The sequence below is a fragment of the Mercurialis annua genome, linkage group LG5 (genome assembly GCF_937616625.2).
Source record: "Mercurialis annua linkage group LG5, ddMerAnnu1.2, whole genome shotgun sequence".
In the NCBI taxonomy this organism is placed as follows: Eukaryota; Viridiplantae; Streptophyta; class Magnoliopsida; order Malpighiales; family Euphorbiaceae; genus Mercurialis; species Mercurialis annua.
Window position 1 is genome coordinate 48,844,621 of NC_065574.1, and position 116,045 is coordinate 48,960,665.

The 116,045-nt window shown below is 32.5% G+C and overlaps 8 protein-coding genes and 2 non-coding genes across 21 annotated transcripts; 8 read left to right on the forward strand and 2 right to left on the reverse strand.

Annotated features, from left to right (window-relative positions):
* The first annotated feature begins 14,021 nt into the window (after positions 1-14,021).
* LOC126680643 (kinesin-like protein KIN-12D) lies at positions 14,022-27,466 on the forward strand. 4 transcript variants are annotated; one of them, XM_050375791.2, is made up of 38 exons: positions 14,025-14,359; positions 14,438-15,089; positions 15,294-15,449; positions 15,533-15,616; positions 15,701-15,820; positions 15,912-16,025; positions 16,097-16,189; positions 16,293-16,453; positions 16,550-16,624; positions 16,757-16,844; positions 16,928-16,986; positions 17,089-17,152; positions 17,236-17,301; positions 17,405-17,575; positions 17,899-18,003; positions 18,108-18,343; positions 18,420-18,489; positions 18,575-18,640; positions 18,839-18,883; positions 18,982-19,061; positions 19,205-19,286; positions 19,394-21,109; positions 21,224-21,616; positions 21,749-23,716; positions 23,822-23,929; positions 24,097-24,218; positions 24,315-24,402; positions 24,520-24,594; positions 24,661-24,903; positions 24,985-25,083; positions 25,444-25,515; positions 25,610-25,662; positions 25,757-25,868; positions 25,974-26,084; positions 26,235-26,405; positions 26,487-26,552; positions 26,624-26,743; positions 27,107-27,466. In XM_050375791.2, the coding sequence occupies exons 2-38, from the start codon at positions 14,439-14,441 to the stop codon at positions 27,251-27,253; spliced, it is 8,250 nt and encodes a 2,749-aa protein (XP_050231748.1). In that variant the 5' UTR covers positions 14,025-14,359; position 14,438; the 3' UTR covers positions 27,254-27,466. The 4 variants fall into 4 exon arrangements, with proteins under 4 accessions (XP_050231751.1, XP_050231748.1, XP_050231749.1 ...); XM_050375792.2 differs by having other exon boundaries at positions 19,412-21,109; XM_050375793.2 differs by lacking the exon at positions 18,575-18,640.
* A 187-nt stretch (positions 27,467-27,653) lies between these two features.
* LOC126683442 (probable N-acetyl-gamma-glutamyl-phosphate reductase, chloroplastic) lies at positions 27,654-31,963 on the forward strand. 2 transcript variants are annotated; one of them, XM_050379340.2, is made up of 13 exons: positions 27,657-27,961; positions 28,078-28,239; positions 28,329-28,439; positions 28,652-28,738; positions 28,851-28,901; positions 29,031-29,102; positions 29,586-29,705; positions 30,351-30,411; positions 30,524-30,604; positions 30,778-30,857; positions 30,940-31,029; positions 31,465-31,593; positions 31,689-31,963. In XM_050379340.2, exons 1-13 carry the CDS (start codon positions 27,908-27,910, stop codon positions 31,794-31,796), a joined length of 1,206 nt encoding a protein of 401 aa, XP_050235297.1. In that variant the 5' UTR covers positions 27,657-27,907; the 3' UTR covers positions 31,797-31,963. The 2 variants fall into 2 exon arrangements, with proteins under 2 accessions (XP_050235298.1, XP_050235297.1); XM_050379341.2 differs by lacking the exon at positions 29,586-29,705 and having other exon boundaries at positions 27,654-27,961.
* A 1,271-nt stretch (positions 31,964-33,234) lies between these two features.
* Positions 33,235-36,547, forward strand: LOC126683400 (uncharacterized). Its single transcript, XM_050379277.2, has 4 exons — positions 33,235-33,448; positions 34,370-34,798; positions 35,187-35,432; positions 36,329-36,547. Exons 1-3 carry the CDS (start codon positions 33,359-33,361, stop codon positions 35,421-35,423), a joined length of 756 nt encoding a protein of 251 aa, XP_050235234.1. The 5' UTR covers positions 33,235-33,358; the 3' UTR covers positions 35,424-35,432; positions 36,329-36,547.
* Positions 36,548-43,243: 6,696 nt separating this feature from the next.
* Positions 43,244-47,208, forward strand: LOC126679989 (uncharacterized). Its single transcript, XM_050375016.1, has 7 exons — positions 43,244-43,633; positions 44,047-44,123; positions 44,232-44,417; positions 44,524-44,619; positions 44,704-44,775; positions 45,705-45,821; positions 46,188-47,208. The coding sequence occupies exons 1-7, from the start codon at positions 43,363-43,365 to the stop codon at positions 46,959-46,961; spliced, it is 1,593 nt and encodes a 530-aa protein (XP_050230973.1). The 5' UTR covers positions 43,244-43,362; the 3' UTR covers positions 46,962-47,208.
* Positions 47,209-47,468: 260 nt separating this feature from the next.
* On the forward strand, positions 47,469-47,538 carry TRNAW-CCA (transfer RNA tryptophan (anticodon CCA)). Its single transcript has one exon. It is a non-coding gene; the product is annotated as a tRNA-Trp (tRNA).
* Positions 47,539-47,604: 66 nt separating this feature from the next.
* On the reverse strand, positions 47,605-47,678 carry TRNAV-CAC (transfer RNA valine (anticodon CAC)). Its single transcript has one exon. It is a non-coding gene; the product is annotated as a tRNA-Val (tRNA).
* A 693-nt stretch (positions 47,679-48,371) lies between these two features.
* LOC126679990 (serine/threonine-protein kinase SRK2E) lies at positions 48,372-52,552 on the reverse strand. 2 transcript variants are annotated; one of them, XM_050375018.2, is made up of 9 exons: positions 51,963-52,552; positions 51,077-51,151; positions 50,892-50,993; positions 50,764-50,817; positions 50,570-50,662; positions 50,322-50,414; positions 49,249-49,353; positions 49,066-49,164; positions 48,372-48,811 (listed from the first exon to the last, which is right to left on the reverse strand). In XM_050375018.2, exons 1-9 carry the CDS (start codon positions 52,137-52,139, stop codon positions 48,518-48,520), a joined length of 1,092 nt encoding a protein of 363 aa, XP_050230975.1. In that variant the 5' UTR covers positions 52,140-52,552; the 3' UTR covers positions 48,372-48,517. The 2 variants fall into 2 exon arrangements, with proteins under 2 accessions (XP_050230975.1, XP_050230976.1); XM_050375019.2 differs by having other exon boundaries at positions 51,971-52,142.
* A 16,220-nt stretch (positions 52,553-68,772) lies between these two features.
* On the forward strand, positions 68,773-72,147 carry LOC126682219 (pentatricopeptide repeat-containing protein At2g15820, chloroplastic). Its single transcript, XM_050377818.2, has 2 exons — positions 68,773-69,489; positions 70,015-72,147. The coding sequence occupies exons 1-2, from the start codon at positions 68,884-68,886 to the stop codon at positions 71,878-71,880; spliced, it is 2,472 nt and encodes an 823-aa protein (XP_050233775.1). The 5' UTR covers positions 68,773-68,883; the 3' UTR covers positions 71,881-72,147.
* Positions 72,148-75,156: 3,009 nt separating this feature from the next.
* Positions 75,157-87,848, forward strand: LOC126681121 (uncharacterized). 7 transcript variants are annotated; one of them, XM_050376512.2, is made up of 14 exons: positions 75,157-75,577; positions 75,839-75,956; positions 76,064-76,238; positions 77,257-77,449; positions 77,847-77,964; positions 78,050-78,224; positions 80,969-81,212; positions 81,825-81,942; positions 82,053-82,227; positions 84,473-84,659; positions 85,136-85,379; positions 85,989-86,235; positions 86,353-86,563; positions 87,621-87,848. In XM_050376512.2, the coding sequence occupies exons 1-12, from the start codon at positions 75,267-75,269 to the stop codon at positions 86,112-86,114; spliced, it is 2,184 nt and encodes a 727-aa protein (XP_050232469.1). In that variant the 5' UTR covers positions 75,157-75,266; the 3' UTR covers positions 86,115-86,235; positions 86,353-86,563; positions 87,621-87,848. The 7 variants fall into 7 exon arrangements, with proteins under 7 accessions (XP_050232469.1, XP_050232468.1, XP_050232471.1 ...); XM_050376511.2 differs by having other exon boundaries at positions 86,361-86,563; XM_050376514.2 differs by having other exon boundaries at positions 85,989-86,169; positions 86,361-86,563.
* A 20,420-nt stretch (positions 87,849-108,268) lies between these two features.
* LOC126679780 (transcription factor HHO6-like) lies at positions 108,269-110,703 on the forward strand. Its single transcript, XM_050374760.2, has 5 exons — positions 108,269-108,699; positions 108,853-109,103; positions 109,202-109,589; positions 109,915-109,991; positions 110,210-110,703. The coding sequence occupies exons 1-5, from the start codon at positions 108,483-108,485 to the stop codon at positions 110,483-110,485; spliced, it is 1,209 nt and encodes a 402-aa protein (XP_050230717.1). The 5' UTR covers positions 108,269-108,482; the 3' UTR covers positions 110,486-110,703.
* Positions 110,704-116,045: the final 5,342 nt, after the last annotated feature.

Below are 116,045 nucleotides of genomic sequence, written 5' to 3' on the forward strand. Positions count from 1 at the left end.
TCAAAAGAATCGGAGTGGACCAACTTTCAAATCATAAACCTGAAAAATTTGGGAAAACAACGGGATCAGATATACTGAGATGAGTTCGCAATACTATTTACATTTATTAAGTTTAAAACCCTTAAATCAAAACATTTTATACTAATATAATATGATTATGGAAAACAGTATTTAAATGATCCCAGCGTAAGTATGACATAGCATACTGATAAACCCAGAATGAATGGGAACAAATCCTCGTCATATATATATATATATATATATATATATATATATATATATATATATATATATATATATATATATATATATATATATATATATATATATATATATATATATATATACCAGCGTGAGCAAGACTTTAGTCTGCCGATTCCCAGATTACTTACCGGTGCACACAGTCTCGATACAAGCCTATCGAGCAGCTCGTTTCAATCCAGATCCATAATCCGTAAAAACAGTTTAAAAGCATTTATAATATTAAAATACGATACGGTACTTAATAATGCGGTAAATAACACTACAAACTCACTGCTTGCTTATCCACGTGAAATTTCGGCAAACAGCTAACCCTGGTTCGACTCTGAAGCGCGAGTAGTCTAAGAGTCTAAAAATAAATCATACGTTAAAATCAATCCAACCCCTAACTCTAAGAATACTAGACACCACGTAGCACTAGCACAATTAATTAAGCCAGATAAAATCACAGGGAAATACAATTCTAAATTAATTTATAATGCGTAAATAAATCAAGCATATTGAGTTCATAATTAAAATTCATTCGAAAATATTAATTAAATAATATTTAATTAATAAATAAAATCTTTTCCTCAAACAGTGGGGTAGCCGAATTTCTTAAAACTATCAAGCTAGTCCCACATGTCGGGCGACCCAAGTCTAACCCGACCCAACCATAAAACCAGAATTATAAACCACAGTTTATAATTTAATGTTTAATAAAAATATTAATCAATATCAAAATAGAACTCAATAGGTTGTAACCCAAGAAATCAATAATTACCGGCAAAAATTTAAATAATAATTTAATAAATGAATAAAAGGCTAAATTATAAATTTAACCAAATTGGCATGCTAAGCCAAATTTCTCAAATTATTAATTAAATAATTATTATCAATAATTATTAATCTAATTTTTTTAGATAACCCAAATATTATTTTTAAGTTTTTAAAATATATTTTTACAAATTTTCAAATTAAATGATATTCTCAATTTACCATTCAAAATTTATAAATCAATTAATAAATTTAATTATATTTAGTTAATAATTAACCTATAGGACTTATTGAATTTGCACAAAATCATTCAATGATTAAAACACACTTTTAGCCAAAACAGAATTGAATTGAGCCAACCAACCCATGACACATCATCATCTTCTCAATTAAACATTCCAAAGATACAACTTCAATTTCTTATTCACAAAAGCTAACATTCTTAACCAAAATCGATCCCATTTAAACACCATTCATGATTTCAAGCTTTCTAAATCAATCTAAAAACAATTAACTGTCTACACTCTAATACCAACACAATTAACACAACCTAGACAATCAAAACTAAATAACAATTTAGAACTATAACTGAAACTAATCGTTCCGAGAACGACAATAAGAATCGAAGCTTGAAACAACCCATGAATAGTAGTTTAAACAGTTATTTACTCAAATAAACTAACCCATAATCATAATATAATCAACAACACAGCCTAAGAGGGAAGATTGACATCGGCAGTAACAATATTTCAAGTACACAGTTTTAAAACAAAATAATACGGTGAGACGGCAGCGATTAAAACGGAAAAATCTACGTACCGTTTGGCGAATGAAAAGCGTATAAACGTAGAGGAACGAGTCTACTATCATGGGTAATAAACGGAATTGATTTCGATCTTCAAACGGCTGTGGAACGGATTAAAATTCAGGGAGGTCGATTTAGAATCAAAACAGAAAATATCCAGAAAACGGTAAAGCGGCGGCAACTAATACGAGAAATATAACGTACCGTTTTACGAAACGAAAATTGGGATTTGTAGATACGTGAGTCTTCTTCGACCAGGACGAAACGAAACTGAATTTGGATTTGAAATGATTACGTACGGATCAAAATACGGAGAGGTCGATTTTAAACCAAAACTGAAATATATGTTCAAATCTTACTGATGAACACCCAAGTTTGATTGATGATTGCGGGAAGGATTCTTAGCGAAATTGAGTAGGGAAAGAGGCTAGGGTTTGTATGAAGTATGGTAATGAATTAGGGTTAAAAATCGTATTTAAATATCGAAGGATAACGAGAATTCAGGGGGCAAAACTCCCCCCTCACCTTGGCGATAGCAGGTCTCGAACGAGACCTGCTGAAAGTGAACAACGAGACCTGCTGAAAGTGAACAGGTCTCGTATGAGACCTGTGGGTCTCGAACGAGACCGGACGAGAACGGGTCTCGTTTGAACCTTGGTTCAAACGAGACCTGGTTTAATCGATTCATGGTTGAACCGAAATCCAACCCAGACTTAAATTTAAATATTTCGAAACCCGGACTTCAATTAACCCCTTTCGAAACCCGGACTAAAATTAAACCATTTTCGAATCAAATCAATCAAACGAACTTCTAAACCGAAGACGACCCCAAGTTAATACCGTGAAATTTATAATAAACTTCAAAAAATTTACGGGATATTACAAGTTGACTAGTTTAATAATATAAAAAGAACTCCGAGGAATCAAAGATTCGGAGATGACCAACGCTCTCAAAATCATAAGCCTGGAAAAATTGGGGGAACAATTGGGTCATATATATTAAGATGAGTTCATAATGCTATTTACATTTATTAAGATTAAAACCCTTAAAACAAATCCTTTTATACTAATATACTTATATACTTGATTAAGGAATACAGTAATGAAATACATCCCTAAATATAGCCCAAAGTAGATGGGAACAAATCCTCATCAATCTCAAAGTAAGTCAGACATATAGTCAGTCAATCCCAAAAGTACTTACCAGTGTACAAAATCTCGATACTCTCCTATCGAGTAGCTCGTTCCAATCCAGATCCATAATCATTAAAAACAGTTTCAAACAGTTGATATACTAAAATAATTTTGCGGTACTTAATAAAACGGTAAATAACATTATAAACTCACTGCTTGCTTATCCATGTGAATCTTTGCAAACAGCTAACCCTGCGTAGACTCTGAAGCACGAGAAGTCAAGGGGTCTAAAACAATGTATAAGTTAAAATCCGATCAACCCCTAACTCTAAGATCACTAGACACCACATAGGACTAGCATATCAAATCACTACCAAAGTACTATCAAAGAATCCATGCAAAACAAAATTAGGCAAGTTAAACTTAAGTGAGTTCTTGTTCTTAAAACAAAACCAAAGTCCCTTTCATAACTTAAATACTTAATTTAAAATCAAAAGATTTTTCAAAGTAGTGTGTTATCTTTAATTGTAGTATAGTTGAACACAACATGTCAGGCGACACAAGTCTAACCCGACCCAACCATAAACCAAAGTGAAAAACCAAAATAAATCTGATCCTTAAATAAAACCAAGTTTGAAATAAGAACTCATTCCTTAACTTAATAATGCCAAAAACATAATAAGCAATTAAGCGAAATAGCTTGCCAACACTTGACAAGTAACAACCAAAGTACATACACTTAAATACATCACTTAAATAGAATCAAATAGATTCAATCATCTTTCAAGGTTTGACTTGAAACTAAAATAATCTAGCCAAAACATTACACAACAATTAAACACCTTACATGCCTTTCATCCTATTTAACCAATTATTTACCCACAGCCTAAGATAAAACTAACATCTTTATATATGTTCCAAAACCGTTTTATAAACAAAGTTTCCAGCCTTAATAATATGATCAAAATCACCCTGAGTAGGCATTTAACAAAGCCAAAATATTGATTATTTCATTGTCACGACCCAAAATATTGAGCCGCAACCGGCGCTAGGGAACGGGAGTGGTAGCTCCGGAACCCGTAGCAAGCCTTTAACCACTATAAATTTTTCGCAATTAATAAACAAATAACATCAAGCAACAGAAGCAAATATACATATATAACATATAAACAAATATTTACATTAACTGTTTAAACCTTGCGGGCTCTAGTTACCGTACCCTGTACGAACTGGCCTCGCGGTACTCTATACTTCAGTTAATGTCTCAAAATATCTCACCGGCATCTGGGGCCGTGGATCACATATAAAACACATAGCCTCCAAAAACATACAAACAGGACAGCAAGTAATATGTACATTCAAAATGTACTACTGTCTAGGCTACGACTCTGTCAACGTGGGACCACTACTGCAGCACTCACAGAAGTCAGAAACTATACATACACAGCTGACTTCTGGACTTCAAAATTGGCCTCTAGCTAGGTCCACATACTAAGTACCTGAAATGCATCAAAAGTGAGGGGTCAGTATTTGGGAAAATACTGAGTGAGTTTGCATTTACTAACGGTATTATTATAAAAACATAGCATCGCATCTCAATAAAACAATAATATAAAACATATAAACAGGTATTTGATCCGTACGAAACTAATATCCTAGCATGCGACACATCTCTCGAATAATCATATATCATTCAACCCAATCATAAATATCAATTGCGAGTCCAACTCGCTGGTGGCCCAGCCACTAGATACGGGGACTCCAGACTACACCGTAGTCGAGTGCTCACTCGTATCAAAATCATATACCCAATCGTAAATTTCATAATCATCATCAGCTCCCAGCTGTGTTACATCATTTCTCAAATGCAAACACACCAGACTGACTCAATACTGGTGATCACACAGCCTATTGACACCCAATAGGTAGCTAGTTTCTTCGGATCGCATACTAGTTCTCGTATATAGAAATTAAGTAAACATATAACGTTGCAATCAATTATATATAATGCGATGCGTGTAAACACTATATATATTTATATAAAATAACTTTAATATATAATACACGAAAGTAAAGTGCAACTCACAGTGACCGCAATCCAATCAATGACGTGGTCTATGAAATGATATGCCCTCGCTAGTCCACGTCTACTGACCTCTCTGCTCGCTGACACGTCTGATAAATAATTAACATTTACTGATTAGACGTGAATCTCGTATTCCTATACGTATAATACTTTTAAGTTTTAGGGTTTAGTTTCATTAGATTCCATTTCTGGTTCGCTCGTATACTCAATGATCCTTAGTAATCGAGTACTATTCCTGGTACTCGAGAATTATATAACTTTCTTAACTGAATTCTTACTTATCATATTAACATTCATTTCTATAATGTTTTATATTCATTTTAAAACATTTGACTGAGTTTCATGCCCAAATCAAGCTATCGGAGGCTCATTTTCGCTCCCGGAAGTCCCACGGAGGTTCTGGTCGAGGTAGGGCACGTCGTGCTAGCTTGGCACGTCGTGCCCTTCAATTTTTGTGAAGGGCATGTCGTGCCCTTCATGGTGCACGTCGTGCACCCTGTGGTGCACGTTGCGCACCAGCACGACGTGCTGAAGTGCAGCACGTCGTGCACCGACGTGTGCAGCGTTTTTCCGGCACTTCCGGACCATTTTCGGGGCTCCAAAACTTCCTAAACTTACACCAATACATACCCAATTCATTTTAATCCATAATTCATCATTTTACACTTCAAAACATCAAAACCGACAAATTTAAGCTTAACCTCAAATCTTAAAAAGAAACAGCCCCAAACCTACTGTTTTCGCACCATATATCGATCTCTTACCTTGATTTGATGCCCGTGAAAGATGGAGCTTTCAATTCCGAAGAGATCGCCGCAAAAATCGTCCGAAACGGACGCCGAACGGAGAAACGGCGGCGAAACGATCGAGAACGATGAAATGAAGCTTCTGGAGTCCCTTTCCTTATCGCTGATTCTTTCATTCATAAGAAAGTTATGTATATATATATATATATATATATATATATATATATATATATATATATATATATATATATATATATATATATATATATATATATATATATATATATATATATATATATATGGTTAAATCATCCCTACAAGCCTTATTTTCTTTATTTGTTACAATTTAACCTTTGAACTTTTCTTTTGTTCAATTTAGTCCATAACTAAATTGATTAATCCTTTAACCAATTTTCATACGTATTATTTATATCCAATAAACAATACGAATTCCAATATTAATATTTTCCCGTCAAAACTTATAAATTTCTATTTTTGAGATACAGTGGCTAAATTACCACTTTAGTCCCTGAACTTCATTTTGGGACTTTTCTTGACATTTTCCCTCTTCATTCAAATTCCAACTTTCTAGCTAGGAGATAATATTAAATACATCATTATTATCCTCCCAAAACCGACCTACTTGAAACTTATTTACCTTAATTTCTCGGAAAACTTTCCGATATTGCCTCTCCGGCGACTCAAGGCTGGACACGTGGTCCAATTAGGTAATTAAATCTTTTGGGGTATTACATTCTTCCCCCCTTATAAAAAAATTCGTCCTCGAATTTTCATAAAACTTTTTGGGACCTTATAATTGTCCTTATGCCTTTCTTTACGTCCATTACTAAGCATTAGTCGTAGTTTCTTCGACATTGCAATCCTTGCGTCGTCACCACCTGGTCGGGATTTCCCTTGCTGGTCGTCACTAAACGTTGTTTAATATCCTCTCATTCCATTATTCCATTCTTAACAGCTATTGGGTAGTTACGTACCTCTCTTATGAATAAATAGTCAATGACGTGTTACCCACATCCTTAATGACGTACTAATTTTATCCGTACTTGTAACGACAAATCTGCGGTTTTAATCTTTGCTGGCATCCCTTGTCGCCACGCTTCTTTCCTAGGCGATTATCTTTAATTCCTACTTCTTTCTTTGACTAATCGCCATTTAGTTTCTTTGTCGATTAGTTCCCCTCGAACTGCACTTCATTTATCATTATCGCTATTTCTTAGCGAAGTTGTGTCCAATCCACCTCTTTCTATCATTAGCTTCTCTTTTCTTTTCTCCTTTAAGTTATCGTGTCCTTTACATTGTTTCTGTTAATCATATGTATTTTGTACAGCCGCTTTCCTTGACCGGTACTAATTGCATTCTTATTTCTCTTACCTTTCTTTATTACTTCTTTAAAGTTCGTCTAGAGTCTCTTATTAATTCATTAGTCAAAATTGTCTTTTCTTTACTTCACGATTCCTTATCTATGATGACCTCATAAGAGTCTCATATGTTTCTTTGACCATTAACTGTCTCTAGAATCCTTCTCACTAACTAGCCTTTGTTCAACTTCATTCTTACTGTATAAACAACTTTCTATTTCATCTTACACTTCTGCTTCTTATTTTCGAATAGTCTTACGACCTTATTTTCGCTCTTCAAGATATCATCTTCGTACTGGTCATGATCGTTTCATAGCTTATCCTTATTCTGTTTCTCATTTTCTTCTTGAAGTGTTTTTCTGACTGCCCTTAACATTTAGATTGTACTTAACCTTATAACTTCCAAAACAATTGGGAGTAATTTCAATTTCTGTTGTCCTATATATTTTATGCCTCATTAATACTTATAACATGGTTCTATTTGTCTTTTAAACAACTTGATTCCTTTGTACTAGAACTGACTTCGTCTTTATAATACCATGGCTTTTTGGATGTAATTCATTCCTATCTGTTCAATAGCAATGAAGTACCATTTTATCCTTTACTTACTGTATTCTTTACGTCTTTCCTTTGTTTATAATAGCTCCATTATTGCTATTCTATTCTGATAATCCCTTTGACGTATTCTTAAATCTTTCCATTTCCCTAACCACCTTACCAAATTCAAGGGTGTATGAATTCCTTCATTATACTTTCTTTCATATTATCCATCATTCTTACATTTACTGACACTTATGCTTATACATGTGCCTTTTTCCTTATACTAGAATTTTACAACTTAACTTGTTTCCTTTCTGTTATCGCAATTTATAACTCTTAATACTGATACTAGTGACTTCACTTAATATCAGTCAATTAGCATCATTATCTCTCTTGATCTGTCCAACTTCGAACCTTCACATCTTACTGGATTATCTTCTTCATCGTCCGTATCCTTCCTCTTTCTATTTCTGTATCTTCAAACACTTATATTGATAAAGTTATATATTCTTTAAATATCACTTGATATTCATCATTCAATATCATCGTCCGTTGTACTCTTACTCTTTTTTCCTCCGAGATGATTCTTGATCGCTACCTTACTTATCTTGGCATAAAGATAATCATTTTATTCTTTGTCATTTTGTATCCTTTACTTTTTCTTTCTTCTAACATAACTCTTTGTCATCACGTCCTTTGTCCTAATATGAGGATAAATATTGTGTCCTCTAGTCATTGCCAACGCATCATATCTTGATTGCGTATGTCCTCCAGCGATAACTTCTTATTCGTATTTTACCTTAGCTTCGTTAGCTTTATTGCAATTATACGTTAAGATGGCTTATCTCTTTTATTGGGATTTATTTTACGAGTATTATTCTTACTTATTAAGAATCTTTTGTTATTCGTCGCAGAGTTTCACATCTGAGTTCACATACTCAACAAATGATTTTAAAACATTCTTTGGCTAGCTAGCACTTTAAATCATTTTTTTTAAATCATTTGAAATCGATAATACAATTGTAGCTCAGAGTGATGACACCTCTCATCACCAAAGAGTTGCTCGAAACCGCATTTTCTTCATCATTGCAAAAATATGATGCATGATCTATGCTTTGAAAATCATTCTTTTATGCATTCCTATCGTGATTATGTGATGTCATATGCGATGACTGAGCACAATTGTACTTTGAAAAATCTTAAAAATCTTTCATACTTTTCGTAGAACGTAAGTTTACTCCAGACTGTACACTCTGCGACTATTAACGGCTTTCTTTATTGTTATTGGGTATATTACAAATTTTTGTATTGCTGTCACTTTCTGTCGTTTTACTGACTATTCTTCTGTTAACACTACTCCTTCTTTCTCCATATTTCCGATAACCCAGTTCATTCTGAAACTTCTTATAGCCGTAATTACTATTGTCACCTCTTTACTATACTTGTATCATACCATGTACAAGTATAGGTATTGGTACACATCACTTATGAGTGTATGTATCAGTTCTTTCATATCAAATCTCCTTTCCAGTATTCCATCTTTTCTTTCACGACTTCTAGAACGTAACACAGGAATTACGTTCGCGATAAATGTATTATGTTATTGTTTTTGTACATTATGTTTATATATTCACTTCTTAAGCGTGTGTTTATCGATATCGCTTCCTATAGGCCCTACCTATTTGAGGTATTATCCTATAGGTATGCTCTACTCATTATGCTGTATCATGCCATGCAGTGAAAATATACACAACAATGCAACATATAAACACAAATACTCAAAGCATATTAATCATTTATACCTAAGGGTGCCTGATGTGGAACGCTAGGTTTCCTAATAACTACGCCTGTTTGTCGACCCCTAACTCTTCTACTGGAGCTGCCTCCGCCTCTATGCACGGAGTGGGGGTTAGTCCTAATACCAGAGGATCGACTAGTATAACCTCGATAAAACGCACGTTTGAAAAAGTAGGGTCGAACAGGATTGCCATCCCACTCGCGGTCAGCCTCGATCCTACGAGCCATCATAGTGAGCGTCCCAAAGTGCTCGTGAACATGCTCATATAGCTCATTATACTCTGGTCCTAATCCTCTTACATACCTACAGTTGATTGTCTCATTATCTACATCAAGGTTTGGAATTCCTTCGACTATACATAAAAAGTCAATGGAATACAGTCCCGCTGGTAGTATTCCCCTAGAGAAGGAGCGCATCTGCCTCCTAACCTGATTCAGAACCACTTGTGCCTGACCATTTGCTAACCCTCCATCTTCTCTCAAATTGCGGTACCTCCGCACATTGGACCAGAAATGTTCACTTCGGTAATCCTTAACGTCTGACTCGTCTAACAATTCTTCTTCTTCTAAGTCCTCCTCTGGATCCTCCTCAGGATTCTCCTCAGGATTCTCCTCACTTTCTTTACTGTACTCTATCTCTGATGGGTGGGTTCTACCTCTAACTCTAGAAGAACTTCCAATCCCAGACACTGACATGTAACCATTCTGACAGATAGGAGGCGCTTCCTCCCATTCCTCTGCAGCATGTGACTAAGCTCCGTTCTACCCAGACATACTAAAAAGAAACAGTTCCAAACGCCAACGACCATCTAAGCCCTCTTTTTCCTTGCTTAACTTCAGTATCATCTCATAAGGAATCACAAACATTAAACTTTCAATTAGTCTATACCTAATTCACAAATATAGAATCACCTAATATTCCTTATACGAGCAATACACACTTAATTGCCTCAATCGTCTGTGTATACATATACTAATCATTTATTAGCTTAATAGCCTTGATTCGCGCGCGTTCTATAACATATCACTGATGCACACATCAAACAAATGCATACAACTAAGGTCCGACTCTCTTGCTGCAGTAGTTCCTAGGTATACTTACTGACAGAATATCTCATGTCAAACAGACAATCAGACAAATCTAGCAGTGGTAACTGGACCATCTGCTCTCAAACAAGCATCAAAACAAACTTGCAGTGGTAACTGGACCAACTGCTCTGATACCAACATTGTCACGACCCAAAATATTGAGCCGCAACCGGCGCTAGGGAACGGGAGTGGTAGCTCTGGAACCCGTAGCAAGCCTTTAACCACTATAAATTTTTCGCAATTGATAAACAAATAACATCAAGCAACAGAAGCAAATATACATATATAACATATAAACAAATATTTACATTAACTGTTTAAACCTCGCGGGCTCTAGTTACCGTACCCTGTACGAACTGGCCTCGCGGTACTCTATACTTCAGTTAATGTCTCAAAATATCTCATCGGCATCTGGGGCCGTGGATCACATATAAAACACATAGCCTGTGGTGCACGTCGTGCACCCTGTGGTGCACGTCGCGCACCAGCACGACGTGCTGAAGTGCAGCATGTCGTGCACCGACGTGTGCAGCGTTTTTCCGGCACTTCCGGACCATTTCCGGGGCTCCAAAACTTCCTAAACTTACACGAATACATACCCAATTCATTTTAATCCATAATTCATCGTTTTACACTTCAAAAACATCAAAACCGACAAATTTAAGCTTAACCTCAAATCTTAAAAAGAAACAGCCCCAAAACCTACTGTTTTCGCACCATATATCGATCTCTTACCTTGATTTGATGCCCGGGAAAGATGGAGCTTTCAATTCCGAAGAGATCGCCGCAAAAATCGTCCGAAACGGACGCCGAACGGAGAAACGGCGGCGAAACGATCGAAAACGATGAAATGAAGCTTCTGGAGTCCCTTTCCTTATCGCTGATTCTTTCATTCATAATGAAAGTTATATATATATATATATATATATATATATATATATATATATATATATATATATATATATATGGTTAAATCATCCCTTCAAGCCTTATTTTCTTTATTTGTTACAATTTAACCTTTGAACTTTTCTTTTGTTGAATTTAGTCCATAACTAAATTGATTAATCCTTTAACCAATTTTCATACGTATTATTTATATCCAATAAACACTATGAATTCCAATATTAATATTTTCCCGTCAAAACTTATAAATTTCTATTTTTGAGATGCAGTGGCTAAATTACCACTTTAGTCCCTGAACTTCATTTTGGGACTTTTCTTGACATTTTCCCTCTTCATTCCAATTCCAACTTTCTAGCTAGGAGATAATATTAAATACATCATTATTATCCTCCCAAAACCGACCTACTTGAAACTTATTTACCTTAATTTCTCGGAAAACTTTCCGATATTGCCTCCCCGGTGACTCAAGGCTGGACACGTGGTCCAATTAGGTAATTAAATCTTTTGGGGTATTACATTCATTAATCAACAAACACCCAAAGTAACCTCTTAAATACTTAAATCGACCTTTGTAAATAATTTACAGCATGGTTAATAATTTTTAAAACACAATTTAATATCATCAAAATCCTCTTAGCACTTTAATTATGTCTTAACCAAAGACCTATCACTACCCAAGGTATGATTTAACATTTAACAACCTATGATTGATTCACCAAAAAAATTCAGATTTTAATGACCAAAACAGAATTTATCAATCCAAAAGCATCAACATTATGATATACCTAATCATATAATCAATTTTACTTGAGTCGCCCAAGGTAAAATTTACAAGAACAAACCAAAAACAACAACTAATCAACATTTACAGCTTTCTAAACTCAAGGCAAATAAAAAATATAGGTCAAGCCACCCAAGGTAATATAATCAATCTAATATTTAACAATCTCAATAATTAAAGCAAGGGTTTAGAGCCACTAACCCCTTGCCGAGTCAACACAAACAAAACCCATAAAAATTAAGATAAAAAACAGCATACAATTGAATCAAAACACCAAGCTAATGATTACGTAAACCCTAGGAATGATAAAACCAAGATTAAATCTTAAGGAGAGATTAGAAAACTTACCAATGATTAGAATATGAAGGAATTATGATAGGAATGAGTGCCTAACTGAAAATAGGGGTTTGTAATCGAGTGGGGTTGAGGGAAAGAAGAAAAACAATTTTAAGGTTTTTATCTCGCACAAGGAACAACTCAGCTTTTAAAAGAAATTTTTTCCCGTTATCGTCTGTAATCATAGATGATCGTCTGTCTGGTAGACGATTGTCTGGCAGCTCGTCTAGCTCACGCAGAAATTCAGCAAAAGACAGACGATCGTCTGCCCTTCATAGACAATTGTTTATACCTTCAAACGACGATCCAACTGATCGGTGTTTAGTACAATCTCTCGGGAACAAAATATCTAAACGGTGGCCGATCCGACGCTGCAATTGGGAGATATGGACGGTTTACTACAACATGGCTGATTAGAAAACATGCGAACATTGTTTCGATAGAACCTGAAAATGAATCAAATAAAGATAAGGTACTCAAAGGCTCAATAGTTACACACATACCACTCATCGCGACACAACCAAGGTATCACATATGCTAGTCCCAACACATAACAATTCAAATTCAAGTCGAAAACACAACGAGAACATTGCCGGAAAAGTGCAGGGTGTTAGATGAATGATATTCCAAGTGTGAATAGCAATTTTGCAATGGAGAATGATATGAGTACTTGTTTCTACCTCTAAACAAGTCAAGCAAGAAGAAAGATCAGAGCTGAGAATACCCTTTCTGATCAACATAATGTTAGGAGAGATTTTGTCCCTACTAAGCAGCCACATGAAGAAGAGAATATGAGGAGGGACCTTAAATCTCCAGAAGTAACCTGACTTGGCATGCTGAACGGACAGAGGCGATGTCGAAGGCAAAGATATAAGCTTCACCATTCCAGTCGGTCGAAAATCTTGATTACCCAACCAAAAGGACTGATCGTTGCCGTTAATTGAAGGCAAAATCCGTAAAAATAGTTGCTGTAATCCCTTTAACTGCTGACTTCCTCCAATTCGAAGACGTCTTTTTCAGGAGAAAACAAAAGAACGCCCGCTGCTGTCAGTAAAATTAAAGACAAGACTGTATTAATTAAACATAAATACAATTTTCATAATTCATAATAAATATAATTATAATAATTTCACGAGCCATATTACGAGACACGTGTGAAACACGTAAAGCGACACTATATATGTTCAAGTGAGATATTTATTTATTTTAATTTATATACGTGTGGTAAGTCCAACACGTTTCATGGCTTTCCAAAGCAGGCCGATTATTAATGAAAGGTCCAGACTTGTTACCTTAACTTGGGCCGGGCCGGATCGGAATCTGGACCCACAAATCGTCTTCGAGATATAGCCGTTAAAATTTGAAATTGAGACATTGATGATAATTCGTAATAGTAACCCCTAAAATTTATTATTATCTTTTGACCAAAAAGACCCTCTCAATTTCAAATCCCCAAACCGCGACGCACACACTGATCGCTCCGTCATTTTCAAATTCACCTTCAATCTCAGCCGTCCAATTCAAACTTTTACCCATTTTTATTTTTTCATACAATGTCACAGTGATGATGCTTTAAGCTCAAAGCTAAATCAAGATTCAGAGATGAAGATTTATATTTCATGAAATTGAAATCAATTAATTTTTTACTATTTATTTTTTGAAAGAAGTTCAGCTGAAATCAGTCAATTAAGAAACAATTTCAGTCTCAAGAAATCTCCAGATTTTGTTCTTCAATTCCACTTTCAGGTAATTCTTTGATTCTATTTTTTTAAATTATGTAATTTAGGTTTGTTTAAATGGAGTTGTAATTTTATTTTTGTTCAGGATGTTGAGAGATTTCAAATTCCTGCGACGGAATTTCGGGAAACAAAACGAAGAAGATATAGAAAATGTACCGTTAAACACTCGAGATTCACTCACGAGTCAAGTGAGTGTTGACTCGTCGTCGTCGTCTTCTTCTTCCAGGCCTCCGTTAAACGCGATTCAAGAGCCTAAGATTGAGCAGGAAGCTTCTAGAACTAGTAGGATCGACAAAACCCCTACGAAACCTAAACCTAAAAATTGTGGATCGTCCGCATTGCCTCTCCGTACACCGGATAAGCATGCGAAACAGCATCGATTTGGTTGGGCTCAGAAGAACAATAGTGAGCTTGGTGAATTGCGTGATGAAGGCCGAGGAGGGTTGACTAATTTAGCTCCTAGGTCGGCGAAGAGTAATTATGGGAGGGCGAATTCGGGATATTCGGAGTGTAATTCGACTCAGAGTACGCCTACTAAGAGTGTTTCTAAGCCTCCGATGAGTTCGGGGTTTAGGAGTAAGGTTGATGGGAGTGGTACTGGAGGAAACTTAGCTGCTTTGTATAGAGGAATTCCGGTTTCTGGTGGTGGTTTGAGTACTACTTTTGTTAATTCTGTTGAAGTTCCTCATTTTGACCTTAAAGAAAATCCATCGTTTTGGATGGATCATAATGTACAGGTAGTTTCTCTTATATATATATAGCTTATGAAAGACTCGTAGTGGAGAACCAAGTACTAATTTGAACAATGAGATTATTCTTCAGGAATGTCTGAAAGAAAATAATGTTGCTTGCCACATTTAAAATGTTGAATTCTGTTTGAATGGTGAAATTTGTGCTTTGAAAAGTTATGCTGACGGTTGTTTGTTGATGACTTAAACTAGGCTGTCATACGAGTGCGCCCACCCAATAGTATGGAGAAGAGTATGCATGGGTATAACAGGTGTTTGAAACAAGAAAGTGCACAGAGTATTACTTGGATTGGGCAACCAGAGACTCGCTTCACATTTGATCATATAGCATGTGAAACAGTAGATCAGGTCTGGTTTGAAAGATGAAACCAGTTAAGTTTATCAATTAAGCAATTGGAAAAGCTAACTAGTGCCATATTGTTTTTTTGTAGGAAATGCTTTTTAGGATGGCATGTCTCCCCATGGTGGAGAATTGCTTGTCTGGTTACAACAGCTGTATGTTTGCCTATGGTCAGGTAATCTTCCAGGAGTTTTGTACACAAGAGTTTTTTACAGGAAAATCCATTTCATTATAATTTAACAAGGGTGAGCCCGTGCAGACTGGAAGCGGGAAGACATACACAATGCTTGGTGAACTTGATGATTTAGAAGTCAGGCCGAGCGCACATCGCGGAATGACACCAAGAATATTTGAATTTTTGTTTGCAAGGATTCAAGCTGTACAAACTCTTCCCTGATATTGCCATTTTTCTTTTAAATTGCATACATGGTCGTATGAATTTTTAGCTGTAACTTGATTCTGTTTTGCAGGAAGAAGAAAGTCGCAGGGATGAAAGACTTAAATATTACTGCAAATGCTCTTTCTTAGAGATTTACAATGAACAAATTACTGATCTTCTTGATCCCTCATCTACCAATTTGCTTGTAAGCTTCAATTTTTGTGAGTAATTGCTTTAAATTGTTCAAGCTGCTTATGCTATTTTACTGGTCTGTAGCTGAGAGAGGACGTCAAGAAAGGCGTCTATGTAGAAAATCTATCTGAATTTGAAGTTCATACTGTAAGCGACATTCTGAAGCTATTGACTCAGGTAGTACATAGACTTTACCCTCTCTCACCTTGGAATCTTCAATATGTACTTGCATACTTTCACTTTCGAGGATGTGATTCAATAAACAAAAATCTGCATGCAGGGGTCTTTAAATAGGAAAGTTGCTGCAACAAATATGAATAGAGAAAGCAGTCGGTCCCACAGTGTCTTTACCTGTGTAATTGAAAGTAGATGGGAAAAGGATTCCACAACTAACCTAAGATTTGCTAGATTGAATTTGGTTGATCTTGCTGGTTCAGAAAGGTAATTGCATGGCTTTCAAATTATGTGAGCAACACATGTTCTGTATATTTGTGTGATGCTTTCCATGAATCATGACAATATTAACATCAACTACAGGCAGAAAACTTCAGGTGCAGAAGGTGAGCGTCTAAAAGAAGCTGCAAACATAAACAAATCGTTGTCCACATTAGGGTACTGCAACTATTACCAATTTCTTTTGGCAACAATTGCTTTTTTTTGTTCGTTCACTTTTGCTTTTCATGCGTTATTTTTGGTGCAATTCCTTTTCCGTGATTAAAGAGGATGTGACTTTCCTTATTGCAGTCATGTAATCATGATTCTCGTTGACGTGTCCAATGGAAGGCCAAGACACGTGCCTTACAGGGACTCAAGGTTGACCTTCCTTCTTCAGGTCAATTTTAATCTTGCTGTCTTATCTTCTTCTGTATTATACTTCTCAGTCATTATGTAATGCATGGTACTTAAATGATTCAGGATTCACTTGGTGGAAATTCAAAAACAATGATCATAGCCAACGTCAGTCCTTCTATCTGGTTGGTTTACTTGTTTGGTACTGCTTTACTAGTTTCTAAACTTTGGAAATTGTTAATGGTAGCACAGTGAGTAATCTTTCCTTCAACTTCTACGATTTGCAGCTGTGCAGCTGAAACACTTAACACACTGAAGTTTGCTCAACGAGCAAAACTTATCCAAAACAATGTAAGCTTGGCTCTCGGTCAATGCACTAATTTTCAGTGGAATTGGTCAATTTTACTCTGTTCATGATTTTAATTGTGATATAGGCTGTGGTGAATGAAGATTCCACTGGGGATGTCATTGCCTTACAGCATCAAATACGGCTTCTAAAAGTATGACATAACTTCTGACAACTTTTTTGTTATTAAATTTGCTTTTTTATGTTATTGTTTGTTAATAACTTTATCTGAGGTCACTTGATTCTTTGTGGAACAGGAGGAGCTTTCTCTTCTAAAACGTCAAAATGTCTCCAGGTCTTTGTCATTTAATTCAACTCAGGTGCAAGATACTCCTCGCGGCGAGAACACGTGTAGAATAGATCAACAACAGGTTGATGGTTCACCTGGGATTGAATCAGAAGGAATTGTTAGAATGTCTACCAAGCAGGTCTGATTCTGCATTATGATGATTGGTCAATATACTATGGCGATTATATCTTACTTGGACTAGTTTTTACTCTATCTAAACATATTAACTGATATGATGCGGCGTTCCTCATCCTAGATGTCAAAACAGAACATTCTTCAGTGCACGGAAAAAATGATACATTGTTGTCTATTATATCATTAACTTGCTCTCAGGATATTTCCATCTCTACCATGCTAAAGTGATATTAAAAAATCATCCTGGATAGCATACCTGATTTTCCTCAACTTCGTTACATACTTTAAGCACATGTTGCATTTCACTAAAGATTGATTCCAAAACAGTTGAAATCTTTGGAGGCAACGCTTGCCGGTGCATTGAGAAGAGAGCAGATGGCTGAGACTTGCATTAAGAAACTTGAAGCCGAGATTGAGCAGCTGAACCGTTTGGTAGTCCCCCTAACTTTATTACAGATTAATCTTCCAATCGTATCCTTTTCTTACGCTATGCCCATTAAAATTTAAGCCGAGTTATCTGACATTGACTGTCTCAGGTTCGTCATAGAGAGGAAGAAACCAGGAGCACAAAAATGATGGTCAGATTTCGGGAAGACAAAATTCAAAAAATGGAGTCACTTCTTAGCGGTTCATTTCCTCAAGATACTTATTTGCTTCAAGAGAACAGAGCACTCTCTGAAGAAATTCAGCTGCTTCAAGCTAAACTAGATAAAAATCCTGAAGTAACTCGCTTTGCCCTGGAAAATATAAGGCTGCTGGACCAACTCAGAAGGTATTTTTTCTTTGTTTTTTCACAAAAGTGGACTTAAGATGGTCCATTTTTTACTAATTTTGGACTATTTATTTAGATTTCAAGAATTCTATGAAGAAGGCGAGAGAGATATTCTTATGGATGAAGTATTTACGCTTCGGGAACAGGTATAGTTGGGGTTGGAAATCAGTATTTCATCTCATTGTCTTTGTTATAACGAAACCTTAGATCTTAAGAAGTTGGGTTTTGCAGCTTATTCATTATCTCAATGGAAAAGCATTACCCTATAACCATCCAAGTGAGGCCGGCCAATCTCAGGTTTATACCCATTACCTTTAATCTTCTCCCCTCTCTACAGAACCTAGTTGGTTTTTACTGAACAAAAAAAATCTGTATATCTTGTAGGTGCATTCATTGCATTCTCATTCAGCTACAGTGGCAAATTTTGATGTTATAGCATGTATCTTTTCGTTTTCTTATTGGTTGGTTGTGTTGTTATTCCATTTATCGATGCAGGATGCTATGTGCAATGGCAATGGGGTTAAGTCTCTTCATTTAGAGGTGGCTAAATATTTTCTTAAAGAAGAATTATATAACTGTTTTCTCCTGGAATTTTACTAATAATTTTTCTTTTTTTTTATTCATATAAAAAAATTCAGCTAAAAAATGCCCTCAAAGAATTAGAGGACTGCAGGGGTAACCTAAATTCTTGCTTAGAAGAGAATCAGAAATTAAGTAGGTAAGGAACTTCAATTACTTTTATTGTGCAGTTGATATCTGATGTAAGATCTATTTGATATTTTTTTTCTAGTCATAATTTATTTACTATTGCAAGGAGTTTACTGCTCTACTGATACATTTGTTATTCCTCATCTTTTGTAGAGAAATAAATGGTCTACAATTAATGTTAGACAATCTGAATTCTACTGCCCAAAGTGAAGACGTTAACATAAAAACCATTAAGGTATTTTCAAGTTTTGAACTCCTGCAGCCTCAATCGTAGCAGGAACTAAATTATATGCATGAATATTGATCTCTCCTTTGTTGTCCTTGGTCATGCATATGCTGAAGCCTGTTTGTTACTTCCAGGATTCCTCAGAAGCTGTAAATTCTAAGATTGGGTCACCTATGAGAGCTCAGAATAAGGTGGACAGCTTGCATGAAGCTTCAGTGATGAAATGTGCAGAAGAGGTTTTAGATTTACAGCTGGAATTAGACATTTTGAGGATTATTCTCAAAGAAGAGAGATCATCTTGTGATGAAGCAGAAAACAGGACAGCATGCTTGAGTAAAGAACTTCAGTTGGCCAAAGAAAAACTTCTGTTTGTTAGTGAACAATGCGAGGATGCAACTAATGAACTGAATGAGGCGAAATCAGTTGTTGAAGCCCTCGAGTCTGAACAACTATTGGCAATTAATGAGATGGAACACCTAAGAAAAAGCAACAGTCATTATATGGAGCTTTTGAGGGAGAAAGAGCTTGAAATAATGGCTTTGACTGAACAACTTTCTAGAAGGGAGTTAAGAGATCACCCATCTGATCATATAAAGGGCGACGGCTCTACTTTACAGACAAAATTGAATAGGATGCAAGGTTCCCTTGAGAAGGCAAAGAGACTGAATAAATGGTACCAAAATGATCGTACCTTTCAGGCAACCAATGAAGAAGAGATGGATGCAGTTCGTAGGCAGGTAGAAGCTGAAACTGCTGAGGTTATTGTCTGTATGCAGGAAGAACTGTCCGTTCTTCAGAAGCAGGTCCATGATTGCCATTCCAAAGAGATGGAGACTAGAAAGTCTATGGTGCTTCTCGAAACTGAATTAAAAGAGCTTCATGAGAAGTTTCTTCTCTTAGCTGAAGACAATGAGCAGTTACATGAACAGCTAGAGGGTAAAGATGGGGAGTTGAAGAAAATATCTGATGAATGGGAATTGTTAACCTGTGAGATGACAGAAATTCTTGCAGATGGGCATGATGCAATTACGCATGTCTCAGATCAGGTTGATCTTATCTCAAGTTCATTTCCAGACAAAAGGATTTGGATTTCTGAACAGGTTGGCATGCTTATCAGAATCATCTCTGAAAAGGAGTTGTTGATTGAAGAACTTGGCAACTGTTTAGAGGAAGCAAACAGTAAAAGAAACAACGTAGAGTGCATGCTTAAGTCACTGAGAGGAGCAGCACTGGCAATTAATGAAGCTCATCAGCAAGAGTGCAAGGAAAAGGAGGAAGAAGTTGTTCTGCTGAAATCTTTGTTAAAAGAAAAAATATCTACTATTGCAGAGCTGGAGGACCAGGTGAAGGTGGCAGAAGATAATGCTAGTAAAGCATCAGTTTGTGCAACAGCTGCTTTTGTGATTATAAATAGGCTGTCTGAAATTAATGGTAATAATCTAATTGAATTGAAGTACAAGGATGTTCAACTTTGTGAATTAACAGATATCAATAAGAGGAAAGATGAGCTTGTCAATGGCCAGGCTGCTGCTATCAAAGAGGCGGAGGAAAAGAGTGGACCTTTGGTTGTGGAACTAGTTGATTTGAAAGAGACATATTCTAAACTTCAACAACGACTGTTGGAGGAGGAGAAGCGTGCCAATGGTATGGAACAGAAGCTTGACGCTCTTGAACAGAATGACATATTGAAGACGAGAGAGAAACTAACTATGCTGCAAACTGGTGTTTCATCACTCAGGTCATTCTCAAGCCTCTCTTTGAAGCATGACATAAGTCCTGAAATGAATGAACTAACAGGAACTTGTGAGCCTCTTGACAGCAGCAATGGAGGGGTAAGCTAATGCTATTCCTTTCATCTCAGTTAGAGGTCATTTACATTCACTTGTATGTCACGGTTGTCTCTGAAAGAAGTTAGGTTTACCTGCTATATCTTGATATTGTTGCAGACAAATGCCGGACAGGAGTTAAGATCTGAAACAAGAAACAGTTCATGCAGCAGTTCTGAAAAGTATGAGTTTAACAAGGCTTCCAAGGACGTGTGTGATCGAGAAGTTACTATTATTCTTCTCAAAAAAGAAATAGAGTCTGCCCTTGAAAGTTTGCGAGACGTACAAGTGGATGTGGCGAGACTACATAGAGAGAAAGAAGAAATACAGTTGGCTGAGAAACATAGTCAAGAGAGCTGGAAATGCATCACAACTCAACTGCTTGCACTTCAAACAATTATGAGTAAGTTTGAAAAGAAGTTTGAACAGAAGATAGTTGCTGCTAATCATAAGCTACAGGGGTTTGGACAAATTGTCCAAGAAATTGGAACTCGTTGGTGCCAAACAAAAGAGGTAGCTTGTTAGATCTTTTAAATATTTGCTTTGAATGATTGATAATCTGTATCCTAACCTGAAATGTTTGAGAATAAGCATTCAGTTAAGTGACCCACTAAGCTATCTTTTCTTTTCAACAATTTTATACAGTTTCTTGAACTGGAAGTTGGTGATGCCATGATAGTTGCTGCCCAAAAGGCAGCTGAAGCTTCTTGTATATTTGCCAAATTTGAAGAGACCCAAGATACCATGAAAGAGGCAGATATCATGATCAATGAACTGTTGATAGCCAATGAAACAATGAAACTTGATGTCAAAAGATTGAAAATGATGGAAATTACTGAAGCTAAAGAGAGGCTGCTGAACCAGGTTCAAACGGTTGAAACTGAATGTGAAATATTTATAAAGGATTTGAAGACCAAAGAAACAGCTCTAGAAAGTGCTTTAGAGAGTGCTTCCAGTCATATATGTATTCTTGATCAACAGAACCAGGAGATGCAGAAGGACATTTGCCTGTTGGAAACTTCAGCAAGCACACTTCGAATTGAGCTGGACAATAAATTTGAAGAACTGAGCCGGATGTGTTGCTTAGAAGAGGAAAACAAGGCACTTAAAGGTGAGATCTTGAAATGGGAAACAGAGAACATTCTAGTTCTCAAAGATTTGGAGACGAGGAATTCTGAAAACACTGGTCTCCAGGCTGAACTACTAAGTAAGGATGATATTATGAAAGGCCTATTGCTTGATTTGAGCCTGCTACAAGAGTCGGCATCTAATACCAAGGATCAAAAGGATAAGATTGAGGAAATGATGGCCTCCTTTAAGGCTTTGGAGGATGAGCTTGTCGTGAAGTCAGCCGAGCTTGATGAGGCTGTTGCCCATAGTCAGATGCTTGAAGCTCAATTGCAAGAGAAGATAGGAGTTATCTCTGCTCTTGAGTTGGATATTGAAAAGGAAGTCGATTCTCTTAAAATGTCTACTTGTACTCAGATTGAAGAAATCTTAGAGGAAAACGAGGCACTTAAAGGTGAGATATTGCAGTTGAAAACAGAGAACATTCTAGCTCTCAAAGATTTGGAGAAGAGGAATTCTGAAAACACCAGTCTCCGGGATGAACTACTAAGTAAGGATGATATTGTGAAAGGCCTATTGCTTGATTTGAGCCTGCTACGAGAGTCGGCATCTAATACCAAGGATCAAAAGGATAAGATTGAGGAGATAATGGCCTCCTTTGAGGCTTTGGAGGATGAGCTTGTCGTGAAGTCAGCCGAGATTGATGAGGCTGTTGCCCGTACTCAGATGCTTGAAGCTCAGTTGCAAGAGAAGATAGGAATTATCTCTGCTCATGAGTTGAATTTTGAAAATGAGGGCAAGTCTCTGAAATTGTCTACTTGTGAGAATCAGGAGTTGAGAACTCAAGTAGGGGAGACCTTAGAGGAAAATGAGGCACTTAAAGGTGAGATCTTGAAGTTGAAAACAGAGAACATTTTAGTTCTCAAAGATTTGGAGATGAGGAATTCTGAAAACACAAGTCTCCAAGATGAACTACTAAGGAAGGATGAAATTATGAAAGGCCTATTGTTTGATTTAAGCTTGCTACAAGAGTCGGCGTCTAATACCAAGGATCAAAAGGATAATATTGAGGAAATGATGGCCTCCTTTGAGGCTTTGGAGGATGAGCTTGTCGTGAAGTCAGCCGAGCTTGATGAGGCTGTTGCTCATAGTCAGATGCTTGAAGCTCAATTGCAGGAGAAGATAAGAATGATCTCTGCTCTTGAGTTGGATATTGAAACGCAGGCCAAGTCTGTGAAAATGTCTACTTCTGAGAATCAGGAGCTGAGAACTCAAATTGAAGAAACCTTAGCTGCAAAATGTTCTCTTGAGCAGGAGTTGACAGAGAGAAGAAATCTGACAGAGAGCTTGGAGATGGAACTCTTACAATTGAGCAATGCTTTTGGTCAAATGAATAGTACAATTGAATCTTTAAGGAATGACTTTGATGAACTTACTTCTGAGAGAGATCAGCTTCAAGTAGAGCTTCATATTTTGAAAGAAAAACTTGTAAATGTACAGGCTTGGGCTGAAGAGAATGAAGCTATTGCATTGGAGGCTCAGCAGGTAACTGCTAATGTTTAGCTCGCATTATAACACCATGAGTAACCTGAACAGAATTATCCTGCCTTTACATATTTCCTAATTCTGTTTGGTCAACTTCAATTCTAGATTGCTGAATCTAAGAAGATTTATGCTGATGAAAAGGAGGCAGAGGTGAAGCTGTTAGAGAGATCTGTTGAAGAGCTAGAATGCACTGTAAATGTCCTGGAAAGCAAGGTTAGATATATAAGTGATCTAGTAAGGACACGGGTTTTTATGCTGACTGTGTCCAGTGCATCCACGTTGGTTAGATTGATATTTTTTTTGTGAAAAATTCCGAACTCGTTCCAAGAATATGAATATCTTTTGCTGACCTATGTGTATTATATGTGTTCACTTGTTAGGTTGACATTCTTAATGGAGAAGCTGATCGGCAAAGATTGCAAAGAGAGGAAATAGAAGACGAGCTTCATGCATTAAATCATCAGATGCAGAATGTTAGAAGTGCCGACAGCGACATGAAAAGGTTTAGATCAATTGTATATCATATTTCTTGAAATGTAGTCTGGATCATTAGATGCGGACTTGTTGCTTAAATTCAGCGGTATGTGTTCTCCTGTAGTCTTTTAGATGAGAGGGAGAAAAGCCTGGAAGAATCCCTGAAGCAGTTACAAATTCTTGAGAGGGATATAGCTAACAAAGATGCAGAGGTAAAGCTCTTTCTTTGCACTTTTACAGTAATACTTTAATTCTGTCTTGTTCAGATGATAACTGAACCAAGTTGTATATGCTAGTGTGTTTGAATGAGGTCTCTGCCAAATATGCAGATTGCCGAATGCAAGGCACATATCTCCGAGTTAAATTTGCATGCAGAAGCCCAGGCTAGCGAGTATAAGCACAAGGTAAGCTGGGATTTGAATTTTACTATTTTCGCTTCAAAGTTTCTGGTCTAACAAATTTGAAAACAGTTCAAGTCCTTGGAAGCAATGGCTGAACAAGTAAAACCTGAAGCTCATATCTCCCACACTGCAAATTCTTCATCAAACAAGTTGGAGAAAAATGCTGCCAAGTCCAGGGGATCTGGTTCCCCCTTCAAATGCATTGGGTTGGGTTTGGCACAGCAAATAAAATCTGAAAGGGATGAGGAGCTTTCTGCCGCTAGATCGCATGTTGAAGAGCTAGAATCCCTTCTAGTATGTCGACAGAAGGAGGTAGCCATTTACAAATGCTAATGTACACCAACCTTATATCCACATCAATTATGTTATGATATGAGTTCATTCTTTCTCCAGGTGTTTGCATTAAATGCAAGATTAGCTACCGCTGAGAGCATGACCCATGATGTTATTCGAGATTTACTCGGTGTGAAGTTAGATATGACAAATTATGCGGTAAGTTACCTGATGAACTTTGTTAATTATTCATAGATAGGGTGTGCATAACCAAACCAAAATTCTATATTGTTTTCAAAAACAAACCGAATTTACAAGGATTTCAAACTGTTCAAATCAAACTGAACTTGTTGATTCATTTCATTTTTTAGTTTGGTTCGGATTGGGAAAAAACATTGAACTGAAATTTATTTATAAACCTAACCAAAAAACAAAAGCTTTTTACCATTATTCTGTGTCTGTTAGTGAAATTTTGGACTCAACTTATGACTTTGGGATGCTCCATTTCAATAAATAACACCAATATAAAGTTTTTAGTGAGCCTGTTTAGTTATGTTCCCTTTTTTGGTTAAATGGCAGTCCCTGTTGGATAACCAGCAACTGCAGAAAATAGCAGAGAAACATCAACTTAGCTCAGAATCTCAACCAAAGGTATCCTTTCTTTGCTTTGAGTTGACTAAATTGGGGATAAATACTGAATGCTCTACATTAATATCTCACCCTATTGTCTGTATATGAACCGCAGGAGGTTATGAAGCTCAAACAGCAGCTCAATGAATTTATTGAGGAGAGGCGAGGGTAAGATTGTCTTACTTCAGAAAATAATGCTGAAGGAACAATAAAAGATATATATTGCATCACACTTACGAAATTTTCACATTTTATTTCCTAGATGGCTAGAGGAAATAGATCGCAAACGGGCTGAGATGGTGGCAGCACAAATTGCATTGGAAAAGTTTCATCAGCGAGATCAGTTGCTCAAAGCTGAAAATGAAATGTTAAAGGTTTAAATTTTAAGACTTGGATTATTTTTTTTCAGTAGATTAAACATTATTTTTCTCTTTTTTAACGTTTTTGTTTTCTTCCTTCCTTGCTAATCCATTATACAGATGGAGAATGTAAATAATAAGAAGAGAGTGATGGAACTTGAAGGTGAAGTAAAGAAGCTATCTGGACAGCAAAACATCCAGCAGCGCATTCATCATCATACAAAAATCAAGGCAAGACAAAATTCATTAAGTATCTTAACCAAATGAAATTGATAATTTGTTGAACTTGGTGAATTCTAACGAAAACATAGCATCTCTAGTTTCTGTAATTCTCATTCTCATTGTCAACCAACCTGACGTGGATCTGTTCTGGTTCAATAGGAAGAGAACAATATGCTTAAAACTCAAAATGAAGACCTCACTGCTAAGCTGAAGCGCACTGAGAATATGTTCTCACGAGTGAAAGAAGAACTTGCACATTATCGCAATTCAATTGGAAAAAGTTCCTACATAGACTTCGATGAGGAACACCAACTAATGAACAAGTTAAAGGTTTGTGCTAAAGAGAGAACCTTCATTCTTTGTTCAGTAATCATAGTTAATAGTTATTATATAAGATGAATCTGCCTACAGGAAACCGAGGATGATAGGATGCAAATAGCACAAAAGTTGCTAGGCTTGTGCACCAGCATTTTGAAGGTATGCACGTAACGATTAGCCACATTGTTTTCATTTTCCACTCAAGAATCTCACTTTATTGAAACCTCCAGGCAGCAGGAGTAACAAAATCTGCATCCAATATAACCCCTGCGGTGGCCGAAGAGGCACTTGAGCAAATGAAAAACAGACTCACTTCAATGGAAAGAGAATGCCAGGATTTGACGTTTAAGGTATTAATTCATATCATTCTGCATTCCTTTTGGGTTTAAACTTCCTAGCTAATGCAGCTAATTTGCATTTGGCAGTCCCTCAACTTCTTTCTCTCTCACATGAGCCTTTTTTCTAATTTGCATTAATATAACGTCATGTCACGTATTAAAACATGTATCAGCTGCTCTTTGTGATTTCACAGGTAACATGATATGTGAATTAGAATAATAATAGTATTATTATTATTTATGTACAGGTCTTAACATAAGAGAAGAAAATTGAGGGATTTTCATTGCAAATTACCCGACAAACGCTGATTATTTATGTTCATGATAAGAGCACATGATTAACAAAATTTCCGAACTCTTGTTTTTGTTTCACAGAATAGGATTAGCAACGAAAGAATTAGATTATCTGAGCTAATGCCTCAAGTCTCACCACCACCACCACCACCAAACTCAAGGATGGATGAAAATTGTCAAACTCCAAGACGAACCCAAAACTCATTTCTATCAGCATTAGACAGGTAGTATTCACCTGTCTAAGCGAAAGGGAATGCAGAGTTTAACATTATAAGCCAAGCTTTGATGATGTATTTAATTGCTTTCATTTTTCCTGGTTGAGAGCTGTATAGCATATTGTTTTCTCAAGCTGTATATCAGTCATTTTTGTTGTTGTGCAGTTTTATCATGTACATAAACAAACACTCAATAGCTCAATGAAAATTGATTTTTGTGCAAGTATTCTAATTTGCATACTCCCATCAACAAATTTAAAATATGAAACAGTTACACCTACTACAAAAGAAAATATTAAAAAACAATTGTTTTCTAGGTAAAAAGATTAAAAAAAATACTTAAAGAAAGGAAGAAATATTGAAATTGTTGAAATTCTCATTCAAATTCAAAATTCAAATTCCAAAATTGTCAAAAAAAAATAAATCCAAATTGCACAAAAACAAATCTAGGGTTTTGGCATTTGGTGCTATTCTGATTACTTACTGATAATAAGGTAACTCAAAAAGAAACAGTCTTTGTTCTTTTTAGATTAATAAACAAAATAAAAACCCAAATTTCACATTTCCCTACAGCAAAAGTATCCAATTCCTAAACCCATATTAACTTAAATACTAATATTCTTCAATTCTTGCTCTAAATTTGTCGAAATTCACAGAGAGAAAAAAAATGAGCACTTCAGTTTTCAATTCAGTTTGCTCTAATAGAGGGTGCTTATGGAAGGTCAGCGTTCCAATTCTGCACAACTTTTATTTTTTCTAGTTTACATTTTTGAAAAAGATTGTTTCTTTTGGGATGAACTTACAGTGATGATTAAAAACTGTGCATTTAAATTTCAGGGTGAAGTTCAATTTTCAAACTTGAGAAAACAAAATGGGTGCAGACTTTATTTTGGAAGATCCAATTCATTGTCACAAAAAAGATTGCAGATTACAAATTCTAAGCAAGAAAAGCAAGTTAATGTTGCTCTTCTTGGTGCCAGTGGCTACACTGGTGCAGAGGTAAAACAAAAATTATAACGGCTTTATATGCTTGCGTCGTTATGTACATTGAATGGGAAATTAAATGAAGTTTATGTATTTGTTGGCAGATTATTCGGCTTCTGGCGAACCATCCATTTTTTGGAATTACTGTGATGACTGCTGATAGAAATGCTGGAAAAGCTATTGAGTCAGTGTTTCCTCATTTCATCTCGCAAAAGGTATGAATATGGTTAATTGAATCTTTTTCAGTGTGCTAATTTATGGGTTTATCGGATAAGCAGTTTTGTATTTTTGGTTAGAATGAGTTCTAACATAACATGTAGGATGGTGGGATTTTGTTTAGGTGTGTCCTGAGTAATTCGACTTTTATCTTTAGTGAATAATTGTTTTTATGTTGATTCGAAATAACTAAGACATGAACTTTTTGCAGGATCTACCAGTTATGATCTCTACTAGTGATGCAAATTTTTCTGATGTGGATGCTGTGTTCTGCTGTTTGCCTCATGGAACCACGCAGGTCAATACTTGTTTCTAGCACTTTTCAATCTTTTACAAACAATTTCTAAGACTTTTGATTGCTGAGCCTTTATGTTTCTATCATTTATATGTTCGTTTTAATATTTTTGCAGGAAATTATTAAAAGCCTCCCTGAAAGGTTAAAAGTTGTCGATCTTTCTGCAGTATGTTTAAATCCACACTCGCTAGCTTGCATTATTTTGTAATCCTGTCTTTTGGTGATAATGCACTAATTAGAAAAAATAAAGAATTCTGAAAATGCTCATATCAAGTAATATCTAACACTTTTTCAGGACTTTCGGCTAAGTAATTTATCCGAATATGAAGAATGGTATGGCCAGCCACACAAAGCACCTGAATTGCAGGTAAGGTACCATTGCCCCTCTAAGTACTTAAGAATGTCCCTTGAGCATAGCATTCTTTCTTGTAGTGGGCCTAGTGTAAGTTTCATTTGCGGTAAAGATACTTTTTTCACACTGAAGCATTTCTATATGCACCTAAATTTTGTATTATTTGAACTTGAAACTAACTCTCATGATTTGAGCTTTAATTTCTCAGATGATATCAAGATAATTATACTTCATTTATGTATTGCATCTATTTACTTGTTTCACCAAAATGCTAACTGCATTACAAATAATTACGTGTGTTTAAAATAATCTGTTGGATATAATCCTAGAAACAAGCTTTATAAAACCATGAGATATTATTACGACATTACATTTTGATAATATGGAAATTTTTCAGTCAAATTGAAATGGAAAGATGCTTTAGGATATGTCTATCTGTTTCCTGTAGTTATTGCCCCATCTTTTGATATTTTTTTAGTTCTTTTTCCTTGGATTCAGGAAGATGCTGTATATGGTTTGACAGAGATTTTCAGAGAGGAAATAAAAAATGCGCGTTTAGTTGCCAATCCTGGATGTTATCCAACATCAATTCAACTCCCTCTTGTTCCTTTAATAAAGGTTTGTCTGCTGTATATTTGTAATGCAGTCTGCTGTGAGATAATTATTTTGCAGCACCAACTATAATTTGGCAAGAGAAATTTTTTGTCAAGAAAGATGCTAGGTCTATGGCTAATTAAATTTTTCAGAAAAAATTGCTTTTACTTTGTTTAATTTCTTTTGATTAGAAAATAAAAGCAGTAAACAAACAAGAATTAGGAACTAACAGAACCAACAAAAAACTTGCCTATAGTCGAAAGAAAATACATGCAAACACTTGCATATCTTTATGTAGTTTAGAAATACATTATATCTTATCGCAGAAGCTCATCAGGTAATCAATGCTTTTAATCAACTAATGTTGTTTTAACTTTAATTGTAATTTGTGGCTACAAGACTTTTGGCTGCTCTCACAATGCTTTGATATCTAAGGAAATATCGTCTCTCAAGTCAGGTTGTCTGACCAATCTTTATAGAAAGTATGATATGTTTCATAGCTGAAAATTCTGAAACTTGATGGAGCCTTCTATTAGATTTCGTCATGTTTTTTAGTTTAAAACTTGATTATTATTTCCATCATTAATTCTATGAATTTGATCAGGTCTACTTTTTATTCATTGGTTACTTGTGAGTGCGGAGTGCCTAATAAATTTCTGTTAATTCCAGGCTAATCTAATTGGATATAAAAATATCATTATTGACGCAAAATCTGGTGTGAGCGGAGCAGGTTCGGGTTTCTCTGCTGCATCTTACTTTTGATACGCATGATTGCCACTGTGTTTGTTGTTTTACTTGCATCATTTTCTTCAGAAGCTTATGATGCCAGTTTTATTATGCAGGACGTGGTGCTAAGGTGGCAAATCTATATACTGAATTAACAGAAGGAATTATGTCTTATGGTGTTACAAGGCATCGACATGGTTAATCTCATCATACTAATTGCATATATCATTTTCTCTCTGTTTTTTTTTTCAATAGAAAATTTACAATTTTCAGAATTTTCCTAATGTATGATTGACATGTCTTGTTAAATGTATCATCATATTTAATTGTAATCTGAGGGCTGAATGTGGCTTTGGGTTTAAAATTTCAGTTCCAGAGATAGAACAGGGACTATCTGAGGCTGCAAATTCAAAAGTAACTGTTAGTTTCACCCCACACTTAATGCCCATGGTAAAGTCATGCTCTGATGTCTATTATTTGTCTTTGCTTATTAGAAGGATAGAGCATTTACATCTGTTTACTCATTTTTTAGAGCCGAGGGATGCAATCAACTATATATATTGAGATGGCTCCTGGAGTGACAGCTGACGATTTGTACCAGCAATTGAAAGTTTCCTATGAGGTATAAATTTTATACTAAAGTAATTGTCCTGCTTGCTGGATAACTAGTAATGCACGACTTGAGTCGAGCAGAATGAAAGTTACCGTTTGTCCTGTAGGAGCTAATCAGGAATTCGGCCAATTTATGCTTCCATTTTAAACGTTAAAAACTGTGTAATGATCATAAGGTTGAGATAGGTAATCTTATTCTAATTTCTATCTACGTAAAATTCCCTAAAACGTCAAAATGGAAAACAACGAAACGACATTTTTTTACAAGAATAGGCTATAGTTATAGAGTTAGCGAGTTTAAACGGAAACGAAACACCAAAATGTAGGAAATGAGATGTTTCCTTGCGAGCTTTTAGGAAATTGACATTTAAATGCCTGCTGTCCTGTGTTGTCTGTTCTGCTCTAGTTAAGCATGATCTCTACTAATTTTTGTCAATTATAACAGGGTGAAGAATTCGTGAAGTTATTGGAAAAAGGCGTCGTTCCACGCACTCATGACGTTCGAGGTTCTAATTATTGCTACATGAATGTCTTTCCTGATAGAATTCCTGGGAGAGCAATAATTGTATCAGTGGTAAGCTTATCCTATCTTCATGATAGTGTTTTATGTTCGAATTTCTGCTGTTTCGAGTATTATCATCGGCTAATCTCTGAAAAAACTTGGTTCAGATTGATAACCTTATGAAGGGAGCTTCTGGTCAAGCTCTACAAAACCTCAACATAATGATGGGATTTCCAGAAAACACAGGGCTTGGCTACCTACCCTTGTTTCCTTGATACTTTTAAGGTTCTGAAGAGAAATAAGACATGTAATGTAGATGATAGATGAGCTCAGCCATTGGAGATTTCAATGATCTTTGTGATGGCTCCAACTTCCCCATTTTTGTAATCTTAAAATATTTATTTTCCATTTTGAGAAACAAATAGAAAATATTATTTTTAGTTCTATTTTAGATAAACTTTTTATTTAGTATCTTGCTGAGATTTATAAATTTAGTCATATGTAATTTTTCAAACTGTCATTTTATTGCATGTTGATGACAGAATTTTGATTTGCGTTTTTTTGAAGATTAAGTTTTGATTTTATTTCTATAGAAGTTTTACGGTCAATATACATACGTGGTAGCCGAATATTACCGCATTGGCTCGATTTTTGCTTGAATTTTTAAATTTTTTTGCTACTTTTGCATAATTTTATTTCAACAATGAGTTTTTAAGTTAAGTTAGACATACATGGAAAATTTTCAAGTAAAAAACAAGTAATAATTTTTAGTAATTCTATGAGGTGTTCTGAACGGGTCTTAACTATGAGACGGCATCTTTTAACCTTCTGTATTCAGACTAATTCCCACTCGTGTCGAATAGGTCTTTTGCGGGAGGGAAAACTTTGTCCTTAAGTACGGTTCGAATTTGCGACCTCACTTAAAACAGGAGAACGCCTTACCAACTTACTTGCTCTTTGAGGTTAAAAAAAATAAAATTTGGCTAATGCATTTATATTTTTTGAAGTAATCAAATTGAAAAAAGAAATTAGTAGTCAAATAAAACGAATCTGAATTTGATCATCAAATACAAAAGGCCATAAACCTTAAAAAAACCTCGACCTTATAGCCCCTTTTCGATCCTATTCTGACGTTGAGAATTTGTCAATTTTACCCTATTCGTATTTTATCGTTTCAATTGTACCTTGAAATATTAAATTGAAGTCTTTTTTATTTGGAAAAAATTCAAAAACGTTCTCCATGTATAGCATATATTAATTGTACATGTTTAAAATTTATTTAGATTTAGTTAAATTAATTAAGAATTTTAATTAGTTTTTATTCGATTATGATTATGGTTTTTAGTTAGTTTTTTAAAAATAAAGAAATTATTTGTATTTTTTTGAATGAAAATGAATTTAATTTTATCTTTAAATATGATTAATTGAATGATATCATCATTTAAGTAAAAAAAATTAACAAAAATTAAAAAAATTGGATACAATTGAAACGATAAATTACTGGTAAAATTGACAAATTTTCAACGTCAGGATTAGATCGAAAAGAGGCTACAAAGTCGGGGGTTTTAAAGCATTAGGCCAATACAAAATAATACTGCTATAATATGAATATTTTAAAATTAAATTATCCAAAAAGACAACTGTCTAAATTTAATTTGTTAAAATAAATGAATAAGATTATGGCTTTCTAATCTCTTAAACCCTCAAGTGTTTATTTCTTTGAGTAAACAAAACTGCCACAGAATTTTAAAAAGATGGAAATTCAGTCCTCAACTATCAATTAACAAGATCTTATCACTCACATATATAAGCTAGCAAAAAAGTGACTCAAATAGTTATGGCATCCTCATCATCTTGCCTGTTTTCTCCTTCGTCTCCTCAATTGCTTCTCAGGGTTCACTCTAATGCCTCTCTTCAAACACTCAAGGTTAGCTTTACCACAATTTTTTATCTATTAAAAGTTTTATTGTTGATTTTAAGGAATGGGTTCTGCTTATTTTTAGCTAAAATTTGTTCTTTTATAAGTTAAGGTAGATTCGAGTAATGGGTTGTTGACACAATTGATGCTGCTGCATAATTACAATGTATGGTTTTGTTCTTGTATTATGCTATTTTTTACTCATTTGATGGTCTATGGTATCTCTGGTTTCTGGGGATTTTGTTTGGTCACTCAGAAAATTTCATTTTAGATTCTAGATTAGGTTGTGTATTATCGGTCCATCCGAACCCGTGTTTTTTCAAGAAATGGACATTATCCATTTACAGGGCATCTCTATAATTCTATTTGCAAAGTTGAAGGATTAGTTTTGTTTCTCATGAACACATAGTAGAGCCAGCGGCTTTTCGTTTCCATGAAGACTTGGAAACTTTTTGGCGCGATAGAAACATTAGCTTTCGAGCATTTTGCTGCTCCAGTACCGAGTTCCTACTAAAACGCACTGCTGGAGTCCATTTTGTTAGGTTTTGCCTTTTGGATTGCACATCAGTTCAACCACGTTGTTCTTTGTCCATCTATTTGTTATTTATCAGTTTCGAAGTGAGCGTAATCTATTCAATCAATTTTGTTTTGGTCTCATGGAGGAAACACAAAAAGGTAGGTGTTTCCCCCTTCCTATCGCTGTGATTTGAATCTTAGACCTCCAAAATCCAAATTGGACTCTCGAGTATCCAAAACATATTATTTTTGCAATGTATTACTGTGAGTTAATGAGCAAATTTTATATGTATCCAGAACTGTTAGTTCTGCTAGTCCACATTATGGAATAGGTTTGTATGCTTTGTTTTAGTGTTTGGCAAGGATTTACATGTGTCATCTTCCTGCATTAATAAACGTATTTCACTGAATCAGGGGTCATCACAGTATTTTAAAGCACGCAGTGGCTGTTTTGATGTTAAACTGAATGAGAGCTTTCGGAGTTCTAGGCTGAATATTGCTTATGCAATGAATATGGCTGCTGGACAGTCAGGTGAACCTGAGAACTTCAGTTTTGACTATATTAAAGACAAAGGAAAACAACTGTGGGACAGTTCTCCCCAGCCAGTCAAGAGCTTCCCGTGGAACAGAGTGTTCGAGAACTTCATTCAACTCATCCTTGATCTTGTTGTGGCAGTTATCAAATACTTATCTGTACCTTTACTGGCAGTTTCTTCTCTTAGCGAGATGTCATATTGTGCACACAACAAGAAGTTGTTTTTTGTCCCTTTCCCTCTTCTCATTGGCTTCACTGTGGCTGGAGTCCTAAAAGAGACTGCCTTGGAACTGTCTCCACTTCTCAAGGTTGATATTTCATATAATAATGAAGTGCTAAATTACTATACAGGAAATCCGTCTGAGTTTTTTGTGGTACTGACTACTGATAGATAAGTCACCACTTCCGGCGGAAAAATATAACCAATTAGTTGTTGCCATATTCTGAATTATACAATGGCCAACTTAGAAGACGATTTCTGTTAGTTAAAAGTTCAGGCCCGTGAAATCGGAACCTTTTGTTGTCCATGGAACTGATCAGTAACTGTTTGATAAAAGAGTAGAGCACCTGGAAGAGAACCTTATTTTTGTTTGAGCAATCTCTTTTTGTCATTTTATTTTTTACCGTTCCTGAATACATTAACAAAGAGAAAGTTCTGGGTCATGCCTTTTCTGTTTTTTTGTTGTTTGATTTCAGGATGCAGAAGTTCCGTGGCATCTGATTGCCATTGCAGTAATTTTCACGTTGATTAAGTTGCCTGGTCCATATTACCCAGGCTGGGGACGCATATTTATTCCACACTTTGCGAATGGGGTATTATGGAGAACTATATGGTCTGCATTTTTGTGGTATAGAAGACCAGAAAAGGCATCAGGAGCAATGGGAGCGGAAGATCTAGTAAATGGGGGTCATTCTGAAACTAACAAAAGCTAATTTCATGAGGTACCTCAGATTTCTATGCTTCTTCAAAACTTTTTGTGTTGAATACAGTCTTTCATTGACGTCAATGCCAGAGCTTTTGCGACATTGTCCTTGATGTTGTCTCCCTATTAGTATTTAATAAGGAGTAATTAGGTCTTCTAAATTGTTAGCATTGTGGTTGGGCATACTTATACATCTGAATATCCGATCTTCATGTGTGTCAATCTTCTTGATTTTATTTCATCCAATTCATGTTTTATGTGGGATCTTATTAACTAGTCCCAGTTCACAATTGAGTTTAACATGAGTTATATTGCATATAACAGATAATACAAAATTCATGTGCTTTATCTCCTACTTGATGATGGGCTTTGCGAATAGTTAGATTGCATTTATCTTCTACAGAAGAAGATTATATCTCTCCATCAATAGTTAATACCGTGCCCTCCAACTCGTAATGTAGCAATCTTACTGCTAAACCACTGATGAATGGTTGTCATCAATGCTGCACAAACTTCTCAATTCCTACATTTCTGTTTCCGGAAATATTTCTGAAACCTTTGTAAAATGTCGTTTTTCCGTTTTTATTTTGGTGCTTTCCATTTTAGTGTTTCCATTTGCATGCTACATGGATTTTCATTTGTCATTAATTAGACGTTTGCTTCAAGCAAGTGTTTGGTCATGGCTTAATGACATTGCACTGAATAAACAATCCGAACCGACTGATTCAGTTTGAAATATTTTAAACTCTTGTAAATTCGGTTTGGTTCGGTTTAAAATATTTTAAATCCATTTAAACTCGACTCAGTTCGATTTGGTTTTGAAAAAAATTAAAACTTTGGTTTGTTTTGAACTGAATGCACGTCCCTACTTGGTTGCGTATATTTTTCTTGATGTGATATCGTTTGATGTTCCAGTGAATCAAGATTGAGGTCAGACATCAAGCTAATTTAGAAGAAAGAACTACTCAGTTGATACCGAATCAGATCGATTTAGAAGAAAGAACTTCTCAAGGTCTGTAGTGGTTCAGATGAATGGTATGAAGGGATTCGCACCTTTGTTCACAAGTTTTGATCCCAAATTGTAAACAGAGTTTCTGTAATGTTTTTTAAGTAACCCCATCTCTTCTTTTTTAAGTTCTTTTTGCTGTTAGTATTCAAAGTTTAATTAATTAGTAATTTTAGCATGATTGTCAAACCCAACCAGGTGATTGAACCGGTAAGGATAGATGGTGAAGAGTTAGAGGTTTGGCTGGGGTTGAACCGATTAAAAATAATTAATATATTTAATAATTATATATGTAATTCTACGGGAAATAAATATTTTATATGATGAAGTATATTGAAAAATAGAATTATATGTTATTATAAATTATAAAATATTATTAAAATATAAAATCAAAAAAGAAATTTATATATTATTAAAAGAGTTCACTCCAACGCTTTAAGCAATCTCTATAAAACAATATATGCCTCAATTTAATTGAATAATTTGATCAGAAAAATATTTGTGTTTTATTTGCGTTGGTCACTTATGAAGAGTGGAATGAGTAAATAATTGAGTTTAGAGTTGAAAAGTTAGGTTAAATCAAAGAAAAAAATTAGGATTTCATTTTCTAAAATAACAGAGAAAATCATAAAATTATCAAAAAATTGGCTTACAATTAAACCAATTACCATTCAATTTAACTATTTTACATTATCACCCGAAAAAATAAAAAGTTTTAGATCACCACCATCCCAATAAGAAAAGAACACGTGCGCGCATGACATCATTAATAAGAGAAATTCTATGTTTACACTACTAGGTGAATAATGATGTCAGTTGCTTCCTCTTTATGTGGTCTCCTTTTTTTTCTCACATGATCCCCCTCTTAGAGGTGGCCATGGGCCGGGTCAACCCGTGAACCGGCCCGGTCAAACCCGGCCCGGAACCGGTCAAACCCGGAACCGGACTAAAACCGGCCCGGAACCGTACAAAGGGCGGTTCCGGGCCGGTTCCAAATTTGTTGAACCGTGAACCGGCGGTTCCGGGTCGGAACCGGCGGTTTAAGGGTCGAACCCGTTAATAAAAAATATAAATTATATATTTAAAATATATATTATATCTTTATTATATAATATATTTACTTTTATAATAAAATATATATTATATTTGTTTTAGTTAAATTTTTGGTTAATATTATAATTTAAAAAAAAATATTTATTTTCTTGTAATACTATCTCCGTGTGAGTTATTTTATTGTTAAAATACATTTTTAGTAATTAAATTTTAATTTTAATTTTAATTTTTTTTAAACCGTCCTAAACCGGAACCGTCCGGTTCCGAACCGTCATGGAACCGTCTCTTAGGCGGTTCCGGGCCGGTTCCACTTTTTCTCGAACCGTGACCCGGCGGTTCCGAACCGGAACCGTCGGGTTATGAACCGTGGCCACCTCTACCCCCTCTTCTCTCTCTGTCTCTCTTGTCACCCGATCCCTCCTCTCTCTCTCTCGCACAACATATATTTAAATAATTCATTTATATAACATAAATTTTAAAAATAATGTTACCTTTAATTGTAAGAATATAAATACATTAAATTTCAAAAATACATAAATGCACAAATAATACAATTTTTATATATTATTTATCGATACATTGTTAATACATATCGAACAAGGGTCTAACGCATAAATAATTTATGTGTCATGTATAATTATGTATCAGAGATATATCTATTATGTATCAGATAATATATCAAATATATCCATTAATTAATTACGAGATCTGAATTACATTGAAAAAATCGGAGATAAATATTAACTACAAATTATGTATCAAATGTGCATAAAATATGTATTAATATATGCAATATTACTAAACACGGGTTTAATGCATGAATAATATATTTTTCATGTATCGAAGATGTATAAAAAATATATATGTAATACATGCAATAAAATTTTGATAAGTTGCATAAATGTATCAAATATGCATAAAAAACATATCTAATTAAACTTAAAAAAAATGTACAAAAAACAAGAAAAAAGGTTTGAACATCGAATATGTATTAAATTTATGTCGGAAATGTAACATATATGTATCGAAAATATATCATATATGTATCGAAAAATGTATCAAAATATATATAATTTATGTATAATTTATCATCTATAAATTATGTATCAAATATGTATCGAAGATATGTCAAATATGAAGAGTCATTAAATGAAAACATGAAAGTATAAATCCTTCGCTACTCTTGAGTTGTTGGCGATGGCGAGATTGTGACGGAAGCGGTGGCTAGGCGAGGCGGCCGGAAATGAGAGTAAATAGAGAAGAGTAAATAGAGAAGAAGAGTTGAGCTGAGAGTAGAATTAGAATTTTCCCATATTATCATTAATGAGGTTAGAGGAAATAGATAAAGGTGGTGCTCGTGAAAATGATTAAAAAAACGGTAATTTAGTAATAAAAAGTTGTATAAATGTGAACTGTTTAAGAAAAATTGTACCGCATGAAAAAGACTTTCATTTTTAGGCTTTTCTTGTTATTTTCTCAAAATAATATGATGAACTAATCACAACTTAGGACATCTCGCTCAAACCGTAATACCGTTCTTGGTATAAACTTTAAACAAACAAAACTCAAACTCGGCTCGGCGTTAAACACCTTGTTTAACTTTCCGAATATCCTCATTCACGTTAAACGGTACGTTAAATTCAAACTTGAAAGTTTTGTTTAAAACGTTTTCGGACCGTAGTACGTCGAATTGGTTGGACAAAAGCCCCAAGAAGTTTCCCTTATTTTTCAACCGACCTGTCGTGCAACCCACGGCGAGTTGCTGCACGTTCGTGCAGCCTACCCTTTCTGCAAGTCCTTAGTCTCACCTCAGGCCTTTCCAACGTGCTTAAACGTCCTAAAAACGCTCCGAAATATTCAAAAACACCAATTCAATATCAATCCAATCCTAATCCGCGATCGAAACGTTGAACCGATACGAATTCGATCGATTCGATACGGTCGAAATTAAAATTCTAAATATAATCCAAATTACTCCTTCCGTCCCACAAAGATAGGCCATTTGGACAAACACGGGAATTAAGAAAAAATAGTTATTAGTTAAAATTAGTTTATTTATGCACTTCTCCATTTTTAGCCTTTAATATTTTTTTAAATAAATAAGTAATATATTGATGACTAATTTTTGTACTGGTGTATTTTGTATTGATATTTAAATTGACATTTACTCCACATTAAAACATGGAGAAATTAATTAAGTTGAAGATAACAATGTAACTAAAATTTTTAGTTTTAAAATTACTAACCAAAAATAGAAGGTGGCCTATAATTTGAGACGCCCAAAATAGAAAGGTGGCATATCTTGGTGGGACGGAGAGAGTATATATTAAATTCAAATTAACGATTATCACCTTGAATACGTGCAGATTATTAAAAAATATCAGAGTCGGAATCGAGAGACATAATTAAAATCGTCAAACCTTAAATATTGCGCCTGTGTACGCAACAACTCATAAATTTGAGCAAATGAAGTGAAATGAAGCTCTGGGCTTCATTTCAAATGAATTGATTATGTACAGACTTGATTAAAGTACGCTTTATTACTAGATTCATCATGCAATTTAACCTAATTAACCTAATTATTTAATTAGTTGTCAATAGGTAAAACGGAGGCTGATTTTAATTTTTCAAAATCTTACCCAAATATCTAATAAAATATAATTTTTATCCACAATAAACTTATATTTTCTTTTCTAAATTATATTACAATAACTGAGATTCCCGCTGAGTACCACTTGACTTAAAAATTTATATCCAAATTTCATAGAAAAATCGACAATACCTTCTTAAAAATATATCGCGAATATTGACAGTAAAAATATTTACTCGAAACTTATAAATTATTTTTTTCCAACTTTCCGAGCTTTATTAGTATTCCGTTTAATAAAAAATAAATTTTAACCTTTTATAATCTCAATATATTTTTAGGGACTTTTATAAATTAATTTATTCTTAATTTAATTTACGCACTCCTTGCTAATAAAAATATATTTGGACATGGACTATCCTGACCATTAAAAATTATGGGGTGTTACAAGTTCGGTCAAGGACGGTCAACAGTGCGGTCAAAGCTGTCAATAACATGGTCAATACGTGTTATGTGCATTGTTAATTGTCGACTTTGTTGACTTGTTAAGTGTTTTTAGATAAATTTTAAGTGTTTTTTTATTTTCTTTTGGTATAATTTTAGTTTTTTTTAATGTATTATTAGTTGTTTTTTTGTAGTTTTTAATATATCATGCAGTTCTTTTATTCATCAATCAGAACTGTATAATTAGCCAATACATATGGAAGAGTATCAAAAAAGTCATATCCCATCTAAGAGCAATTCCTAAAAAATAGGGGTATAAACGAATCCTGAATATCTTCAAAATTGAACCGCAAACCGGACCAAAAATATTCAGGACCGAAAAATATTTGTTGACCATTGATTTTTTCCGAACCGTATTGAAAATGTTACTGGTACGGTTCTGGATCTTTTATAAATAAATGTATCGAGAATTGAACCAAATCGTACCGAGCCGAAGTACCGAAGAAAAAACGAAATTATATATATATATATATATATATATATATATATATATATATATATATACTAGTGTCGGTTTACATGTTTCACACGTGACTCGTAGTGTAACTCGTCAAATTATCAAATAAAAGTTGAAATAATAGTTAATTTAGAATAGTTTATCTTATTAAATACTTTAGATGATTGATTTAATTGTTTAAAAAAAATTAATTAGTATTCAATTTTAATTGGTACTTAAATTTTATAATTATAGAAAATTTTAACAAAAAATATAAAGTAAAAATTAAAAATAGTAGTCCATTGAAATAGTTTATCTTATTTAGTATTTTATACAATTAAAAAATAATTAATAGTAACTATTAAATAGTTAAAGTAGTATATTTTAATTAGTACTTTAAACAATTATTTCAATATAGTATTTATTTTAATTAGTACTATAACTTACCTTAACATATTAGTTTATTTTAATTAGTACTCTAATTTTAATAATTATCTTAATAATTTTTAATTAACAATTAAATTTTATAAGTGAAAATGACAATAACGTAAAAGTGTCTACCCCCCCCTCCCCCCCAATCCGTGCTTTTATATATAGTATAGAAGTATAGATATAGATATAGATATAGATGTACACACACAGATAGATAGATAGATAGATAGATAGATAGATATACATAAAAACAAAATTACATATATTTCAATGAAAATTATATGACTTTGTCAAATATTTAATAATTATTAAAAATATTTTTTAAAATTTAATATGAAAAAATTATATATTTATTATTTTCTATCATTGACCAAATTATATAGTTTTAACAAAAATAATATAGTTTCAGACTTAAAAATAGATAAAAGTACTCTTATCAAGTTAAATTTAATATTAAATTGAAAGATAATATACATATTGTGCTTATTTTATTGATGATTATTTATTTGTGATAGTTGAAAATATAAAAAAATAAATGAGTAGCTAATTAATTTTAAAAGTTAAAATACTATATTATAATATAGTTGATATCTAGAACTGAATCTGTACCGAACCATCATAACTGAATCCCCGTCCCGAACCATACCGAAAAAGATAATCTCCAAACCAAACCGAACCGATTATTGGTACGGATCCGGAGATCCATTTTTCGATATCCTCAATTTTTAGTTTGGTTCCGGCGATTTGTCAATTCTCGGATTCTCCCGAACCGTGCCCACCCCTACTAAAAAGTCCCGTTTTTAGCTAAACTATGGAGTATCATGTTTATTTTTGGCTTAATTATTTAAAAATCACCTACTGTATAACTCCTTTTCATTTATATCATGATTTAGAAAAAATTTCAATTATACTATATTTTTGATTTTTATGTTTCATCTGTACTCCAAAATTAATTTTTTGACAATTTAATTAATATAAGGATGAAAATATTAAAAACAATTAAATAGAAAAATTATATCATTTTTTTATTTGGAAAAATACAAATAAAAGACTAATTTAATTTTTTTTTAAATGAAAATAGATCAACTCAATTTATTAGGATAGAAATGAAATATAAAAACTGAAAATAGGATATAATTGAATTTTTTTCTAAAAAATGATATAAATAAAAAAAGTTATAAAATGAGTGGTTTTTAAATAATTAAACCGTTATTATTCATCTTTTACAATTAAAATAACATCATTACATAACAATCTAAAATTATTTTGCCAATTCTTGTGATGTTAATATATATATATATATTTAAAAAAGAACACAATTTAAAATTATTAAAAACATCAATTACCACTCTAAAATCCCATCTAACTTCAAAATGAATTAAGCTTGTTCCATTGCTATAATAATGTTGTAATGTTTTTTAAATCTATTCTTTTATATTTCTATTAAACAATTTTAATATATAAAAAAATTGAAAATTTACCTGGTATTTTTTAAATATTTTGCTGGATAGTTTTAAAAAATTCCTTGAAGATTTAATTTATATTTTTTTTAATTATTGGAGAGGGGAACACGACCTTAACAATTTACTATTTAACGTTTATATAATTTGAGCTACAACTTATTAATTTGACTTATCAATTGTTTATTCTTCTAGCTTTAAAAAAATAAATATGCAAAATAAAAAAAATTCTTTAACTTAAATAAGTTATAAATATTTAAAAAATATATAAAAATTCACTGATAAGAAATTAGTACAAGCTAAATTAAATATAAATAAATTGGACAAAAAATATAAATAAACAAATAAATACTGGTTCGGTTCTTTCATTATTCTCTCTCAGCATTTCCTACGTGCGTGCGGCTCAGCTCAGCCACTAAACTCGGTGACGGCTCACCGAGTCGAAAACCCATAGAGAACTCACTCAATCCAATGGGAGAACAACCAGACGAAGAAAAGCGGGTGACGATGGCTGCTACTGACGACGGTAGTGGCGGAGGAAAGAGAAAACTAGATGCCTTAGAGCTCGCCAAACAGAGAGCTCAAGAAATCGCCTCCCGAATCGCCGCCGCCAATGACGCTTCTTCTGACCTAAAGCGACCCCGTCTCTTCTCCGCTACTAGTACTTCACCACCGCCACCACGCCAATCCAACTTTTCTTATAATTCCAATTCTGCCCCTTCCTATTCCTACCCAGCTCCTGGTATGGATAATTTATAAATCTTTACATGTTTTTCATTTTGTTTTGTTATTTGTTGAAATTTAGACATGTAGCAAGTAAAATTAGTGTTAAAATATGAATTTCTTTTGGAATTAAGGTTTGGATAATTGTGTTAGGTTTTTAATAATGTTAATTATGTTATGATGAATAAACGAGTAGTTTGTTAGTGGGCTAGGTAGCACGGACTTGGAAAAACGGGACACTTGGACATGACAACGAAAAGGCGTTAATTTAAAGTTTTTTATGTTAAAAATGAAGTTTTGTGTCTGAAATGCTAAGTGTCTGACACGTTCTCGAAACGGGAAACGTCCGATTGAGTGAAGTGTGCATGCTACCTAGTTAGTGGGTTGTCTCTATATAGTTTCTTGATTGCTTGTTTTGCTCATGTGTATCAGTTTCCTATGCTTCTCAACCGAGTCATTATCATGGTTCACAAGGTCCAAGTAAGAGAATTAGTATTCCTAATGGCAAGGTACTAATTGCATTAAATTTGTCTTTGTTTTTATGGGTTGAAAATCATATAATATTTCTTCGTTTTTCTTATACGTATATTGTATCTACTTTTTGTTGCTCTATCCAGGTTGGTGTTGTTATAGGGAAAGGAGGAGAAACAATCAAGCAAATTCAACTTCAGTCAGGCGCTAAAATACAAATTACTAAGGATCAAGATGCTGATCCCCATGCTTTAACAAGGGATGTAGAGTTGATGGGTACTTCAGAACAAATTAGCAGGGCGGAAGAGCTCGTTAATGAAGTGATTGCTGAGGTATGGATAGTAAAATGCTGAATTTGTTATACATCTCTAGAATCTTGTCTTGAAAATGCAGAAGGCTCATTCTTGTCTAACATACTGCTTTGAATTGTTGGAATAGACGGATACAGGGGGCTCTGCTCCTTCTGCTGGCCATGGACAGAATACAAAGCAACCTGGAGCTGAACAGTTCTCAATGGTAGTCCCTAATGATAAGGTGAGTGTATCATCTGTTCTTTTGTCAAAATATAATGAAATGGTTATGCTGCCTTTTCTGATTCTATGCTGCTGGAACATTTAGGTTGGGTTGCTCATTGGCAAGGGTGGTGAGACCATAAAGTACATGCAAAGCAGATCAGGGGCACGTATGCAGGTGTGTATTGGTACATGTGAAATATCACTCCTAGTTTGTAAAATCATAATTTGACTTTACAGTGATTTTACTTGTCAATCCTTGTGAGTTTTGCTTAAATTGTTGCTAATGCTTATTTGTGTTGTGGTAGACTGATTTATTTGGATTAGCATCCAAAATAATACACCCTTCAATAATTATCTTTCGGACATTGACATGACATATCCCAGTATCCAGCTTTCATGTTTCGACTACTACATGCACTTCATTAATTTTCCTGAAAACATTCAATCTTTTCCGGCATTTCAATTGAGTTATGAGGCTGTGGCTTTCAATTTGTAGTAATTTGCGGTGAACATGATCCATGGTAAAACACACTAGATAGTTGATTATATACTGTCAAGAATGTGAGGACTGCGTATTCTGTTGGATGGTAAAATATGGGTAATCTTTCACTAAATATGGACTGGTGTTGTTTCCTGAGGCGATCTTTCCTTTAGAGTTTGCAAGGGATATTCATATGATGATCTAGCCTGCAGTTAGCTTGTTGGTGTTTCTTTTTCATAGTTTTGGCAAAATTGTTCCCAATTTTATTTTCCTTCTTTTGGGAGGTGACTCAATGCAGGGAATGATGAAACTATAAAAACTGCTTCTGTTTTCGTGGAAATGTGATATAATAAACATTACTTCTCCTCCCAGTCTAATCTCAAGAGACATGTAGTACCTATGAAGGGGACTGTTAATATTTGACTCTTATTAATTGCATTTTCTTCACTTTCAATGTCAAGCGTACGAACATGTTGACAACTATGCATGTGAATATTCCCTGATTAATGTTGTCAGTGGCTGTATCATTTCTTTTGAGATAATTGATGGAATTTCACTTTTACTTTTGAAACATTCATACTATTTATGCATGAAAGTTGTTAAACTCTTGGTCACTTCTTCAGATTATTCCCCTTCACCTACCTCCTGGTGACCCAACAGCAGAAAGAACAGTTTATATAAATGGTTCAACAGAACAGATCGAAGCAGCTAAAGAATTGATCAATGAAGTAATCAGTGGGGTAAGTCATTTAAGCGATTCTGTTGGTTCTCGGTCTCTGATATCATTGCTTCGTGCATATCTAAAAGATCAATACATAATACATGTTCTGAGAGAATTGGGATGACCAGCTCTCCTGGTGCACTTTTTTATGATATTATCTAACATTAGTTGGTAAAGTTTATGTAGTGGACTTTAAAAAGTGTCTCGTCCTTATACTAAATGCAAACTGGAAATTGTACTTCAAGTATTAAGCAGCTTAGACTAGTCATTGTTAATAATGCAACACGCATATACTCGGATTGAAAACCTTTTGTTTGATTTTAGATTTTTGTACAATAGTGTGTTTCATTTGTTCTGCAAGCTCACTATGTCTTGTTTCTTGTAGAAACGTATATTAAATCCTTCAGGATCGGGTAGCTATGGACAACCAGTTTATCCCTCAACTGGTAATTGGGCCCAGGCAGGACAAGCTCCCATGCAACAACAGCCTCAGTATGGATATGCACAGCCAGGAAATCAACCTACGCCCGCTTCTTACTACGGTCAGTACCCCCAGCAACCAGCTTGGGATCAGTCAAATCCAACTATGTCTCAAACACCTCAGCAAATGGCTGGATATGGTTACTATGGGCAGCAGCAACCCCAAATAGGATCTACCCCACCAAATCCCAACTATGGCTACGGTCAGACACCTCCTGCTACCGATGGAGCTTATGAGCAGAGTTACAATCAGCAGACACCAAACTACGGACAAAACATGGGAACTACAACCCAGGAACAGCAGAGACTATATGCTACTTCGACTTATGGATCAACCGCTGCATCTCAATCTGATGGGACAGTTTCCTCCCAGTCAACTCAAGCACCGCCTGCATATCCACCTTCTGCTTATAGTCAGCCAACGGCAGACCCTCACGCGTACTGGAATTCCTCAAACTATGCCAGCCAAGCACCGCATCAAACAGGATATGATCAAACTGGGTATGGAGCCTATCCTCAGCCACCAACTACTGCACCAGCAAACTACGGCCAGGGTTACGGACAGCCACAAGCACAGCCAACAAACAATGGTCATCCAGAGTCATTGTCTGACGGGAATGCAAGTACAGGCAATGCCTCAAATACGCCTGCGAAGGAAGCAGTTTCTTCACAGACCTGAAGTTGAAGCTGTTAAAAAAAGTGAACTTCTAGTATCTGCTCCCAGTCATGTTGCTTTATGAAAGCCCTCAAGTCTTGTAAACTAGGAACCTTTGCTATGAGAGGGACTTTATCTGTAGGGTTTAGAATGGTGGAAAATTTTGTCTGGTTAATATTTACCAGGGATGTTTAAAGCTTAATTGAACTTGAAAACAAGTGGAACCTGCAATTTTTCAATTTTGAAAGATTGAGCTTGTGATTTGCCAGAATTAGTGCATGCATTTTAAGGCAGGTTCATATTTTTGTTGATGTTTTGATTAGTGTGATGTTGCAACTTTTATTTACGGACACAATGTAAATTTCAAAAACAAGGTTTCCTAGCTTCCTCTTGCATTGAACTTGAAAGTTGAGAAAACGATTAAAGCAACATGTTTGTGGGCTTTCTTACGTGGGTACGGTGGTTTGCCTTGTATATGGTCCGTTCTCATAAAAATGTACAAATTTAATTATATTCATAGTAATAACAGGCGGATCTGTGGCGCAATGGTAGCGCGTCTGACTCCAGATCAGAAGGTTGCGTTCGATTCACGTCAGGTTCATTTTGCGTTTTTTTATTATGATAAAAAATTATAAACGAATAATTGGCGACGGGTTAAAAAATAATGTGTCTGAGCCCGGGTTCGAACCGGGGACCTCTAGTGTGTGAGACTAGCGTGATAACCGACTACACCACCCAGACATTCCAATTTATTGCTAATACATCGCTCTAACGGTTTCATAACGCCAATACGGACTGAAATGTTACTTGAGTTCAACGTTTGTGAGTAGTATAAATAAAACCTCACACTTGAAAAATACCATATAGAAATAACTAAATTGTGGCAAAAATATAAACTACAAAGGCTTCGGTGCTCTTTTTAAAAATCTAAAGGAACATTAAAATCCCAAGTGGCCAAAAATAAATTAAAAGGATCATGTGCTCTTTCTGGATAATGTGAAAGGGCTTTTTTTTATATACTTTTAACCTTTTTTTTTACTATAAAAAATGTAATTTAACCAATCAAAATTATATATATTAAAAATTAAAATAAATTATTATTTTATAATTATAAGAGGTCATTTTGGCTCATGAACTACTGGTAATTGATATGCTCAACTAGAATTTTTAAACCTGTATTAATAACTTGCGAGTAGCGCAACTCATTTACGCACCGTACACCATTATGATTCAGCTTCATGCTTCAAGATATTATGGACAACTTAAAGATTTATTGCCTAGACCAACCCTTGAAATTTGAATAGTGGAATTTACTCAAGCAAAACTAATCTGCTTGTTTTCACTTACTGAAAGCAGACACCATCTGCTTCAGCTGCAATTAAAATATGGCAGCCACAGCAGAGTAATAATAACATGAGAAAAATAAAATCAACATAAGCACAACATGTAGACCGACTTTATTACATTACACCGTTACACATCGTACACAACAGTATCATATCATTACCACAAGAAACGTGGCAAAACCGTGTTACAGAAGAAATCACTCCATTGAAGGTGATGAAATAACATAGGAATTTTCACATTGCATACACTATCTCTCCACTGCTATCCATGTCGAGTTCAGGGTCCGTCTCTAGATCCTCCTCCATTTCGTCATCGATGTCCAAGCTGCCTGTCAAATATTGATTCAGACTACGCGTTCCAGCTGCTGGTATGGTTGCTTCGGATATTATCTGCATTATCTCGTCGATGCTCTGCATTGGCTGATCAGGCTCGTCGAACTGGTTGTTTATCGTCTTGTCGTCCATCAGATCTGTGGGGAGATTCTTCAGGAACCATTCGTGGTTTCTAATCTCCGGAATGCTTATCCTCTGTTGCAAAGACGGATTTCATGCCGATTTTGGTCAATTATTTGATTGATTGATTGCACAGAACCATCAAATAAGGTGATGATGAACTACAAGTATGATAATGTAGATGCTAAGAATTACATTTCATGACAAGGAAGCGCATATGCTAGTCATTTAATCCTTAATTTTCCCTATCAGAATGAAACTTCTGTTTCCATTGACAAATAAAAAAGTGTAACATTCTTCTTCTCGTAAATCAAGAAGAGCATGCTTACCTTGGCAGGGTCGGCCACAAAAATTCTTGAAATCAGATGCCGACACTCCGGAGATATATGAACATAGTCTGGAATTGAGTACTGCACATTCAAAATTCTCTGCAAGAAGCAACAAAACATTATTATTCAAGTATCTTAAGCACAAAATAAGCTCTCAGAAGACAATAGATACAATAGATTTACATGTATTGTCTTGCGGAAATTCTTAGGCTCCTCGGGGTCTTCAAAAGGATATGCTCCAACCAACATTACGTATAAAGTTACGCCACAAGACCATACATCTGCAATCTGAATTGCAAATTATTAGTATAGATATATGGAAATGCCGACGGAATATTTTTACTCTATGCTTTACCTCTAGGATTAGAATAAAACAACAAAATGTTTTCCTTCAGAAGCTACGACAGTCATTTATAGACCGTGTTTCTTTCCCGCTCCTGTCTTATCTAACAGGCTTCATAATTAGTGGTATATGTGGCTTATTGGTTATCCTTAAACATTCTCAAGATACATTGACATGTCCATGAATTTTTCTTACAGAAGTATCTCATCTACCAATCAATGAGACAATAAATTGACCTCTCCTTCTCATCGATAGCGCAATGGAAAATCGGTTAGTTCAATGCTTGAAGGTTGTGCTTGCTACTATTTGTCAAATTAATTGCAATGGTTTTTCATTTAATCTTAAGGCGGGCAACAATCTATGGTTTTTCTGTGGTTCGATTTTTAAACGCATGATATTAGAATTTTGATCAAACTATTAGAAATTTTCTTATCCAGCATTTCCCTACGAACGCAATTATTATTCTCTTTGTTTCTTCTAGATCAATAAAACCAAGTTCTCGACTCACTACCGCATCTTCCTCGGGAAACAACATTCCAAATTTAGTTTCTTATATATATCAAGTTTAAAATCAGCACAGATAAATGAGAAGGCAGATTTGTCCTGCATGACTTATTGCAAATCAAAAATCAAGTAGTAGTGAAATGCCAAACAAGTTAAAGCATCAAGGAAGTCCATATAAGGGATGCAACCGATAAGTTTCTAAACTGAACATACAAATACAAAAAGCTAAAATTTATAATGTGAAAGAAAACTAATGAAAAACAAGAACAAGATAAAGAAGAAACGGCTCTAAGAGGCAATATATGAAAACAACAAACTTATAGTATATTTATCAGTCTTACAAGATTTGTAAATTTGCATATGATAGAAGAAAGTTTATAATCAGAGAAACAGAGAGCAATTATGATACCTTGCCATCATATTCCTTCTTAAGTAACACTTCAGGTGCAATATATGCAGGCGTTCCGACGGTAGATTTTGGTTGTGAATGGAGCACAGATGACTGTTGAGATCCATTCAAATAAAAAGTATCAAGAACAAGAAAACTCCCAGCAAAAATACAACAGAAAAAATCTCAAATATGCGCACAATCACAAAGACATTCAAGAACTTATGGTTTTTGCCTCAATAATTAATAGAGAAAAAGAACTATTGCACCTTAGAGTAACCAAAGTCACAAATCTTCAAACGAGGTGCCGGGCTTCCATCCAGTAATGTATTCTCCAATTTTAAATCACGATGGCATACTTGCTTCACAAAGAAGTAAATCAAAAGCAACCAAACCCAGTTAGTAAGTTGCACTTTCCGGATAAAGTAACAACCATTTAAGGCAGGAACTTTGATTTACTGACCATTGCATGACAGTAGCTAACTCCTGATATAAGTTGTTGGAAGAAAAACCGTGCCTGCAATATAAGCAGACCATGTTTAACATAATTTGAACACAACTAAAAAACAGAACAATTCGTTGGATAGATACCTCATCCTCACTGAAACGGCCTGCATTGCATATCCGCTCAAAAAGTTCCCCGCCAGATGCATACTCCATCACGATAGCCAAGTGAGTTGGTGTCAATATAACCTGCAGTTACATTATTAAGCTATAGAACCGTAAGTATCCTTTTCAGGAAGAAGAAAGACTACGCAATGGGATACTTGACAGACCTCTTTGAATCTGACAATGTTAGGATGCCTCAATGACCTGTGGTTAATAATTTCTCTTTGTACGTTTTCATCTATCTGTTGAGAGAAAAAAATGAAATAAAAGCATAAGACAAAATTAACTTCAAACCCAATAACTCCATAAAAGCTTCAAAGTGAGTATAGAGAGACAAATTGTAGATATCATAAATACCATAACTATCACTTTTCACAATGGAACTCTTAAATCAAGAATCTTGGTCCACAACTTTTTAAGCAACTTCAAGAAAAGTAACCACTCATTCTGTTTACAGATTCTTTTCCGTAACAAATTAAAACTTGTCGTCATTCAAATATTCCTAAATTCCTATGCACTTTCATCTCAACCACCACCACATAAGCATGGAATCTTTATCCATCAATATCAGAAAAGCAATCTCAATCAATCTGCAGTTCACTAAGAGCTACCTAAACAATACTCTGCTCTTACCCTGATCATGATCATGTAGGTAAAAGATCGAGACCAAAGTCCAAATCAATTCTGAACAACGCATTCAAATACAAACAAACCTTCATTCAGCAATATGATCTCAATTTAATCATATAATTTCGCTAAGCGGCTAATTCGACAGTTAGCAAACAAAACCACTTAGTCTAACTACAAACGCAATTCAAATTGAAACAATACACGAATCATGCTATTAAACTGCTCCTCAACTAGAAACCGCTGAACTCAAAATCTAAACAATTGCAGCCTTCATATTCAACCTCAAAAACATACACTGATATCATACACAGACCATATAACATAAGAAACATAGCATATATAACCATGAAATGAGCAGACACTTAACATAACTTAATTTTAACACAAAAACAAAATACCAAGTAGATAAAAACATATACTAACCTTCTCACCTCTCTCGATATACTTAACAGCAACAAGCTCATCAGTCTGCTTATCCCTCATCAACCTAGCCACCCCAAAATTGCCTGCACCAATGTCCTTCACCAGCTCATATCTGTCACTGTCATGCATAATAGGCAGATCCATACCCGGCCCTACAGTCACTGCTGCTCGATCCATTTCTAATACATACAATATATCCCCACAAAAAAGAAAAAAGCTCAACAGAATGGCTGATCACATTAGAACCCTCGTTGGGTTGGCAAGACTTGGGCCACAGGATATTGGTTATATTGGTGAAAGAAAAAGACTCCAACCTCGTGAAAAACTCACCAACCCAACAAATTTATCTAGTTTTTTCAAGCAAATTTGATATATAACAGACAGAGTTGCAGATTACAAAAGCTCGTGAATTTTAAACACTTAAAACCTTTTAAAAAGCTTTAATTTTTTTTTACAAGAACACACTCATGAACCCATCAAATTAAAAACTTGAAGTTTGAAGGAAAAATTACTTATGATTTATGAGATGGTTTCCTGGTTTATAGGGAAACATGGAATTGAAAAAGAAGGTGTTTTTATTAATTTTTGTTTATGGGTTTTGTGGGTTTTATCCAAAGTGGAGATTTTTTTATTTTTTTTATTTTTTGGACAACAATTGTCTCAAAGTCAGTGAACTTAAGACAATGACGGAATTGTCCTTTGCCTTTTTGATCTTTGCATGTGATTAGCGCGGTGGAACTCTGAATTTCGGTTGAATTTTTTTTAACGAGAAAATAGAATTAGACTCAAATAAATTTTATGATTTAAAATAAATCCATAGCAGGCTACGGTTTATAAATCGGCGGTTTCAATTCAAAATCATTGCTTCCCGGTTCATATAGTGGTTTAGGATCGGTTCTGAACCGTTCCTTGGATGGTTATGGGCCAGTTAGGTATCGGTCGTTTTTAGCTCGATTTACGGTTTTGATCTGTTTAATAATGTAAAATTAAGTATATTTTTTAGTAAATATTATAATTAAATTAAAATGAATTAAATTAACAAAAAATTACAAACCATCCTTAAAAGAAAGTGTTAATAATAAGTGTTAATAATATTTAATGTCTAGTAAAATATAAAATATTTAATGTATTTTTATATGTGGGAAAATGTAAAGAATGACAAATAAGATAGGACGAATGGAATATTAAATTAAATTAAATTAAATTAACAAAAAAGTTAGAAATATTAAATAGGTTATGTATTTGATTTAATTTTTTATTTATGAATTGAATTCATTTACTCTTGCAGTCAAGCTGATTATTCTTTTAATTTGTGTCTGAAACACATGTGATCTGGCCATGACTATTTTGGGTATTTTAAAGTTCCTACTTATTATGGATAAGGTTTCACAATTTACGAGGGAAATGGTTTTCTGTTTCTTTACAAAAACAGTGGGAGTGATTCCAGGATGGGCATATAATTATGGGGCCAATTCTTGATGGGCTTGACTTCGGCCCATTTATATTACATTTAATTTAATTAGATTCTATTAGATTACATTTAATAATTTGATTATGTATAATTTAATCAAGCTGAATCTAGAAACAAATATAAAAACTTTGTTTATCTATCAATTACATCACATAAATTATTATGTAGATTAATTAGTGTTATTAAATTAAGTAGACACCCCTAAAATAGAAAGATAGGATATTATGGAGGGGCCACACCTCAAAGTTGGTACTAAAGAAGTATGGCCACAAATTGCAAAGCAATAAGAAATTAAAAAGGGTTAGTTAATTCCTTTTAAAATCTTTGGTAGTTGGTACAATGATCTTCAAGGTCAACTTGATAATATCCTCCTTGAATTTGGGCACCTTGTTTGTCCAATCAAACCATTTTTTTTATTCAGGCTAAATTTATATTTAGGTTCATGTAATTTTATAATTTTATTTAATGATCATTCTCTAAATTTCTGGTTTTATCTAATTACTGTATTTAATTTATTTTGACTTTTTTTTGAGAAAAATCGAAACGATATTATTAACTCGAATCAGTAGTGATAACAGTTGTAAGAAATTTAAAAAAAAAGTTAAACCAATCATGATGACCTTAAAAAGAACAGCCATAATGCGCTAATACATATGCCAGGGGAAAAGCCAAGATTTTTTTTAAAAGGGCAAAAATTATTATAATATGCATTCAAAAATTATTATAAAAAATTAACTTCATTAATAAAAATAATTGAATATAGTTCAACGTATATTAAATATCAATCGTGAAATTATACACGTCTTTTTTTTATATAATAATAAGAGTTAGACATCTATTTAAGTATTAAAAATATATTGATTTTCAAAAAAAAAATTAATGATACAATTGATTTTTTTTACTAAATGAATGATTAATTACATTAAAACAAGGTTTAATCACCAAATATTTTCACCTTTTAACCCCTTTTCAGTCTCACTCCAACGTTGTAATTTGTCAAATTTATCCAAATTCGCACTTTTTAATTTCAATTCCACCATCAAGTATTAAATTGATTTTTTATTCATTCGAATAAAAGTTCAAATAAATCATCCATTTTTAACTTTTTGAGCGGAAAAGAATTCAAATAAATACTTTATAAGGTTTTGATGAATCTTTCCCGAGTGAAAAAGAGTCCAATTTGATCTTAAGAGTGAAATTGGAGATTAAAGATGTAAATTTGGGTGCATTTGGCAAAATTATAACGTCAGAATGTAACTGAAAAGTGACTGAAAGGTGGATGTTTTTTTATGATTAAGCCTTAAAACAATTGTATTAAATAGTTTAATATATGTATATGAATTTTATAAAATTAAAATTTATACAAAAAGAGTATTATTCTTATGAGATATTCCTTCATTAAACTATAAAAAAAATTGGATATTTTGAAGGGGTAAATGTCATGGCATGCCCCTTTCTATCTCCGTCCTTGACATACGCAGTCTGATTCGCAGATCTTAAAAAACAAAATTTATATTATAAAACTGATTCGCTAAATCCACACAATTTATAATTAAGAAATCCGCCCCCTCACGACTAGGATTCCTTATAGCCAATACAACACCCATAGCGTCGGACTCGATCATAACTCTTCGACCATCTTCTACCCAGTTAAGGGCATCACGGATGCCCATAATCTCGGCCACTCTTGGCTCAAACTTAATTTTTTTTTTGACAATCGGATCAAACTTATTTATCAAACACTTTTAATATTTTAAACTGAATCATACTAAACAATAGTTTCAATTAATTTTCACCTTAGGTAAATTTTTCTGTAAGAAAAATAAACTAAATTTTTTTACTATATAAATTGAATTGAATATAAAAATACATCGATTTAATTTAGGCAAGGCTTAATTTCAAGTTATTTGGAATCCATGTGTGTATTTTTTTTCTTCTTCTTCTATTTTGTATAATTTTGGGCCATAATTTTAAAAATGAGAGATTATTATTATTGTGAGAAGGTTTTAATTGATTCTTTTTATCTATGCCCTTTCTTTCATCTCAGACAAAGTGTAAACCATTAAACGTTTATCTAAAATTTACTTTTACTTAGAGGTTTAATTAATTGGAGTCAAATTGTGAGCTATTCTAAATTAATTTAAAAATAAAAATATATTCAAAATCGGCTTGATTAATATTTGGTCAAATTCGAATTTGAACCACTCGAACTGGTTACCAAATCGTGTTAGAGTGTCAAAATTCCAAGTTACTCGAAGTCTAGTCGAACTTAAATTAATTTATATTTTTATCATTTATATTATATATTTGCAATAATATTTTTTATTTCTATATTAAAATTAAAGTTTAAATTTATATATAGATAATTAATTTGAGTTGAATTCGCATCTCAATTATTCTATCAAATTTGAACTAATAAAATAAAATTTGATCAAACTCAAGTCGAAATTCAAATTTTTAAATCGAGCTGAATTTATATTTAATAGTATTTTAACTCGATTTGATTAGAATTCTAAAGTCATATAAGGCTAGATCACGCCATTGCTTTCGTGCTTTTTGTTGAGTATATATGTGAATACATTTCTTAATATGGTTGCCACAAACACCAAGCATGTTTATAACCAATTATTGGGATGACAAAGAAAGTTTTTCCCTTATAGGTAGGAAAGCTACCTACCTTTTGTAGTTGCCACTATGGATTTACATTTAATTCAAGCCAAATCAAATAGCAATTTTTTATTAATTTTTTGATTTATTTATATTAAAAAAATTAAATAAAAATTGAAGTTAAATTAAACTGAAAATTAAAGTTTTATAATTTTAGTTCAATTAATCGATTTCAGTTTGATTTTCACATCTCTAGTTGCAGGTTAACATTTAGTTCCCACTAAACCATCAGATTCAAAGGCCTACTAGAATTATGAAATGAAATTTTTTTTAAGCATATTTTTGTGATTATGCAATCATTTTGAAATAAAAAGATTAACTTTTGCAAGTGCTGCTTTTGAGTTTTATTTTTCAAAATAATTTTACTTTGAGTAAATTATTTTGAGACTCTCCACGTAAGTCATAATTCACAGTTCGATATCTTTTATTTGAAAATCAAACGATTTGATACCTCACTTTTAATTATACAAATAATACAACCTTCTATTATAATTGGTATCAAATCACTAACTGAATTAAAAGTGAGGTATTGAATCGTCTAAAAATAAAGTATAAGATAGTTAACATAATTAAAAGTGAATTATCAAATCATTTGAATGTGAGTACTAAATTGTTAACGGGACTAACATAAGTCTTTAATTATAAATGAAATTAAAAGTAAAGTACCAAATCGTTAGATTTTCAAACAGGATGTACCAAACTGTAAATTACGACATATATTCTATTGAGTCATACTTTTAAAACTCAAATTACATGCTAACTACACACCCGCATTGAGTCGAAATCTTCATCCCGACGAGCAAACTTTTTACGAAACACTTCTCAAACTCAATCTCATCAAGAGACTTACATTCTCAACAATATAAACAAGTGCAAGATTAATATAATTGGTGGCTGACTGCGTGATAAAGACTATCTCTTCGTAAGTTAGCTTCTTGAGAAATTTTGCAGGATTGCCTCCCCACACCTGCATATATTACAAACACTTGAGCTATTATAACATGGATCACATCTTAAAGTTTTCACTTTAATTTAACTGCGCCTTAGAATATATTATAGACCATAGCTAATGCAATTATGGCCTGCATATACTGGGTGATAATAATTTTAGTGCGTAAGACCAATATGAATAATTATCGAAGCAATTCCAAATAAAATATATAATTATAAGACAAATATACTGATATCATTTTGCATGAAGAGAGAGATTGTGCAAAAACATATAAAAACAATGGTTGATTCCATAAAAAATTATTGACCTTTATACGATGTTTCATTTTAATCACGGCCTTTAGAAGTTGGCATTTGAAAACACGACCTTTCATTTTGTTTTCAAATCTATCATCAAGGTAAAATTCGGTGTATTTTTCTTAATTAAAAATTAGTCCTACATACTCTAACTGAAAGATAATAATATTTAGTGTCGATTTATAATTATATCTTTTATCAATAGTTCAGTGAAGAACTTAGTTAACCAAAATACACTAAAATGATAGATTTAAAAAAATAAAAGATCATAATTTTATATAAAATTATATATATTTTTATGTAAAGGTCGAGATATTTTTTTTTTATAAAATTAGCCCTAAAAACAATTTTATTAATCTTTATGAATTCACAAAATACTTTAATTCATCATAAGTGATCACTAATTTACATATTTCATATAAAAGAAAAGAGATTGGACCTATAAAATTTGGTAAAAGAACAATTCTAGCTCATAACAATCTATTTTAAATTTCAAGTAGCTAAAAAGCTTTGCTGCTTTTAATAGAGCAACACGCAAGTGCAAGCATTTTATATAGATGGGATGAGTTAAAATATAAGTAATAGAAATATAAAAAAGGGTAGAATGTTGGAAAACAACTGAAGTGAATATACTTACTTTTTTTTATTTATAACGAAAACTAAAAAGGAATGTACGGTAAAAAAAAGTTTAAATTCCTATTAAAAAAAATTAAAAATAACTTTTAACAATTAAAACTTCGTTTTAAAAAATATTCTAAAATTAAATAAAACAAATTTCTAAAGTGGGAATATATTATAAAACTAATAAATGAAAATAATAAATATAACTAATCGATGTGTGTAATTATTTTAAAGTAAAATTATAATATATTGATATTTATAAATATCTTATAGAACTATTAGATAAAAGGACAAATGACTAAAAAAGGGAAAAATTTTATAGAAAATTTTACAAAAATCTGAACTTTTTAATTTTATCCATATCGTCTTTAAACGCAGATTTTCATTTCAATAATGTCCAACTACGTGATTTTGCTGATGTGGCATCTACATGACGCCGATGTTTGAAAAAAATAGTATTTGACATCAAATTTAATTTTTTTGAATATAATTAGGTTGGCATACCATATTATGTACTATCCATTAAAATAATATCATGTGTTATTTTCATTTAAGTTTTACTAATGATTTTAAAAGAGAACGCAGCCCTAATTATACTTAAGCAAAAATGATAAATTATATATATACATATGTATATATACATATATACATATGTATATATACATATATATATAAAGTTATGTTGGAAAGTTATTGAATTTAAAAATTAAAAAGGAAAAAGTGCCTTGTAACTTGAAATGAGAAGATAGAGAGTTTTGTGGTTTTCCCACATTGCTTAGGAAAACTCAATACATTGGGTTTATAAACTTGGTCTTTCTCATATGGGTTTGGGCCCCAAGGGGTACCCAGTTTTGTGAACGGGCTAGGAGTTACATCCTACCCGATTTACCACGCGCGCGCCGTCCGGTCGGTCGGCCTGGCGTGGTCTGGGTGGGTGGTGGCTTCATTTTTCATTTTAGAACATACAGAAACACAGAGCAATACAGAGAAAGTGTTTTAGAGCTGATTTCACAGTGCAGTGTGATCAGTATTTCCGGCTGTTTTATCCTAGGGACGCCGCGGTTGATAGTCAGCTTTGCACCTCCGAGCTGTGCCGCGAAACGTCTAAAAGAGAGCGACCTAGTCCGCGACTCAGCCTCATCATATTCAGTTTTACAGCAATTGTATCAACAATTTTTAGACGTGTCCCTTTACAATTGCTGCCATGAATACCGATGAAGTTGCTGCCTACGGTTCTTCTACTGTTGATGCCAACAAACCATTCCGGTTTGAAGGCTTGCATTTCAAAAGATGGAAACAGAAGACTGAATTTTTCCTAACCATCAAGAAGGTGGTTTCTGTTTTGACAATGGCAATACCTGTCGTTGATGAAACTGCCGAGGAAGAAGAAAAGGAAAAACAGAACGGTGAACTTCAACAGTGGATGACTAATGATTACTTGTGCAAGAATTTTATTCTCAATGCACTAAGTGATGATCTCTATGATTACTACAATGATGGAAAGACTGCAAAGGAAACTTGGGAGGCGCTGCAAAAGAAATATGATACCGAGGAGGCGGGGACTAAAAAGTATGCAGTCAGCCGCTACCTTAAATATCAAATGAGTGATGAAAAATCTGTCGAGGCGCAATCCCATGAATTGCAGAAAATAGCTCATGAGATCATCTCCGAAGGTATGGTTCTTGATGAACAATTTCAAGTTGCTGTTTTAATTGACAAATTACCTCCTTCGTGGAGGGACTTTAAGAATTCTCTCAGGCACAAAACAAAAGAGTTCTCGCTGGAAAGCTTGATCACTCGTCTTCGGATTGAGGAAGAGGCGAGAAAACAAGATCTAAAAGATGAAGTGCTGGTTGTTTCTAACAACACAAGGAAGTTTAGTTCGATGAGTCTGAAGCCTAATGGCAAGAATTTTAAGAATCAGAATCGCAACTCGAACCAAAACCAAAATGTGAATCGCAACAAAGCGAACCAGAATGGTAATCCTTCAAGGAACCATATTGTGAAACAGGCACCACCTGTTAAGAATGACCTGCCACCATTTCTATGCTTTAACTGTGGAAAACCGGGTCATATGGCACGCAAGTGTCGGAACAAGCCAAGTACTGCTCCACAGGCTAACTTGACTGAAGAGCCTTTTACGGCTATGATAACAGAAATGATGGCTGAGATCAACCTTGTTGGTGGATCAAGTGGTTGGTGGGTAGACACAGGCGCTAATCGCCATGTTTGCCACGATCGTGCTATGTTCAAAACATACACTGCCGTGGACGATAAGAAAGTATTACTGGGTGATACTCACACCACTACTGTCGCTGGAATTGGAAGTGTTGAACTGAAATTTACTTCAGGAAAAACACTAATCTTGAAGGATGTGATGCACACTCCTATGATGAGGAAGAACTTGGTGTCTGGCTATCTTCTCAACAAGGCTGGATTCTTTCAGACTATTGGTGGAGATATGTACACCATTACTAAAAATGGTATTTTTGTGGGAAAGGGTTATGCTTGTGAGGGTATGTTTAAGTTGAATGTTGAAATTATCAATAAAGATGTTGCTTCTGTTTACATGGTTTGTGATTTTAATACTTGGCATGCAAGACTCTGTCATGTAAATAAAAGGATAATTAACAACATGAGCACCCTAGGATTAATTCCTAAAATGAACCAAACTGAGTTTGAAAAATGTGAATTCTGTAGTCAAGCTAAGATAACTAAAAACTCACATAAATCAGTAATTAGAGAATCTGAACCTTTAGATTTAATACATTCTGATATATGTGAACTTGACGGTACCTTGACCAGAAATGGTAAAAGATATTTTATCACTTTTATTGATGATTGTTCTGATTTTACACATGTGTATTTGATGAAAAATAAAAGTGATGCACTTGACATGTTCAAGTTATTTGTAACAGAAATTGAAAATCAATTCAATAAGAAAATCAAGAGATTTCGCAGTGATAGAGGTACTGAATATGAATCTAGCTTGTTTATAGAATTCTATAACTCACATGGTATTGTGCATGAAAGAACAGCACCTTATTCTCCTGAAATGAACGGTAAAGCCGAAAGAAAAAATAGAACACTTACAGAAGCAGTAGTGTCTATTTTATTGAATTCTGGAGCTGCTTCTTATTGGTGGGGTGAAATTCTGTTGACTGTTTGTTATGTACTCAACAGAGTCCCGAAATCAAACAGGAAGATTTCACCTTATGAGATCCTAAAGAAAAGACAACCAAATTTGTCTTATTTGAGAACTTGGGGCTGTTTAGCCTATGTTCGGATTCCTGATCCGAAACGAATAAAATTAGCAAGCAGAGCCTATGAATGTGTTTTCATTGGGTATGCAGTCAATAGCAAGGCTTATAGATTTTATGACTTGACTGCACGAGTTATTATTGAATCAGTAGATGCTGATTTTTATGAACAGAAATTTCCTTTTAAATTAGGAAATAGTGGGGGCGAATCATCTAGTAATGTTCCTGTGGTCAGGAATAATGAGATTACTAATGATAAAGAACCAGAAATCAGAAGAAGTAAAAGAGCTAGAATTTCGAAAGACTTTGGAACTGATTTCCATGTCTATTCTTTAGAGGAGGATCCTACGAACCTCCAGGAAGCTTTAACTTCATTAGATTCTGATTTGTGGCAAGAAGCCATAAATGATGAGATGGATTCATTAGAGTCCAATCATACATGGCATTTGACTGATCTGCCTCCCGGTTGCAAAACCATAGGTTGTAAATGGATCTTAAAAAATAAATTGAAACCTGATGGTACTGTAGACAAATACAAAGCTCGACTTGTAGCCAAGGGTTACAGACAACGTGAAAACGTTGATTTCTTTGATACCTATTCACCTGTTACTAGAATAACATCCATTAGAGTGCTGATTTCGATTGCTGCGCTATATGATTTGGTCGTACACCAAATGGATGTTAAAACTGCTTTTTTAAATGGTGAACTGGAGGAAGAAATTTACATGGATCAACCTGAAGGTTTTGTAATACATGGTCAGGAACAGAAGGTGTGCAAGTTAGACAAATCTTTGTATGGTCTAAAACAAGCACCTAAGCAATGGCATGAGAAATTTGATAATCTTGTCATCTCAAATGGCTTTAAAGTGAATGAAAGTGACAAATGTATTTACTACAAATCTGAAAAGGAACTTTGCACTTTCATATGTCTTTATGTAGATGACTTGTTGATTTTTGGATCAAATATTCATGTTGTGAATGCTGTGAAATCAATGTTGAGTGCCAACTTTGATATGAAAGATCTAGGTGAAGCGAATGTCATTCTTGGCATAAAGATAACTAGATCTGAAAAAGGAATTTCTTTAGATCAATCTCACTATGTTGAGAAGATTCTAAAGAAATATAACTACTTCGACTGTAAACCTGCATGTACACCTTATGATCCAAGTGTAAAACTTTTTAAGAACACTGGTGATAGTGTACGACAGTCTGAATATGCGAGCATCATTGGCAGCCTTCGGTATGCCACTGATTGTACTAGACCCGACATTGCATATGTCGTTGGATTACTGTGCAGGTTTACTAGTAGACCTAGTATTGAGCATTGGCATGCTATTGAAAGGGTTATGAGATACCTTAAAAGAACAATAAATCTTGGATTACATTATCTGAAGCATCCTGCTGTACTTGAAGGGTATAGTGATGCAGATTGGAATACATTGTCAGATGATTCCAAAGCCACGAGCGGCTATATTTTCAGTATAGCTGGTGGAGCTGTTTCTTGGAAATCAAAGAAACAGACGATTCTGGCTCAATCTACGATGGAGTCAGAAATGATAGCACTAGCTGCTGCTAGTGAAGAAGCAGGATGGCTAAGAAGCCTGCTAGCTGAGATTCCTTTATGGGAAAGACCGATACCAGCTGTGTTGATCCATTGCGATAGTACCGCGGCTATTGCAAAAATTGAGAACCGTTATTATAATGGTAAGAAACGACAGATACGTCGTAAGCACAGCACTGTTAGAGAGTTTATCTCAACAGGGGCTGTTAGAGTGGATCATGTACGCACTGATGATAACTTAGCAGATCCTTTGACGAAAGGATTAGCTAGAGAGAAAGTCCATAAAACCTCAAAAGGAATGGGACTATTGCCTATTGAATGAATCATCCATAATGGTAACCCGACCTAACTGACTGGAGATCCCAAGAAATAGGTTCAATGGGTAATAACAAGTTATGAATGATATGAGCCAGAACATGCAAAATTAATGCATGATTCCTAAAGCGAGAAGAGGATGAGTTAATAGAATCTCTTAATGAAGTCTATACTCCATATGGAGTGGAGTACCTAGCTATAGGAGTACTCTTGATAGCTTCACCTTTGTGAATGTGGAAGTGGGGCCGCTTCCTATGAAATTTGAGGCAAAATTTCTAGAGCGTTCACTAAACTGGGATAGACGTGCAGGGCCATAAATGCACGGGCTTTAGAAAAACACTTATGAAAAGAACGTGCGTGGTTTGATGTCCGAGATAGAGTTCAAGACTACGAGTCACTCTTGTTGAATCAGAATCTTACTCACTACGCAAAGGTTCAAATCGAAAGATACCTTTGTTTATGCACAATCTTAACAGAAATTGCTCGAGAAATTTTTTTTAAAATTCAAAGTGGGGGATTGTTGGAAAGTTATTGAATTTAAAAATTAAAAAGGAAAAAGTGCCTTGTAACTTGAAATGAGAAGATAGAGAGTTTTGTGGTTTTCCCACATTGCTTAGGAAAACTCAATACATTGGGTTTATAAACTTGGTCTTTCTCATATGGGTTTGGGCCCCAAGGGGTACCCAGTTTTGTGAACGGGCTAGGAGTTACATCCTACCCGATTTACCACACACGCGCGCGCGCGCCGTCCGTCCGGTCGGTCGGCCTGGCCTGGTCTGGTCTGGGTGGGTGGTTCGGTTCGGCTAGCACTTTATTTTTTGCATACAAAAGTATTAATGATTTTTTATTCAATTATTTTGTAACTGTAATGACTCTTCCACTCCATCTGACTGTTGCTGTTTTTCTTCATTAAATCAGAAATCATTTTCTGTATTTATTGTTCACTCAGCAGCTATGTTTTCTTAGCCTATAAATACTGGCTTCATTTTTCATTTTAGAACATACAGAAACACAGAGCAATACAGAGAAAGTGTTTTAGAGCTGATTTCACAGTGCAGTGTGATCAGTATTTCCGGCTGTTTTATCCTAGGGACGCCGCGGTTGATAGTCAGCTTTGCACCTCCGAGTTGTGCCGCGAAACGTTTAAAAGAGAGCGACCTAGTCCGCGACTCAGCCTCATCATATTCAGTTTTACAGCAATTGTATCAACAAGTTAACTCAAAATGAATCGAAAAATTGAGTACTCATATAAGGTATGCAACATGCAGGCCCATAAAGGAGAATTAAGATTAGATAATGAGTACTATCAGCGATTCTATAATTAATAAATATGATTAAAAATAAATATAAATAGTTTCATAATTTTAAATTTTGTATAGCCACTTTTGTATTTCTTTTTTCTATCTCTAATTAACAAAAAAAGGTAATTATGGTCATATAAAAAATTATTTTATTAAATATATTTATTTACCTACCCTGACCCTTAGTCTTGTTACAACCCAACCCAAGTCCATATGATAATTGTCGAAAACCAAACTAAGTAATGAAGTCTGGGACTATGAGCAAGTCTATGGTGACTTTGCATGCATTTTTGTGCACCATAAACTTCTGAGCGAGCGAAACCTTGAGAGGATTATATCATTGCTTGAAACCTAAAAAAACTCATGAATTTTCAAAGTTAGTTTGCGACCAATTTGTTTACATGTCCGCATATGATAGTAACCACGTGATGTAACTTATGTCATTAACATGCTTCCGTGATTGTAGTCTTAATGTTCTCGGATCATGTCATTATAATTGCATTAATCATTTGTTTGCATCGCTCTTAATTGTTAGTTCTTGAAGCGTTTATTCGAGTATTCAATAGTTTGGAGCTTTGATGTTTGATTCATGTTCAAGCATGATATAATTAGCTAGAATGTGTTTTCAAGTAAGATTCATTTCTTGCTTGAGAACAAACAAGGGTTTAGTGTGAAGATGTTTGATAGGAGTAGAATATTCCTAGTATTTGAGTCATTTTTGCATCGCTTTATAGTAATTTATTATGCAATTATGGGTGTTTGTGTGCGTTATTACATGTTTGAGCATTTTAGATACAATGGAGCGTTTGTCTAAAAGTACGAAGAATCAACGAAGTTGCAAAGTTTTAAGCGAAGAAGCATGCAAATATAAGGCATGTCTCAATCGAGACAAGGGTGTCCCGATCGAGACATGAAGAAACATTGGGACATGAATTTTTTTTCCCTGTGAGTCTCCATCGAGAAGTTTCACATCTCCATCAAGAAGTATGTAAAATTTAGGCATGTCTCGATCGAGACATGTTAAGATTGTTTTAGAAATAAAAATAAAGAAAAGACAAGACTTGAGGCACACTTCTACTTTTGTCCAAACATGCTTGTACTAGGATGTTTTATTTCTTTTTTTGTATTGCCTATAAAAGGCACCTTATCTCATTTTAGGGCACATACACAAATATAGAACAATTATTTGTAATTTTATTCTCCTAGTTTTAGCATAGTATCTTTTTGACTTTGAGTGTAGCCACCAACCTTTATTTCATTTCTAGATATTTCACCATTGTTAAAGCTTTGAAGCTTTTCTTGTTGTATGAACAAGTTTTATCTTCTTTATTAATGCAAACTTTATTGGTAGATTTAATCTCTCTAAGTAAGTATTTCTTAGTTATGTTTTCTATTTACCTATTAAATTTTAGTCTAAAGTTTGCTATGAGAAGTTAGAATCTTAATTTAAGGGTTGTTGATGATTGTCATATTTATATGAATGAGTTGTTGGGTTGATAAGTGATTAGAGCTTGTTGTGGTTATTAGACTTAATGTTATGATTAAATTGATCTCCATATCCTTGATGTTTGTTTAATTGATTAGACGAACGTTTGTTAATTAATCCGACCTAGTTAATCACATTCTTAGGACTTGATTACACGAGAGCGAGTTAGGGCTTAGATGGTCTTGGAGTTTCTATTTTCATCGGACTCAATTGATTAGTCAAAATCTAATTACACGTGAGTCAGTTGGATTTTGGCGTGCTAATTGAGCTTTGATTTTTTCGATATTTGAGGCTCGAGAGAACGGGATTGTGTTTTTGGATAGCTTGACCCTAGCGGACATCAATAGTTACCCCTTTTAATCACGATTTGTATGTGATTTGACTTAACAACCCTTGAACGCCTTTTATCTGTTTGGATACTCGTTTTATTTGTTCATTGTTTTTTCGTGAATTGCTAGTTTTGTGTTCTATTGAATTGTTAATTGATTACTGATAGAATAAGACTAAAATACTAACAAAGTACGCAAATCCCACATCGCATAAGAGAACTAAGCATAAGCTTGCGTATAAAAAGGCAAGTCCCAAGCCACCAGAAGGGCCTGGATCCGAAGCTCATACCTTCAGTCCGAATTTGTATTTAGAACCCAATAATATCCTTTGCAAAATCCCCACATCTATCAGTTACAATTGGTTTGCTATTAGTTGTTTAAGTGTTTATAAAATCTTTACCGTTTTATGCTAACCGAATGAAAGACTTAATCGAAATCATTCTCATTGAATGTCGTTGTCTCTGTGAATTTGATTACCCGGACTTATAGTCCATTTTATTATGCGTTGTAATACCATCACTCTTGCGGTAAATGACCAACACCAGCCTTATTCAATAGGGTCTTACGAGCGCAAGACCTTTGGCTTGTGCTCGCAAGATCCTATTGAGGCCGCATCCTTGTTCCAGAGAATGGCCTTGCGAGCACAAGAACCCGGTTGTGCTCATAAGGCCCATGCTTGGATATTTTGTAAAATTGTCTCAAAAATACCCTTAAAACTTGGAGAAACGCAAGGACAAAAATGGAAATTTCTAGGGCACGTCTATTTTGAGCCAACAAAGTATAAAAGGTTCTCTTTTCAAGAAGCCATCATATCACCATCTACCTCCATATTATTCCATATCATCCATTAAACCTCCATTATAATGCTTAGTTGAGTTGTGTTTTTGTATTGTAATCAACATTTTGGGATTTGAATTAATCATTTGTAAATTCATCAACACTTGGATAATTAATCTAATTATTTTTGTTATCTTTCAGGTAATTAATCTAATCGTTTTTCCAAATTTTCTTCTGGAAGTTCTATCTTAAAAGAGGTATGTAGTAAACATTTTCCTTCTAAACTGTAGTAGTCAATAGAGTCGTTGTTATTTAACATCTCGTCTTTTGTCGCACTTTGTTTGTATGATGTTATTATTTATGAAATGATATTATGCCATGATAATTATTCTTGTTTGATGTTTTGGAGACTCCAGTTGATTCGAGTGATTATTTTATTTATGATTGATAGCTTAAAATTGGAATATGAGTTGATCCGAGTATTAACATTGAATAAAAATTGTTGTGTATGTTATGATGTTGGAGTCTCGGTTGCCTCGAAAATTTTATTTGAATGATGGATTATGTATATTGGATGTTGAATTTGTTATTTTTCTTAGGTTATTATGGGTTTCGGAGCAACCATTCTTGTTTTCTAGTGTCAGTCGCGGTGTCGTAAAATCGGGTCGTGACAGTATTTCATCTTCAAACCCACTTTCCGAACCTTATTCTTCCTCTACCTTAAACCTACCGCCACCCACAACCTCCACCACTATCGGCCACCATTTTTTCTTCTTCTTCACCATCACCACTGGTCCATCATCACCATTGAACAATGCAACAAACAAGCATCGATCAATGAATGACGAAGCAGACGCTCACTGTCACCGTTCTTCTTCTTCTTCTTCTTCTTCTTCTCACTGCCACCCTCAACAATGAACCAGACGCTCCTCGCATCAACAATATTATTCTTTTCAGCTCTAGCAGCAGCAGTAGTCACCACCTCCAGTAGAAGCAGTAAAGACGACAACTGATGGTCCTGGCAGAAAGTGACGGGGACAACAGTTGTTATTGGGGATGGCGACTGTAAATTAGAGGTTAGGTTAATGAGGTTTAATTAGGTTATTTAGAATTTCAAAAGATTCCAATTATGATTATAATTAGAGGTTTAATTAGGTTTAATTATTTATTCACTGTCTTTTTTTGTCATAAGGGTATTTTTGACCGAATTTTTGAATTTTTGAATTTTTGAACTTATGGACTTTTGATTGGTTTTATAAAATTTATTTTATTTTGATATTTCATGCTAAGTTTTTTATCCTTTATTCGAAGAAAATGTATAAAAATAAGGGGTTAAGGTACAAAAATGACCCTAATGTTTACCTGTGACTCACATTCCCCTCTAATATTTTTCGAGTCTAAAAAATGACCTTAACGTTACCATAATGGAACAAATATACCGTCCGTCTAACGGTAGTATGTTTGAACGTTAACTCGGTTGATGTGGAATACAATTAGTTGTTACTCTAATGTTTTTCCAGTCTATGACCTTAACGTTATCTAAGTGAAACAAATATAACCCTAACGTTACCGAATTGGAATAAATTTACCCCTCCGTCTAAAGGTGGAGGATATATTTGTTCCACTTTAATAAGGTTAGGGTCATTTATGAGACTAAAAAAATATTATGAGAATGTGAACCATATAGTAAATATTAGGGTCATTTTGTACCTTATTCCTAAAAATAATTTTTCACAAGGTGTGAATTGCAAATCTAATTGTTCACATAACATAACCGTAAATCGATCGGATCAATGAGCGGGTTTGGGCAAAAACTTGCCCACACCAATTATATCTCTAAAACCCCATCCACTTCCACCACCTATAAACCCCGAGCAAACCAGCCATGCTTATTGGCGCCACCACTTGCAGAGCCCAGGAACTCTCTTTACCGACGTTAACTCTCTCACTTCTCCATAACTTCAACACCAATTCTATGCGCACTTCACTTTTTTCATTCTCTTCTCTGTCTCTTCTCCGTTCTCTCACCCTCTCAGTACCCCACCACCACCAACAGTGCCTCCACCGCCGTCTGCTTCTCTGCTCCCTACACAAATCCCGACATCCCCATCAAAGAATCTCCTCACTTCGTTCACTAAACTCTCTGCGTACTTCTGCCGAACAGTTGGCGTGCAATGAAGAGAAATGGGATTTTTCTGGCTACAACGAGAATGAAAATGATGTTTTTAAGTTCGACGGCGACCCGGGGGGTTCGGGGGCAAGTGGGGATTTGAAGCACTCGGAGTTGGGTCTGGAAGTGATGGAATTGGAGGAGTTGCCGGAGCAGTGGAGGCGGGCGAGATTGGCTTGGCTTTGTAAGCAACTGCCTGCGCATAAAGTTGGGACCTTGGTTAAAATACTTAATGCTCAGAAGAAGTGGATGAGACAAGATGATGCTACTTATGTTGCTGTTCATTGTATGCGTATTCGCGAAAATGAGACTGGCTTTAGGGTAATCTAATTGATTCTTTTTCTTTCTTTTGTAAATATTTGATAATTTGATTTTGTTGGAACTTGCTGGTTTGAGTTACTAGTCGCATTGAATTCAATTTAAATGTTGGATTGTGCCAAGAACATGTCGTTTTGTGGTATGATTCGTTACTTACAAAATTCCTAGCTTTATCAAGTCGAAAGAATTGTTTTCTTAGCGTCTTTAACCTTTCCGAATAAGAGATTGACCCCTACAATTCAATTCAATTGATTTTGCATTTTAGACTGTCTAAAACACGGTGAATAAGGTAGCCGATGACCTTTAGATTGACATTTGGAAATTGTATTTCAGGTTTTTCATTTAGGCTGAACATGAGTTACTTTTCAGAGGTTATGCAACTTCACAAAGTTTGAAGACGAATGAAAATGTGTGATTTTGTTTTAGTTATAAAGCTGCAGCCTCTTTTGGCGTCAGTTCAATGTATGCAGGTTTGAACAAATGAAAATAGAGATTTTTAATTGAAAATTTTCTTTGCTTGATGTGCAGGTGTATAAATGGATGATGCAGCAGCACTGGTATCGGTTTGATTTTGCTTTGGCTACAAAATTATCAGATTACTTGGGCAAAGAACGGAAGTTCGCAAAGTGCAGGGAGATATTTGATGATATCATCAATCAGGGACGTGTGCCTAGTGAGTCTACTTTTCATATTTTGATTGTTGCATATCTTAGTGCTCCAGTTCAAGGCTGTTTGGAGGAAGCATGTGCCATTTATAATCGTATGATTCAGCTGGGAGGTTACCAGCCACGACTTAGTTTACACAATTCTCTCTTTAGAGCTCTTGTAAGTAAACCAGGAGGATTTGCAAAGCAGTATCTAAAGCAAGCTGAATTCATATATCATAATTTGGTGACTTCTGGACTTGAGATACAGAAGGATATTTATGGTGGTCTAATTTGGCTCCATAGTTATCAGGACACAATTGATAAAGAAAGAATCACATCAATACGTAAAGAAATGAAACAAGCTGGAATGGTGGAAGCTAGGGAAGTTCTTGTGTCGATTTTGAGAGCTTGCTCGAAGGAAGGTGATGTGGAGGAAGCAGAAAAAACATGGCTCAAACTCCTCAAAACAGATGGTGGTCTCCCCACGCAAGCCTTTGTGTATAGAATGGAAGTCTTTGCAAAAGTCGGGGAATATTTGAAGTCTTTAGCGATATTTAGGGAAATGCAGGAATGTTTGGGTTCTGCTAGTGTAGCAGCATATCATAAAATTATAGAGGTATTATGCCGAGCTCGAGAAGTTGAATTGGCGGAGTCGGTATTAAAAGAGTTTATTAGAAGTGGTATGAAGCCCCTCATGCCATCTTTTAACGATATAATGAATATGTACCTTAATTTGAATATGCATGAAAAATTGGAGTCGGCCTTTTCAGCATGCATAAACAACTCTCGACCAAACCGGGACATATATAATATATACTTGGATTCATTGATAAAAGTTGGTAAGCTTGAAAAAGCACAAGATGCCTTCAACAATATGTTAAGTGATGAGGCTATTGGAGTGAACACGAGATCTTGCAATCTCATTCTCAGTGGGTACCTCTCATCTGGATACCATATGGAAGCAGAGAAGATATATGATTTGATGTGCCAGAAGAAATATGATATTGAGCCCTCATTGATGGAAAAACTTGATTATGTATTAAGTTTGAGCAGGAAAGTTGTTAAGAAGCCTTTAAGCGTCAAGCTAAGCAAAGATCAAAGAGAAATTTTAGTGGGGTTGCTGTTAGGTGGTCTGCGAATAGATTCAGATGAATACGAGAAGAAACACATGATTCGATTCGACTTCAACGAGAATTCTAGCACACATTCTATTTTGAGGAGACATTTATATGATAAGTACCATGAGTGGTTACATCCCTCTTGTAAGCTTGCCGATGAAAGTAATGATGTATCCTACAGATTTTCTACCATATCGCATTCTTACTTTGGCTTCTATGCAGACCAGTTTTGGCCGAAAGGTAAGCCTATGATACCCAAGCTAATTCATCGGTGGTTGTCACCACAGGTTCTTGCGTACTGGTATATGTATGGAGGTCACAGAACATCTTCAGGGGATATTTTGTTGAAGCTAATAGGAAACAGAGAGGGTGTTGAAAAGGTTGTCAAAACATTGAAAGCAAAATCTCTGAATTTCAGAGTGAAGAGAAAGGGAAGAGTTTTTTGGATAGGCTTTCTGGGAAACGATTCTGTATGGTTCTGGAAACTGGTCGAGCCTTACATTTTGGATGACTTGAAAAGTTATCTAAAAGCGGGTGATCGGACATTGGATGATAATGCTGAAGAATCTCGAAATATAAATTTTGACAGTGCCTCCGAGTCAGAATACAGTGATGATGTACATTCGTAGAACGTCTTTTTTATGAGCCTAGTCTTGCCCATTTGGTGATTCAGTACTCACGACAAAGTTTATTCGCAGGCCAAGTACGTTTAGAAAGAGTTTATGCTTCTCATCCCGCTTATGTATCATCCTCAAATGGCAGAGTTGTACATACTAATATTGGTACATAGTGGAGTCATGTGATTAAACAAGTTGATAAAATGTTGGGAGAAATACTTTTTTCAGTAGATGTTTCTTGTGTACGGTGTTATTTAACGTTCGGCTGCTTGATCATCACCCTTTGTTTAAGTTCACATATCTGAAATTTTATATCTATATTATACTCTTATAAAAAATAGCGTTTCGCCTGTATTTCATGTTAGCATTTTCCGTTTCAGCATTTTCCTTCTAACACAGAGACGCTTATGCTCAACATGTCCAATTTCAAATTTAATCTCCTTCCCATCTTCAACTTTGAAAGGTATACTGTATAACCCTTTCAATGGATCTTTAATTTTTTTCTTTCCACTCTTATGCTCTCTTTCATTTTCAGAAGATAATCTTTTCTCTAAATTACCCTCATCAACATCACTCATTTGATCATCGTCATCACTTTTATAAGGATTACTATATTCACTATCAGAACTTTTATTATCATGCATGTCATCCTCATTCAGCCAGTCATTGTCATCACTATCAGAAAAATCAAAGTCACTAGCTGGATTACTTTCGTCATCGTCATCATCATCAGAATTCACTATTAAAGGTATTTTGCACCTTCTAAGATGTGTCACAGCCCTCTGTGGTACACCCCTCTCTCTCCCTCTCCCTATCACTTTACCTCTTACTGCTTCAACATATGATTGGAGTTCGGCCTCTGCATATGGTTGGAGTTCGGCCTTTGCCTGTGCTATAAGTTCTGCATCTGTAATATCATGTGCCTCTGTTATACCCACTGAGGTTGTAGTCTCTTCTACTTCTGTTCTATTATCAGCCTGTGTTACACACTCAGTTATACCTGAGTGTTATACCCTATGCCTGTTCTTGTTGCTCCACCTCTACCTGTTCTTGTTGCTCCACCTCTGCCTGTGTAAATCCTACTGCCTCTGCATGTGATTCAAAATCTGCTTGTGTGCTACCCTCTATCACACCTTCAACTTGTGTTCCACCCTCTCTAATATCGTCATCAACAATTAAATCCTCTATCATACCTTCAACTTGTGTTCCACCCTCTCTAATATCTTCATCCAAAGTTAAATCTTCTATTATACCATCTGATTTTATACTACCAGCTTTGTGATTCCACCTAGCCCTTAGCCTTATTGGTAACCTAACCCTTACCCCTTTCCTTTTGCTAACTGATTTTTTCATAACCTCTTTTGCCTTTTTAGGAACTAATCCATCCTCATTAGAACTTTCAGGAATAGCTTTAAACAGCAATTCTATCACTTCTTTTTCTTCCCTGTCATCAATAACACTGGTAGGCAAAAACGTTACACGCTCCATAGGTGCAACCTGCCTTTTAAACACACTAAGAGGAACTATACCATCTTCCATATAGCTACTAAACATGTTATCTATATCACCATCACAGTTAATTGAATACTATTGCCACAATAAACATCAATAAAATCACTTTCAATTGAAAACAGCCTATGACAATCCTCCAATAATTGAAAATACGAATACTGCTTATGAGAAACATTGCTTCTAACTTTTTCTTCTTCTTTAAATTTGAATTTCAACACATAATTCTTTGCATATGTTTCCTGATAACAAAACAGAAAATTAAACTAATTTAATTACAGATTCTATTGACCCATACAAACCTACTAATTGAATTGAATATAAATTATTTATTTTAGAGACAACTCTGAAACTCCACATTCACCAGTACAAACCTACTAAAAAGATGTAATGGACACAACTGCTAAAGCAAAAACTCACAAGACATTGATTCTATTGGCAGTACTATATAGTAAGTAGAACATAAATAGAAACAAGAATCATCTATGATAAAAAGATAAATAAAAAATAAAAAAGCAGGAATAACATATAAGCCGCAAAACCAAGCAATACTAAAACATAGCACAACAAGGATGAAAATGAAAGTGATGGATAAAAGACCAGAACAACACACAAAACTCACAATAATGACTCTAGTCATAGACCCAGAGACCAACCTGACTAAGTCCCTGACCCAGTACGCAGTTATAACTGCATTAATATCTGATAAGTCAGGATAACACCGAGATCCTTTGAAATTAGGGATAAAGGCAAATATTAACAACAAGATAACCGAGATCAATAAGGAACAATTAGACTACAAAACAAAGACTACAAAATATATATAGAGAGAGGTCTAAGCCATGTAATATTCGTATTCACTTCTTATCATTTCTCACTGAGACTCCATCAAAGACTGACTTAGGCATCGGAGGGTGTTCGAGCCAACACCGGCTCGAATCCTTCTAACTTGTTGATCTTGGCAAGTGGGAGCTCAGCGACAAAGGCGATCATCAAAACCATCAGAAAGTAACAAAATTGGAGTTAACAAACCAGCAGACGTACCTTTACAACTTCGTCTCTTGCAGAAATTTCCTCCGTCATTGGCTTTGTTGTTTTGTCTTTTTCGATTGCAGAAATGTCATTCATTACCGTCTTTCTTGCTTTGTCTTTTTCGATTGCAGAAACTTCATCCATTGCTTTATAAATTACTGGTCATCTTCGTTAATTTGGACATGTGAGTAGCGAGTAACAAAATTGGAGAATAGGGTTTGAGAGTTCAATAAGGTTTGAGAGTTCAAAAGACGATTTCAATTTTGGTAAAGAATTAAGTTTAGTGTTTAGGTCTTTATAATGAAACGCCAACGTTCAAGTATTGATGTTTTTGATTCTTTTCTCCTGTACATGAAACGACAACGTATAGGCTAAGGGGCTTTTTTGTCTTTTCATTCTTCATTAACGGAAAAATGAACAAAAATTGACAGGAGGACCTTTAAGTTTATATAATAAAAACTGAGGGACCATTAAGTAGACTTTTGAAATAAAGAGTACTAAACTGTTAATTATAGTATACTTCAGGGACTTTTAAATAATTTGTTCTAAATATTTTAATATGGTAAACGCCTTATTAATTTGTTATACGAATTACACGGCATAAATGTCCTTAGAATTTTCTTAAAAACAAAAACCGTCGATTGAATTACATTTTGACAAAAATAAAAGAATTACATTATGATAATGCCTGAAATACCCTCACTAACACCTGCACGCCATTTTCAAGAAAAACGAGAAACGGACATACAAATGTACTGGTCCGCTACGCAGGAAAAATAAAGTAAAATAGCAAATTTAAAACCAAAAAACCTTCACCGCGGAAAAGTTTCAGTATCTGATATAAGAAACAGAACAAAATGGTGTCGGATTCCGAACTCGTGACCCGACTCCGCGAGATTCTCCAGAACACTGACCTCAACACGGCCACCTCCGGCAGTGTACGCCGGAAGCTGCAGGAAGATTTCGGCGTTGATTTATCGGATAAGAAAGCGTTTATTAGAGAACAAATTGATAGTTATCTCGAAACCCTAGACAATGACAATACTTCTAAAAATACTAATGAAGAAGAAGGTGAGAATATAGCAGAAGCCGGTGAAATGCAAAATGGAAACGGAAACGACGCCGTCAAAGCAAATGAAGAAGAAGAAGAGAGTGAGGGGCAAGAAAGGTATTTCACTTCTCTGGACTATCAGTTTATTGTTACGTTGTTTTGAAGCATAAGAATGAAATCTACTTATTTTTAGTTTAATAGTTCTGTTATTATGAATAGTAATTTATTTATTTAATTTGAAAGAATTGAATGTTATCACTAATGAGAATAGAATTGATTAATTTTACATTGCTAGATTTTTAATTTCATTCTTTGTAATTGATAATGCTAATGCTTAATATTGATATTTTGTTTGTTGTTTGTCGATTATGATAATAGGTCGAAAAAGAGCGAAAAAGAAGTAAAGAAAAGAGGAGGTGGTGGATTTGCAAAGCCATGTAGCCTCTCTCCGCAACTTCAAAAGGTTGTTGGTGTCTCCGAATTAGCTAGAACTCAGGTACATTACGTAGCACTTTGGTGGTTTCATATTATTTGTACATACACGATACATGCGAAGATAGTAGCTTTTGAAGCTCAATGTTTTTTGTATTCTTGTTGTTTTAGGTTGTGCAAAAACTTTGGGCCTATATCCGGGAGAATAATCTGCAGGACCCCACGGATAAGCGAAACATCAAATGTGACAAAGTATTGAAGGATCTTTTTCGCGTAAATACCATTAATATGTTCAAAATGAATAAAGTCCTCTCCAAGCATATTTGGCCGTTGACCCCAGAAGCCGGTACTTCTTTTTCTTTATTTGTTTTTCTTTTAATTATTTTTGCTAGTGTATCATTATGTTTTAAATATTAGGACTGTTTGATGCTGATTTCAGTCTCTAACATGAGGAGAGAAAATTCTTTGTTTTAATTTGTAAGATGTATTTGAACAACGAGATGATACGAAACCATTTTTTGCAGGCTTGAATGTCATTTGAATTTTTTTATTATCCTAGTGTTTGCCTGAGAATCTAAGATGTATCAAACACCTTCCAAGTTCCAGTTCTATAAATGTATCCAAAGTTTACTCTAATTTTCCTTGCTAATTGAACTCAAAAAAAAAAAAAAGAAGCAAAATTGTCATTACAGTTAAACTGATAACAATGGCTAGTAAGAAATTTAGACTTTAAATGTGTCGGCGGGAAATTCAGTATTAGTAGTTCTAATTGTTTATGTTTTATCTTCTCCATTTTCTAAATATAAATAGATAGGTTACAGAATTCAGAAGCATTATTCCATCATGCAACTAATTCAACACTGTAATCCTTGTAGGATGAATTAATTGGGCATGCCAAACAATTTACAGTATACAGGTAGTTGCACTGCTTACATTAGGGGTCACCAGTTAAATCATAAATTAGAGAAAAATCTGAGGAAACCATGAAAAAAGACTCTATAAGGATTTGTATTGCAAAATCTGCAATGCAATACAGTTACACGAGGACTAGTGGTTGCCATTTTGTAATTGTTTCAAAAAAAATTTCCTGTCTCCTTCTCCTGTTTTCTTCGGCTTTGCATAATTTTCTATTATTTCATGAACACTAATCTTCTTTTGGCCAGTGTTTCGACTACCTTAGGAGGTTTATATATTCTGCAACATTCAACTACCACAAAAAGTCTTCCTCATTGAACTTCCATTTTTTTCATTTACGGTATTATAGTAATCTTTTTTATTATTGTTTTTGGAGATATTCTTCTGAAGTAGCATGCCGCATAGGTATTTGATTGTAGTATTAACTGATGCCATTAATGAGCAATCAGAAAATGAGAAGCTGAAGGCAAAAGATGAAGATGATAGAGATTCTGGATCAGGGGGATCTAATGATCATGGAAAAGAAGAGGAAGAGCAAGATGAAGTGGAAGAGGAAAAAGAAGCGAAAGAGGAAGACGGAGATGAAGAAGAGGAAGAGGAAGCAGCAGAAATAGAGGATAAGCAAAGAAGAAAGAAAGAAAGGTGAGCTTCTTTTGCTTGTTCATACGCTTTCTGTGTATGGATTTCTGGTTTATTTTACCACTTCTCGTTTCATTTCATTTTGTACCAACTTGACCGAGCAGAATTTTCATAAGCTGACTTTTGCTTAAGGATGTTTGGCTGAGATTGAAATAAGATGTTTCTTTTGATTACTTGTCCAAAAGAAAATAACAAATACAATCCTTCTGGTCATAGCTACCTAGCCTACCTTATTGCTGCATTATATCATGTATTCTTTTGCTAAGTTTGATAAAGGTTCTGAAAAGTAACGAGCTCGTATTTTTCAACTTAACACGGCAATTACTAGAGTGATTGTTAAAAATTGTCATGATTAATGAATCCGAACTAAGAGAGTTGTTTTTACCAATTATTATTATAGGTCAAAAAAGAAAGAAAAGGAAGTGAAGAAAAGAGGAGGTGGTGGATTTGCAAAGCTATGTAGCCTCTCTCCGAAGCTTCAAAAGCTTTTTGGTGTCTCTGAATTAGCTAGAACTGAGGTACGTCTCATCTTATTTGTACATTCATGAAACATGGGGCGCAAGTAGCTTTTGAATCTTAACTTTATTATTGTTGATGTTTTAGGTTGTGAAAAGACTTTGGGCCTATATCCGGGAGAACAATTTGCAGGACCCTGAGAATAGGCGAAACATCAAATGTGACAAAGCATTGAAGGATCTTTTTAGTGTAAATTCCATTAATATGTTCCAAATGAATAAAGTCCTCTCCAAGCATATTTGGCCGTTAACCCCAGAAGCTGGTATTTCCTTTTCTTTATTAGTTTTTGAATTATTACTTTTGTTAGTATATCATTATCTTCTAAATATTAGGATTGTTTGATGTTGATTTCAGTTGTCTAACATGAGTGGAGAAAACCCTCTGGTTTAATTTTTAAGAGGTTTTTGAAAAATGAGATGATACAAAACCTTTTTTAGCAGGCTTGAATGTCATTTGAATGTTTTGTCTATCCTAGTTTCTGCCTGAAATCCAAACACCTTCTAATTCTATAAATCTATCCAAAGTTGACTGCAATTCTTTCTTGCTAGTTGATCTCTAATATTCAAAAAATAAATCTATTAGTCATTAATCAAAAAGCAACGTTTAGTTGAGAAATTTAGACTTTAAAACAGTAGCTATATAATAAAATAGACCATGGCGTTGAACTAACTCTTAGAATATCAATGTTTGTGATCAAATGGAAAACGGAAACGACACGAAATAGAGACCAAAAATCAACATTTTTAAAAATAAAGGACACAAAATGTGGGAGAAACGTGTAAATAATAACAACATAGGGATATATAAATTAACATTAAAAAAACATAAAGTTTTATATGTATTAAATTGTATTTATATGTATTAAATTCTATTTATATGTTTATGACAATTATTGTAATATATTATTTATCTATACTCACCATTTAAGCTCAAAATAATAATAATAAACTATCCATAAATTTTATAATTAAAATTAATATTTTACAGTTTTATAAATTTTATAAAAATATCATTTAATTCAATAAAAATAAGAAGATAAGATTTATTTTGGACAATGTGAATAACAAAATTTGTAGGCAACTGATTAGGAATTAAATTATATGTGTTGTGTGCAATTTTTTAGTTGTTTTTTTTTTTTTATAAAAACTGGGTGTCCAATTTCTTTTATTTACCGAAAAGGCGTGGGACTTTTCGCTTGAGTTTCAAGAGTTTCAGTTTTCGAAACCGGAAACACAGCTTTCTCAAAGTTCCCGTGCTTTATAGGTTATCATTAATGCATTGTAGAACCCTAAAATTAATCTTCTGCTTCCTTTAAAGAACAGAATTGAGTTTAAGAAAACAGAAGAAATTGGCTGCTCTTTGAATGGCACGCCAAAACTTACAAGGGTACGCTGATTTTTCGGCACATCTAGAGAAAGAAATTAGAATTAGAATTGAAAGGCTACTTTCAAGATGAAAATTGATTTTTAAATTGAATTATATCTGGTTTATAAATGAAAAAAATAGGGGACTCTTATGATGAACGGGCAGGAATTTGTGTTGATTTTTTGGTGTGAAATTGAAAGAAATACAAGATTAAGATTGTGGCATATTTATCAATGTTTAGTTTAGTGATATGGGAAGCAAGCTCAATTTTTTATTTTAAAAGTCTTTTTATTTTTGGCAATCAATTTGTTTACACCTTATGGTAAATGCAGAGTCATGTTTCTTCTAAACAATTCGGAGAGGTTTGGCTGTTGTAATTTTCGAGTAAGATGCATCTCTGATTTAGTGGAATGCATATAGATTATGATGTGAATTGTTATTAGGAATGTATGATTGGTCTTTTGTTTGCTGCCACTTATCGATCGATGCAGTCTGTGTTCTTCCAATTTTATGCTGTTGACCTTAATTGTTGTCTAGTCAGAAATATTTGGAGTACCACGTCAACACAAAAGAGCTACCTCTTGATAAGCTGCAATATTTGTACGCATTGCTCTTTATCTTGTAGAGCTACAATGTGTAAATTCTAAATTATGTGTTCTAGTCGTACAATACTCAATAAAGGTCTCTCCTTGATAAGTTTAGTTTTCCTTTTTGCTTGCCCTCCATGCAAATCTTTTATTTCATTCCTAGTTGAATGTGAAATAATTTATGCAAGATAACAAGTGAAGCAAATCAATTGTGGCCAATGAAAATTATAGACAGCTATGAAAGGCTACAGTTCTGATTGGGTACTTCATATAGTGTGGATTATGTTATAATATTGTTCTTGGCATGCTTAAGTGTCCAAAATTCTTACTGTAAACTTAATTCTTTTCTACCTCTAGGAAATTTCAAAACTGAAGCATTCTACATTTCTAATAATTCAAAAACTAATGCTTCCATGTGATTGTGGAAAATTCAGTATTAATAGTTCAAATCTTTTATGTTCAATCTTTTCCCTTTTCTAAAGATTAGGCATATAGGGATATACTAATATTTTCTATTGCTTAATTGTGCCCCTAGATAGGTTGCAGAATTCAGAAGCATATTCACATTATGCAACTTATTCAAATATGAGCCGGGTAGGATGAATTAGTCGGGCATGCCAAAGAATCTACAGTATACAGCTCAATGCACTGTTAACATTAGGGGTCAGTAGTCAAACCATAAATGATAAAAAAATAAGGATACCATGAAATGAAGACTCTGTAAGGATCTGGTATTACAAAATCTGCAATGCAATACAGTTACGGAAGGACTGGTGTTCACCATTTTGTAATTGTTTTGAAAATAATTTTTTTTCCCACCTCTTTTTTTTGGTTTTAGTCTCTATTATTTCATGAACACTAATCCTTTTTAGCCAGTGTTTGGGCTTCCTTTGGATGTTTATATATTCTGTAACCTTCAAATACCACAAAAACTCTTCTTCATTGAACTTTCATTTTTTTTCTTCCATTTACAAGTAATATAATGATCTTCTTAGATCTTTACCTTTGTAGATATTCTTTTGTAGTAGCATGCTGTATATGTATTTGGTTGTAGAATTGACTGATGCCGTTAATGAGCAAGCAGAAATTGAGAAGCTGAAGGCAAAAGATGAAGATGATGAGGATGGGCAAGATGAAGAGGAAGAGGAATCTAATGACCCGGGAAAAGATGAGGATGGGCAAGATGAAGAGGAAGAGGAAAAAGAAGAGGAAAAGCAAAAAGAAGAGGAAGAGGAAGATGGAGATGAAGAAGAGGAAGCGGCAGAAAAAGAGGATAAGAAAAGTAGCAAGAAAGCTAGGTGTCTCCTTTTACTTATTCATACTCTCCATGTCTGGATATCTGTTTTTGCTTTTGCCACTTTTCATGTCATTTCATTATTTACCAATTTGACAGAAAAGAATTTTCATAAGCTGACCTCTGCTTACGGATGTTTGGCGGAGATTGAAATACGATGTTTTCTTTTGCTTACTTTATCCAAATTAAAATAACAAGTACGATCCTTCTGGTCTTAGCTATCCTATTGCTGAATTAGATCATACTCCCTCCGTCTCGATAGAGTTGTCCACTTTCGCCTTTTCACACGGTTTAAGAAAACATAATTTATGTTATTGATGTTTACAAATTTAGATCAACTTTCCTTTATATACCCTTATTTAATGATTGATAACAATAAATATTAATAACAAATAGTTGATGAGTGATTTAAAATAAGGATAATATAGGAAGATCTATTGGGATGGAGGGAGTATATACTTTGACTTTTTTTTAGCTTCTTTTGTTTAGTTTGATAAGTTTATGAAAATAGGGATACTCACATTTTTCTATATATTAAGATAACTACTGGAGTGACTGTTAAAAACTGTCATGAATCAGAATTAAGCAAGTCTTTTTTTACCAATTATTATGATAGATCAAGAAAGAGAGAAAAAGAAGTGAAGAAAAGAGTAGGAGGTGGATTTGCAAAGCTATGTAGCCTCTCTCCGCAGCTTCAAAAGATTACGGGTGTCCCTGAATTAGCTAGAAATGAGGTACATTACACACCACTTTCCGTTCTCATCTTTTTCAGAAATACATGATTCATGGGAAACTTGTAGCTTTTGAATCTTAATTTTTACTTCTATTATTGTTTTTGTGTTAGGTTGTGAGAAAACTTTGGGCCTATATCCGGGAGAACAGTTTGCAGGACCCCACGAATAAGCGGAACATCAAATGTAATGAAGCATTGCGAGATCTTTTTGGTGTAAATTCCATTAATATGTTCCAAATGAATAAAGTCCTCTCCGGGCATATTTGGCCGTTAACCCCAGAATCCGGTACGGCTTTTTCTTTATTTGTTTTTGAGTTACTATTTTTGTTAGAGTATATTATTAACTCTTAAATCTTTGGACTGTTTGAGATTGATTCCAGCTCTCTAACATGAGCAGAGTGAACTCTTTTGTTTAATTTTTAAGAGGTTTTTGAACAATCAGATGATACAAAACCATTTTCTGCCAGCTTGAATGTCATTGGAATATTTTGATCATCCTTTTGTTTGCCAATGATGATAAAACACCTTCTAATTATACAAATCTATTGAGATTTAACTGTAATTCTTACTGGTTAGTTGAACTCAAAACTTCCAAATAAATTAAAACCCCTGTCATTGCAATTAAACTAATAGCAATATTTAGTTAAGAAATTTAGACTTTGAAGTTTGAAACAGTACTCTGATAAAATAGGCCATGGATGTGTACCAAACTCTTAAGATATCAATGTCTGTGATCAATAATGCATTGAAGAACCCTAAAACTGATGTTCTTTTTCTTTTAAAAAAAGGACCCGGTTTTAAGAAAACAAAAGAAATTGGTTGCTCTTTGAATCATACACTAAAGCTTACAAGGGTTTACTGATATTTCTGAAAATCGAGAAAAGGAGTTTGAAATAGAATTAAAACGCTACTTGCAAGCTGAATATTGATTTCTAAATGGATATTTGGTTTATAAATTAAAAATAGGGGATTCTTATCATGAAAGAGCAGGAATATCTGTGTTGATATTTTGGGAAAGCGAAAGAAATACAAGATTAAGATTGTAGCATAGGATTTATCAATGTTTAGCTTAGTGATATGAGAAGTAAGCTCACTTTTTATTTTAGAAGGCCTACTTTTTCTTTTGACAATCAATTTGGTGACACCTTATGGTAAATGCAGAGTCATGTTTCTTCTGAACAAGGAGGAAAGGTTTGGCTGTTGTAAATTTTAAGTATGCATATCTGATGTAAGTGGAATGCATTTAGATTATGATGTAGATTCTTATTAGGAATGTGTTATTGGTCTTGTGTTTGCTGCCGCTTATAGATTGACGCAGTCTGTATTCTCCCAATTTTATGCTGTTGATGTTAGTTGTTTTCTAAACACAAATGTTTGGAGTACCACGTCGACTCAAAGGAGCTACCTCTTGATAAGCTAATATTTGTACTTTTTGCTCTTTATCTTCTTTCTTCAGAACTATCCTGTAGATTTTGTCATGGCTCTTAGAGCTACAAGCCTACAATGTGTAAATCCAAATTGGAATAAAAGTATATATTGTAGGCGTACAATTTTAGCAAAGGTCTCTCTTTGATATGTTTAATTTTCCTTTTGCTCTCCCTCCATGCGAATCTTTTATTTCATTTCTGGTTGAATGTGAAATAATATATGCAAGATAACTAGTGAAGCAAGTCAATTGTGGCCAACATTTCTTTAAAGACAGCTGTGAAGGTTACAGTTCTGAATGGGCAGTTATTGTAGTGTGAATTGTTCTTGGCATGTTTAAGTATGCAACATTTTTACTGTGCACTTAATTTTTGCTACCTTCAGGAAATCTCAAAACATAAGCATTTTACATTTCTAATAATTCAAAGACTTATGCTTCCATGTGATTGTGGAAAATTCAGTATTAGTAGTTCAAATTGTTTATGTTCTATCCTTTCCCTTTTTTAAAGATCAGGCATATGGCGATATTTAATATTTTCTATTGCATAATTGTGCCTGTAGATAGATTAAAGAACTCCATCATCCAACTGATTCAAATATTAGCCGTGTAGGATAAAATAATTGGGCATGCCATATAATTACAGTATACAGGTAGTTGTGCTGTTTACATTAGGGGTCAGAAGTCAAACCATAATTGAGAAAAAAATGAGGATACCATGAAAAGAAAACTCTGTAAAGATCTGGTGTTACAAAATCTGCAATGCAATACAGTTATGCAAGGATTGGTGTTCACCATTTTGTAAATCTTTCAAAATAAATTTCCTTTTTCATCCTTCCTGTGATTTTTTGTATCCTTCTGTTTTCTTTGGCTTTGCATAATTCTTATTCCATTTTAACACTAATCCTTTTTTGGCCAGTGTTTGACTCTTTAGGATGTTTAAATATTCTTCAACCTTCAATTACAATCCTCATTGAACTTCCACTTTTTTTTCATTTACCATATATTTATGATCTTTATTATTTATCTTTGGAGATATTCTTCTGAAGTTTCATGCTGTATAGGTATTTGATTGTAGTATTAACTGATGTCGTCAATGAACAATCAGAAAATGAGAAGCTGAAAGCAAAAGATGGAAAGGATAAAGATTCTGGATCAGCAGGATCTAATGACCTGGAAAAGGAAGAGGGAGGGCAGGATGAACATGAAGAGAAAAAAGAAGAGGAAGAGGAAGACGGAGATGAAGAAGAGGAAGAGGAAGAAAAGCAGGTTATGAAAAGAAGCAAGAAAGAAAGGTAGGCACCTTTTGCTTAGTCATTTGCTTTCTATGTGTTGATTTCTGGTCTTTTTGCCTCTTTCCATGTCATTTCATTATGTACCAACTAGACAGAGCAGAATTTTCATAAGCTGACTTATGCTTACAGATATTGGCTTAGATTGAAATAGGATGTATTCTTTTGATTACTTATCCAAAAGAAAACAGCATAGGCAATCCTTCTAGGCTTAGCTTCCATATTGCTGAATTATTATATCATGTATACTTTGACTTTTGGCTTTTGTTGTTTAGCTTGATTAAGGTTCTGATAAGTAGTGATGCTCGCACCTCTTTACTTATTACGATGATTACTGGAGTGATTGCTAAAAACTGTCATGATTTATTGAATCAGAACTAAGAAAGTTGTTTTATGGCATTAATAACTGTTATATAGACATACATAGTTATGGCGGTGCCAGCATGAATATTTCTGTACTAAGTTTCTATCTTATTCAGTAGGGTTACTAAGGTGGACAAAGATGTTAAGAAAAGAGGCGCTGGCTTCTCTAAATTGCGCTGTTCAGATACAGATGAGACAAAGCAGAAGGAAAAACGGCAGAAGAAAGGAACTTCTAGTCTTCATGCTCCCCTTCCACTCTCAGATGCTCTTATAAAATTTATAGGCACTGGTGAAAATGAATTATCCTGTGATGATGTTGTGAAGAGAATGTCGGAATATATAGAAGAAAATGATCTGCAGGTATGTCACGATTTCCTTCCTGAAAGAAACTCTGCTATGCTGGTATAAATTTTTGGTGTTCGGAAAACACTTGGCTGTGATATTTTGATGCATAGTTGATGTCATTTTGTATGTGCTCGACCACTACAAAAGTGAACAAGTTGGTCATGCGCTGTCATTCTTCTAAGTTCAGTTTGTGACTTGTTGCACATAGATTGGTTACGTTTGTACTGTGTAACAAACAACAGTTTATGAAATTAACTTTGTGAATCCTTAAGCTAAGCATAATAAAATTGTGGACAATTATTTTAAAATTAACTGAAGAGAATACCGAAGTCCAATAATAGATTGAAAAATGAAGACAGCGAGCCTAATGAGGTGTTCTGCTATTATTGATGTCTAAAGTTAGGCAACTTACTAATGTTTCTAGTTATGAGCAAGTTCGTGTTCTGTTGAGATTCGTATTGAAATACTATAAGTAAAGCTCTTGACACGAGGCTCGAATTGCATCCTCATTTAATTTTAGCAAATCTTTTAGCTTCTTGACTTGATAAACTGAAGAGGATTAAATATTTAATCTAACTAACCTGTATTCTCTTCTTACTATCAATTCCTTGGATTTCACTGAAGGATCCATCTGACAAGTGGAGAATTGTATCTGATGATAAGCTAAAAGAGCTATTTGAGGTGGACTCATTCCATAGCTTTTCAGTCTCAAAGCTACTCACGTCTCACTTCATCAAGCTGAAAGAATGAATTGTGCATGTATACATAGCTTAAGCCCATTGGAGGCAGCAATTTTGATCGAGATGTTAGTATTTTCAACATTCACTGGAAGCATTTATGCTTGTTGTTCAAGAAATGGAAATGGTTTTTGGTACTCTTTAACTCTCTATACCAATACCTCTTATAGTATCCTATGTTTTCTCCGCCCAACATGGTCTGTCGTGGTTTTTCTTTTAATAAAATTGTATTGCTTTTATTTGAAATGGAGCACTGCAGGATGTTTGCCTCCCAGACAGAAATTGCAAATCACGGTGACTGTAAACGTTCGATTTTTGAACCTAGTTGATTTTTACGCGTCCTGCACCCACAGGGACATCTCTTAGAAGTTCAAAGAGCCTCTAGGAAATCTAAAGAGTACGACTATCTTGACATGCAATGTGAAGGCACTGGTTGAAGAAGCTAAGACGGCTGAACAAAAGGTGAAGAAAATTTCATAACCTGTTAATTTTTTGCAACATAGTTTGTTAAACTGGCATGCATTTGGTCCTCTTTGACTTCAAAAATGTGAATGGTACATGGCTTTGTATACGAGTCGAAATTATTCGATTCTAACACTCCACATCAATTCTTCATTAGGTGAAGTGCAATTTACAAATGCTGTAACGTTCATAAAAAGTGTTAGATACACAGAAAATTAACTGTCTATCCAAGTGTCTAGGTGTTGTGATCCTCCTAAAAGAGAAAGCTAAATTCATTTAGATGTTTTATGCATTGCTAAATTCAATTGCAGCTCGACTTTCTTGGAAACGAACTCACTCTTAGTGACATGAGATTGCTTCTCACAAATAGAATTGTTCCATTGGCATGGAGATACATGTTGTGCAAGACATTTTCTTATAATTTAATGCATCAAAATTCTAGGCTGGGGCTAATAATATTGGGTATTGGATTTATGAAGTTCTCTTTTCTGTACATGGTTGTTGATATTAGGAAAAATTACACAAGTGTTTTTTATTTTTTTTATTTCAATGTCTAAACTTTTATTTTTTAAAATTAATATTTTAATTTTTTAGAAGTACAAATTGTGATTTTGGTCACTAAACGTCGATTAAGGTGATAAGTTTTAAATTCATTAATACAGTTTACTAGTTTAGCTTTTATATATGCAAGTGTATTATTTGTATTGTTGTACAAGTTATCATCCAATGTGGCCATAATCATGGGATTTCCGTTTACCTACCGATCAAAGGCTAAAATTACATGTTTGATATAACTTAAAAACTAATTTAACTGAAATGAAAGTTTCAAGTATAGATATATATTTTTTTATACATGCACATTTTCTTTCATACTGTCTCTACATAGGTTGAACCAAAGTTTAAAATAAAATTTAATAATAGGGTGCATCTCTTTGAGTTAGTGGGAGAGTATGAGGATGAGGAATATATTATTTTGTGAATGTTTGGATGGTTTAGAAAAAAAAGCATTTGTTTGTCACCATATAATATATCTATCAATTTCATGTCACTTGTGCAGGATTGTGAGATGTGAATTCAAGAAGAAGAAGAATTAATAATATTCATGTTCACGTGAAGATGGGAAACAACTTTTCAGGTATTGCGTCTTGACTACTACTTTCAATATGAATGCTGTTGAACTTGAATCCATTCATCTCTCAGGCCTATCTTCTTTTTTAGATATGCTAATGACTGATTTTGACAAAATGTCACTTTTCATATTGTGCGGATTTGTTCATTATCCTTACCTCTTGCTTTTAATTTAATAATTAACTTACCACCTCAATTTATAGGCGATGAACAATTAAGGGTTAATTGCAAATTAATACATGAACTTTATCCTGATTTGCAATTACAACACGAACTTTAAAATTTGGGAGATTGGTGCACACGTGGCAAATTAGTGGACATTATAATATACAACCACGTGTTGTTGCATGATTGGTCGGCCTACTAATTTGCCAAAAAATTGAAGTTGGTGTACCTATTTACCAAGTTTTAAAATTCGTGTTGTAATTGCAAATCAGGTAAAGTTCGTGTATTAATTTGCAATTAACCCAACAATTAACACCAAAAAACAACTTTCTTATTAAGTACTCTATTGAACTTATTAATATTTATCAATTAGGCCTCTATGATTGTTTGCAATACCTTTGGTCTAATTGATAGAAGTTGACAAGTTCAATGGACTAATTGATAGAAAAATAATTTTGGTGTTATTTACACATGGCAAATAGATATTTCAGTCTATTTGTTTTCTTATTTTTATTTTCTTCTTGAACCTTTCAAATATTATTTTTTTCTTCCCCTTTCTTTCTAAACTTGCTGCTTAAATGCTCCATTTCCCATTATAAAGCTTTTTAAGTATGATTGTGCCAAGTCATAAGACTCTACCATGGCGGCCAAATTAAATAATAAATTTCCACACACAATTCACTACTTTTATTCTCCAAAGTCTTTTCAAGTGTCAAGTTGAAATTCTATTCAAATAAGGATGAAAAGCTTCATCTATTTTCCTTATACCTTGTCTTTTGAAAATGAGCGATTGTACTTATTTGTCCATAAATTTTAGGTTAAATACAAAAATCCCCTAAAAGTGAAAATATATCAGAAACATTTTAGAAAACAGAAAACCTTTTATAATCTGAAAACATATAATAATTACCATTTAGTATCTATCTTTTTAGTGCCTATTCTTTAAGAGTTTTATTGTTTTCATATAATCTAGCTTAAAGGAGAAATACTCTCCAAATTAGTTAATAATAATAATAATAATAATAATAATAATTTATGCATATACTGCCTGTGTTTAATTTAAGAAGTCTCACTGTAATTTACTCATACTTTAAGAACTACTATATCCATATTGTTTTAATTTGTTTCTCCCTTTACTAATTGATTTTGAAACTCTGGTTAGCAATTAATTATCTTTTGAATTGTATTTATAAAATCTGATAGGAAGGCTAAAAGATAAAGTTTCAGTTAAAAAAGTACTAAAAATTCAAATGAAATTTTTATATGGCACATTATATAAAAGTGATAGTGAGACTTTTAAATAGGCAAAATGCCTTAAGAAAGTATCTATCTTTTAGCCTCTTCTCAATTATACCCTTACATTGTAAAATCACTAATTTTAAATCCGCACCTTTCACTTTAAATTGTATCTATAAGTATTCTCTTTTTCATTTGGAAAAAATTTAAATAAATAATTTATTTTGAATTTTTCAAGTAGAAAAAAGTTTAAATAAGTCACTAATAAAAGTTCAATCTACTTTCAATTAGATACAATTGAAAATAAAAGGTGCATATTTTAATAAAATCGATGATTTTATATAGTCAAGTATAAGTGAAAAGAGATTAAAATATGTGTTTTATTTAAGACATTTCACCTTTAAAATATGACGCCAAGGAGTATAATTTAGTGGTTGGCACGTGTTATTGAATTTACAAATCCGAAGTTGGATTTTTCTCCTTTATAATTATAAAAAAGAGTTGCGTATTTATAATAGAAAATTTCAATTGCTATTTATATTTTATCGTTTAATTTTTCATATGGCTAACGCACTAGATACCAACACAAGTCTATATACAAATATTGAGTGTGATAAAGAGAGCATGATAAGTTGGTGGTAGAAAGGGAAATAGTGGAAAACATTTGGGGAAGTGGGAGGGGCAAAGGAAAGTGGGGGATGTGAAAAATCAAAAATGTCAAAAGGACAAACAGTGAGAAGATTAGAGAATCTGAGGAGAGGATATTGGGCCCATGCCCGATCTGCAATCCATATGCGGCGAACCGAACCGATTCTCTTGTTTTATCGGCCACACACATCTCTCTCGCACCCTTCTTTCTTGCACCATTGCCTTATGTCTCCCTTTTCTTTGGTACTACTTTCTAGCAGGACCTCAGTACGGCACCTACAAATACCTTTATTTATCCTTTTATTCCATGATGAGGCATCTCCAAATTCATATAAAACCATTTCCCACCTATGTCCATTTTTTGAATGTGGGCCTATCTTAGAAAGTACCTCTAAGTGCATTAAGAGGTTTTGGGTTTGAATCACGCTTTTGTAACTAATAAACTAAAGAATCGAGACTCTAGAGATTCAACATCGATTCTACATCTTGGAACCAAGCCAATTTTGGAGCAGTCCTGTGATAATGGAACCAACCAGCAAATTCGCCTCTGACCATCAAATGAAATGTAATAACCCGTCCTCCTCTCTTTGAAACAAGGGGTGCTTCTGGTTCTGTCGGTGCTTGATCCAATTATCATCTTTGACACAAAAAAACCCATATTCATTTTTCACATCATAAATGGTTTATACTCATTCTCACTCGATGTAAGAGGTGATTATTTTGTCAGTTATATCTATTGAAAATTAATTTTAATATTTTGGACTGCCAATTTTGAAAATTGAAACAAGTATTTTCAACTATCAATTGAAACTAATTTTGAGAATTTTTTTTATTTTTATTTTACAAATGATCATTTTGCACCATTGATCTTTTATTCAGTTTAGGACATGTTATATGAGTTTAAAATGAGGAATATATGCCTGAAAATAGGTTCAATTGAGGATTGAATTTATTTGCTTTAATTTATAAAATTCACAGATTTGAATGTCTTAATTACATTTTAGTGGTATATTTGATAAAATGGTTAAAATTGTGGATATAAAAAAGTATTTTGTCTTTAATTATGGTGTTGATGTTTTTTTTTTTTGATGAATTGGTGTTGATGTTATAAGTATATAAAATTTACTTAAAAAAATATATAGAATTATATATTAAAATAATATAAAATTACACGTTTTTTCGAATAAATTTACTTAAAGAATATATAAAATTACTCATATGGCCCGTAATCCTTCTACTACAATCCGGAATGATCTTCCGGCTAAAAGATATAGGCGTTTTGTTAAAATTTATTGCTTGATGAGAAGCTGTCTCATACCACTTGATAATGTGTCTTATACTATTCATAGTTGTTAAAGCTAACAGAAATATCTGTATCCAGAATTTGTTATACTAACAAATATTGTGTGTTTGCATTTTTGCAGATATAATCTAGGCTTAATTACTTAAAAAACCTCCACCTTATAATATTTTTTCGTTTATACCATGACCTAGGAAAAAGTTTATTTGTATCCTTTTTTTTATTTTTTGTTTTCAACTCTACTCTAAAGCACTAAATTGAACTTTTTTTATCTAGAAAAAGCTTAAAATAATCCTTCATTTTTTAACTTATTTGTATTTTTTCAAATAGAAAAAAGATGATATAACCCTTTTATTTAATTATTTTGAATATTTTCATCCTTTAATTAATTAAATTGTCAAAAAATAAAATTTTGGGGTACAATTGAAAACGAAAAATCAAAAAAAGGGTACAAATGAACTTTTTCCTAGGTTAGGGTATAAACGAAAAATTGTTTCAAGGTGGGGTTTTTTTAAGTAATTAGGCCTATAATCTAATAGCAGCAATTTATCAGACAATTTTTTTATTTCTTTGATATAATGTAAAGAAATAATTTTTAGGATGATCATTGTGATGCATTTTTGATAGACTTTTTTCTTTTTTTTTCTAATAAAAAAGGTAGGCATCTCAAAATTCTGAAAACAGAATGAAATTTGTACTATAGTTTTCTATTTAAATTGTAGTCACAAAGCAAATGAAAGGTGTAGGACCATGCATATGTCTTTTGTGCTATCTCAATATCAAATATAGTATAGATGTCATAATTTAGTTTTGGAATCATAAAGTCTATGTTTTTTTCTTGTAATGTAAATGAAAATTTGAAACATATAGAGAAGACTTAGCATTAAAAACTGTAGAAGATGCGCATGAAGAAAAGATAGGATGGCTTTTTGACACACTCATTATTTCTTTTTGAGATGTTTAACAATTTTTATCAATATATATGAGTATCCATAAATGCCACAAAATAAAAATTCAACATCAATAGTCATTGTCTTCCTAGATCGTCCAAATCCAAATTAGACATATATTTTTTCTTTTATTTTGTTTTTAAAGGAATTTATCTACAAAGACATTTCTTTTGTATTATGAGATGATAGTGCAATAATTCAAAAAAAAGTTAAAACTTTTTCGCCTTCTTATTATTGCAACCAAAACTCTTAATTTCAATAATTTTATTCTAGATATAAAATTAATAGGTTTAATATAATTTTAGTAATTGTTCAATTTGATGTGTTTTTAGTGATATACAAGAAATTTCTATTTCCATTTTTTGAATTTTAGTTTTACACATGATCTCTAAAAAATATTGTTTAACATAGCATATCACATGTCCATATAGCCATTTTGAAATTGAGATCAAATTACTTTTAAATCATTAAAATTGAATTTAAAGTATTGAAATTGAAAGTTTTAGTTAGATTTAAAAGATATTGATAATTTTTGAAATTGGGATAAAATTACTTTTTAATCTTTAAATTTGAATTATAATTATCGACATTGAAAGTTTTATTAGATTTAAAATAAAATGAAAAGGATTAATTTATTTATCCATCAAACTTTATGAGATAAATATAATTAAAATTATTATATATACCCATTTTAAGGCATTTATAAACATAGTTGAATTATAAAATACGATACCTAATTAACTATCTTCTTTCATAATGGTTAAAATTTAAAAATATACTTCATCCGTTCCATTAAGAAAGTTCCACTTTTCTTTATTTGGATGTCTCATTTTAAATTTCACTTTCTATTTTTAGTTAAAATTTAAATTTAAATTATATGTTTATCCCTTATTTATTTTTTAGATAAAAAATTAATACTTTAAACAAAATTTACAAAATATTATTATTAGAAGTAATATAAGTAAAAATAAAGATAATTTAATGTTTTTAAAAATGTATATAAAAGTAAACGAAACTTAGATGGAACGAAGCAGACTGAAATTGGTGAATAAAGTCTGAATAATTAGGGAGCCTATAAATAACTATACATTTTGATTAAGCAAATATATGCTAGAATAAATGATGATATAGTATGGTAAAATCATTAAAAGGAGTTTTTCTCAAAGAGTTGAAATCAATTTTGAGGGTAAATATGTGAAAAATAAGAAGGAAGATGGGGAAAATGATGATGTTAGATGGGACCAAATAAGTGGAATTTTTGCAAGGACAAAGCATGAATAAATCATAATGCTACTCAATAACTCTTAGAAGTAGACAAAACACCTAAAATATACCCTCAAAATGACAAAAATATCCCTTTAAAAGAAAGACTAATAAGCCCTTCATACTATTGCTAATTCATTAATATTTTCTTTATATATCTATTTGGTATTCAAAAGTTTAACACAACTATATACCAAGTATATTAATTTAAATCCTTATAATCAAACTATAATAGTTCTTTTAGTTGATTCAAATATTTAGCGGCGGTATTGTTTATTTTCATAAGAAGATCAAATGATATTTTTAAATCAATGGAGCTCGAGGATTTGAGGCATTTGTAAAAAGATTTGATCCCACTATTTTAATAGAATTCTGCTTAGCGTCATATTATTTGAGTTATAACTCATCGGTATAAATAAATTTTTTATAATTTCTAGACTTTTTTTAAGCGGTATATCTAACTATACTAGTATCAGGGGAAATTCAATTGACATTCACTTACTTAAAAATACAGACATATATAGAATAAGTGATGATATTATATTAAAACTATTATCAACCTTTCAAATTAAATTAGAATTTAATTAGTTAGGTTTATCAAAATAAAAGAAATGATCATGTAAAAGTTGAATAACTAAAAGAAAATACATTCAAAAAAAAATCTAAAAAAAAATAAAAATAACATGTAGAAAGATATATTTTTTCACTCTTTCATAAATTGAAAAAACTAAGAGTTTTTCCATGCAACAGTAGTGTCACGTCATTTTTACAAGAAATTAAAAATATTTATGATAAAAAAATTTAATTTTTAATTTTTATTGTTAAATATTAGCATATTTTATTGATTTATTGTACGAATGACGTGAAACAGCCATTGTGTTATATTTTGTTAATGAAGAAAAAAGAGAGGTTGATGAGATAGAGAAGAAGTGGAGGGGTCAGTCATACAAATGACATGAACAAGAGACAGTGTGATCACGTGAATTATGTTTGTAGGTATCTTCTTTGGATTCAATCTATTTCGTTTTTAACTTTCTCCACCATTCGGTGAATCTTTATGTACCCAAAAATATTAACTTGCTTCAAATTTTACAATGGAAATAAATTTAAATCTTAGCTTAACTATACACAAAAACATAAATTATAAGGGATTAAGGGGTTTAATTACTTAAAAATATTCAGTTTTTTTATTGATGACTCAACCTTTCAAAAAATGACTTTGTCTAAGTAAGTCTCATTTGTAGCTCAATATTCAATTTTCTTTAAAAGGCTTTTTTTTTGTAATTTTCATGATTAAATTTTTTAATTCCGTCAATTGTATTTTAATTAATAATAGTTTTCGATAGAAAAATATCAAATTTGGTCATAAATAAAAAAAATTTGTTCCCGATAAATATGCCTAGTTGGTCACATGGGATTTGCTGGAAGTATTTAAAGAAGTTGTAAAGACCCGTATTAGGTGGGATGCCAATGTTTGCCTTTTCGAGGGTTTATTCAGGGAACTAGCCTCCATCTTAAAAGGATAGTCGAGCTCCACAATAATAATAATAATAATTATACCTAGTTGGTTATAGTTGAATTATAATTATCAAAATTATGTTACAACTGGTATTTTTTAAAAAATAGGCTATAACACTACTAGAAAACAACAAATTAGCGACGGAAAAATCATGATTTAACGACGGATATTATTATAAGATATATCTATATCGATTGGTCGAATTATAAATCTATAGTTTAAATTATAAAATTTATAGTTTAATAATTTAATCTAAAAAATTATTAATTGAATTACAGAGCACATATATAATTTTGTTTACATTTAACTTTTGCTTTGAAGGATTATTACTTATCTGGTAGTCTTCATGGTAAGGTTGGAAAATTCTGATTCAGACCAGTTTCATGATGGACCCGACTCACAAAAATGAATGTGACATTTAAGTGGCGATTTGTCCTCTCAATTTATAACTAGGTTAATTAATATATAAATTAATTTTATGGATAAATTAATCATAAATTTAATAATTATGGACAATTAATTCCATTTCAACAAATTAATTTATAAATGAGGGGAAAACTGCTAATTTAATAAACAATTAGCTTACAAGTTGAGGAAATAAATTGTTGAAATAGGATTAATTGTCCATAATCAATAAGTCCGTGACTAGTTTGTCCATAAAATTAATTTAATATTAATTATTCATTATTTACAAATTAAAAGGGTAAATTATCACTTAAATTATTTAAAAATAGTAGAACTCTCCTTAGAAGTATACATGATGGACCACTTTAAAAGAAAAGAAAAAAGATCATATTAGAATATAATTCATAAGATGAATTTGATGGTTAGGATACCATATTCTTGGATTCCTCATGGTATCATCTAAATATTTATAGATACTAAGGCTAAGACATTATATTTTTATTATTATTATCAGAAAAGGTAGAATATTTATAAGAGAAATTAAACTTCACAGACTTAGCAGAATGTTTGTTATATATATATATAAACTCCAAATTTTGCCTATTGTTTAAACTTTCTTGAATTGACCAAACTTTTCTTCTGCTTTTTAACATTCTTTGTTTTCCTTAATTGCCTTCAATTTCAGCCATTATCACTTTTGTTAGAGAATCTCATCCCTTTTCACTATTCCTATTTGGACTTGGGAATATTTTAATCTTATCTCTCAAACAAATAAATACATTATTTTCAAATCCAATCTCACAAAAACTGGCTCCCTTAATGCTTTTATTCTTTTATTATAAGAATTTTCAATTCTTATATTTGAAAAATACCAAGTCTTAACATATTACTATAAGATTTTAGAGAGGATTTGAATTGAACTCTCTCCATAGCTACACTCACATGTGGCTATATATGTGATATTTATTTTTAATATAATTTAATAAGAAAAAGAATGATGCTATAGTAATTTTTTTAATCATAGAATCTTCTTTTCAAATTACTTATTAAATTATAAATTTCTAATCGTATAAGAAAAAGAAATATATTTGGTTATTTATATTGAGCGAATCATAATGATAATACTATTTTAATAATTTTAAAATTTATTTAAAATATAATTATAAAAAATGTATAATTGATTTTTATTCATATTACATTAATTTTATTATACTATAAAATAATAATTTATATTTATAAAAAAGTATTACCAACAATATTCATAATTTAAATTATATATTAAATATTATTTGTTTCTTATAATTAAACTTATATAGTTTTACTGATGCCAAATAATTTAAATTTAATAAATATTTTTCTTTTTAATTTAAATTATATTTATATTTTTTAGTTTTAAAAAATTATGCAATTTGAATAAAACTAAGTAGTTATGTATCCATGTAAATAACCCATAGTCGCTTATATCGTAAATGATTTTGTATATAAAGTAACTAAGTACATGAAATGTTAGTGGAAGAGTATATGATCGGGATAATAGATGTGGTTAATTTTTTAAACTAATCACACAGTCATGAAATTGGTAGAAAATATAAGTTGACGAAGAGATGAATAATTATTTTTCAGAAATAATTAAGAGAAAATGACTGCCAAAAAGAGTTTGCCATGTATTTAGAAGAATTTTTAAAATAATATATACTCATTCTTTAATACTTTTAGCTTGGTGAAAAGTTATTTTCATTAGGTTTTTTATTCTAAACCTTTTTGTAAAAGATGTTCTGATTGTTTGATGTTTAATCGTAACTTCTGCATAGATGGATAAAAAAGTATAAATTCAAGGATTAGTCTATATATTAAGCCACCAAACCTAACAACGGGCGGTTATAAATTATAGAAAGAAATACTAATTCATAATATAAAGTTTTACCTTAATAATGTTGGCTTCAGAAATATAAAAAGACTATGTTGCTGTACTAATTTAAATAATACATAAAGTATTTTCAAAAATCTTGAGATGATATAATCCAATCTTTATAGATCAATTGACGTGACACCATGAATTTAATCACATGTCACTCCATGTCTTTTTATATGTTGTGACATAATATGTAAATGTAAATAATAAAAGTTTAATATATAGTTTGATTTCTGAATTTATAACTTTTTACCCATCTGATTTCTAAATTTAACATCTCACCTATCGAAACTCTAAATTAGTTAAATAATTCGATTTCACCCCTGAACTTAATAAATACATAAACATTAAATCCCTCCGTACATAAATTATTGTAGAATGTTTCAAGTGCCAGGTGGACACGGAATGGTTCAATGTTTACATATTTATCAAGTTCAGAGGTCAAATCGGTTGATTTAACAAGTTCAGAAATTTGACAGGTTAGACGTTAAATTTAGGGGTTAGATGGGTAAATGAATACAAGTTCATGGGTCAAACTATATATTCAGTCAAATAATAAATAAAAAAAATTGAATATCTGGAAATTATACTGCAAACAAAACAAGAATTAGTTTTTATTATAATTTAAAAAAAATTAAACATATACTTTTACTTCAGTAATATATTTAATTTTGAAAATTAATAAAATAATATGCCAATACACAAATTTATATAGCGAGATTAGTTGTGCTAGTTTTATTGATATTAATGTGACAAAATCGGATGGAAAGAATTGACATTTGACGAGTTATTATGGATTTCCGGTAAGATATAATTATAGAAGAGATTGAAACTTTTGAGAAATATGAGTTTTATTAACTCTCTCCTTTGGTGTATCATAGGGTATTTTAGTGATTTTTTGTCTGTCAAGAAAAAGAAAGATGATGGTAGTCAATCAGCTTGGATGTTGCGGGATTTTCGGGAGCGAGATAGAGGTTCCTCTCACTAGGTAGAAGAGAGATTGAATATGTCAATGTGCAATAAAGACTGGTAAGAGATGTTCACTAATGGCGAGTTACTGAATTTGGACGTTAAAACTTCAGATCATGTGCCTATTGTTTTACAGACTACTAATCAAACGAACAATACCTTTATAGTTTGAAGTGGGTGGTTTTCGGCCTTTTGCCCGGAAAACTACCTCGACTATATATTATAGTTTTTCTATATAGGTCTACGAATAAGAGTTTTAGTGGTGAAGTTTATTTTTTTTATTTTGTCCGTTTTTATTGGTTTGTATGTTGAAGATTCTAGGTTTGATTAAGCCTTTTTTTTTGCTTGCATGCAATTGATTATTGATTTAATTGAAATGTTTTGAAGTTTTTTTTCTTACATGTTAAAAATTCTTGATTTAATCAAGGTTCTAAAACTTATTGAAGGATGAGATATGTTGTATATAAATGAATAAATATTATAAAATTTTTATGTTTCTTGAATTTTTTTATTGAAGATAAGGTTTAAATGGATAGAAGTTCTGACGGTTCAATCTTTATAAAGGTCTAATTGCAGTGTTGTTCGTAGGAGGTTATAAATCAAGTTTTTTTATATTCTCCTCTCAACTTAATTATGTTTTTCTGGCTTTCAGACGTTTTTTTTATGAAATCTATAACTTAATTTATCTACTCTATACTATTGTTTTTTTTATCGATTTTTATATATTTTTATATTTAATTGTTGGATATGTTTTAAAAAGCTTATATGTTAAATTCATATATGAATTTTCAATCTTGTAACATGACTTTAATTTTATTTATCTTTAATCTATAGCAAAAAGGAAAAGATTCAATACATTGATCTATAATATGGTATTTTTTGGATTAATGTGATGATGATCAAAATCCGATTCATTTCATGATGCAAAATGTAAGAATTTACTTCATGGAATTTTAATTACTATAAACATATTCAATGTTTTTGAACATGAAAACATGATAAAAAAAAAACAAATTACTAAATTTGATAAATCTATAGTCTAATTATTTATTATAAAACAAGTGGATCACCTTGCATAGAACATGAAGTTAATTAATTGAGTGATTGAATTTGATTGGGCAAAGAGACAGAAAGAGATTCTTAATTCTATGGAAGAGGAAAATATGGAATCTAATTGGTTGTACATTATATACTATAATAGTATAATGGAATGAATTAGCACACATTATTAATAATAATATACACACAATAAAAACAAAATTGCACATTGCATATATTATGTTTTTAGGCCAATTGGAATTGAAATATCAAAGCAAGATCAAAATTTGTGACCCACACACCATTGAAGATTCCTCATCTCTAAGCTAAGCACCTTTCAATTCAACATTTTGTGCTCTTCTTCAACAATTTCTTATCCTCACATTTTTAATAATTTAATCAATATATTCCAATCAAGCAATCACATGTAATATTTTATGTCTTTTTCTTGAAAGGGAATCTAGGTGAGGTGGCAGTCTATCTTTTTATATGTTTTGTATTTTTCAAAAAATTTAAAAATTAATATCATGAGAAGCTTTTGATTCCTTGCATTTTAGGAGGAAACACTATTAACATTTTTTTTGTTTAATTAAATTTTATTTTAATTGTGGATTATTTACTACATAGTCAAATCTATAAAATTTAAATAGAATTTGTAAAAATCAATTATTTTATGTAATTATTTTTAGTTATTCATAATTTCGTAAATTTTATATAAATATACCATTAGTTTTTACTTGTATCTCAAGTTAAATAAGCATCTTAATCCTCACATCCATATCTCATTCAAAATTAGAACAATTAGCGACAATCAGTAAACAAGATTCCTTAGGTGGCGTGTGAACCGTTGAGCAAAGATGACCATAAATTTGGATTTTGGAATCAACAAATTTTTCTAATTCTCCATAATCAAACCATTTGATATAAAAAGTTGCGATTCCCTTTGAAATTGATAACATGAGTCTTAAACTAAAAAATAGAAGAATCTTTACCATTAGTGATAAAATAAATTGATTAATTGTTCTATGCGGGTAAAACAAAAAAAATCATTTCGGTTTATTCTTAGAATCAAATTATTTATAATCAAAAAAATCAAACACTTTATAAAGTAATGTCAAAAAGATATAAATTGAAATTAAAAAATAGGAAAATATTTTAAATTATTGATATAGAAATATAAAATTTTGAATCTATTTGATTTTAATGAATAAATTTAGATTCAATTGATTCCAACACATAAATTTATGAGCCCAAATTGTCATTTTCTCATAATTATAAGTAGTGTTATGAGATTTAATATATTTAAAGTGAGATTTAATATATTTAAAGTGAGATTTAAAATAATTAAAGGAGAGAGTTATACCTTATGTATTTCTAGCAGTCAACAAATTTAGCTTGTTTCATGGGAAAATGGATTAAATTGAACAAAAAAGTGTGGATGAATTAAAATAATATTTCAATAATAATTAATTGTGCAAGTGTTAGGGATCTTATTAGTCAAAATGACTTTTAGCCTAAACATTCTATCTTGGTGGCCTTCTCTTGTTCCCGAAAAGGAAATTAATGATTCTTTGTGTTAAAGAGAAACAATAAAGTAAATTTTAGTAATTAGTTTTATAATCTTGACCCTAAAAACCCTTTTCTCACTTTAATCTCATATTTAGGAACCGATTAACAATATTAACGCAAAATAAAATAAAATAAATATAATGTTATAGAGCAAGAAACTTTTAGGGCAAGTCAAATTTGACTTATTCAATACGACTTTTATTTATGGAAAACATAGTCATTTCACATTTTCTCCATAATAAAAGTTGCCATATAGTTTAGTGGGTTGGCTTTTTTTTTTTTTTTTTAATGTAGGTAGAATCTAATTACTTCAGTTATTAACAGATAGTAGTTAGTTGTTATAATTAGAAATGTTAAAACAGTTTTTAAACTACTTGACTATAGTTAGATTCAAAATCGAAATTTTAAAAATTTATTTGAAGGGCTTGGCTATTTGGGTTGGTTATTAATTTCCCATGAAATTAGTATGCTATTTTTAAATTTGAATCACCTTGGGGTAGGATTTAGGAGGAGTAGCAGTATAAACCAGTCGAGTTAAGTAGAGTACGAAAAAACTTGAGACTAATTATCTTTGAATTAAATTTTTATATATAATAAATTTATCAAACGTTTAAGAAATTAACGAGTTTAATCGATTCTTGTTTTTGTTTAATAAATTAAAACTAAAATTAAATAATTCAATAATTTAATAAAAAATTAAGTACTCTATTCCTTTATATATATAAACATATTTAAATAATCCATATTATATCCATTTTTTTAACACAAAATATAAATTAAATATCTAAAGTTTACAAAATCAAAATAATAACGCACCAAATTAGCACATAAATATATGAACAAGTTGATTTACCTACTTTCGAGTCGAACACAGATAAAAAAAATTGAGATTCAACTCATTTACTAATTAAGTACAAATTTTTAAGTTCGAGTTAATTTTATCGAGCCAAATTTCAAGTAGTCTGTGAGCGAGATAGACTCGCTTATATCCCTAAATAGGAGTGAAAACTTTTGAGCCTGTTTAAATAAAGAGAAAAGGAAAAAAATAGACTGGATGATTTAATTGTTTTAACTAAAATTTGAAAATAATTATAAAAAAAAAACTAAAATTTGAAAATCATTATGATCTGATTCTTTAAAAAAAAAAAATTAAAAACGGTTCAACCTTTTTAAATTGAAAAATTCCATAAAAATCAGAAACAATTGAACAATTAAACTTTTAAAAAAATTAAGTTTGTTTTTTTTTATAATTAGGAAGAGGAGAGTGTTTCCTATTCATCGTTCATATAATTTGAGTTACAGCTTGTTGGTTATAACACGATCAATGTACTAATTTTTATAATTCATCCAATTATATTTGTTATTTAACTGATTTAACTGATTAGGCCGTCATTTCTATATTTTTTAGTTTTTAACAGCAATGTTTTTTTTCTTCCTAAAGGGGTTTTGCTTTGAAAGTGTAAAGAAGCTTTTTGAAGTGTGTTTTTTGTTCCTAAAAGAAGACTTCTGATGTTGATTTGCACTATTAGATTTTTTGTATGAGAATATCTTTATATGATTTATATTCATCATATATAGCACTCCTTTTTCAAAGTTAAACCACTATTAAATGTTATATAATTTTGTATATGAATTTAAATTTCAAGAAATTAAATTAATAATAATTTTGTATAATTTTGTTTACTATGTAAAAAAGAATCAAATTTGAATTCTTTAATCAGGGATAATACATTGAAAATTGTACAGGTCGCGGTTCAAAAAAAAATTAAAACTGGCCCGGAACCATCTAAGTGACAGTTCCATAATAATTCGGAACCGGCCGTTTTCGGGAGTTTAGAAAAAAAAATTAAAAGTAAAATTAAAATTTAAATACTAATTTTTTAAAATAACACGCAGAGATAATATTATAAAAAAAACAAATTTTCAAATAATATGTTAACCAAAACATTAACTAAAAAAATGTAATATATATATATATATATATATATATATATATATATATATATATATATCTTATTGCAATAATAAATACAATATATATATATATATATATTAAAATTAAAAAAATTATCGACGGGTTTTACACTTGAACCGCCAGTTCACAGTTCTGAAAATTTGAAATGGGCCTGAAACCGGTCTTTCTATGGTCTCGGGCAGGTCTTGACCATTTCCGGATATTGACCGATTCCGAATGGGTTTGACTAGGCCGGTTCACGGGCTGACCCAGCGCATGACCATCTCAAGGCATAATCCATTCTCAGATTTCTATATCTTTTATTTTTATTAGCTTGATCTTTTTTAGAAAAAAATTGTTTATTTCATACTTCTACTATCAAATTTCGTAATGATTTCGTCCTTAAAAAGTAAATTAGAAAAGAATTGAAAAAATAAAATTTTAAAAAGAATTAAGTAAATAAACATGTTTTGATCTGGTGTGTGTATAAACTCGCAATTGTTTAATAAAAATCCCTCAATTTGGCATTATTTGGATCAATCACAGTCAAAGGCTAATTTACATTGAAAAGATACCTAATTATAGAGTGAATTGATTTTTACTTTTTAAAAATTAAGGGTCATTTGGTTCAAAATTAAAAATGGGAATCGGAATGGAATGAAAATGAGAAGGAATGGAATGGGAAAAAGAAGAAATGGAAAAAGAAATGATTGTTTTCGTATGTTAGAGAGATTTTTAGATAGATTCAGTCCACCATGTTATCCGTGAACCAGCATATCACATTATGACATGTCATTAAAATAGTGGCTCTGTCGTAATTTTATTTATTACTTTTTTACACTTTTGAATAGTAATATTACGATAATACCATTATTTTAATAATATGTGCCATTAAAATAGTGGCACTATCGTAATGGACTAAGTCTACCTATTTTTTTTTTATATGTTGTTTGATTCAATAAATTAGTGTAATGAGTAGAAGTTTACTCAAATTCATATTATCTTATAAATTTTGGCAAACAAGCGCAGACAATAAAAATCATCTATTTCCATTTTCATTGTCCTTTGTTTTTTGACCAACCAAACAAACAGCCCTTTAATTCCGAAATAAATTTTAAAAAATAACTCTTAAAAATAATTATTCATCTCCTAGTTCATTATTATTGCATTCTACATCATTTTTGCTTTATACTGTTTTTTCTCATACCAGCTATGCAATTATTTCCATATGTTTTAGTCCTATCAATCTCCCCCCTTCCCCTTCTCTTGAGAACATAAGTTTAAATGACCAAAACTATTAAATTGTGGATTTGTTTTATAAAAGAAATGCTTAAATGTGCCTTTTGGGATATTTTGTGACCATTTTAGGGTGTGAAATGATCCTTCAACTATCACTAAATCCTTCAAAAATCCAAAAGGCCTAAAACCATTAAAAATTATTGGTAAAAAGAAGGAAGATTTCATTTTATCCAACGTGTCAGTCTGTTGATTCTTTGAGATTTAAAAATGACGCGGTTTTCCTGAAGAAGAAGAAACATTTTTACTTTCAAAACGTCCAATCAAATCATGGTTAAATTATATATATCAATAATTTATGGAAACTTTTTAAACATCATTATTGTTCTTCGTTGGCGCTGCAGGTTTATTATAAAAAAATTAAAAAATTAATTTCATTTGGCATGCAAGTTGGTTGCTATTTTAAATTTGAACTTTCACTTATCATTAAATTATTCAAATTAATAAAAAAAACTAGAGTCCAATTTATCATAGTTAAAGATATTAAATGATTCAAATTAAATTAAAATTATAATATATAAGAAAATCTAAATATCAATCAGTTAAGAAAATTTTAATATAAAATTCAATTTCTAAAGCAACTATAATGTCATATTCTAAGTAAAAGTAAAATAGCTAAAAGCATATTATAAACAAGTTTTTATTAAAAATATGTTTTATTCATTTTTTTAAAATACATATTCCTAATAAAATTACTACATTATTAATAGCATTTTGCATCATTTTTTGCTTCCTATTTTTTTTTTCATACGAGCTATGCAATTACTCCCATAAGTTTTAGTCCTATTAATTTTTTCTCCTCTTGAGAACATAAGTTTAAATGACCAAAAATTTCAAGTTGTGGGTTTGCTTTATAAAAGAAATGCATAAATGTGCCTTTTGGGATATTTTGTGACCACTTTAGGGTGTGAAATGATCCTTAACCCTTTCCTACTAAATCCTTCAAGAATCCAAAAGGCATAAAATCAGTAAAAATTATTGATAAAAAGAAGATAGATTTCATTTTGTCCACCGTGTCAGTCTGTTGATTTTTTGAGATTTTAAAATGACGCGGTTTTCCTGAAAAGGAAAAAACATTTTTTACTTTCAAAACGTCCAATCAAAATATGATTAAATAATATATATCAATTACTTATGGAATTTTTTTTAATATTATTCTTGTTCTTTGTTGCCGCCGCAGATTTATCATAAAAAAAATTAAATTAATAAATTTCATTTGGCATGCAAGTTGGTTGCTATTTTTGAACTTTCACATATCATTAAATTATTCAAATTAATAAAAAAAAATCTAGAGTCCAATTTATCATAATTAAAGATATTTAAATGATTATAAGAAAAATTAAATATTAACCAATTAAGCAAATTTTAATATAAAATTCAATTTAAAAGCAACTGTAATGTCATATTCTTAGTAATATAGCTAAAAGCATATTATAAACAAGTTTTTATTAAAAAAAATATGTTTTATTCTTAAAAAAAAATACATATTCCTAATAAAAATTACTACATTATTAATAGCATTCGACATCGTTTTTGCTTCCTTTTTTTTTTCCATACCAGCTATGCAATTATTCCCATCAGTTTTAGTCCTATCAATTTTTTTCCTCTTGAGAACATAAGTTTAGATGACCAAAAATTTCAAATTGTGGGTTTGTTTTATAAAAGAAATGCTTAAATGTGCCTTTTGGGATATTTTGTGACCACTTTAGGGTGTGTAATGATATTTTAACCTTTCCAACTAAATTCTGGATGAGTCCAAAAAACTCAAAACTATCATAAAAATATTGGTAAAAAGAAGAATATGTACTAAATGGATATGACAAGAGGAAGATTCCATTTTGTGCAACGTGTCAATCTGTTAATTATTTAAGATGTTAAAATAACATAATTTTTTAAAAAAGGAAAAAATATTTTTACTTTTAAAACGTCCAATCAAAATATAGTTAAATATTATAAATCAATTATTTATGGAAATTAATTGAATAATTTTATTATTCTTCGTTGGCGTTACAGATTCATCATAAAAATTTAATTCCATTTGGCATGCAAGTTGTTGCTATTTTTAAACTTCCACTTATGATTAATTTTTTCAAATTAATAATAAACTAGAGTTCAATTTATTATAATTAATATATTTAAATGATTTAAATTGAATTAAATTTGTGATATGTAAGAAAATCTAAATATTAATCAATAAAATCAATTTTGATATAAAATTCATTTTTTTTTTACAAAGGCTAAAATTTCCATTAATTTTAAAACAACTATAATGTCTTATTCTCTTAGCATAAACTCAGCAAGCATTTGAATACTTTCATGAACATATGTATAATAAAAAATTAAAATCTCAGTTTATCTTACTGTTCTTGATGATTTGTTGCTCGATTTTGTTGAGAACGAAGGCTAAACAAATTTCTTGACGATTAATAGCTCTTATATCGATTTTATTTGAATTTGAAGCTATATATTTGCTCCAATAGCGTGATTTATTTTGAGAATGAGGTTGAAAATGAGTTTTGATTGTTTATTTGGACAAAAACTTCATGTTTGTTAAATGACATTACTGCATTATGGAAGGGCATAATTGTCATATACTAAATCAACTTATTTTGAATTTTAAGGTATTTTTGAAAATTTCTATTTTTTCGAGAAATTTCTGTATATTTTTAATATGCGAGGTATGAATAAAAACTAATTAACTTTTTTGGGGATTTGTGTGCTCAGCCTTTAAAATTTCAGAAAATTAAATTTATAATAATTGTTTACAATTTTATTTACTGTATAAAAAAAGAATCAAATTTGATTTCTTTAAACTAGGATAATTCATTAAAGATCATACATGAGATTGATAAATTTAATATTATGAACAAAAAAAAAAAACAATGTGCGGTGTAAATTCAGATTAGGACACCAAGAAAATAAGTGTGATTTATAATTAATACCAGCAACATCTATCTTGTGTACTCTCCAACCGTAAAAAGGTTCATTTTACACCCTAACTTTGGCGTTATATGTATATATATTGCAATTGTTTAATAAAAATCCCTCAATTTGTCAATATTTGGATTGATCACAATCAAAGGCTAATAGAGTAAATTTTACTTTCATTTTTTAAAATTAGTTCCAAAATAAGTTTTAAAAGATATTCCCTCTGTCACATTTAAAAATAAACATATACTTTTTACACATAAATTAAAAAAATAATAATTACTCGTGATTTTTCTTATTTTATCTATATTAATTATTGTTTTATATATTTTATATAGAGTATTAGTTTTAATTATAAAAAGAAAAAATAAGAGTATAAGAGAGAATTCTTTTTAAAATTGCACAAAAATCATAATTTAATCTTTTTATATGGACAAAAGATATCGATGTCTCTTTTCAAACGGAAGAGAGAAAGTAACTCCTAAAACTAATTATTCATTTTCTACTTCACTACTATAGCATTCTACATCATTTTTGCTTTCAACTTTTTTTTTAATACCATCTATGCAATTACTCCCATCCCCCCTCTCTTGAGAAGATAAGTTTAAATGACCAAAACTACCAAGTTGTGTATTTGTTTTATAAAAGAAATGATTAAATGTGCCTTTTAGGATATTTTGTGATCAGTTTAGGGTGTGAAATGATCCTTTAACCTTTCAAAGTAAATCCTTCAAGAATCCAAAAGACCTAAAACCATTAAAAACTATTGGTAAAGAGAAGGGAGATTTTATTCTGTCCAACGTGTTAATCTGTTGATTCTTTGAGATTTGAAAATAACACGGTTTCCTTGAAAAAGAAATAACATTTTTACTTTCAAAACACCCAATTAAAATATGGTTAAACAATATTAATTCAATTACTTGTGGAATCTTTTTGAACATTATTGTTATTGTTCGTTGGCGCTGCAGATTTATCATAATTTTTTTTAAAATTTTAGTTTCATTTGGCATGTAAGTTGGTTGCTATATTTGAACTTGCACTTATCATTAAATTATTCAAATTAATAAAAAAAAAGTAGAGATCAATTTTATTATAATTAAAGATATTTAAATGATTCAAATTGAATTAAAATCATAATATATAAGAAAATCTAAATATTAACCAATTAAGCAAATTTTAATATAAAATTCAATTTAAAAGAAACTATAATATCATATTCTCATTTGTAAAAAAATAACTAAAAGAAAATTATAAACAATTTTTTAATAAAAAATATGTTTTATAATTTTAAAAAAAATACATATTCAGTGAGTCAAAACCGAGTTAAAAATTGAGGTATAAACTATAAACTCAGTGAGTGGAAGATAGATATATAAAAAGATAAAATATGCGACGACGCGATGAAGGTTTTTATAGAAAGAAAAAAAAAACCTACAAACAACAGAATCTTCTTCTTCTTCATATTCATATTCATATTCTTTCCAACAAACAAATTAAAAAAATTAAAAAAATATTTAAACACTTCTCTCTCACTCTACCATTATTTATACATTAGATCTCCACATTTTTACATCTCTCTGAAAATAAGCTCAACAAAATAGTATTATTATTTGTTTGATTAATTACTTGAAGTTTTTATATGGGTTCTTTACCGGAGCCGGAGCTGAGCTTGGATTTCCGGCCAAGTTATTTGCCTAAGACGATCATTGATATTTTAAATGAGGTTTCTTTGATCGGAAATGATTCTGACAAGGCTTCAAAGCTTGATGCTTTTGTTCATGGGTTGGAAGATGAATTGAAAAAGATCGATGCTTTTAAACGGGAGCTCCCTCTCTGCATGCTTCTCTTGAATGATGGTACGTTTTTTTTATGATTTTTGATTGATGGGTATGTTTTGATCTTCAGTATGTAAAATGGGGTTTTTTTCTTTTTGTTTTTTGATGATTTGATCAGTTTTTTTTTGTGTTTTTTTAAGCTTGGAAATGAGAATAATTTTTTTGTTGTTGCAGCAATTTTGTACTTGAAATCAGAGGTTAACCAATGTGCAGCAGCAAATAATACTCCAGTTTTGGAGGAGTTTATTCCATTGAAGAAAAATTGTGATGATGATGATGAGCAAGAGGGTACAATTAAGGTGGAAAAAGATTGTAAAGACAAGAAGAATTGGATGAGTTCTGTTCAATTGTGGAACACTAGTACTAATAATTCCTCTAGTGATTGTGTCTCTGAGCCTAAACAGAATCTGAAGCTGGAATCTAAGGTATATATAGCGTTTTGGTGTAGATATATTAGCTATGAAGTTCATTTGATGTTGTGGATTATGTTGATCTGTGGATTGATTGTTGTTTTTGTGTACAGACGGTTAAGAAAGCGAATCATCCTTATGCGAGTGATGATGTATATCCGGCGTGTAAAAGTAGGAGCGCGGCAAGAGGATCTATGCCTTTTATTAAAAACTACTCTGGTTTGTCAAGGAAGGAGGATGTTAGTAACAATAATAGCGAGGAAGTGCCGGTTCCTGGTCTTTCGCTTTTAACTCCTGGAATCAACAACTTGAGAGAAGAATCTGGATCAAGAGGCGGCTTTAGAAGAGCGGTTTCCTCTTTGTCCCCTATTCCTCAATCGAGTTTAAGCAATGGACTACAATTACCTCATCAACAAACTTCTAGGAAGCAGAGAAGATGCTGGTCGCCAGAGTTACATCGCCGATTTGTCAATGCTCTACAGCAACTGGGAGGATCTCAAGGTTAGAATATGACACTTGTGGTGATTTTGGTCCTATGTCTTTGTTAAAAGAGTCTAATATATTGGCTAGAATTCTGTAGATTGCTTAATGATGAATGTCAGTTGTATCTGTGGTATTGATAATTAAGGATAAAATTTGCAATGTGTATAATGATTAGGCTAGATTCATGACAATAGAGATGATATAAGACACTTGAATGCTTAAAGAATGAACGCAATATGATGGAAGCCTGTAGCTAGAATTGGTTGATCTATTTTTGTATCGGGGTTACTAAAGCTGTGCTAAAATAATTAATTGATTGATCGATTTTCTGCATTTCTTGCAGTTGCTACTCCAAAGCAAATTCGAGAACTCATGCAAGTTGATGGCTTGACGAATGATGAAGTGAAGAGTCATCTGCAAGTGAGTTTCCAACTTTTATCTTATGCTTGGATTATTTGCAGAACGCATGAGCAAAACGTTCAGATTGCTAAGCAGTTTCTAGCTTCAAGCTAGTGTCGCGTTTGAGGTTCTGCAATATTAGCTAATGTTTATGTCAAATGAATTACTAAATGAATTCATTGGCAAAAGGTTCATTTGAACTTTTGAAGATTGACAGAAGATGTTTCTTGTCATTGCAGAAATACAGGCTTCATTCACGAAGACTACCGTCCGGTTCAGCTGCCCCCGCAGACCAATCTGTAGTTGTTTTGGGGGGAGGGTTGTGGATGTCCCAAGATCAATACAATGATGACCTAAAAGCTACCAGTTCCGAATCCGGGTCTCCTCAAGGTCCCCTGCAGCTGGGAGGAAACTCCACGACGGGAGGTGATAGTATGGAAGATGATGAGGATGCTAAATCTGAAGGATATAGCTGGAAAAATCACATTCATAGATCAGCAAAAGTTGCTGTATAGAGAGCGTATCCACCATGAATTTTGCAGATAAAAGTATACAGGGGAAGATTACATTACTTCAAAAAATAATAATACTAAATTTTTTATACAAATACAGAAGGATCTTTAAGAGTGAGAAATTTTGCAGGATTAGCTTCCCGTCAGTGTTCGAAATGAGTTATTGTATTATCTCGGAACCGACATTTAAGAATTATGAAATTCATAACCTTTAGTTTCAATGTCTTCCAATTTTAAAGTTGGAAATTCTTCATTATTGCTCTTGCTTCTGGTTGATATTTTTAGTCCTGATAGAGTAAAATTCTTATGAAACTTGATTTTGGATACAGTATCAAAATGATTTGTTGTAGCAGAATGGATGAAAGTGAGTACCTAGCGGTTATGTAGCAAGGAAATGGAAATGCTGAAACGACAAATACATAAATGGAAAATAAAATAATATTTTTTACTAGAATAAATTATAAATATAGAATTTTGCAATTTCATAAATGTTTTCGGAAATAAAAATATGTATAACTCGAGAAGCTTTTGTTTTTCCGTGGCCGGAAAGGCCAAGTAAAACAACCAAATTTTCCACCTGAACTATTGTAAGATTCCTAGTCTAATTGTAAGATTTGGCAGTTTCCAAAGGGAATGAAACAGTAAATCATTTTCAATGTTGATAGCCCCTTTCTTTTGTCTAGCATGTCTTGTCAGAATTTTCTATTAGAAAACCTGATTTTTTATTCTGCAGAAAATATTGCAGAAAAGGCTGCATTTCCAACCTTCATCACCAAAAATTTAAAGACATTGCGCGATAAAAATTAAAATTTTCGTCGTTAATATAAGACTCCAGTCGGCACGCCACATTGCTAAAATTGACGAGTACGTTATACGCCGAATAAATTTAGATCGGTATAAGTTATCTGAACTAGTGTCTTTACATTATAGATGATCTTATAACAAACCAATAATTGCCAGAACTGGTAGAATGAAATCTAACAACAGAAAACAATTCTTTCAACAATTCCTTCAATTTCTTGTGGTATTGTCTAACCTCAATCTAATGTGGGATAAGGCTTTTTCTTTAAATGGAAATATAAGATGGACAAAATTTCACTTAAAATGTACCAAAATTTAACTTAAGACTGATTTAGTTCCCCAAATTTTGCAGTTTGCTATCCCAATTCAAGTATGCCTGTCTCTTAAATAAGTAATTTAAAACTTTAAAATCTTGGCATTGAAAAAATAGCCTTTCAAAAATATAAGTGTGGACTCAGTTTATTTCTAGATTGGTTTGATAAGTATGAGTGATTATAAATATGTTATGATTTAATTAATAATTAACACTTAATAATTTTTTCAAAATTTATTTATAATTGTATGATGATTTTCTAAAAAAATAAATTCAAGGGTCAAATTTAATCAAACATCATAGAAAGAATAATTGACTTGAGAAAACTAATAATTATAATTAATTTCAAAGTTTATTTGTAGTTAATCCTAAAACTATTAATCTATAATTAAAAATAGGAGTTTAACATAATCAATTGCTATGTTTATGTAAGTGCATGACAAAACAGTCACTCTCAGAAACAAAATAATTGAGAGAATCTTACAGACAACATATATAATGAAGAAGAGACCCACCAAATTGATAAGAGAAATGTTTTAATTTATTTGAACATCAATAAGGTGAAATAAGTGAGTGTGAAAATGATGGAACCTTTCATTAATTTATTGTCCTTTGAATAAAGTTAGATTAACTTAATTAAATAATTAGAATGTTTTTTTATGAATAAGAGAAGAGAAGAGACAACTAGGGCTCTAATTACTCAGTATTTATTTATTGTTATATCTTAGATAGTTTTTATTAATCACGTCGTAAGATGAATAATATTATAACACACCATTAAATATAAAAAATTAATTAATTAATTATATTATGTTATTATCATTATTTTTGTAACATTTTATATTGTCATTAGTTCTGTCCACAAGTGACATAATGATATAATTGACAAATTTATGTAAGTGTTTTTTCATACATAAAACTTCCTAGAAACCATAATATAAATTCAAAATAAATGCATTATGAAATATTTAGAATTAAAATTCAGTAAATATGATTTATTTATTTTTATTAGAATATAAATACTTTAAAGAAATCTTTTAAAATTTAAAGATATAATTGCAAAATAAGCCATAAATTTTAGCGTATTTTATAAATTTAGTATAAACTTTTGACTTTAGAAACTTAAAATCTGAACTATTTATTTATTTTAATGTGAAGCACCGAACAATTTAATGATAAAAAATGATGATGTGAAATTGTGAATGATAAAACAGTGTAACATTATGGTGGCCACATTAATAGTTTTTTTTTTTTATCTAAAATTGTTTGGTATTTTAAATTTGGCTTATCCTCTGAAAAACCCCCCACCTTTTAACCCCAATTCGTTTGCACCCTCACGTTGCAAAATCGTCAATTTTATCCAAATTATGACCTTTTGGTTTCAATTGCACCCTCAAGCATCAAATTGATCTTTTTTCATTTGAAAAAGGCTCAAATCAATACCTTATATTTTAACATATATTGTAAATAGGACTTAATGTTATATTTAAAAAAATAAAAAAAACTCCTCTTTTCAAAAATTATAAAATATCATAATAATTTTTTATTTAATATGAATAATTTTTTTTAATTAATAATATTCCGATATTTGAATGACTCCGTCGCCGCTATCCGACCCGCTGAAGAAATATATTATTAAATAAAAATAATAATTTTTTAAAATATAAATCAATTTTTAATTTATTTTAAAAAATAAAAGTCGCCGGCTTCCTTATTCCAAGCTGCATTTTCAGTGGTATCAAAATATACAGCAAATTGGATCACAATTATACTTTAATTGGAGATTAACCATACATTATACCTGATGCTCATCAAAATCAAAACCCACATCTTTACTTCCCAAATCTTCCTTAATTACAATTCATTTATGTAACAATCAGACATCTAAATAAAGTAGGGTAAGAAAGCTTAAAGAAAATCTAGATCAGAAAATAATACAAACAAGAAAAAGAAAGAAAATGCACAAGGATTACTCTAGCACTCTCGTCGGCATTAGTGACAACAAACTCATTTCTATTGTGAGACCCAGCAACGAGTCGACCTCCGGTGTTCATAGCTACAACTGGGTGGCTGATTCACTCAGCTACCTCCCAAAAACAAAATCAAAGATAAACCCAGTTCAACAAACGAGTCCTTCTCAACTGGGTCACTCAGCTTATGCTAAAAAGCTTCCACTTTTGCATCTGTCACCCTCAAAACCACATAAAAACTCTTTTATTTGGCTTGGGGTTGCTTTGAACTCTCTCTGTATTCGGGATGGTCTCAATGGTAATGAGAAATGACAATAACAATGGTATACCGGACATACGGGTTTGGTCTTTAGATAGATAAATGTCACGACCCGATTCCCGGATCGAGACCGGCGCTAGGGAATGGGAGTGGTTGCTCCGAAACCCGTAGCAAGCCTTAAAAATAAAATCCATTTTTCCCATTAAAACACTTTAACTTTTCTTCAAAAAGCTTTCTCATATAAATTTGTTTCGCAATTCACTATAAATTTTTCGCGGAATAAAATCATACATTTTAAATTCCGAAACGTAAATACTAGGTCACCCATTTCATGGGACCTCTTTTCCTTTTTCACAACATGTCAACTTTTATAACCCTTTTTCAAAACGTTTTTAGGGTAAGACATGCAAATCTCATTTATGCCACGTCGGGCCCACATATACATTTTGTCTCGATGCCAACAGTTTCATTACTGTTTTCCACATTTACCTCGGTATCTCAAATACCCGAGAGGCACCACAAAATATCCATAATAAGCATGCATATATAAATATAATATTAACAAAGCGATGATAATTAAACAGAGTATTATCGTGGCAATTCATCGCAAACTAAAGCATGCTAAAGAGTTCCGTCTATCTAGACATTACTACTGCAGCGCTAAGATAGGAAAAGTATTTACAAATACCACATCGCCCAAAATAGAGACTTCACGAAACAAGAATATGAAGCCTCACCAAAAATGACAGTCTACGTACCTGAAAAATTGGTACAACAACGGGGTCAGATTTACTGGTGAGTTGACATCTTACAAACACACATTAAATAATTTAACTCGTTGTAAAATAGATATATTTAAATATTTACTACCGGTCCAATCACAGAAACGTAAAAGCTTTTGAAAATGAAATGCAATTTCTAATCCATATTCCTCTAAGTCTCCTTTCAGACTTAGATTAATAAACTAGTCGGCTGATCCCGTAGATTCACTCGACTCTAGTTTATTTTCCATTATCCTTTACAGTTCTAAACTTTTGTTTAGACTGTTTCCAACTTTTCTTATGAACTCAACGACCGATAACATTAAGTGTTCCATGACGCCGTTAGTTCTTAAATCAATCGGCCGAACTCTAACGTTCCATCGCCGTTAACTTGTTCGGGGTTCTAGACCGTCGTCTTAGAAGCTCTCCCGCAATGTCTGGACCGTCGTCTCAGACTTCTAGACCGTCGTCTAGATTCACACAGTACATTCCTCTTTACGTAAAAATAAATATGCATGCAATAACTAGTGATCACATAGTCCTATTATAGCCCAAATAGGATGGCACGTTTCATAGACTCATTCCATAATAATTTTATTTACTCAAAATAAATATACGATATATTTAAAATGCTTTATGATATTAATTTTCCCACATTAAAGTAATAATAATAATTTTATTACTTTAATGTATGCATGTAATAATGCAAACTCACAGACTGTCGTTCCACAATTATTTACGCATGCTAATCCACATTTAGCTCCTCGGCAATTTATTCCATTATTGCCCCGTGAATGCCTCGCATTCCGAGATTGACCTTTCGTCAACTCTCTAAACGTTTGTTAATCAAAACGTTTCCCACTAATCATCACGATCGACATCGTGGCCCGTACACATACTACGTATCGGGTTCAATCTTAGGAATCCAATTAAATTCATAATTTGGTCCTATGTAAATCTTAGGTAAATTTTACCATTTTACCCTTTCGGAAAAATTCCCATATTTTAGAAAATACTATTCGGTCCTTATAAATTTTCATATTCCAAAATACCCTTATTTAAAATCCTCTTTTATAAAAATATAATATACATATATACATCCTTTAATTAAAATTTTCCAATTTTAATTAAATAAAACATTAATTAGTTTATATCTAACTAATTAATTCCAACTTATTTTAAAATATAAATCTTTTGGGTCCAAGCCCAAATTAAAAGTTTAGAATCTTAAAAACTTTTAATTAAATAAATTCAAGATTTCACTTACCTTTCAAGTCCACTGATAGGAGTATTTTACTCCTATTTAGAGTGTCGTTTCCGCATGCTTTTATTATGTTTTGTCATGTTTTTATGGTATTCTGAATGCCTTATTGCATATTTTAGTATTTCAGATACTTGGGAGCATTGCGGAAGCATTTTGGTGCAAAAGATGGAAAAGTCGACGAAATAGAGGCGAAAG

What these genes read in the sequence shown, in the direction of transcription:
- LOC126679990 (XM_050375018.2), bottom strand. Translation starts at nt 52,139, where the DNA reads ATGGATCGAGCAGCAGTGACTGTAGGGCCGGGTATGGATCTGCCTATT. An exon ending in TTAGCTACTGTCATGCAATG is followed by an intron (nt 50,663 to 50,763) that starts GTCAGTAAATCA and finishes TTCTTTGTGAAG; the next exon opens with CAAGTATGCCATCGTGATTT. An exon ending in GTGACTTTGGTTACTCTAAG is followed by an intron (nt 50,415 to 50,569) that starts GTGCAATAGTTC and finishes GGATCTCAACAG; the next exon opens with TCATCTGTGCTCCATTCACA.
- LOC126679989 (XM_050375016.1), top strand. Translation starts at nt 43,363, where the DNA reads ATGGGAGAACAACCAGACGAAGAAAAGCGGGTGACGATGGCTGCTACT. An exon ending in TTAATGAAGTGATTGCTGAG is followed by an intron (nt 44,418 to 44,523) that starts GTATGGATAGTA and finishes TTGTTGGAATAG; the next exon opens with ACGGATACAGGGGGCTCTGC. An exon ending in TGGTAGTCCCTAATGATAAG is followed by an intron (nt 44,620 to 44,703) that starts GTGAGTGTATCA and finishes TGGAACATTTAG; the next exon opens with GTTGGGTTGCTCATTGGCAA.
- LOC126683442 (XM_050379340.2), top strand. Translation starts at nt 27,908, where the DNA reads ATGAGCACTTCAGTTTTCAATTCAGTTTGCTCTAATAGAGGGTGCTTA. An exon ending in TGTTACAAGGCATCGACATG is followed by an intron (nt 30,605 to 30,777) that starts GTTAATCTCATC and finishes TTAAAATTTCAG; the next exon opens with TTCCAGAGATAGAACAGGGA. An exon ending in CCCCACACTTAATGCCCATG is followed by an intron (nt 30,858 to 30,939) that starts GTAAAGTCATGC and finishes CTCATTTTTTAG; the next exon opens with AGCCGAGGGATGCAATCAAC.
- LOC126683400 (XM_050379277.2), top strand. Translation starts at nt 33,359, where the DNA reads ATGGCATCCTCATCATCTTGCCTGTTTTCTCCTTCGTCTCCTCAATTG. An exon ending in CCTCTCTTCAAACACTCAAG is followed by an intron (nt 33,449 to 34,369) that starts GTTAGCTTTACC and finishes TCACTGAATCAG; the next exon opens with GGGTCATCACAGTATTTTAA. An exon ending in AACTGTCTCCACTTCTCAAG is followed by an intron (nt 34,799 to 35,186) that starts GTTGATATTTCA and finishes GTTTGATTTCAG; the next exon opens with GATGCAGAAGTTCCGTGGCA.
- LOC126681121 (XM_050376512.2), top strand. Translation starts at nt 75,267, where the DNA reads ATGGTGTCGGATTCCGAACTCGTGACCCGACTCCGCGAGATTCTCCAG. An exon ending in GAGAGTGAGGGGCAAGAAAG is followed by an intron (nt 75,578 to 75,838) that starts GTATTTCACTTC and finishes TTATGATAATAG; the next exon opens with GTCGAAAAAGAGCGAAAAAG. An exon ending in TAGAAGAAAATGATCTGCAG is followed by an intron (nt 85,380 to 85,988) that starts GTATGTCACGAT and finishes ATTTCACTGAAG; the next exon opens with GATCCATCTGACAAGTGGAG.
- LOC126682219 (XM_050377818.2), top strand. Translation starts at nt 68,884, where the DNA reads ATGCTTATTGGCGCCACCACTTGCAGAGCCCAGGAACTCTCTTTACCG. An exon ending in AAAATGAGACTGGCTTTAGG is followed by an intron (nt 69,490 to 70,014) that starts GTAATCTAATTG and finishes CTTGATGTGCAG; the next exon opens with GTGTATAAATGGATGATGCA.
- LOC126679780 (XM_050374760.2), top strand. Translation starts at nt 108,483, where the DNA reads ATGGGTTCTTTACCGGAGCCGGAGCTGAGCTTGGATTTCCGGCCAAGT. An exon ending in ATCTGAAGCTGGAATCTAAG is followed by an intron (nt 109,104 to 109,201) that starts GTATATATAGCG and finishes TTTTGTGTACAG; the next exon opens with ACGGTTAAGAAAGCGAATCA. An exon ending in AAGTGAAGAGTCATCTGCAA is followed by an intron (nt 109,992 to 110,209) that starts GTGAGTTTCCAA and finishes TTGTCATTGCAG; the next exon opens with AAATACAGGCTTCATTCACG.
- LOC126680643 (XM_050375791.2), top strand. Translation starts at nt 14,439, where the DNA reads ATGTTGAGAGATTTCAAATTCCTGCGACGGAATTTCGGGAAACAAAAC. An exon ending in TAGCTAACAAAGATGCAGAG is followed by an intron (nt 24,403 to 24,519) that starts GTAAAGCTCTTT and finishes CCAAATATGCAG; the next exon opens with ATTGCCGAATGCAAGGCACA. An exon ending in AACTAATGAACAAGTTAAAG is followed by an intron (nt 26,406 to 26,486) that starts GTTTGTGCTAAA and finishes ATCTGCCTACAG; the next exon opens with GAAACCGAGGATGATAGGAT.